At 43.6% G+C, this 143,865-nt stretch overlaps 8 protein-coding genes across 19 annotated transcripts in view; 2 read left to right on the forward strand and 6 right to left on the reverse strand.

The window, feature by feature from the left end:
- Positions 1-11,468: 11,468 nt before the first annotated feature.
- Positions 11,469-80,690, forward strand: LOC129827411 (glucocorticoid receptor-like). Of its 4 annotated transcripts, none has more exons than XM_055888233.1 (10): positions 11,471-11,773; positions 12,673-12,957; positions 17,311-18,272; positions 63,338-63,516; positions 64,119-64,235; positions 67,713-67,994; positions 68,120-68,264; positions 68,697-68,827; positions 69,349-69,506; positions 76,120-80,690. In XM_055888233.1, the coding sequence occupies exons 2-10, from the start codon at positions 12,682-12,684 to the stop codon at positions 76,270-76,272; spliced, it is 2,403 nt and encodes an 800-aa protein (XP_055744208.1). In that variant the 5' UTR covers positions 11,471-11,773; positions 12,673-12,681; the 3' UTR covers positions 76,273-80,690. The 4 variants fall into 4 exon arrangements, with proteins under 4 accessions (XP_055744211.1, XP_055744208.1, XP_055744210.1 ...); XM_055888235.1 differs by having other exon boundaries at positions 63,338-63,501; XM_055888234.1 differs by lacking the exon at positions 11,471-11,773 and adding an exon at positions 11,810-12,530.
- Positions 66,367-67,455, reverse strand: LOC129827297 (exonuclease 3'-5' domain-containing protein 2-like; the record flags this gene model as incomplete). The annotated part of the gene is made up of 1 exon (XM_055888020.1): positions 66,367-67,455. A coding segment is annotated over one exon (1,089 nt), but the record flags the coding sequence as incomplete, so codon positions are not given.
- Positions 80,691-84,224: 3,534 nt separating the features above from the next.
- On the reverse strand, positions 84,225-94,648 carry LOC129827413 (NEDD4 family-interacting protein 1-like). Its single transcript, XM_055888239.1, has 8 exons — positions 94,447-94,648; positions 90,179-90,281; positions 89,787-89,926; positions 89,569-89,638; positions 89,156-89,280; positions 86,268-86,334; positions 86,054-86,162; positions 84,225-85,603 (listed from the first exon to the last, which is right to left on the reverse strand). The coding sequence occupies exons 1-7, from the start codon at positions 94,480-94,482 to the stop codon at positions 86,056-86,058; spliced, it is 648 nt and encodes a 215-aa protein (XP_055744214.1). The 5' UTR covers positions 94,483-94,648; the 3' UTR covers positions 84,225-85,603; positions 86,054-86,055.
- A 104-nt stretch (positions 94,649-94,752) lies between these two features.
- LOC129827412 (glucosamine-6-phosphate isomerase 1-like) lies at positions 94,753-97,518 on the reverse strand. The gene is made up of 6 exons (XM_055888237.1): positions 97,001-97,518; positions 96,707-96,808; positions 96,405-96,587; positions 95,826-96,010; positions 95,367-95,541; positions 94,753-95,146 (listed from the first exon to the last, which is right to left on the reverse strand). Exons 1-6 carry the CDS (start codon positions 97,122-97,124, stop codon positions 95,097-95,099), a joined length of 819 nt encoding a protein of 272 aa, XP_055744212.1. The 5' UTR covers positions 97,125-97,518; the 3' UTR covers positions 94,753-95,096.
- Positions 97,519-98,546: 1,028 nt separating this feature from the next.
- On the reverse strand, positions 98,547-114,731 carry LOC129827414 (heat shock 70 kDa protein 4-like). Of its 3 annotated transcripts, none has more exons than XM_055888242.1 (19): positions 114,323-114,731; positions 113,643-113,700; positions 113,105-113,245; positions 112,715-112,837; positions 112,433-112,532; positions 112,169-112,302; positions 111,680-111,924; positions 111,109-111,194; positions 110,801-110,952; positions 110,414-110,520; positions 110,155-110,288; positions 106,458-106,684; positions 106,085-106,174; positions 105,664-105,819; positions 105,316-105,441; positions 104,489-104,596; positions 102,276-102,395; positions 101,170-101,331; positions 98,547-99,531 (listed from the first exon to the last, which is right to left on the reverse strand). In XM_055888242.1, exons 1-19 carry the CDS (start codon positions 114,427-114,429, stop codon positions 99,322-99,324), a joined length of 2,586 nt encoding a protein of 861 aa, XP_055744217.1. In that variant the 5' UTR covers positions 114,430-114,731; the 3' UTR covers positions 98,547-99,321. The 3 variants fall into 3 exon arrangements, with proteins under 3 accessions (XP_055744217.1, XP_055744215.1, XP_055744216.1); XM_055888240.1 differs by having other exon boundaries at positions 106,085-106,186; positions 114,323-114,730; XM_055888241.1 differs by having other exon boundaries at positions 106,085-106,186; positions 111,118-111,194; positions 114,323-114,728.
- Positions 114,732-115,580: 849 nt separating this feature from the next.
- Positions 115,581-119,831, reverse strand: LOC129827415 (cytochrome b-c1 complex subunit 8-like). 2 transcript variants are annotated; one of them, XM_055888244.1, is made up of 4 exons: positions 119,720-119,799; positions 119,428-119,457; positions 116,940-117,111; positions 115,581-115,759 (listed from the first exon to the last, which is right to left on the reverse strand). In XM_055888244.1, the coding sequence occupies exons 3-4, from the start codon at positions 117,091-117,093 to the stop codon at positions 115,665-115,667; spliced, it is 249 nt and encodes an 82-aa protein (XP_055744219.1). In that variant the 5' UTR covers positions 117,094-117,111; positions 119,428-119,457; positions 119,720-119,799; the 3' UTR covers positions 115,581-115,664. The 2 variants fall into 2 exon arrangements, with proteins under 2 accessions (XP_055744219.1, XP_055744218.1); XM_055888243.1 differs by lacking the exon at positions 119,428-119,457 and having other exon boundaries at positions 119,720-119,831.
- A 6,952-nt stretch (positions 119,832-126,783) lies between these two features.
- gdf9 (growth differentiation factor 9) lies at positions 126,784-132,088 on the reverse strand. The gene is made up of 3 exons (XM_055888245.1): positions 130,965-132,088; positions 129,095-129,327; positions 126,784-128,914 (listed from the first exon to the last, which is right to left on the reverse strand). The coding sequence occupies exons 1-3, from the start codon at positions 131,302-131,304 to the stop codon at positions 128,183-128,185; spliced, it is 1,305 nt and encodes a 434-aa protein (XP_055744220.1). The 5' UTR covers positions 131,305-132,088; the 3' UTR covers positions 126,784-128,182.
- A 3,481-nt stretch (positions 132,089-135,569) lies between these two features.
- Positions 135,570-143,865, forward strand: part of LOC129827417 (septin-8-A-like) — a 21,847-nt gene continuing 13,551 nt past the window's right edge. Inside the window, exons 1-7 of one of the 6 annotated variants that reach the window (XM_055888248.1) lie at positions 135,570-136,014; positions 136,112-136,197; positions 139,956-140,070; positions 140,348-140,543; positions 141,798-141,984; positions 142,346-142,507; positions 142,862-142,958. In XM_055888248.1, the coding sequence (XP_055744223.1) occupies positions 136,168-136,197; positions 139,956-140,070; positions 140,348-140,543; positions 141,798-141,984; positions 142,346-142,507; positions 142,862-142,958 (787 nt within the window). In that variant the 5' untranslated portion in view covers positions 135,570-136,014; positions 136,112-136,167. Of the gene's footprint in view, positions 136,198-139,955; positions 140,071-140,347; positions 140,544-141,797; positions 141,985-142,345; positions 142,508-142,861; positions 142,959-143,865 lie in introns of all 6 variants that reach the window. The other 5 variants (XM_055888249.1, XM_055888250.1, XM_055888247.1 and 2 more) reach the window with 5 other exon arrangements.

Raw genomic sequence — 143,865 nt, forward strand, 5'->3', positions numbered from 1 at the left:
TGCGAAGGCTTTCAAACCTTAAAGGTGGCAGTGCACGAATACTTAGGCCTACTTGTCACAGTAATTATCTTTAAATAGGTCATATGTTGCAATGCATGTCGGCCTTTTCCAACATGTCGGTCTTTTCCAACATGCTATCTTGTTTGCTCTTTAAGGGCTGGCTTGGACGAGTTAAATACACACAGAATACCACACATTAGGAACACCTTCCTAATATTGAGTTGCACGCCTCCCCTTTTGCCCTTAGAACTGCCTCATTTCGTCAGGGCATGGACTCTACAAGGTATTGAAAGCGTTCCACAGGGATGCTGCTTGCCCATGTTGACCCCAATGCTTCCCACAGTTGTGTCAAGTTGGCTGGATGTCCTTTGTGTGGTGGACCATTCTTGATACACACGGGAAACTGTTGAGCATGAAAAACACAGCAGTGTTGCAGTTCTTGATACAAACGGGTGCGCCTGGCACATACTACCATACCCCCTTGTCACGATCGTCTTGAGGATATTGAGTGGACCAAGGCGCAGCGTGTGAAAAATACATGCTCTTTTTATTAGAGACGAGAGAAACACAAAACGAACACTATAACAAAACGAAACAAACGACCGTGAAGCTACAAACGTAAGTGCAATACAAACTACAAACGTTCTACATAGACAATTACCCACAAAACCCAATGCCTATGGCTGCCTTAAATATGGCTCTCAATCAGAGACAATGAACCACAGCTGCCTCTAATTGAGAACCAATCTAGGCAGCCATAGACATACAAACACGTTGACAAGACACTGACCCATTTAACATACAAACCCCTAGACAATCTCAAAAACACATACATTCCCCATGTCACACCCTGACCTAACTAAAATAATAAAGAAAACTAAGAATACTAAGGCCAGGGCGTGACAGTACCCCCCCCTCCCCCCAAAGGTGCGGACTCCGGCCGCAAAACCTAACACAGGAGGGGAGGGTCCGGGGTGGGCCTTCCTATGGCGGCGGCTCGGGTGCGGGACGTGACCCCCACTCCACCATTGTCAATACCAGCTTTGGCGACTCTGGCTGCTCCTGGCTGGCTGGCGACTCCGGCTGCTCCTGGCTGGCTGGCGACTCCGCCGGCTCCTGGCTGGCTGGCGACTCCGGCTGCTCCTGGCTGGCTGGCGACTCCGGCTGCTCCTGGCTGGCTGGCGACTCCGGCTGCTCCTGGCTGGCTGGCGACTCCGGCTGCTCCTGGCTGGCTGGCGACTCCGGCTGCTCCTGGCTGGCTGGCGACTCCGCCGGCTCCTGGCTGGCTGGCGACTCCGGCTGCTCCTGGCTGGCTGGCGACTCCGCCGGCTCCTGGGAGGCTGGCGACTCCGCCGGCTCGGGGGAGACGGGCGGCTCTGGCGGCTCGGGGGAGACGGGCGGCTCGGGGGAGACGGGCAGCTCTGGCGGCGCTGGGCAGACGGGCGGCTCTGGCGGCGCTGGGCAGACGGGCGACTGACCTGCTGAGGCGCACAGTAGGCCTGGTGCGTGGTGCCGGAACTGGTGGTACCGGACTGGAGACACGCACCTCGCGGGGAGAAGGAACAGTGCATACAGGGCTCCGGAGACGCACAGGAGGCTTGATGCGTGGTACCGGAACTGGAGGTACCGGGCTGGGGACACGCACCTGAAGGCTAGTGCGGGGAGAAGGAACAGGGCATACTGGACCCTGGAGACGCACATTAGGCCTAGTGCATGGTGCCGGCACTGGTGGTACCGGGCTGGGGACACGCATCTCAGGGCTAGTGCGGGGAGCAGCAACAGGATGCACAGGACTTTGGAGACGCACAGGAGGCTTGGTGCGTGGTGTAGGCACTTGTGGTAATAGGCTGGAAACACGCACCACAGGGCTAGTGCGTGGAGGAGGAACAGGACTCTGGAGACGCACAGGAAGCCTGGTGCGTGGTGTAGGCACTGGTGGTACTGGGCTGGGGCGGGAAGGTGGCGCCGGATATACCGGACCGTGCAGGCGTACTGGCTCCCTTGAGCACTGAGCCTGCCCAACCTTACCTGGTTGTATGCTCCCCGTAGCCCGACCAGTGCGGGGAGGTGGAATAACCCACACTGGGCTGTGTAGGCGAACCGGGGACACCATGCGTAAGGCTGGTGCCATGTATGCCGGCCCGAGGAGACGCTCTGGAGACCAGACGCGTTGAGCCGGCTTCATGGCACCTGGCTCAATGCCCAATCTAGCCCTGCCAGTGCGGGGAGGTGGAATAACCCGCACCGGGCTATGCACTCGTACAGGAGACACCGTGCGCTCTACCGCATAACACGGTGTCTGCCCGTACTTTCGCGCTCCACGGTAAGCTCGGGGAGTAGGCGCAGGTCTCCTACCTGACTTCGCCACACACCCTTGTAGCCCCTCCCCCCCCACAATCATTTTTTTGGGCTGACTCACAGGCTTCCTACCGCATTGTCGGGCTGCCTCCATTCGCCGGTATCCCTCCTCGCACTGTTCCAGAGAATCCCAGGCGGGCTCCGGCATTCGCCCTGGGTCGATAGCCCACCTGTCGATCTCCTCCCACGTAGTATAGTCCAGATCCTGCTCCCATTGCCATAAATCCTGTGTATGTTCCTGCTGCTGCTTGACACGCTGCTTGGTCCCGGTTTGGTGGGTAATTCTGTCACAATCGTCTTGAGGATATTGAGTGGACCAAGGCGCAGCGTGTGAAAAATACATGCTCTTTTTATTAGAGACGAGAGAAACACAAAACGAACACTATAACAAAACAAAGCAACAAACGACCGTGACGCTACAAACGTAAGTGCAATACAAACTACAAACGTTCTACATAGACAATTACCCACAAAACCCAATGCCTATGGCTGCCTTAAATATGGCTCTCAATCAGAGACAATGAACCACAGCTGCCTCTAATTGAGAACCAATCTAGGCAGCCATAGACATACAAACACCTTGACAAGACACTGACCCATTTAACATACAAACCCCTAGACAATCTCAAAAACACATACATTCCCCATGTCACACCCTGACCTAACTAAAATAATAAAGAAAACTAAGAATACTAAGGCCAGGGCGTGACACCCGTTCAAAGGCACTAAAATATTGTGTATTTTCCATTCACCCTCTGAATGGCACACATACACAATCCATGTCTCAATTGTTTCAAGGCTTAAAAATCCTTCTTTAACCTGTCTCCTCCCCTTCATCTACATTGGTTGATGTGGATTTAATTAGGTGACATCAATTAGGCATCATAGCTTTCACCTGGATTCCCCTGGTCAGTCTGTCGTGGAAAGATCAGGTGTTCAAAAACCTCTACAGGATCGTGTTTAGTAGACCTATTCTCTTTAGTAGACCTATTCTCTTTAGTAGACCTATTCTCTTTAGTAGACCTATTCTCTTTAGTAGGCCTGTACTCTTTAGTAGGCCTGTACTCTTTAATAGGCCTATTCTCTTTAGTAGGCCTGTACTCTTTAATAGGCCTATTCTCTTTAGTAGGCCTGTACACTTTAATAGGCCTATTCTCTTTAGTAGGCCTGTACACTTTAATAGGCCTGTACTCTTTAGTAGGCCTGTACTCTTTAATAGGCCTGTACACTTTAATAGGCCTGTACACTTTAATAGGCCTATTCTCTTTAGTAGGCCTGTACACTTTAATAGGCCTGTACTCTTTAGTAGGCCTGTACTCTTTAATAGGCCTATTCTCTTTAGTAGGCCTGTACTCTTTAATGGGCCTATTCTCTTTAGTAGGCCTGTACTCTTTAATAGACCTATTCTCTTTAGTAGGCCTGTACACTTTAATAGGCCTATTCTCTTTAGTAGGCCTGTACACTTTAATAGGCCTATTCTCTTTAGTAGGCCTGTACTCTTTAATAGGCCTATTCTCTTTAGTAGGCCTGTACACTTTAATAGGCCTATTCTCTTTAGTAGGCCTGTACACTTTAATAGGCCTATTCTCTTTAGTAGGCCTATTCTGTTTAGTAGACCTATTCTCTTTAGTAGACCTATTCTCTTTAGTAGACCTATTCTCTTTAGTAGACCTATTCTGTTTAGTAGACCTATTCTCTTTAGTAGGCCTATTCTCTTTAGTAGGCCTATTCTGTTTAGTAGGCCTATTCTCTTTAGTAGACCTATTCTGTTTAGTAGACCTATTCTCTTTAGTAGACCTATTCTGTTTAGTAGACCTATTCTCTTTAGTAGGCCTATTCTCTTTAGTAGACCTATTCTCTTTAGTAGGCCTGTACTCTTTAGTAGACCTATTCTCTTTAGTAGACCTATTCTCTTTAGTAGGCCTGTACTCTTTAGTAGACCTATTCTCTTTAGTAGACCTATTCTCTTTAGTAGACCTATTCTCTTTAGTAGACCTGTACTCTTTAGTAGACCTATTCTCTTTAGTAGACCTATTCCCTTTAGTAGACCTATTCTCTTTAGTAGACCTATTCTCTTTAGTAGGCCTGTTCTCTTTAGTAGGCCTATTCTCTTTAGTAGACCTATTCTCCTTAGTAGGCCTATTCTCTTTAGTAGACCTATTCTTTTTAGTAGACCTATTCTCTTTAGTAGACCTATTCTCTTTAGTAGGCCTGTACTCTTTAGTAGACCTATTCTCTTTAGTAGACCTATTCTCTTTAGTAGACCTATTCTCTTTAGTAGACCTATTCTCTTTAGTAGACCTATTCTCTTTAGTAGACCTGTTCTCTTTAGTAGGCCTGTACTCTTTAGTAGACCTATTCTCTTTAGTAGACCTATTCTCTTTAATAGACCTATTCTCTTTAGTAGGCCTGTTCTCTTTAGTAGGCCTGTACACTTTAATAGGCCTGTTCTCTTTTAGTAGGCCTATTCTCTTTAGTAGACCTATTCTGTTTAGTAGACCTATTCTCTTTAGTAGACCTATTCTCTTTAATAGACCAATTCTCTTTAGTAGGCCTGTTCTCTTTAGTAGGCCTGTACACTTTAATAGGCCTGTTCTCTTTTAGTAGGCCTATTCTCTTTAGTAGACCTATTCTGTTTAGTAGACCTATTCTCTTTAGTAGACCTATTCTGTTTAGTAGACCTATTCTCCTTAGTAGGCCTATTCTCTTTAGTAGACCTATTCTTTTTAGTAGACCTATTCTCTTTAGTAGACCTATTCTCTTTAGTAGGTCTGTACTCTTTAGTAGACCTATTCTCTTTAGTAGACCTATTCTCTTTAGTAGACCTATTCTCTTTAGTAGACCTATTCTCTTTAGTAGACCTGTTCTCTTTAGTAGGCCTGTACTCTTTAGTAGACCTATTCTCTTTAGTAGACCTATTCTCTTTAGTAGACCTATTCTCTTTAATAGACCTATTCTCTTTAGTAGGCCTGTTCTCTTTAGTAGGCCTGTACACTTTAATAGGCCTGTTCTCTTTTAGTAGGCCTATTCTCTTTAGTAGACCTATTCTGTTTAGTAGACCTATTCTCTTTAGTAGACCTATTCTGTTTAGTAGACATATTCTCTTTAGTAGGCCTATTCTCTTTAGTAGACCTATTCTCTTTAGTAGGCCTGTACTCTTTAGTAGACCTATTATCTTTAGTAGACCTATTCTCTTTAGTAGACCTATTCTCTTTAGTAGGCCTGTACTCTTTAGTAGGCCTGTACTCTTTAATATGCCTATTCTGTTTAGTAGGCCTGTACACTTTAATAGGCCTATTCTCTTTAGTAGGCCTGTACTCTTTAATAGGCCTATTCTCTTTAGTAGGCCTGTACACTTTAATAGGCCTATTCTCTTTAGTAGGCCTGTACTCTTTAATAGGCCTATTCTCTTTAGTAGGCCTGTACACTTTAATAGGCCTATTCTCTTTAGTAGGCCTGTACACTTTAATAGGCCTATTCTCTTTAGTAGGCCTGTACACTTTAATAGGCCTAATCTCTTTAGTAGGCCTATTCTCTTTAGTAGACCTATTCTCTTTAGTAGGCCTGTTCTCTTTAGTAGACCTATTCTCTTTAGTAGACCTGTACACTTTAGTAGACCTATTCTCTTTAGTAGACCTATTCTCTTTAGTAGACCTATTCTCTTTAGTAGGCCTAATCTCTTTAGTAGGCCTGTACTCTTTTAGTAGGCCTGTTCTCTTTAATAGGCCTATTCTCTTTAGTAGACCTATTCTCTTTAGTAGACCTATTCTCTTTAGTAGACCTATTCTGTTTAGTAGACCTATTCTCTTTAGTAGGCCTATTCTCTTTAGTAGACCTATTCTCTTTAGTAGGCCTGTACTCTTTAGTAGACCTATTCTCTTTAGTAGACCTATTCTCTTTAGTAGGCCTGTACTCTTTAGTAGACCTATTCTCTTTAGTAGACCTGTACTCTTTAGTAGACCTATTCTCTTTAGTAGACCTATTCTCTTTAGTAGACCTATTCTCTTTAGTAGACCTATTCTCTTTAGTAGGCCTATTCTCTTTAGTAGGCCTATTCTCTTTAGTAGGCCTATTCTCCTTAGTAGGCCTCTTCTCTTTAGTAGACCTATTCTTTTTAGTAGACCTATTCTCTTTAGTAGACCTATTCTCTTTAGTAGGCCTGTACTCTTTAGTAGACCTATTCTCTTTAGTAGACCTATTCTCTTTAGTAGACCTATTCTCTTTAGTAGACCTATTCTCTTTAGTAGACCTGTTCTCTTTAGTAGGCCTGTACTCTTTAGTAGACCTATTCTCTTTAGTAGACCTATTCTCTTTAGTAGACCTATTCTCTTTAGTAGACCTATTCTCTTTAGTAGACCTGTACACTTTAATAGGCCTGTTCTCTTTATAAAGGCCTATTCTCTTTAGTAGACCTATTCTCTTTAGTAGACCTATTCTCTTTAGTAGGCCTGTTCTCTTTAGACTATTTTTCTTATTTTGGAAGAAAAGCAGTGAAAGACTAAATCCTTTGAAGTAATATAAACTCTTCATCCCTGTATTATACAGAATGGTGTCGTCTGTGTAGAGGTGGATCCGAGAATCACCTGCAGGACCAGCATTTAAACTCTTCATCCCTGTGATCTCTGCTAGGACATTGGTGGTTTGAGTCAGCGTGGAGTGATCTCTGCTAGGACATTGGTGGTTTGAGTCAGCGTGGAGTGATCTCTGCTAGGACATTGGTGGTTTGAGTCAGCGTGGAGGGATCTCTGCTAGGACATTGGTGGTTTGAGTCAGCGTGGAGGGATCTCTGCTAGGACATTGGTGGTTTGAGTCAGCGTGGAGTGATCTCTGCTAGGACATTGGTGGTTTGAGTCAGCGTGGAGTGATCTCTGCTAGGACATTGGTGGTTTGAGTCAGCGTGGAGGGATCTCTGCTAGGACATTGGTGGTTTGAGTCAGCGTGGAGGGATCTCTGCTTGGACATTGGTGGTTTGAGTCAGCGTGGAGGGATCTCTGCTAGGACATTGGTGGTTTGAGTCAGCGTGGAGGGATCTCTGCTAGGACATTGGTAGTTTGAGTCAGCGTGGAGTGATTTTCTCCCTGACTGGTGGATAATTTTACAGAGCCAAATTCCTGTACATTCAGATGTATGTGGTGGATAAAGATGATTCTGACTCTGGAATGTGAGAAGCCAACACTGGGCATGCTTTACCCTGCATGATAATTCACTGTTTAGTGCTGGAGAGGGGTTGCTAAGCAGCCACATGGGGGGGACCAACTTCAGTGAGTGGGATTCAAACAGAAGGGATTGAAAGCTGTGCTCCACTGCTGTTGCTGATTCTTCAGCCAGAGTTTTTTTTTTTTTCATTTTAATGTGAGATTTTCCTTTTTCCCTGTAGATTGTAGAAAACTGTTGTTGTGTGTTATTGTGGCTAGGCCTGGGCACCATGTGGGGTGCAGACAGCGAGTGAGTGTCGGCTACTTTGTTGTGTTGTGTTATGGATATTCAACCCATTTCGTAATGCATTTTATCTTTGGAAACAAAACAAATCAAAATGGATTTCAGAGTGTGTTGGACTGCTGACTAACGACGACAACAGATGCCGTTAATCCTCCGTAGAGAAATCCTTAGTTTCTGTTTTTAAACCAAGCTGTTCCTGTACAAACAAACAAACACACTGCTATACTTTCATATTTATAATACTATCTCTCTCTCTCTCTCCTTCTCTCTGTTCAGGTTGGTGCAACACTCCCAGTTTCAGATTTTTAGGAGGGGTTGAATTTTATGCCAGCTCAGCATGAATGGTGGAAGACAATATGAGTCTCCAGCTGAGGGTGATGTTAGACATTCTAGAAGTTCCATCATGTAACATAACTTAATCACTTGGAATAGTTGAAAGCTCCTGTTGTTGAAATCTTTAGTTAAATATCACTGACTGGAAAAGCCAACAATGCCCTCCAAACAACAAAGTGTTAAGGAATGTGGTAAAAAAAATATTTAAACTAACAAATAAGTCAGACATATTTAGAGTAAGTACATAAACACATTTCTTTGGTGGATTCACTTGAATTCCAGACCCTGTATCTCTAAGACAAATCACATCTAATGTTATTGACAGTATCTCTACTATCGCATCGCATCTACTCTCTTCTCATCTCTTATATCCTCTCCTCTCTAAATTGAGTCTTGGTGGTGAGTTGGTAAGGCAGCCTGGCAGTCTCTCTCATATTATCTAGGCAATAATACAACAGCATGCTGAAGCCCAAACACTTCAGTCGCTGGCTATATGGGTTATTATCTCTATCCACACAGCATTACACTGACCTACATTCTATCTCTTCTCTTGCATGCCACTCATACACTAATATCCCTCCGAGAGAGAGAGAGGAGAGAAAGGGAAGAGAGAGAGAAGAGAGAAAGGGAAGAAGGAGAGAGAGACATGTATGTGAATCTGCATATACTGTGAAATTACATTGATTTTTCTTTTTTCTTTGCAGTTTCAAATTATATTAGTAAACTGTATGTAATGTAATATCCTTCCTCTTTGGTGGTGAGGCCTCATTGGTTCACATTGCTCCACAGGAAGCCAATGTGAAATATCTACTATCACTTAGAAATGTCCCTGTTGATGAAGAGAGAGATTCTGTGTTTCTAATGACTGTGTGTGTTTTTGTTTTCACCCATGTAATCTTTACACCAATAATAAATCCTTGTTTCCCCAAATAGCCTACTATGGAATCAAATTAGGCTAATGGCTTCAATTAACTAACTGTCACAGTGTTCCACTGCTGATAGGTCCCATTATAATTAGGTCTTGCCCAACAATGATGTATTGTGTCAGGCACAATTGCTTGTGACCATGGGTAACTAACTGTGTGCTGAGTTTATTATGAGTTGAAGAGCAGTGTAGGCTACAGTCACAAAATGTCTAAACCCAGATGCGCAACATCTCAAGACTCCCCGGGAACGCTTGCAAAACAGACCAAGCAGACCAGGCCAGGGTTTGAGAAGTCAAAGAGAGAAGTGAAAACATCTTCCTTAGTTTTTAATTTTCTCAACATCTAAAGGCACAAACTAGATTCGAACCAATGTCTTATGAACATGTTTTTACTCCCAACCTTGTGAAAGTGACAAACTGACACGTTTTCATTTTAGTCAAAAACTAGTTTATATTGGAGTGCCTTTGATTTGATGGAATGCCTTTGATTTGACGGACTGCACATGCGCAGTTCGGCGCGAGACGACCGTTCACCCGATGACGAGATTCTGTGTTTAGTTTAGATAGCCAAAGTCGCCATGGCATCGCCTACAAGAGTGCAGTCAGAAACCGCTTCTACGATAGAAATTCCATATCTCCGTACTGTACTGTCTTTGCTACAGTATTCAATTGATCTTATACACGATGAACAGTACCAAGGTCAGCCACTAGATGGGAGTGTTCAGTAGGGAATGGAGCATTTACAGAACTGTGGAATGGAGTGGGAAGGAGAGGAGACGCCTTCACAATAGCTAAAATATTTCCTCTATTCATGCGTTTTGTGGGTTGGCATTGCACTGTGAAGGTGTCGTTAGCTGCAATGACAACAATGCAGATGCATATTTGAGATGCAAATGAATAATACAAATGTGATACAGATCTGTCTGTGTGTGTCTAAATGAGGACAAATTGTTGATTTGAGTATTCGGTCAGGACTCAGGAAGAACTGTCGACAACATTGAAGTGGCACCCTCATTCATAATCAGGGCTGAATGACTCCCTGAATAACTCTCATCAAAGTCACGTTGAGTCATCAGCGCTGTTTGGTGAGATAGTAACACATTGACTGTCGAGCTCCCGAGTGGCGCAGCGTCTCAGTGCTAGAGGCGTCGCTACAGACGCCCTGGTTAGAATCAAACCAGCCGTGAGTGGGAGTCCCATAGTGCGCCGCACAATTGGCCCAGTGTCGTCTGGGTTAGGCTGGTGTAGGCCGTCATTGTAAATAAGAATTTGTTCTTAACTGACTTGCCTGGATAAATAGAAAAGTTTGTTTAACCTCTATTTAACTAGGTTAGTTAAGAACAAATTCTAATGCGTTACAAATGGCAAATGTGTTACCATCGCGCCAAACAGCGCTGGTATGAAGCATCAGCACAGAACCATTGGGAACAAACATCTGGACCTTGTCTGATGCAACAACAAAAAGCTGGCATCCTGCAAAACATGTATGTGATTGTAGGAAACAAATACGAGCTTAGGCCTACATCATTTGTAGATATTACTCATTCAAAATATCTTGCTCTGATATATTCAAATGGGGTGGGATGGGACGAGCTGGTACATAATTTCATCAAGAGTTGTAGGTACATTTTCAATGATTAACCCATTTGTACAAGTCCTGTTGGATGTATATGTGGTGTTAACCTTGAAGACCGATTGCTTTTAGATACAAATGTTTTATGGTTTCACAGCCTACAGCCAGGCCACTTAACCAAGGCGTATTACTTTTCCAACCCTAGTCACAGTGCTGTGTCTTGTGGACTCCTGATGTGTGCATGTTTCTGCAGTGAGAACAAGGCAAGGGATGAGGCATGTCAAATCACTCCAAACAAAAATGCATATGCTAGTACCACTAATGGTAGGTACATTGAAATGGGGTGGGATGGGACGATCTGGTACATTCAAATGGGGTGGGATGGTTAAATGCAGTGGCCATGTTTAACCAGGGCTTATAGATCCCAATTCTTGGAATAGGCATACAAATATGTTTTCAGATAATTCTTTAAAATGAGCAGTTTTGTCCTGTGCATTATTCTTACCTGGCTGACGATACCTCATGAAGTTTCATACATAGCCTACGATTCGATATACATCTGTCTAGCTGGCTAATGTAAGGCAGGTAGTCCAGTGGTTAGAGCGTTGGGCCAGTAACCGAAAGGTTGCTAGATCGAATGTTCTGCTCCTGAACAAGGCAGTTAACCCACTGTTGGGCTGTCATTGTAAATACGAATTTGTTCTTAAAAACTGACTTGCCTAGTCAAATAAAGAAAATATTAATCCAGGCTGCTATTGGCTAAATGTGACAACCTGTGGCTATGCATACCTACTGTAATTGGAGGTGGAGCATGTAAGTTGCAGTATCTCGTATTCGCCAACAGGTTGCAGTACGTGTTGTAAACAGTGAGATCTCCATTTTGTATGTTTTTCCTAGAGGTTAGCGCCTACTTTCCTTTTGGCTGTGAACAGCACAGCTAATTCCGTGCATTTCGGACGCAATTGGATACCGAACACATTGGAGTGGATTGGATGATCCGATCGATTACTTGCTTATTCGTGTCCTGATACGATTTGCAAGGAGAACGCAATCAGATGTTTTCGTGTTTCTAGCCGGTTTGCAAGCAAAACAACACCAAACAAAAACAACCATGCATGGAGTCACAACTACAGAACGCCTGAGGGGTAGGCAAGCGATTTAGATGTATAGTATTTGAAGTCATATAATGTGCCATACATTAATTCGTTATTAATAACCAGAGATTGATTATGTTAGCCACTAGCTAGTTAGCTCAACATGTCTCAACGACATTTGGGGGGGACGCATTTGCAGGAGCTAACGTAGCTAGCTACTTAAATAGCTAACTACGTAAATGTGCAGTTGCAAAATAGATGAACACGCGGGTTAATTAGTTAGGTTGGAGAAACACTTAATTCAATTAATACATCATGATGCTTGTTTTTGTTGGTTTCAAATAATAAAGTAAAGCAAGGGAATAGTTAGCCACTTAGCTAGGTAGCTAATATCTAACCAGCAATGCGCTGCCACCAAGGGCGCGCAACCCCAGCAGCAGGGGACGAGGACTGGAGAATTCAGCTCAGGTCAACTATATAGAATTGCTCAATTTGTCAACAATTATACGTCACACGTGTAATGTCATTTTAACGAAATCATTTAACAGTACATATTCATTAATTGAAACCATAATATTAGGACAGATGTTGATGACACAGCTAGTATATTAGGTATAACTTGCCACGTGTGTAGTATGTTTGTGTCGTTACACTTAGGCAGGTTATTTGATACATGTCCATATTAGCCTACACGTGGCAGACACCAATCTAGCGCCCGCACCAGGGGTATATTCACAATACCGATTATAGAAACAGGTTTACTCCAAATGGAAAACGTTTTGCAATGAAGTCTATTGAATAAATTCAGGTAGGTCACTCCCCGTTTGGCGCTGTTTGCTTATGTTAGGTACTTAAATTGTAAACGGTTTCCACTTCGAGATGTAATGAATAAACTCTAGCATCCATGCTAATGACATTACCCACTCGGTCTTTCCCCTCTCTCTACCCAGGATCATAAGATGGATCAAGGAGTGAAGAAGAGCAGGAGTAGCAACGACAACAGCAGAGTTAAGCTCCGTCTGAGCGAAACCCCTGACGCTCCCTGCAGTGCCATGTCCGTTGCCTTGGCAACCACCACCACCCCGTTCCTTCCATCCAGCCAGCTGATGCAACCAGGTGACGTGCCCAGCGGACTCAGTAACAGCCCCCCTCCCTCAGGTGAGGACCTCGCCTCAGCCTCCGTCACGGCCTCCGTGGGCCTCTACCTGGAAGACCCAGAGCCTCCCACCACAAAGGTACTGCTACTTATTTGTTGTATTAACGCTCTAGCACTGGACTCTACCCCCACGGACTCTACACCCACTGGACTCTACCCCCACTGGACTCTACCCTACACTGGACTCTACCCCCACTGGACTCTACCCTACACTGGACTCTACCCTACACTGGACTCTACCCTACACTGGACTCTACCCCCACTGGACTCTACCTTACACTGGACTCTACCCCCACTGGACTCTACCCTACACTGGACTCTACCCTACACTGGACTCTACCCTACACTGGACTCTACCCTACACTGTACTCTACCCTACACTGGACTCTACCCCCACTGGACTCTACCCCCACTGGACTCTACACCCACTGGACTCTACACCCACTGGACTCTACCCTACACTGGACTCTACACCCACTGGAATCTACCCCCACACCCACTGGACTCTACCCCCACTGGACTCTACACACACTGGACTCTACCCCCACTGGACTCTACCCCCACTGGACTCTACCCTACACTGGACTCTACCCCCACTGGACTCTACCCCCACACCCACTGGACTCTACCCCCACTGGACTCTACACACACTGGACTCTACCCCCACTGGACTCTACCCCCACTGGACTCTACCCTACACTGGACTCTACCCCCACTGGACTCTACCCTACACTGGACTCTACCCCCACACCCACTGGACTCTACCCCCACTGGACTCTACACACACACTGGACTCTACCCCCACTGGACTCTACCCCCACCCCCACTGGACTCTACCCCCACTGGACTCTACCCCCACTGGACTCTACCCCCACACCCACCGGACTCTACCCCCACACCCACCGGACTCTACCCCCACACCCACCAGACTCTACCCCCACACCCACCGGACTCTACCCCCACACCCACCGGACTCTACCCCCACACCCACCGGACTCTACCCCCACACCCACCGGACTCTACCCCCACCGGACTCTACCCCCACCGGACTCTACCCCCACACCCACCGGACTCTACCCCCACACCCACCGGACTCTACCCCCACACCCACCGGACTCTACCCCCACACCCACCGGACTCTACGCACACACCCACCGGACTCTACGCACACACCCACCGGACTCTACGCACACACCCACCGGACTCTACCCACACACACTGAACTCTACCCACACCCACTGGACTCTACGCCCACACCCACCGGACTCTACCCCCACACCCACCGGACTCTACCCCCACACCCACCGGACTCTACCCCCACACCCACCGGACTCTACCCCCACACCCACCGGACTCTACCCCCACACCCACCGGACTCTACCCCCACACCCACCGGACGCTACCCACACGCTGGACTCTACCCCCACACCCACCGGACTCTACCCCCATCCACTGGACGCTACCCACACGCTGGGCGCTACCCACTCTAACCACACACGCTGGGCGCTACCCCCACACCCACCGGACTCTACCCCCACACCCACACACACTGGACTCTACCCACACACACTGGACTCTACCCCCACACCCACACACACTGGACTCTACGCCCACACCCACCGGACTCTACCCCCACACCCACCGGACTCTACCCCCACACACACTGGACTCTACCCACACACCCACACACACTGGACTCTACCCACACACACACTGGACTCTACCCCCACACACACTGGACTCTACCCCCACACCCACACACACTGGACTCTACGCCCACACCCACCGGACTCTACCCCCACACCCACCGGACTCTACCCCCACACCCACCGGACTCTACCCCCACACACACTGGACTCTACCCACACACACTGGACTCTACCCACACACACTGGACTCTACCCACATCCACTGGACGCTACCCACACGCTGGGCGCTACCAACACACACTGGACTCGACACACACACACAGTGACTCTACCCACACACACACACCCACACACACTGGACTCTACCCACACACACCGGACTCTACCCACACACCCACACACACTGGACTCTACCCCCACACCCACCGGACTCTAACCACACACACTGGACTCTACCCACACACTGGACTCTACCCCCACACCCACCGGACTCTACCCCCACACCCACCGGACTCTACCCCCACACCCACCGGACTCTACCCCCATCCACTGGACGCTACCCACACGCTGGGCGCTACCCACTCTAACCACACACGCTGGGCGCTACCCCCACACCCACCGGACTCTACCCCCACACCCACACACACTGGACTCTACCCACACACACTGGACTCTACCCACACACCCACACACACTGGACTCTACCCACACACACACTGGACTCTACCCACACACACACTGGACTCTACCCACACACACACTGGACTCTACCCCCACACCCACACACACTGGACTCTACCCCCACACCCACCGGACTCTAGCCCCACACCCACCGGACTCTACCCCCACACACACTGGACTCTACCCACACACCCACACACACTGGACTCTACCCACACACACACTGGACTCTACCCACACACACTGGACTCTACCCACACACCCACACACACTGGACTCTACCCACACACACTGGACTCTACCCCCACACCCACCGGACTCTACGCCCACACCCACCGGACTATACGCCCACACCCACCGGACTCTACCCCCACACCCACCGGACTCTACCCCCACACCCACCGGACTCTACCCCCACACCCACTGGACTCTACCCCCACACCCACTGGACTCTACCCCCACACCCACCGGACTCTACCCCCACACCCACCGGACTCTACCCCCACACCCACCGGACTCTACCCCCACACCCACCGGACTCTACCCCCACACCCACCGGACTCTACCCACATCCACTGGACGCTACCCACACGCTGGGCGCTACCAACACACACTGGACTCGACACACACACACAGTGACTCTACCCACACACACACACACACACACACACACACACACTGGACTCTATATACACACACACACACTGGACTCTACCCACACTACCCACATGGTGGACTCTACCCACACTACCCACATGGTGGACTCTACCCACACTACCCACATGGTGGACTCGACCCACACGACCCACACGGTGGACTCTACCCACACGACCCACACGGTGGACTCTACCCACACTACCCACATGGTGGACTCTACCCACACTACCCATATGGTGGACTCTACCCACACGACCCACATGGTGGACTCTACCCACACGACCCACATGGTGGACTCTACCCACACTACCCACATGGCGGACTCTACCCACACTACCCACATGGTGGACTCTACCCACACTACCCACATGGTGGACTCTACCCACACTACCCACATGGTGGACTCTACCCACACGGTGGACTCTACCCACACTACCCACATGGTGGACTCTACCCACACTACCCACATGGCGGACTCTACCCACACTACCCACATGGCGGACTCTACCCACACTACCCACATGGTGGACTCTACCCACACTACCCACATGGTGGACTCTACCCACACTACCCACATGGTGGACTCTACCCACACTACCCACATGGTGGACTCTACCCACACTACCCACATGGTGGACTCTACCCACACTAGACGCTACCGCCACACACTGGATGCAACTCACACACACACACACACACACACACACACACACACACACACACACACACACACACACACACACACACACACACACACACACACACACACACAGTACATTTTCCCACACACACGTAACATGCATACTGATGTCCCATACACTTTTGCACTCACCACATACACTGCCGCTACTGTGTATTATCTATCCTAGTCATTTAACGGTACATATACAATGCAAAGCTACCTCAATTACTTCGACTCGGTACAGGTACTACCTGTATATAGCCATGATATTACCTGGTACTCCCTGTATATAGCCATGTTATTACCTGGTACTCCCTGTATATAGCCATGTTATTACCTGGTTCTCCCTGTATATAGCCATGTTATTACCTGGTACTCCCTGTATATAGCCATGTTATTACCTGGTACTCCCTGTATATAGCCATGTTATTTTTTTACTCATTGTCTTTATTCATTATTCACAATGTATTTTTTTTCTTGTCACTTTCCATTTAAAAAAAAAATTCTTATCTTTAATTCTGCATTGTTGGAAAAGGACCCGTAAGTCAGCATTTCACTGTTGTCTACAAAGCATGTGACAAATACGTTGTTTGGGTCAATTCCATTTCAGTTCAGTAATGCAGGAATTTTTTTCATAGAGAATTACTGGAATGTCAGGTTACTTGCTGAATTGACTGAATTTAAATGTTTTTTTTCCCCTTTGTAATGATTTGACAAACCAATTTCCCATCTGTTATTAATGAAGTATTTCTTCTTATCTAAGCTCCTGCCCCAACACACTAACACGTCCCTGGGCCTTGGACTCTTCACCCTTGGGGATACCTACTCCCGCCTGGAAGACAGCATCGCTGACTTCCACCGCTCCTCACCCAGCATGGACTCTCTGATCGGGGGCTCGGACCCTAACCTGTTCCCCATGTCCATGAGGACGGAGACAGACTTCTCCCGGGACCAGGACCCTATGGATATGGACCAGGAAGGGTACATTGGAAAAGACCAGAAACTGTTCAACGACAACACTCTGGATCTCCTCCAGGACTTTGAGCTGACAGGCTCCCCATCAGACTTTTACGTAGGGGACGACGCCTTCCTTTCCTCCCTGGCTGATGACTCTCTCCTGGGGGATGAGAGCCAGGATCGTGGGGTCTCCAACTCCACCTCCAAGCCAGCTGCTACTATGACCAATAGTGGTGGTTTTAGCGGTTTCAACACCACCACATTGTATGGTAGCAATCTACTAACATGTCAGGATGAATCCAACTCCAGCACCCCTATGACAGGCAACTCCCCGACCCCAAACACCTTTCCCGTGGTGAAGCTCGAGAAGGAAGCTGGTTTCATCCAGCTGTGTACTCCAGGTGTGATCAAACAGGAGAAGACCTCGGCCATTCGTAGCTACTCCTGCCGGATGAGCGGTAGTACCGGCGGCTCCACTTCCTCCTCCCCTTCAGAGCTGTCCAGCGCCAGCCCCATCTCCATCTGTGGGGTGAGCACCTCTGGAGGACAGAGCTACCACTTTGGAGTCAACAGCAGCATCAACACCCCCTTGGCTTCCACTACCAGTGGAGCTTCTCCGCAGAAGGACCAGAAGCCCTCAGTGTTCAGCCTGTATCCTCCGCTGGTGACCGTAGGAGAGGCCTGGAACAACAGTAGCTATGGGGACGGAGCTTCTGGAATGCAAGATCTTTCCAGCCCTACCTCCTCTTTCTCCAGCAGCTTTGCCAGGTAAGAAGAAGAACTGAAGGAATGTAGCTAATAGAAAACAGTCCTGTAGTTGGTCTGGTGGTGGTGGTCTGGCCAGCCTGCTGCAGTGAGAGGGTGAGGCTGGTGGTGGTGGTGGTATGGCCTGCCTGCTGCGTTGCGAGAGTGAGGCTGGTCTAGAGTTGCAAAGGGTTGGAAACTGTCCGGTAAATTCCCAGAAATTTTCCATGGGAAGTTAAGCCCTGGAATTTGGGGAATTTTGCTTAAATTCATCAAAAACGTTAGCTTATAACTGAACCTTTTTTGTGGGATACACACAAGGCAATTCTATATTTTGGTTAAACTATCCCCAATTCAATGTAATTGCAACCCTCTTCATGCACAGTGCATTCTTCCGTCACATGTACAGCTGATTCTCAAGATCTTGCACACTAATGAGATGCTATTGAGTCCACACTACTACACTGTCTGAGCCAAGGTCTACGTGCTTTCTGGTAAGTTTTGAATGCAATACTTGGAGTGAATATATTTTATTACATTATTTTTTATTCACTAGTAAATATTAGCCTACTGCAAAGTGTTTAAATAATTTCTAACTTGTTAACAATTTCTGATATTTAGTTACAATGTGGGTTTTAGCTTGCTTGAGCCTGCTAACTGAGTGTTAATTCACCTGTTTCCATACATGTTTCATTTTAAAACATTTATCTTACAAAGGAGTTGTTTAATCTAACTGCTTAACTATTTATCTGTACATGGAATTGTATTTATTTTTTAAACATTTTTCCCCCTAATCTTTACAGGAAAATGCCACGGGCACTATCTGATTTCACTGCAGCTAATGTAGAAGGAAAAGCTGTGTACATTTGCAAATGCTGTGCCAAATCATATGTGAAGAATGCCACAAAGATGCGGAATCATCTGGCCAAGTGCATAAAGTTCCCTCAGCGCTCACAACAAGCAACCTCTGACAGAAGTCCCTCTACTTCTATTCGAGGTGAAAGTTATGAATCAGACACCTTATCGATAGCAACAGCTCATAGTCCTCCTGGAATCAGAAGTTTTTTTGACTCCATGGAGGAATGTAGTCAGAGAAATGCTCATGAATGTCTTGCTCGAGCTGTGTATGCAACTGGTTCACCTCTGATGCTCACAGGCAATGTGTATTGGAAGAGATTTCTGAATGTTCTTCTCCCAGCATACACTCCTCCAACCAGACATGCTTTATCTACTCATTTGCTGGATGCAGAGTTCAAGTGAAGGTCAAGCAAATCACAGAGAAAGCAGACTGTATTGCAATCATCTCTGATGGGTGGTCGAATGTTCGTGGACAAGGAATAATTAATGACATAATTTCCACCCCATAACCAGTATTCTACAAGAGCACAGACACAAGGGACAACAGACACACCGGTCTCTACATTGCAGATGAGCTGAAGGCAGTCATCAATGACCTTGAACCACAGAAGGTATTTGCACTGGTGACAATGCTGCGAACATGAAGGCTGCTTGGTCTAAAGTGGAGGAGTCCTACCCTCACATCACACCCATTGGCTGTGCTGCTCATGCATTGAATCTGCTCCTCAAGGACATCATGGCACTGAAAACAATGGATACTCTACAAGAGAGCCAAGGAAATGGTTAGGTATGTGAAGGGTCATCAAGTTATAGCAGCAATCTTCCTCACCAAGCAAAGTGAGAAGAATAAGAGCACCACATTGAAGCTGCCCAGCAACACCCGTTGGGGTGATGTTGTCATCATGTTTGACAGTCTCCTGGAGGGGAAGGAGTCTCTCCAAGAAATGGCCATATCACAGTCTGCCGATAGCCCCATTAAGAGGATCCTCTTGGATAATGTATTTTGGGAGAGAGTGGTAAGCAGCCTGAATCTCCTGAAACCTATAACGGTAGCCATTTCACGGATTGAGGGGGACAATGCCATCCTGTCTGATGTTCAGACTCTGCTTGCAGATGTAAGAGAAGAAATCTGTAATGCCCTGCCCACTTCACTGTTGCTCCAAGCAGAGGAAACTGCAGTTCTGAAATACATCAAAAGGTGTGAAGACGTATGTCTGAAGCCCATACACGCCGCAGCGTAAATGTTGAACACCAAGTAGGCTGGCAAGAACATCTTGTCTGGTGCAGAGATCAACAAGGCGTATGGTGTCTCGCCACCTTGGCCTGGAAGAGGGCAAGGTTCTTGGCAGTCTGGCGAAGTACACTTCCAAGCAAGGGCTTTGGGATGAAGATGCAATATGGCAGTCGTGCCAACATATCTCATCAGCCACCTGGTGGAAGGGACTTTGTGGATCTTTCCCCTGTTGCCTCCATCATCCTCCAAATCCCACCAACAGCCGCCTCAGAGCGCAACTGGTCCTTGTTTGGGAACACACATGAAAGCACGCAACAGGCTGACCAATACAAGGGTTGAAAAATTGGTGGCCATCCGGGCAAATTTGAGGCTTTTTGAGCCTGACAACGAGCCATCCTCAACAAGGTTGGAAAGTGACAGTGAAGATGAGGCCTCAAGAGTCTGATGTTCAAGAGGTGGACATTGAGGAGGTCCAGGGAGAAGACATGGAAGCCCGAGAGGAAGACAACCAAAGCTAGACTATCATTTTACAGATGTATGTTGAAGACGCTTTTGGGAGATGCGATGGATCAGTGGGGATCATTCAATATTCACTTTTTTTTTTTGTTCAGTGAAATCATCCCATGTCATCATCCCATGCCAATCATTTCATTAAAGTTCAATTCAACTAAATCGTTTTTGAAATTGATTTTGGATGGATTTAATCGTTTGTAATTATGTCAACTTATGATAAGGTAAGAGGTTTATGTTTCTCTCCATATGATATAGTAAATATATCCAATGCAAAAAACCTCTACATTTAAATGGTATTCATTTGCATATATTTCTGTTAATTCCCCATATATTCCTGTTAATTCCCACGGAAACTTTCCACCTCTGAATATTCACCAAAATGTGCAACCCTAGGGTGGTGTCACAGTGTTATGTTAAACTGTGGAGTTGAACTAGTGTACAGGGCAGGGGAGACTTCTAGTGTACAGGGCAGGGGAGACTTCTAGTGTACAGGGCAGGGGAGACTTCTAGTGTACAGGGCAGGGGAGACTTCTAGTGTACAGGGCAGGGGAGATGTCTAGTGTACAGGGCAGGGGAGACTTCTAGTGTACAGGGCAGGGGAGACTTCTAGTGTACAGGGCAGGGGAGACTTCTAGTGTACAGGGCAGGGGAGACTTCTAGTGTACAGGGCAGGGGAGACTTCTAGTGTACAGGGCAGGGGAGACTTCTTGTGTACAGGGCAGGGGAGACTTCTCGTGTACAGGGCAGGGGAGACTTCTCGTGTACAGGGCAGGGGAGACTTCTCGTGTACAGGGCAGGGGAGACTTCTCGTGTACAGGGCAGGGGAGACTTCTCGTGTACAGGGCAGGGGAGACTTCTCGTGTACAGGGCAGGGGAGACTTCTAGTGTACAGGGCAGGGGAGACTTCTGGTGTACAGGGCAGGGGAGACTTCTCGTGTACAGGGCAGGGGAGACTTCTCGTGTACAGGGCAGGGGAGACTTCTAGTGTACAGGGCAGGGGAGACTTCTGGTGTACAGGGCAGCCAGGGCAGGGGAGACGTCTGGTGTGCAGGGCAGCCAGGGCAGGGGAGACGTCTGGTGTGCAGGGCAACCAGGGCAGGGGAGACGTCTGGTGTGCAGGGCAGCCAGGGCAGGGGAGACGTCTGGTGTGCAGGGCAGCCAGGGCAGGGGAGACGTCTGGTGTGCAGGGCAGCCAGGGCAGGGGAGACGTCTGGTGTGCAGGGCAGCCAGGGCAGGGGAGACGTCTGGTGTGCAGGGCAGCCAGGGCAGGGGAGACGTCTGGTGTGCAGGGCAGCCAGGGCAGGGGAGACGTCTGGTGTGCAGGGCAGCCAGGGCAGGGGAGACGTCTGGTGTGCAGGGCAGCCAGGGCAGGGGAGACGTCTGGTGTGCAGGGCAGCCAGGGCAGGGGAGACGTCTGGTGTGCAGGGCAGCCAGGGCAGGGGAGACGTCTGGTGTGCAGGGCAGCCAGGGCAGGGGAGACGTCTGGTGTGCAGGGCAGCCAGGGCAGGGGAGACGTCTGGAACATATTACTGACAGCGGGATTCTAAGAATATTCTTAGAGCTCCTCCTTGGTTTTTGAACATGTCAAGGCAACTATGTCCAGTCAGTTACTGAACTGGAGACGGTTTAAGATTATCCTTTTTCACATTTTTATTTTGCTTGTATCAACATGCCTTAAAACACTTGTGCAGGGGAATGAAATATCACAGATGAATATTGTAGACGCTTTCAGTCACCAGCCCAATAAATGTTATCTTGTCTTATCTTTTCAGCAGAGCTATTGCGATAGATAGTAGAAAATGGGTCATGTGTTTTCTGTGATACCATAATGTTGTCTTACCACAGGCATTAGAAATGTTTTCTAAATAATTGCCACATTTCACAGTCTGTGATCTCAAAGGGCACACTATTCCACAGTCTATAGGGCTCTGGTCAAAAGTGAAGTAGTGCACTATATAGGGAACCGGCTACCATTTGGAACATGTGTATATAGTTAAGGTACAGTAGACCACTGTCTTAAAGGGCTCCGAGGACTAGAGGACACAATCAGTGTCTATATAGGCCTTTGCCTAGGCCCAGCTAGGGGAATTCCACTTTAACCTCACAGAGACATGTCATTGTTACATTCACATCTAGTGGCCTGTTTTACTACACAGTTGCTTTGTCTGCCTACTTCTCTGTTTTCTTAATTACAGATACAGTAATACTAGTATAGACTAGTTATTATTTACTGTTAGGTCTACAGTAATACTACTGTAGACTAGTTGTTGTTTACAGTAATGTCTACAGTAATACTAGTGTAGACTAGTTGTTGTTTACAGTAATGTCTACAGTAATACTAGTGTAGACTAGTTGTTGTTTACAGTAATGTCTACAGTAATACTAGTGTAGACTAGTTGTTGTTTACAGTAATGTCTACAGTAATACTAGTGTAGACTCGTTATTATATGCAGTAATGTCTACAGTAATACTAGTGTAGACTAGTTGTTGTTTACAGTAATGTCTACAGTAATACTAGTGTAGACTAGTTGTTGTTTACAGTAATGTCTACAGTAATACCAGTGTAGACTACTTGTTGTTTACAGTAATGTCTACAGTAATACTAGTGTAGACTAGTTGTTGTTTACAGTAATGTCTACAGTAATGCTAGTGTAGACTAGTTGTTATTTACAGTAATGTCTACAGTAATACTAGTGTAGACTAGTTGTTGTTTACAGTAATGTCTACAGTAATACTAGTGTAGACTAGTTGTTATTTACAGTAATGTCTACAGTAATACTAGTGTAGACTAGTTGTTGTTTACAGTAATGTCTACAGTAATACTAGTGTAGACTAGTTGTTAGTAGTGATGCACTGATATCAGATATTTTTCTTGCCAAAAGAAAACCCCCGATACCGATAACTGATATTTAACATTTCAGCGGCCTTTTAAGCATTCTAGTAGAGTTAAACAGTTAACACACACATTTGGGCGCAGCGGTCTAAAGGCACTGCATCTCAGTGCAAGAGGCGTCACTACAGTCCCTGGTTCGAATCCAGGCTGTATCATATCCGGCCGTGACTGGGAGTCCCATAGGGCGGCGCACAATTGGCCCAGCGTCGTCCTGGGTAGGCCATCGTTATAAATAAGTATTTGTTCTTAAATGACTTGCTTAGTTAAATAAAGGTTACAGACACACGTTATTTTGTTGGCATTTACGTTGGCATTTATGTATGTCCCCATTACCAGTAAAACATAATCAAAACCTATTTCACTTACTTGCTGTGCTGTTTCCTTGTTCAGTCGTTTCATTCTCAACCAGGATTTCTTATACTATTGAACGCCGTTTGGGTCTTTGCTATGGGAAGCCGTTTGGGTCTTTGCTATGGGAAGCCGTTTGGGTCTTTGCTATGGGAAGCCGTTTGGGTCTTTGCTATGGGAAGCCGTTTGGGTCTTTGCTATGGGAAGCCGTTTGGGTCTTTGCTATGGGAAGCCGTTTGGGTCTTTGCTATGGGAAGCCGTTTGGGTCTTTGCTATGGGAAGCCGTTTGGGTCTTTGCTATGGGAAGCCGTTTGGGTCTTTGCTATGGGAAGCCGTTTGGGTCTTTGCTATGGGAAGCCGTTTGGGTCTTTGCTATGGGAAGCCGTTTGGGTCTTTGCTATGGGAAGCCGTTTGGGTCTTTGCTATGGGAAGCCGTTTGGGTCTTTGCTATGGGAAGCCGTTTGGGTCTTTGCTATGGGAAGCCGTTGGGGTCTTTGCTATGGGAAGCCGTTCTGGTCTTTGCTATGGGAAGCCGTTGGGGTCTTTGCTATGGGAAGCCTTTCTGGTCTTTGCTATGGGAAGCCGTTCTGGTCTTTGCTATGGGAAGCCGTTCTGGTCTTTGCGTGTCAAAAAAGATACACGTCATATAACACTATTTAAATAAGCTTATTGACCAACCGGGACCTGAATATGACTGCACGTCACACAATAATTTAACACGTTCATAAAAAAAATGTACGTAGTTATTACACATTGATTGCACTGTCACAATGATTCATCGATACGTATGCTATGATGCTGGTAAAGTTGTCTAGCACACCTACAGTGTTGGTCATAACATTTTTTAAAAGCTAGCTAGCTCATGGATGCAAACAATGTTCTTCCCCAAAAACATGGCAAAACAACATCTGTTTCAGTAGCTATAGTTGGCTAGCTCAATATATAGCTAGGTGTCATCTAAAATAACATTCATTTATAAGACCGTTCTTATTCGGTTAATGGTGGTCAGACCCATCTATGTGAAGCTAGCCACAATAGTGGACTTCAAAATAAAAGTATGCCATTGACAGTGTGAATGAATACAAATAGTATAATTATGCCATAATTGAATAGATCATGCTAAATGAGGTTGGAATGTTATATAAAATATCCCAAAAACAATTAGTTAATTTGACATCTAAAATCACACTGGATGTGTTATACTTTAGAATTGCTTTGGGGGCTTATTTCACTGTACAGCCTTACTTATGGATTGTGGATCGATGACACGGGGTATCAGTCTACTCAGTGACACCCAGAGAACATTAGCATCGTAGCTCTTATTGCACGACTCTGAAACAACGGAATTGAGCCACATTTATTGTCAACCTTTTGTGTATTGAACACTATTCCAGAGGAAAAACAATACTGCGTGGATGTTTTGGAGTTTGATAACTCTGAGGAGGACGTTGGGGAAAAAATATCTTGTGTATTTAGACTGATACTCCATTTCATTGATCCCCAATCCTTAGGTAAAGCTGTACAGTGCATGTCAATACACACAATAGGCTGACTGGGGAGGTGATTTCACACAGTCATAGTCCAGCAATAAGAGCTACAACTCTAACATTTGCGTAAACTCTTCAGTTGTGTTCTGTGGGTGTCACCGAGTAGACTGTTAACCCATTTCATTAATTTACATTCCAACCATGTTTCAACATTATCTAGTCTAAATATGGCATGATTCCACCAATTGTAACCTTCTGCATCACTTTCAGAGGTACTTTTATTTTGAAGGCAAACCGCAAATTCCGCTATTATGCCTAATCCTTATTGTGGCTAGCTTCACAACATATAACCCGGTCCAGTCGAGCGTCACTAGACAAATGAAGCTAGCTGGCTGCTTATAATGTTAGCTTTGGGCAACAAGGTTAAGTAGTTGGCTAGCTATTTATTTTCATTAATTGAAAAAAGTATGATCGTTACACAGGTGCACCTTGTGTTGGACAATAAAAGGCTACTCTAAAATGTTCAGTTTTGTCACAGGACACAATGCCACAGATGTCTCAAGTTTTGAGGGAGCGTGCAATTGGTATGCTGACTGCAGGAATGTCCACCAGAGACGTTGCCAGAGAATTGAATGTTAATTTCTCTACCATATGCCGCCTCCAATGTCATTTTAGAGAATTTGACAGTATGTCCAACCGGCCTCACAACCGCAGACCATGTGTAACCACTCCAGCCCATCCACATCCAGCTTCGCTTGCGGAATTGCCTGAGACCAGCCACCCGGACAGCTGATAAAACTGGGTTTTCACAACAAGAATTTCTGTACAAACAGTCTCAGGGAAGCTCATCTCTGTACTCATCGTCCTCACCAGGGTTTTTGACATGACTGCAGTTTGGCGTCGTAACCAACTTCAGTGGGCAAATGCTCACTTTAAATGGCCATTGGCACGCTGGAGAAGTGCGGTCTTCGGATGAATCCCGGTTTCAACTGTACCGGGCAGATGGCAGACAGTGAGTGTCGTGTGGGCGAGCGGTTTGCTGATGTCAACATTGTGAACAGAGTGTTCAATGGTGGCGTTGGAGTTATGATATGGGCAGGTACAAGCTACGGACAACGAACACAATTGCATTCTATCTATCGCAATTTCAATGCACAGAGATACCGTAACGAGATCCTGAGGCCCATTGTCGTGCCATTCATCTACCCCCATCACCTCATTATAATACACGGCCCCATGTCTCAAGGATCTGTACACAATTCCTGGAAGCTGGAATTTTCCCAGACATGTCACCCGTTGAGCATGTTTGGGTTGCTCTGGATCGACTTGTACAACAGCATGTTCCAGTTCCCGCCAATATCCAGCACTTTTGCACAGCCATTAAAGAGGAGTGGGACAACATTCCACAGGCCACAATCAACAGCCGGATCAACTCTATACGAAAGAGATGCAGGTGGCAAATGGTGGTCACACCAGATACTGACTGGTTTTATCATCCACTCCCCTACTTTTTTTTTTTTTTCTCGGTTTCAAGTTTTAATGTCACAAGTAAAGTGAAATGGCTTTCTTGCAAACTCAAAACCCAACAATGCGATAATCAATAACAATGTATTATTAGAAAGAAAAAACATTAGGAGAAATAATAATAAGTAATACACTGTAGGTGTCTGTGACCAACAGAATCATATCTGTATTACCAGTCATGTGAAATCCATAGATTAGGACCGAATTAATTTATTTCAATTGACTGATTTCCTTTTATATGAACTGTAACTCCTAGAAATTGTTTCATGTTGCGTTTTATATTTTTGTTCGGTGTATTTGACCCTTCTGGTCATCTATGAACGATGTACTCTTATAATCTCCACCGGCACAGTCAGAACAGGACTGGCCACCCCTCGGCGCCTGGGTCCTCTCTAGGTTTCTTCCTAGGTTCCTGCCCTTTCTAGGGAGTTTTTCTTATTTCGTATGTACATCTGCATTGATTGCTTGTTTGGTGTTTTATGCTGTGTTTCTGTATTGGCTCTTTGTGGCAACGGCTGATGGATAACCTACTTAACTGTATTGTTAGTTGCTAGGCCTATTCCACTTCTTCTCATAAAGCCCCAAGCTTGTTTTAGGCCAAGTATAAATGTACTATCAACCCAAGTTAGTACCATGTCATTGTTAGTTTGAGGCCTCAATGCTTTCCTTGGTGACTTTACCTAGCTAGCTGCAGTCAGACCCTAGTCAGAGTTTCAGACTGTGTCTGAAAACGTTACTGGCCGTCAAATTCTTCTTCTCCGTCTTTGTCTCCTCGATTCCTCCCAAAGCTCAGAGGAATTACCGCCCTGACCTCCAATGAGCTTTGAGAATAATTGAGGAAACGAGGACGGAGGAAGCAAGGATTTGACACCAAGTAGTAATGTATTCATACAGACCTAGTATCAACTGTGTCCCAAACACCCTATTCCCTATATAGTGCACTACTTTTGGCCAGAGCCCATTAATAAGGAAGTAGTGCACTATATAGGGAATAGAGAGCGATTTAGAACATAGCCCCTAGTCTGAGGCTGACCGGAAGTATCTGGTCTTGTGGGCACATCCTCCTGGCCTGGTCCACCAGTTGCATGATGCCAGAAATGAACACCAGAGGTTGATTGCACCGTCTGACAGACATGAGCTCAAATACTATGAAATTGTTCAACTACCTTGAGTGTTTGCTCTAGCCTGGCTAGACTGCCAGATGGGCGGAGTTTGCATTTAGGACACTTTTCCATTTAGTTCTAGTTCAACAGGCAAACTCAATCAAGCACAGATAAAGTATTTGAAATGATTCATAATATTATTTGAACCCACCCCGGTCTGACTTCACCGTATGAGTGGTGTGACTGCTGTCAATACAAGCCCAGCCTACAGGATAGGGGTTGAGGTTTGAGGTGTTAGCTACAGTCAAAGCAAGCCCAACCTACAGGAAAGGGACTGGGGTTGGGAGTTGAAGTGTAGGGTTCATTCAACAATACAATGCTGCTGATTGATTGAATGAGGCTTGTTGTTCTTCAGAAGGGAAATTCTTTGTTAGGAGGTAGGTGGTCGGAGACCAGTGGATAAAGCCTATGTGGGATGAATGAGTCGGCCTACATATAATATTCTATTGATGTTAAGTTATTAATTATTATTAATATTATTATTATTATTAGGCTTAATAATGTAGACTTTAACCACTCACACATACAGTGCTTTCCGAAAGTATTCAGACCCCTTGACTTTTTCCACATTTTGTTATGCTACCCCCCCCCCCCCCCCCACCCCCATCAATCTCTACACAATACCCCATAATGACAAAGCAAAACATTTGTTTTGTTTTGATGCAAATGTATAAAAAAAGTTACTTTAATTTACATAAGTTTTCAGACCCTTTACTCAGTACTTTGTTGAAGTACCTTTGGCAGCGATTACAGCCTTGAGGCTTTTTGGGTATGACGCTACAAGCTTGCCACACCTGTATTTGGGAAGTTTCTCCCATTCTTCTATGGAGATCCTCTTAAGCTCTGTCAGGTTGGATGGGGAGCGTTGCTGCACAGCTATTTTCAGGTCTCTCCAGAGATGCTCGATCGGGTTCAAGTGCAGGCTCTGGCTGGGCCACTCAAGGACATTCAGAGACCTGTCCCGAAGCCACTCCTGCGTTGTCTTGACGGTGTGCTTCGGGTCGTTGTCCTGTTGGAAGGTGCCCCTTTGCCCCAGTCTGAGGTCCTGAGCACTCTGGAGCAGGTTTTCGTCAAGGATCTCTCTGTACTTTGCTCCGTTTACATCGGCTGATGTAAAAAGGGCTTTATAAATAAATTCCATTGATTGATCATTCCCTCGATCCTGACTAGTCTCCCAGTCCCTGCTGCTGAAAAACATCCCCACAGCATGATGCTGCTGCCACCACCATGCTTCACTGTAGGGATGGTGCCAGGTTTCCTCCAGATGTGACGCTTGGCATTCAGGCCAAAGAGTTCATTCTTGGTTTCATCAGACCAGAGAATCTTGTTTCTCATGGTCTGAGTACTTTACGTGCCTTTTGGCAAACTCCAAGCGGGCTGTCATGCCTTTTACTGAGGAGTGGCTTCCATCTGACCACTCTACCATAAGGCCTGATTGGTGTTCTCTGTGCCTCGACACAATCCTGTCTCGGAGCTCTACGGACAATTCCTTCAACCTCATGGCTTGGTTTTTGCTCTGACATGCACTGTCAACTGTGGGACCTTATATAGACAGGTGTGTGCTTTCCAAATCATGTCCAATCAATTGAATTTACCACAGGTGGACTCTAATCAAGTTGTAGAAACATCTCAAGGATGATCAATGTTTCCATTGATCATCCTTGAGATTTTTTCTTTTCAATATTTAAATGAAGTATTTGATTCTTCCATTCTCTTAACGTTGGATTATCATTTGACTTCCAGTATTTACGTAATAGCTTCTTCAATATACGTGACACATAGGGTATTGTCCAACCCATTGGGTATCTCACTGCACCCCATATGCCTTGTCTTGAAATATGCAGATAGATGGAAGTAAACTATATTGTAAAACGTCTGACTGCCAGCTTTCTGACTCTACCCATAAATATTGGACTTCATAGTACTTCCAGAACGCATGGATATTTGAGTTATTGTTAGTTTTATACTTAAGACGTGACTACTGTTGCGCTGTAGAGTTTGTGAATTGTCTCTTGTATAAGAAATTGTAAACATTCGTTTATTCTGGATTAAACATACGTTTTTGTTAACTGCGATTTCGTTACTTTATGTTCCAACACTTCTTCCATTTTGTGCCAATATCAGTTATTTTTAAGTCTCCAATAGTTTATTATTATTTTTCTGAGAGATTGTCAGTTGGATAGGCTCTCTGCAAGGGTTTGTATATCTTACCTGGCATATGAGTATACTTTTCTGACTCATGAGATTTCCTCAACTTTGCTCTGAAGTCCAAACGCTTTCAGGCCGAAATGTTGTTGTATAAAACTTTTTTTTTAAGTTACAGTCTAAAATCGCTTTTGAATTATGTCATAGAAATAATTGTATTTCCTTTTATCAAGTCATTTACGGTTTCTAAGCCTTTTTAGTTTTCCATGTGGGCCAATTTATCGGTGAATTCTGAAAAGATATCCAAGGATTGTTCCAATGGTGGTGTGTTTTTATGGACTGATAGAGGTTCTTGTACAATTCGTAAAATGTTGTTTATAGTGTTTCTTAACTAGGAAGTTGTTCATGTTATTAGCCTTATCCTTTGAAAACAGACATGGAAAGTTGTGGGGATGCACATCTTCAGTATGTACCCATTGTTCCTCTTTAGTGCATTTAACTATATGTTGCAAGTAAAAGCCTTGGGTGGTGAGTTGATACAATTTGAAATCTGGAAGGTTGAAGGTTAAAACCACCCTCAGATTTAGGGACATGTTTGATAATGCTGCGGGTTTGCTTTGCTGCCTTTTTAGTAGAGGTCGACCGATTATGATTTTTCAATGCTGATACCGATTATTGGAGGACAAAAAAAGCCGATACCGATTAATCGGCCGATTTATTTAAAAAATATATATATTTTTTTTTTACTATATATATATATATATCATATATATATATATATATCATACACACACACACACATTTTTGTAATAATGACAATTGCAACAATACTCAATGAACACTTTTATTTTAACTTAATATAATACGCACACAGCTCTGAAGTGACAATGATACTGAAGAGTCTGCTTAGGAGACAAATACTCTCAACTGTTTGAATAAAAATAGAGTAAATTACCTGTGATGAATGTTGAAAAGAAAAACCTTAATTTCTATATGCAGGAAATCCTATTTTAATAATGGGCATGGTAAGAATTGACAACCAAAATGCGAGTCATAATTCCCATGACACCTAGCAAAATCTGAAAAGCGGTTCCTTCATTTATTGCATAGGATATTTTTAGATTCACTTAAAATAAGGTCTGTGTTTCGTGTAGGCTTACATCACCGTGCCAATTTTATAACTGTGTAGATATCCATAGGACAAGGTAACTCTGATCAATATCGGCTAAACATAAGTGAAGATAAAAAAAATGTAGAGTGGATTTATGAAAATATGTTGACAAACGTTACCTTATCCTAGTGAGATTTACACGGGTATCAAAACGTTGAGGCGGTTGAAGCCTGCACGAAACACAGACATTATTTGAAGTAGATCAAGACATTCTCTATGGAAGACATGAACGGTAAAATAACGAAGGAACCCCTTTCAAATTCAGCCGCAAGTTATTACAGGAATTATAACGCGTCGACTATTTCTCTCTAAACCATATACCTTTGACTAATCCGGAAACTATCACCTCGAAAACAAAACGTTTATTCCGTTCCATATTTTATCTAACGGGTGGCATCCATGAGTCTAAATATTCCTGTTACATTGCACAACCTTCAATGTTGTCATAATTACGTAAAATTCTGGCAAATTAGTTCGCAAAGAGGCAGGCGGCCCAAACTGTTGCATATACCCTACTCTGCATGCAATAAACGCAAGAGAAATGACACTTTCACCTGGTTAATATTGCCTGCTAACCTGTATTTCTATTAGCTAAATATGCAGGTTTAAAAATATATACTTGTGTATTGATTTTAAGAAAGGCATTGATGTTTATAGTTAAGTACACATTGGAGCAATGACAGTCATTGATTGATTGTTTTTTATAAGATAAGTTTAATGCTAGCTAGCAACTTACCTTAGCTTACTGGATTCGCCAACAGGCAGGCTCCTCGTGGAGTGCAATGTAATCAGGTGTTAGAGCATTGGACTAGTTAACTGTAAGGTTGCAAGATTGGATCCCCCGAGCTGACAAGGTTAAAAATCTGTCGTTCTGCCCCGAGGCAGAACGTTCCTAGGCCGTCATTGAAAATAAGAATGTGTTCTTAACTGACTTGCCTAGTTAAATAAAGATTAAATAAAGGTGTAAAAAAATCAGCAAATCTGCGCCCAAAAATAACGATTTCCGATTGTTATGAAAACTTGAAATCGGCCCCGATTTAATCGGCCATTCCGATTAATCGGTCGACCTCTACTTTTTAGTACTTAAATGTGTGCAAGAAATTATTAAATCAGCAGATTATCAACATGTTTTGGAGTGCAATGTTCAATCTAGTGTCCAAAAACTCTCTCTTGAAAGTTTAATGTCTTCCAGTAGGACAACAGCCCAAAACACACACAAAAAGCATCCTGGAATGGTTCATGAAGAAACTCTGGTCTGTCTGGGAGTGGCCAGTGAAGTCCAGATGTAAATCACATCCAAAACCTATGGTGAGAGCTGAAAACAGCAGTTGGTGGAGGGCAACCTGACATGGAGCTACTGTTCTCCATCATTCTATCAGCAGACAGCACTCTGACTGACGTGGAGCTACTGTTCTCCATCATTCTATCAGCAGACAGCACTCTGACTGACGTGGAGCTACTGTTCTCCATCATTCTATCAGCAGACAGCACTCTGACTGACGTGGAGCTACTGTTCTCCATCATTCTATCAGCAGACAGCACTCTGACTGATGTGGAGCTACTGTTCTCCATCATTCTATCAGCAGACAGCACTCTGACTGACGTGGAGCTGCTGTTCTCCATCATTCTATCAGCAGACAGCACTCTGACTGACGTGGAGCTGCTGTTCTCCATCATTCTATCAGCAGACAGCACTCTGACTGACGTGGAGCTGCTGTTCTCTGGTACTTTTCTTGGTGTAGCCAGACTACTTTTCTCTGGTAAAATGCAAGAATAACTTTAAGCTGCATTCTTTCTATGATAAACATGAGAAATATGATGACCATGCATGGTTTTTACTTGTGTGGCTGCCAGCCAAATAACGTTGTACTTCTGTTGTCATCTGACGAAAATAAAGCTATTTTCTGCCGAATATCTTGGTTGCACGTCACTGATCACTCTATTGAAGCAAAAAAACACAGTTGACTTTCAATATACAACACGACCCCTTTCAATAATACCCAGCTGGACTCACCTGCTCCCGCTTTCTCCTGTTGTGCTATTTACAAACAAACACGTAACTGTTTCAACTGTTCTGGGGAACTACGGTAAACTTCATCATGTAAGATAATGTGACAGGAGACATGAAGAACGTAATTTGCTTTATCTCAACTTATTGCGCAAGTGGACTGCAGGTATTTACTTAAAAAGTAGCTACAAATATGAAAATATATTGAAAAACCCCGGTATAAGGCATATACGGTACACGGTAAATACCCCGGTATAAGGCATATACGGTATACCGCCCAAGCCTAGCGAGCACAGCTCTAACTAGGAACAGATGGACGAGACACAAGATAGGTCTTATCTTCGACTTACATCTGGGTTTAATCACGCTTCTGTGCGTGTGTCTCTTCGTCTGTGTATCTGCTGAATATGGTTTCATTTGTGTGCCTGTCTGCCTGCGGTGACGTGTGTCTCAACCTGTGTGACATTTTAGCGGCTTTCTGTTAGCTGAGCCCCAGTCCTCTTCCTCCAAGCTTGGCCCCATGTCATCACTCTCTCTCCTCTGCCTTCTCACGCAACACTGCTGAACCGCAGGCACAGCAGATACTGGTGGACTGGGCATGGCTCGGAACTGTGGGTGCGTTCCAGGTTTACTTCATTGTAGCTGATTGATAACATCATATTCATGTGGGTTCACTTCCTCCAGAGAGGTTTTTTTTTTCTTCTCCACTTCGTCAGGTGTTATGAAATCAGCTGTGGTAAAGACGGTCTGGAACACACCCTTTTAAGTAAGCTTGGCCTCAGGGTTTGGTCTCTTCGTCTGTCTGTCACAAGGCTGTAGTACGGAACTCTCTGGAAAGCATCCACAATGCACCCTGCATGTAGTTTTGGCCTCAGGGCTGGTGTTGTTTCTAGATTGCTCAGTCATTAGCCGTTTTATAAGCTGGCACTAATACCTAATGAAAGACTAGTCTCATCTCTGTTTTGATTCTTGATGTTTTCTGGGAAATGACTTCATGCCACACCCTTATACCCTGTGACTCAGCTGTTTGAAATTGCACCCTATTCCCTATATAGTACACTACTTTGGACCCTTTTTAAAAGCCGTTTTACATCAGCAGCAGGGGTCACATTAGCTTTCAGAAATGTGCATTTTCAAAATGCAGACTGTGCAACAAGAAGAAAAACATCTGCCTTTTTAAGCCACTTCACCTGCGTTTTTGTATTTCTTCTTCAACAGAGTGATCAGGGGCGTGCGACTATAGTTTTACTTCACACAAATGAATGCAATGCATTCGGCGGAAAATATCTTTGCATTTCATCAAATGACAGCAGAAGTGCAACGCTATTTGGCTAGAAACCACACACACACACGAGTAAATTAGCTTACAATTTGCATTTATTATGGATCCTCATTAGTTCCTGTCAAGGCAACAGCTACTCTTCCTGGGGTTTATTATGGATCCTCATTAGTTCCTGCCAAGGCAGCAGCTACTCTTCCTGGGGTTTATTATGGATCCTCATTAGTTCCTGTCAAGGCAACAGCTACTCTTCCTGGGGTTTATTATGGATCCTCATTAGTTCCTGTCAAGGCAACAGCTACTCTTCCTGGGGTTTATTATGGATCCTCATTAGTTCCTGACAAAGCAGCAGCTACTCTTCCTGGGGGTTTATTATGGATCCTCATTAGTTCCTGTCAAGGCAACAGCTACTCTTCCTGGGGGTTTATTATGGATCCTCATTAGTTCCTGTCAAGGCAACAGCTACTCTTCCTGGGGTTTATTATGGATCCTCATTAGTTCCTGTCAAGGCAACAGCTACTCTTCCTGGGGGTTTATTATGGATCCTCATTAGTTCCTGACAAAGCAGCAGCTACTCTTCCTGGGGGTTTATTATGGATCCTCATTAGTTCCTGTCAAGGCAGCAGCTACTCTTCCTGGGGTTTATTATGGATCCCCATTAGTTCCTGACAAGGCAGCAGCTACTCTTCCTGGGATTTATTATGGATCCCCATTCGTTCCTGTCAAGGCAGCAGCTACTCTTCCTGGGGTCCGGAAATGTTTTAAACACATTACAATACATTCATTACAGAATTCACAACACACTGTGTGCCCTTAGGCCCATACTTCACTACCACATATCTACAACACAAAATCCATGTGTACGTGTGTATGTTATCAGGTGTGTGTATGCATGTGTCTGTGCCTATGTTTGTGTTGCTTCACAGTCCCCGCTGTTCCATAATTTCTATTTTTATCCGTTTCTTTACAAATTTTATTCTACTGCTTGCGTCAGTTACCTGATGTGGAACAGAGTTTTATGTAGTCATGGCTCTATGTAGTACTGTGTGCCTCCCATAGTCTGTTCTGGTCTTGGGGACTGTGAAGAGACCTCTGGTGGCATGTCCAGGGGGGTAGTCATGGGTGTCTGAGCTGTGTGCTAGACGTTTAAACAGACAGCTTGGTGCTTTCAACATGTTTGGGTAGGCTTTAATAGTCAATGTGGGTACAACATCTCCTATACACTTCCTGATGAAGGCTATATACAGAGGGTACCGTTACCGTACAATAAGAAGCATTTTAAACCTTTGTTTACAAAACGCAGCAAGATATTTTTTCTGGGTTTTATCTTTCCTGTGTTATTGGGTCCAGATTGTCACAGAGTGCTTTTAAAGATATTCACTGTAAAACTCCAAAGAGCATTTCATGCAGAGGCAGAAGCATAGTGTGTGTTTGTTACAGGTTTTGGTTTTTTTCCATTTATGTTTTGAAGTTGCACGTTTTAGCACATAGGATGCACCGATTGGGTGTCACCTCGTTAGTCAGTATTTGTTACACCTGTGCTGGCTTGTCCTTTTCTTTAGTCCGAATGTGTTTCACCTGTTTTGTTCCATAGTCGTTTTACTCCCTATCCTAAATTGTTGTGGGTTTTTCTTTTAGTTTCTCTTTTCAGAGGCAAACCTCAGTGGGCATTCATGGTGGGTGTCTTTTAGAGCCACTTGGCCAACTTTCAGTGGGCTCACACATGGGTGCTTTTCAGAACCCCTTTCTGTTTTGTTTAGGTTGTTTTTAAAATTAGTTTCTTTATTAGTTCCTTTTTTTGTTGTGAGTGACATTTTGAGTTTGTGTTGTGGGAACGTAACAGTTTGGCACCCTTGGTTGAGTTTGGAAGGTTTAGTGGTGGGTCAATAGATCTATTGTCTTTGCCTTGTCTTGTGAAAGCCACACCCTCGTTGTGAACGTCTACGTTGTTTGTTTGATGGGTTGTCTGGTTTATGATTAACGGGTTGTCTGGTTTATGATTAACAGGTTGTCTGGTTAGTGTGGTTTATGATTAACAGGTTGTCTGGTTAGTGTGGTTTATGATTAACAGGTTGTCTGGTTAGTGTGGTTTATGATTAACAGGGTGTCTGGTTAGTGTGGTTTATGATTAACAGGTTGTCTGGTTAGTGTGGTTTATGATTAACAGGTTGTCTGGTTTATGATTAACAGGTTGTCTGGTTAGTGTGGTTTATGATTAACAGGTTGTCTGGTTAGTGTGGTTTATGATTAACAGGTTGTCTGGTTAGTGTGGTTTATGATTAACAGGTTGTCTGGTTTATGATTAACAGGTTGTCTGGTTAGTGTGGTTTATGATTAACAGGTTGTCTGGTTAGTGTTGTTTATGATTAACAGGTTGTCTGGTTAGTGTTGTTTATGATTAACAGGCCTATCTTGTCTTTTTCTTATGAAATTTACTCCCTCATTGGACACTTATTATTTGTGGCACAAACATGACATGACCTGCTTGTTGACAAGGAAGTGATTGAATAGTCTGCATAGCAACACCTTTTTTATTCATTTCCATTAAATACATAGACTTATTTACGAGACATTCCCGGTCATCCTCTAGTGCCAAAGCCAAGCCTTTATTGCTTGTAATAGAGACTTACATAAAACCACAGCCACCCAGTGTGACTCCCAACGCAACCACACAGTGTATGTCTGTTAGAGAGGCTTTTTGTACTACGAATGTCTAATATAAGGGATTAAACGCAGCGTTAATGATTTTCCGCTTGTTTTGATGATATACAGAAGAGTTAATTTATGTCATATGGCCATAAAACTTTGACTCTATCCACTCTTTATCCTGCTACTACTAACTCCCCAGTCCGTGAACTCACGTGTGGGTGTGTGTGTGTAACGGAGTGTGTGTGTCATGGAGTGTGTGTGTCATGGAGTGTGTGTGTCATGGAGAGTGTGTGTGTCACGGAGAGTGTGTGTCATGGAGAGTTGTTGATATCACTGTCTTGGACAAAACATTTATTTTTTTGGTGGTATCATATGATGGCGTAGACCGACCATTTTGATGTTTTTGTGGGTCTTAATCCAAACATTGTTCATTCACTAAGACTAGACTATGCCTATTTTGCTGTCAGTTTATTATGGATAGCCAGGCATGTTGACTAGCCTACTACCTTCAGTTAGCACCACAGCAGAGCCTAGATCTCTCACTGCAGCAGCAGTTTGGAATCATTTGGGGGTGTGGGGGGGGGGGGGGGGTGTAATTTCCCCATATACAAATTATGTGAATTTTCCCTGTGTCCCAAATGACACCCTTTTCCCTACATAGTGCACTACTTTTGACCAGAGCCCTATGATCCCTGGTCAGAAGTAGTGCACTAAATAGGGAATAGGGTACCATTTTAAAGTCGTACCGCTAGTCTACGTGGTTCCGACGGATAGCTCAGCTGGTTACCAGGAGCAGATGGTTGGAGTATGGTGCTGGCTCCTGGCAACACCTTGCCTGACCACTCACCCTGAATTTAATTCCGCTGCTCTATCTATCGCTCCATACATTCAGTCTGAAACCGTTATCCTGAAGTCAAAATTAGGGGGGTTGTACAAAACACATTCCTTAGAGATTGGATCGTGTCTAACCAGTCAAGAGTATTAAAGCCAACGACGAGATTCATGATTAGTGTAGGCCGGCTCTAGCCCAATCCATCAGTTTCTGGGACCAATCAGAATGTTTGCATTCTACAAGACGTCGGGAGGGAAACTAACTCCAGACTCCAGAGCGATGTTGATGGCTATGCAGCAGCATGGTTGTGGGTTTGATTCCTAAGACGTTCCTAATAATGACCAGAACAATTTCTAACCTATGTCAATCTACTATCCCCCGTAGTAGAAACGTTTACCTATTTTTGTTGGTCAGCATGTTGTTCTGTGGAGAAATAAATAGCCTATTCAAAACAGACTGGGACAGTTGTGGGACGATAGATCCCAAATTCATGCAACCAGTAGGACTAAACTACAATAAAAATAAAAAAACAGATTAGAATGTTGATAAACTATTATTTCTTCACATTATATGCGCACGAGGCAGTACGCTACACACACAAGTTCGGTCCATAATGCCGAGGCAGTACGCTACACACAAGTTCGTTCCATAATGCAATTAGCAGGAAAACACTGTTTTCAAAAGAGCACCGCACATGCCGAGCGTCTTCATGTTACAGAGATGAAAATATCTGTTATAAATTTAAGGGGGGAGATCTAAGGATGCAACAACTAGCATTGGTTGCTAATATGAATAGTATTGTGCTTTTGGCTACTGGACAATGAAAGAAAGTTGATTTGAAAACGAATAGAACATGAGAGAAATAGGCTACTGATCCAAGTTGTGCATTCTAAGAGCATGTCGAGTCATACGTTTTTTTAAAAACTTGTTTCTCAAGTTTAAAAAAAATAAAAATAAATCTATTTGTGCAATAACTTGTTTACCTCCAAATCTTTGTCTATATATTGAATCTACCAGACAGGCCTTTTCATTATTTTGTCTACAACACATTTTAAGGATGTCATTGAACAATAAGGATCTTGTAGCAGCATTAAGGGCATAAAACCAGCAGAAAGCAAAGCAGGTTCACGTGTTCAGTGTAGATTTATTCACAGGTTTTGGTGATCAAATGGTGAAAGCGCCAAAACATACAAGTACATTGACCAAATATACACGGGCAATAACCCATGAGAAATAGCCTCTGTATCTGGCTTAACCTGTTCTATCTGAACAGACAGCGCCTCCCCTTGAGTAACCAAATGGAATATATCTCACAGGAGTTCAACGGGTGCATATACTGTAAGCATTTGGCTCATCCCCAATTGGCAATTACAACCAGTAAACTGGTTCTACAATGCAAAAGGAAATTTCCACATCCATTGTTACATTGAACACAGCTGTCTCAATCAGACTTAATGATTATTAGCCTTGGAACATCTAGTTTCTGTTATTCAACGTACTGACTCCAAAGCGTTCCGTGCAGGCCATGTGGCCTGTTCAGATGTTTCTGGGGTGCAGTACTATTACGCACAACAAGAATGACAGAGACCATAGAGATTAAAATAGAGGACTCATCTTTTGTATTTGTGCTATTTTAAAGCGTCTGTGACAGCATGGGCAGCAGACAATCTTCATTTTGAAGTAGTCACTTTTCTTCATCACGAATTGGCTGATCCCACTTGATGAACCGGTCACCAGGAGGGATCAGCCAATGAAGTCCCACCCAGTTGACTACATTTAAAATGGTGGAAGCTCTCAATGGTCTTCAATGGTGCTGTTATTTCTCTACACCCGCATTAACATCTGCTAAACACGTGTATGAGACCAATATCATTTGATTTGATTTGATTTTGTTATGAGCTTTTGGCCACTAGAGGACTCTATCATTCTCTATGCATAGACACACAGAGCTACGACAAAACCTGGGAAATATGAACAAAGGAAACCATACATTTTAATTAAATAAACAGTGCTTCTTGCGAACGTTCATGTGCACAATAAACATGGCGCCCACTCAAGAGGGTAAGAAATGGTCAATGAAAATGCATTGTATCGAACATGAAACAGAAATGTCTTAAGTGTTTTAATAACTGGAACGGGGATGGAATGATGAAACACTAACAATTACTGTAGGATGAGATGGAATATAGATTTGCCACATGCATTTTAAACATGTAAAGACAACAGTAAACATTTTCAACAAGAGAACAAAGCGCTCTCCACTGTCTACAGTTTGAAGAGCGCAAGTGGAGAGATGCGCCTATGGTGGGTCTTCACCACAGTAGGTCAATAATGTACATTTTAACAACCAATTTCAAGTGCAAGCTTCATAAGTAAATGATCAATTTCAAGCAATTTTGACATACCAAAAGACCAGTAGTCCAAGGCTAGCAGTTGTTGCTTGATAGCCAATTGCGGGTGAATTTGCAAAGTAAACAGTTCATATTGTTGACCACCTAAATTTTTGGAGCTTCGTCTTTATTTATGGAACTCCTCTCTTCCTACAATTTGACGTTTGCGCTGCACCCGATCCTATAGCTGTACAGCAAATCAGCAATCTGTTTGCTAGCTCACCCGACCTGTGTTAATTGACAGTTTGATAGTCTAATCAGTGGGCCAAGTGTGCTTTTCACGAGTCAATCTGTGGCACGTTTTTTTGCAAGGGAGATGCTGCTGCCACTGTCTCTACAAAGCTTTACGAAACCTGGCCAGATCATTTCAAGTCCAAGTTGAGACCCGAGTCCTGAGGCTCCAAGTCAAGTCTCAAGTTATTACATTTTCTGTCGAGGCTCAAGTCATCAAATTTGTGACTTGAGTCCAAGTCATGTGACTCGAGTCCACATCTCTGGCATATGGAAGTATATAAAATCATTTCCTGCATGTTTGGTTAGATTTTAGCTTGGCTACTTTGAAGCAAGGCAAGACATGCCTCATAATATAAAGTAAAACTTTCAGGTTTCAAACAATTAAGTATATGTTTGTTTTCAAAATGCGTACTGCCTCCAGCTCATTGCAAAGTGGTGTGTGAAGTGCTGAAGCTTGCCTTCTGTTGCCTAAATGCACTTGAATGGTGAATGGGAAGCGTGCTTCAATTACCAGTTGAGAAATAAAAATAGTAGCTATTTTTAATTGTGGCCATCAAAACTGTTTTCAACACGCGATTGCATTTAGAATTGTTATGCAGTGATTGGGCTTATAATAGCACATTTTCACTAAAGCAGCAACAAATGAGCAGTATGAGAAGCTGTAGCAGCAGCTCTAGATCTGCCAGATTTCTGCTCATAGGCCCTGTATTGGTAGCCTGGCGGTTAGGAGCATCGATCAAGCAAAAGGTTGCTTGATCGAATCCCCGAGCTGACAAGGTAAAAATCTGTCATTCTAGGCCCTGGGCAAGGCAGTTAACCCACTGTTCCCCGGGCGCTGGGCAAGGCAGTTAACCCACTGTTCCCCGAGCGCCGACGACGTGGATGTCGATTTTAAGGCAGCACCTCTCTGATTCAGAAGGGTTGGGTTAAATGCAGGAAGACACATTTTAGTTGAATGCATTCAGTTGTACAACTGACTAGGTATCCCCCTTTCCCCTCTACATTCTACTAATCTATGCAAATGAACCTATAGACTGATAACCATGACGGTCTAATGTATTTCCATAATGAATAGGCTAAAGAGCATTATTTTGCAATGGGATTTTTGGTTTCTTTCTCCTGGACAACTGGACTCTGCCAGTTTTTATTTATCCTCTTTAAAAATATATATATTGGCCAAAAGCTTTCTAAAGGAAACACTGAGATCAAGCGACACACTACAGAAACAGGATATATTGCTATGGGTGATTCTCACTCAGGCAAGGCTCTGTATCAATTTTCAGGCCTAAGGTCCTGTATTGGTTATTATTGCTTTGCTAGGTCTGCTGGCAACACCACAGTCGTGGCTTTGATTCCAACATGGGCCACATACTGAACGTCTGAGTGTGTACAGTGTCTTTGGAAACTATTCAGACCCCTTGACATTTTCCACATTTTGTTACGTTTGTCTTATTCTAAAATGTATTTAAAAAATGTTTTCCCTCAATCTACACACAATACTCTAATGACAAAGCACATTTTTTTTGCACATTTTTTACAAAGAAAAAAATGAATTATGACATTTACATAAGTATTCAGACCATTTACTCAGTACTGTAATCACCTTTTGGCAGTGATTACAGCCACAAGTCTCCTTGGGTATGACGCTACAAGCTTGGTACACCTGTATTTGGGGAGTTTCTCACATTCTTCTCTGCAGATCCTCTCAAACTCTGTCAGGTTGGATGGGGAGCTCCGCTGCACAGCTATTTTCAGGTCTCTCCAGAGATGTTAGATCGGGTTCAAGTCCGGGCTCTGGCTGGGCCACTCAAGGACATTCAGAGACGTGTTCATTGTCTTGGCTGTGTGCTTAGGGTCGTTGTCCTGTTGGTAGGTGAACTTTCGCCCCAGTCTGAGGTCCTGAGCGCTCTGGAGCAGGTTTTCATCAAGGATCTCTCTGTACTCTTTCCCTCGATCCTGGCTAGTCTCCCAGTCCCCGCTGCTGAAAAACATTCCCACAGCATGATGCTGACACCACCATGCTTCACCGTAGGGATGGTGCCAGGTTTCCTCCAGACGTGACGCTTGTCATTCAGGCCAAATAATTAAGAGAATCTTGTTTCTCATGGTCTGAGAGAGTCTTTAGGTGCCTTTTGGCAAACTCTCCAAGCGGGCTGTCATGTGCCTTTTACTAAGGAGTGGCTTCCATCTGGCCACTCTACCATAAAGGCCTGATTGGTGGAGTGCTGCATATATGGTTGTCCTTCTGGAAGGTTCTCCCATCTCTACAGAGCAACTTTGGAGCTCTGTCAGAGAGACCATCGGGTTCTTGGTCACCTCCCTGACCAAGGCCCTTCTCCCCTGATTGCTCAGTTTTGGCTGGGCGGCCAGCTCTAGGAAGAGTCTTGGTGGTTCCAAACATTTTCCATTTAAGAATGATGGATATAATCCATGATGGATATGGATATATAACATGAGTTATAGTCAGTAGATGTGGGACATGACAGATACAGGAGGCAAAGCAGGTTAACTATTTTAAGTGCAGTGGAATGTGTAGTTACTGTTACTCCATTTAAAGCAGTCTAGGCATACACAGTACACACATTCACTCTTTCTGCAACAATGATTTAACATCCATAGGTGACAGGCAAAACAACATGCTTTTGTCCTTAAAATGTCCACTTAAAATGTCCACTTAAAATGTCCACTTAAAATGTCCACTGTGTTCTTGGGGACCTTCGATGCTGCAGAAATGTTTTGGTACCCTTACCCAGATCTGTACCTCGACACAATCCTGTCTCAGAGCTGTACGGACAAGTCCTTTGACCTCATAGCTTGGTTTCTGTTCTGACATGCACCGTCAACTGTGGAACCTTATATAGAAAGCTTTGTGTTCCTTTCCAAATAATGTCCAATAAATGGAATTTACCACAGGTGACTCCAATGAAGTTGTAGAAACATCTCAAAAGGATGATCAATGGAAACAGAATGCACCTGACCTCAATTTTGAGTCTCATAGAAAAGGGTATGAATACTTATGTAAATAAGGTATTTCTGTTTTTAATTTTTAATACATTTGCAAACATTTCTAGAAAACTGTTTTCGCTTTGTCATTACGGGGTACTGTGTGTAGATTGCAAATGTTTTATTTTTTCAATCAATTTTAGAATAAGGCTGTAACATCACAAAATGTGGGAAAAGTCAAGGGGTCTGAATACTTTCCGAAGGCACTGTATGTATGAGTCAGTTAAGATAATATATGATAAATGGTTTTATCATGAATATAAATTATACAGAATCGTATTACTCAGGCAGGCCTATAAGATCCTGTATTGTTGGCCCCCAGGCCTATAAGATCCTGTATTGTTGGCGCCCAGGCCTATAAGATCCTGAATTGTTGGCCCCCAGGCCTATAAGATCCTGTATTGTTGGCCCCCAGGCCTATAATTTCCTGTATTGTTGGCCCCCAAGCCTATAAGGTCCTGTATTGTTGGCCCCCAAGCCTATAAGATCCTGTATTGTTGGCCCCCAAGCCTATAAGATCCTGTATTGTTGGCGCCCAGGCCTATAAGGTCCTGTATTGTTGGCCCCCAAGCCTATAAGATCCTGTATTGTTGGCCCCCAGGCCAATAAGATCCTGTATTGTTGGCGCCCAGGCCTATAAGATCCTGTATTGTTGGCCCCCAGGCCTATAAGATCCTGTATTGTTGGCCCCCAAGCCTATAAGATCCTGTATTGTTGGCGCCCAGGCCTATAAGGTCCGGTATTGTTGGCCCCCAAGCCTATAAGGTCCTGTATTGTTGGCCCCCAAGCCTATAAGGTCCTGTATTGTTGGCCCCCAAGCCTATAAGATCCTGTATTGTTGGCCCCCAGGCCTATAAGATCCTGTATTGTTGGCCCCCAGGCCTATAAGATCCTGTATTGTTGGCCCCCAGGCCTATAAGATCCTGTATTGTTGGCCCCCAGGCCTATAATTTCCTGTATTGTTGGCCCCCAAGCCTATAAGGTCCTGTATTGTTGGCCCCCAAGCCTATAAGGTCCTGTATTGTTGGCCCCCAGGCCTAGAAGAGATGTGTCCCAAATGGCACCCTATTCCCTTATTTAGTGCACTACATTTGGTCCTGTATTATTGGTACTGTCCTCAGGCCTGTAAGGTCCTGTATTATTGGTACTGTCCTCAGGCCTGTAAGGTCCTGTATTATGGGTACTCTCCTCAGGCCTATAAGGTCCTGTATTATCGGTACTCTCCTCAGGCCTATAAGGTCCTGTATTATCGGTACTGTCCTCAGGCTTATAAGGTCCTGTATTATCGGTACTCTCCTCAGGCCTATAAGGTCCTGTATTATGGGTACTGTCCTCAGGCCTATAAGGTCCTGTATTATCGGTACTGTCCTCAGGCCTATAAGGTCCTGTATTATCGGTACTGTCCTCAGGCCTATAAGGTCCTGTATTATCGGTACTCTCCTCAGGCCTATAAGGTCCTGTATTATCGGGTACTCTTCTCAGGCCTATAAGGTCCTGTATTATCGGTACTCTCCTCAGGCCTATAAGGTCCTGTATTATCGGGTACTCTTCTCAGGCCTATAAGGTCCTGTATTATCGGGTACTCTTCTCAGGCCTATAAGGTCCTGTATTATCGGTACTCTCCTCAGGCCTATAAGGTCCTGTATTATCGGGTACTCTTCTCAGGCCTATAAGGTCCTGTATTATCGGTACTGTCCTCAGGCTTATAAGGTCCTGTATTATCGGTACTCTCCTCAGGCTTATAAGGTCCTGTATTATTGGTACTCTTCTCAGGCCTATAAGGTCCTGTATTATCGGTACTGTGTGTGTGTGTGTGTGTGTGTGTGTGTGTGTGTGTGTGTGTGTGTGTGTGTGTGTGTGTGTGTGTGTGTGTGTGTGTGTGTGTGTGTGTGTGTGTGTGTGTGTGTGTGTGTGTGTGTGTGTGTGTGTGGGTGTCGCCAGCGCTGTAGCATGACACAGACCACTGACCACTGCTCTGAGCTGTAGGATACATCAGACCACTGCTCTGAGCTGTAGAATACTTCAGACCACTGCTCTGAGCTGTAGAATACTTCAGACCACTGCTCTGAGCTGTAGGATACATCAGACCACTGCTCTGAGCTGTAGAATACTTCAGACCACTGCTCTGAGCTGTAGGATACTTCAGACCACTGCTCTGAGCTGTAGAATACTTCAGACCACTGCTCTGAGCTGTAGAATACTTCAGACCACTGCTCTGAGCTGTAGCGTGCATCAGGCCACAGAACAGAAGCATTTTTCCCCTGACGTGCTTTCCCTACCTCACGTTCTCTCTCTCTCACGCTCGTTCTCTCTCCCTCCCTCTCACGCACATTCTCTCTCCCTCCCTCTCACGCTCATTCTCTCTCCCTCCCTCTCACGCTCATTCTCTCCCTCCCTCTCACGCTCATTCTCTCCCTCCCTCTCACGCTCATTCTCTCCCTCCCTCTCACACTCATTCTCTCCCTCCCTCATTCTCTCCCTCCCTCATTCTCTCTCCCTCCCTCTCATTCTCTCTGTGAAGTAGTACAGCTATATCCTCGGGATTCTACTGTTATGAACTGTAAAAAGCTAAATGTTTTTTTTATGGTTTTGAATGTACAGTATGCGATATCTCATCCATCAGCTTCCTATAAGAATTGGCTGGTGAGGGACACTAATCATCGATTTCCATATATAGGCTGCATATCATTACTGTTGTCATGATACAATATTTGATTTGACATGAGATTATAATTAAGTACGTTTACATTTGAGTCATTTAGCAGACACTGTTATACAGAGCAACTTACAGGAAAAATACTGCGGATGAAATGCCTGTCATTCAAATTGTTTTCACGTTATTGAAGACCACATGTTGTTTTCAGTGTGTGTGTGTGTGTGTGTGTGTGTGTGTGTGTGTGTGTGTGTGTGTGTGTGTGTGTGTGTGTGTGTGTGTGTGTGTGTGTGTGTGTGTGTGTGTGTGTGTGTGTGTGTGTGTGTGTGTGTGTGTGTGTGTGTTTCATGTTGATTTTGTCATTTCTGACGCAGGGACTTAGCTAAAAGGAAGAAGCTAGTGTGGTTTGGTTTTGGCTTTTCGTCGAGTCGGCAGAATTCGGGAGGATCTGTAAGTTTGAGGAATGTGATCCTCTTGCTTCATCCAGCAGTGGTATGCAGTCTGCACTGACTGAACCCCAGCTAAAACTACAGTTAGGCCTTAGACACACACACACACACACCAGCTAAAACTACAGTTAGGCCTTAGACACACACACACACACACACACACACACACACACCAGCTAAAACACACACACACACACCAGCTAAAACACACACACACACACACACACACACACACACACACACACACAGGCTAAAACTACAGTTAGGCCTTAGCCACACACACACACACACACACACACCAGCTAAAACACACACACACACACACACACACACACACACACACACCAGCTAAAACACACACACACACACACACACACACACACACACACACACACACACACACACACACACCAGCTAAAAGGACAGTCAGTTAGCCTAACAGCGCAGTAGCCCTAGCCTCGATTCATAAAGCGTTTCAGAGCAGGGGTGCTGATCTAGAATCAGGTCCCGCCTGCCTGTCCATGTAATCTCATTTATTATGATCTAAAAGGGAAAAACTGATCCTTGATCAGCACTCCCACTGGGCCCAGTTCCAGGTTCAGTAGTCCTTCTAACGAGTACACCCATTGAACTCTCTAGCTCTAATGTGAAGACTGAGATCCAGGGAGAGAGAGAGAGAGAGAATGATTGTCTGTGTGTTTGTAGAGGGGTTAGGCTCTAAGTCTTCATCCCTCTGATATTGGAACTAAAACCACAGCCTTGATGCATTAACACACACACACACTCACACACACTCACAACACACTCACAATCGCACACGCGCACAATCACTCACACACACACACACATAATTCTACTGTAGGTGAAATGAGTTTTAATGTCACGTGTACAAGTACAGTGAAATGTCTTGCTAGCTCTAAACCCAACAATGCAGTAATCACTGTAGCACTAAAAATAACAAGGTAGAACAAAAAACACATGAGAAATAGGAAGAACATGAGAATCTATACACAGAATCTGTTCAGGACCAAATGTACAATGTGCTGGGATACTGGAGTGATAGATTATTTAACTAGGCAAGTCAGTTAAGAAACAAATTCTTAATATACAATGACGGCCTAGGAACAGTGCGTTTAACTTCCTTGTTCAGGGGCAGAACAACAGATGTTTACCTCTAGAAACCTTTCGGTTACTGGCCCAACGCCCTAACCACTAGGTTTGTTTACAAGCACACAATGAGGAACGACCCGACACCTTCAGTCAGTCGCTGTTGTGCAACATGCTTCAGTTGATCTAATCACAGTATGGAATTCACACCTAAATGTTTGCCATCTAGATATCGTATAACTAGTAAATGAACTGTCTAAAACGTGCTAAATGCTCTGCAGTTTTGCATTTGATTTGCTAATTTAGTAGCTAGCAAAGTGCTTAGCTTCTTACAAAATCAATCTTTTGCTTGGTAAGAGCAGAGAATCCCGACCTGGTTCAGGAGCCTTGCTGGCTAATATTTGTTTTGTGCAGCAAACTGGGAATAGCATTTTGTTTTGTTTCGTGCAGCAAACTGGGAGTAGTATTTTGTTTTGTTTTGTGCAGCAAACTGGGAGTAGTGTTTTGTTTCGTGCAGCAAACTGGGAATAGTATTTTGTTTTGTTTCGTGCAGCAAACTGGAAGTAGCATTTTATTTTGTTCGTGCAACAAACTGGGAGTAGCGTTTTGTTCGTGCAACAAACTGGCAGTAGCGTTTTGTTTTGTGCAGCAAGCTGGGAGTAGCGTTTTGTTTAGAACATTCAGCAAACTGGAAGTAGCATTTTGTTTTGTTCGTGCAGCAAACTGGGAGTAACGTTTTGTTTAGAACATTCAGCAAACTGGGAGTAGCATTTGGTTTTGTTTGTGCACCAAACTGGGAGTAGCATTTTGTTTAGAACATTCAGCAAACTGGGAGTAGCGTTTGGTTTTGTTCGTGCAGCAAACTGGAAGTAGCATTTTGTTTTGTTCGTACAGCAAACTGGGAGTAACGTTTTGTTTTGTTCGTGCAGCAAACTGGAAGTAGCATTTTGTTTTGTTCGTACAGCAAACTGGGAGTAACGTTTTGTTTTGTTCGTGCAGCAAATTGGGAGTAGCGTTTTGTTTTGTGCAGCAAACAGAGTAGCATTTTGTTCATGCAACAAACTGGGAGTAGCGTTTTGTTCATGCAACAAACTGAGAGTAGCGTTTTGTTTTGTTCGTGCAACAAACTGGGAGTAGCATTTTGTTTTGTGCAGCTAACTGAGAGTAGCGTTGTGTTTTGTTCGTGCAGCAAACTGGGAGTAGCATTTTATTTTGTGCAGCTAACTGAGAGTAGCGTTGTGTTTTGTTCGTGCAGCAAACTGGAAGTAGCATTTTGTTTTGTTCGTGCAGCAAACTGGAAGTAGCATTTTGTTTTGTTCGTGCAGCAAACTGGGAGTAGCATTTTGTTTTGTTCGTGCAGCAAACTGGGAGTAGCATTTTGTTTTGTTCGTGCAGCAAACTGGGAGTAGCATTTTGTTTTGTTCGTGCAGCAAACTGGGAGTAGCATTTTGTTTTGTTCGTGCAGCAAACTGGGAGTAGCATTTTGTTTTGTTCGTGCAGCAAACTGGGAGTAGCATTTTGTTTTGTTCGTGCAGCAAACTCGGAGTAGCATTTTGTTTTGTTCGTGCAGCAAACTGGGAGTAGCATTTTGTTTTGTTCGTGCAGCAAACTGGGAGTAGCATTTTGTTTTGTTCGTGCAGCAAACTGGGAGTAGCATTTTGTTTTGTTCGTGCAGCAAACTGGGAGTAGCATTTTGTTTTGTTCGTGCAGCAAACTGGGAGTAGCATTTTGTTTTGTTCATGCAGCAAACTGGGAGTAGCATTTTGTTTTGTGCAGCAAACTGGGAGTAGCATTTTGTGCAGCAAACGAAGTAGCATTTTGTTTTGTTTGTGCAGCAAACTGGGAGTTACGTTTTGTTCGTGCAACAAACTGGGAGTAGCATTTTGTTTAGAACATTCAGCAAACTGGGAGTAGCATTTTGTTTAGAACATTCAGCAAACTGGGAGTAGCATTTTGTTTTGTTAGTGCAGCAAACTGGGAGTAACGTTTTGTTTTGTGCAGCAAACTGGGAGTAGCCGTTTGTTTTGTTCATGCAACAAACTGGGAGTAGCATTTTGTTTTGTTCATGCAGCAAACTGGGAGTAACGTTTTGTTCATGCAGCAAACTGGGAGTAACGTTTTGTTCATGCAACAAACTGGGAGTAGCGTTTTGTTCATGCAGGAAACTGGGAGTAACGTTTTGTTCATGCAACAAACTGGGAGTAGCGTTTTGTTTTGTGCAGCAAACTGGGAGTAGCGTTTTGTTTTGTTCATGCAGCAAACTGGGAGTAGCATTTTGGAATTACTTGTATAGTTTTGGTCAGAAACTGTACAGAATGTTTGCATGCGGTCAATAGCATTTAGTTAGCATTCTCCATGTGATTTTAGATGTACTTAGTAGAGGATTAATCGGGGCCGATTTCAAGTTTTCATAACAATCGGAAATCGTTATTTTTGGGCGCCGATTTGCCTTTTTTTTTTTTTTTTACACCTTTATTTAATCTTTATTTAACTAGGCAAGTCAGTTAAGAACACATTCTTACTTTCAATGACGGCCTAGGAACGTTCTAGCTCGTTCAGGGGCAGAACGACAGATTTTTAACCTTGTCAGCTCGGGGGATCCAATCTTGCAACCTTACAGTTAGCTAGTCCAATGCTCTAACACTGATTACATTGCACTCCACGAGGAGCCTGCCTGTTACGCGAATGCAGTAAGCTAAGGTAAGTTGCTAGCTAGCATTAAACTTATCTTATAAAAAACAATCAATCAATGACTGTCATTGCTCCAATGTGTACTTAACCATAAACATCAATGCCTTTCTTACGGGTAGGATGACTGACAATAGTGAAGGTGAACAGGTGGTGACGGGTCAGGTGACAGAGGAATGGATGAGACTGAGGCAGGAATTCCTTTAACCATAAAGTGGTATATTTACTGGGTAGTCTGTCTGTGCTGCATAACAAAGGAAACAGAACAAAATCATAACAATCATTCTCATTGTTAACAGAATGAGGTCATTCAGAAATAAGGTTCCGTAGGAATTCAATATGAAGCAGAATGGAGTCATTTAGGATCATAACCGTTCATCATCATGAGCATGATAATGCAAATAAATCAATCATTTATTCAATCTATAATCAATTTGATATCAGAATTGATCAATTCAGCAAATAATTACGTTTCATATTTCATCCTTCCAGGTTAATCTTCATATGTACATGTCATTTCATTACATTTTAACCATATATCAATGGCATAATTGGCCTGTGATGATCTGTAGGGCCGTGGTCATTGTCCGTTGACGTAACACAATAGGTTTGAAGCGTGGAGCTCAAGCGTGCAGCTCTGCGGTAATAACTAAACAATAACTGATGGCCCACTCTCCCGATCGCAACAGATAGTTCAGAGGAAAGGTAACAGATTCGGTGGACTTAACGTGGATTCATGGACGCACAGAATGTTTGGATTAGACGAAGTTGAGGAAGAGAAAGCAGCGAGGTCGGGCAATGGCGATTTCCTCCTTTTAATGAGTTGAGATCTGTCAGACATTTCCACCTGACCTAATTAAAGCGCCCCTGCCCCAGCTGAGCAAGTGGCCATGAATTAAAGGACGATTCCACCAACTCCATGGGCCTTTCTACAAGTGTATATGATTTTGTGTGTGTGTGTAGAGTCAGTATAAATGTGTGTGCATGTTATGTGTGTGTATGTGTGTGCGCAAATGAAGTGTGTGAGTGTGTGTTGGAGTGTCGGTGTGCGTGAGTACATAGAGTCCTGTGGATGTGCATATAGAGAGTGCAAAAATAAGAGTAAACTCATAGTCCGTGTAGCCATTTTGTTAGCTATTTATTTAGCTGTCTTATTGGCTTGGGAGTAGAAGCTGCTCAGGTACCTGTTGGTGTCAGACTTAATGGACCGTTATGGCTTGCCGTGCGGAAGCAGAGAGAACAGTCTTGGCTTAAGTGGTTGGAGTGTAATATGCCAAATGAGTTTCGAATTTAGAATGGCACATTTATCAAATGGGCAAGACAAAAAATACATGTTATCCATATGCACTGGAATAGAAAATGGAGACCACTTTCCCGCAAGCTACACCTATAATTTCACTGCACCACAGGTGATATTCAGCCCAAACTCTGTATGCCATGGGCTTTCCAACCCTGTTCCTGCAGATACCCAGTGCTTTAATTTGGGAAACCACTTGAAATCTGTTTGGGAACATCGATAGTACTCTGTTTTCACAACGAAACGTATTTCATTAAACTGTTGACAGCCCTTCGCTCTGCGCCGTGGAAAAAAGAATGAAGGAGAGGAGATGGAAACTCACGGTGATGAGATATTCTGTAGCTAAAGATATTGTCAGCCTATTAATTAGGATTTTTTTTAAATGTCCTATTACTAGACTATTCCAAATCAAATACAAATTCACTTTAATTGTAGGCTAAACCTGAATTCGTTTAATTTAGGCTAGACCCAATTTTGTACCAAAGATATCTTAATCAGTATTTTTTTATATATTTTTCTGCAGTTTGTAATATTCAGTGTGCTATGTATTGTGTAATGGCACAATCATTATTTTAATTCTGTTTTTGGGGGGGGCTTGGGCTCATATATAGGCCTATGAATATGCATAAGCTCTAATATGCATTTGGATGTTTTTAATTAATCATCACCTTAGAAAGCGCTGTCCATTTCGTTGTTAGGCTTTGAAACAACATCCACAACGACCATGTTTTCCCACTCAGTTTCAACCTGTTGTTGAACTTCTTTCTTCACATGTATCAATCACAGTGAGGTGAGTTTTAAAAAGCATGATACTGTTTTGATGTTTGATGTAATTTTCAATTTTATTTGCATTGGTGTCAGAGTGATTAGAGGGACAATAGAGCCCTGAGTGCCAGGCCATTAGGACCTGATGGAGGGACAATAGAGCCCTGAGTACCAGACCATTAGGACCTGATGGAGGGACAATAGAGCCCTGAGTGCCAGACCATTAGGACCTGATGGAGGGACAATAGAGCCCTGAGTACCAGGCCATTAGCGACCTCATGGAGGAACAATAGAGCCCTGAGTACCAGGCCATTAACGACCTGATGGAGGAACAATAGAGCCCTGAGTACCAGGCCATTAGCGACCTGATGGAGGAACAATAGAGCCCTGAGTACCAGACCATTAGCGACCTCATGGAGGAACAATAGAGCCCTGAGTACCAGGCCATTAGCGACCTGATGGAGGAACAATAGAGCCCTGAGTACCAGGCCATTAGCGACCTGATGGAGGAACAATAGAGCCCTGAGTACCAGGCCATTAACGACCTGATGGAGGGACAATAGATCCCTGAGTACTAGGCCATTAGCGACCTGATGATCGTTAACGAGTTGGGTAACCTAATGCATGTCCAGAGTGAATAAGAGGAGATTACATAACTCAGCGGTCACATAGAATTTTACTGCGGTCGTGACTCATGACTGCCGGAGTGGCGGTAATACGGTCACAGCAACAGCCCTAATCTTTTCAGCCTCCTGAAGGGGAAGAGGCGCTGCCGTGCCCTCTTCATGACTGTGTGTGTGTGTGTGATGCTGATATGAACACCCAATAGAAAAGAGAAATTCTGGTTAAAGGAAGTAATTTTTAAAAGAATTGCCTGGGTTGGATTTTGGCTAGGCTACGTTAAAGCAAGGTCAAAAAATATGCTTCATTATTTGAAGTAAAGGAGAATGTTCATGTTTCAAACAAGCTCACATTACAAAGTGGTGGGTGACGCGCTGATAGCCTGCCTACAGTTGACTATAGCCTGTCGATCGGTAAATAGGTCAATGGAACGCAGACCGTGGGGGATAGAAGGATGCCGGATTGGCGTCCTTCTATTCAACAAATCTAGTCTAACAATAGAGGATATCCATCAAATGGCTTATGATTGATGTACCACAATGTGCTTAATAAAGTCAGATTTTGATATATTTGGCTGTTTTCGCTGCATAATATTCAAAGTTGTTCCTTTTCAGGTTTAGAAGGAGTGACTGCTAAATGCTAACTCCCGTTCGTATAAGCTGGTAGCATAGCAGGCATACAGTACATCTGGAAAGTATTCAGACCTCTTGACTTTTTCCACATTTTGTTACGTTACAGTCTTATTCTAAAATGCATTCGCCGGGAGGAAGAGCAGCTCCGTCTTGTCGCGGTTGAGCTTGAGGTGGTGGGCCGACATCCAAGCTGAGATATCTGCCAGGCACGCAGAGATGTGTGTCGCCACCAGGGTGTCAGTTGGGAGGAAGGAAAAAAGTAGTTGAGTGTCATCCACATAGCAATGATAGGAGAGACCATGTCAGGATATGACAGAGCCGAGTGACTTAGTGTATAGAGAAAAGCGGAGGGGGGCCTAGAACAGAGCCCTGGGGGACACCAGTAGTGAGTGCGTGGTGCAGACACAGATCCCCTCCACGTCACCTGGTAGGAGCTTCCCAACCAAAGTGGTTGACAGTCATCCGCAGAGAGGGAGGATGGAGGGGGCGGAACATTAAGGAGCAGGTGGAAAAGAGGTTCCTAGGGTTAGAGGAAGAAGCTTGAAATTTAGAGTGATAGAAAGTAACTTTAGCAGCTCATACAAATTAAGATAAGGTATGGAGAAAAGGGATGATAGGTCCTCTGGAAGTTTAGTTTTCCTCCCTTTTTGCTCAGCTGTCTGCAGCCCTGTTCTGTAAGTTCGCAATGAGTCATTCAGCCACGGAGTAGGAAGCAACGGCCAATCCGGGCAGGGAAGAAAGGGGACAGTGCGAGTCATAGGATGTGGAAAGAGAGGAGAGTAGCGTCAAAGAGGCAGAATAAGGAGGGAGATGGATTTAGCAGAAGGGAGAGATGATGGAGAGAGTAGTGGGGGAGAGAGTGATGACCATCTGAGTAGGAGCTGACTCGGTAGGGTTGGAGGAGAGGGAGACAGAAAAGGAAACAAAGTAGTGATCAGAGACCTGGGGGGGGGTTACAGTGAGATTAGGAGGAGAACAGGGACCTGGAGTGGGGTTGCAGTGAGATTAGTAGAACAGCCTCTAGTAAAATATAAGGTAAAGCATATTGTCTGCCTTGTGAGTGGGAGGGGACTGGGAAAGGGTGAGGTCAAACATATTGTCTGCCTTGTGAGTGGGAGGGGACTGGGAAAGGGTGAGGTCAAACATATTGTCTGCCTTGTGAGTGGGAGGGGACTGGGAAAGGGTGAGGTCAAAAGAAGCAAAGAGGGGAAAGAAATAGTTAATTGACGGCAGACATTGGGAGGTTGAAGTCTCCCAGTACGAAGAGCGTTGAGCCATCGTCAGGAAATGATCTTATCAAGGTGTCAAGCTCATTGAGCTCTAAGAGCACCTGGTTGGCGAAAGATGACAATGTTAAGCTTTAGTGGATAAGTGACAGCATGGAATTCAAATGAGGACCTAGACAGGTGAGAGAGGGAGAAAAGAGAAAATCTCCACTTAGGATGAGTAGCCGTGTGCCACCACCGCGATGACCAGATGCTCTCGGACTATGAGTGAAAACAGAGCAGCTGGAGTAGCCGTGTTCTCTGGGGTGATCCATGTCTCCGTCGGGGTTAACAAGTCTATTGACGGGCCTCCTGGGTGGCACAGTGGTCTAGGGCTGCGCCACCAGAGTCTCTGGGTTCGCGCCCAGGCTCTGTCGCAGCCGGCCGCGACCGGGAGGTCCGTGGGGCAATGCACAATTGGCCTAGCGTCGTCCGGGTTAGGGAGGTAGGGATATCCTTGTCTCATCGCGCTCCATCGACTCCTGTGGCGGGCCGGGCGCAGTGCGCGCTAACCAAGGAGGCCAGGTGCACGGTGTTTCCTCCGACACATTGTTGCGGCTGGCTTCCGGGTTGGAGGCGCGCTGTGTTAAGAAGCAGTGCGGCTTGGTTGGGTTGTGCTTCGGAGGACAGCCCGTACGGGAGTTGTAGCGATGAGACAAGATAGTAATTACTAGCGATTGGATACCACGAAAATTGGGGAGAAAAGGGGATAAAATAAAAGAAAATAAATATTTTTTTTAAGTCTATTGACCGAAGGGCAGCGTAGGGTGACATGAACTCTGCGTTCTTAACTGCAGATCGGCAGTTCCAACGCTGCTGGAGACCAGGACATCCATATGGGTAGTCTGCGCATGGTACACCAAATTAGAAAGGTTGCAGTCAGTGGGTGGAGAGTGTCTGTGGGGAGTAGGCTTTACTGAGTAAACATTATAAACACTGCAGAAAGTTTCATTACAAATAGCCTAATATTTTTTTTACTTGGTGCTGGTAGTTTGAAAGAGTTTGACTTCATTTAACATTTAAGTCATTTAGCAGACGCTCTTATCCAGAGCGACTTACAAATTGGAAAGTTCATACATATTCATCCTGGTCCCCCCGTGGGAATTGAACCCTGGTCCCCCCGTGGGAATTGAACCCACAACCCTGGCGTTGCAAGCGCCATGCTCTACCAACTGAGCCACACGGGACTTCCTCTGTCTTCTTCTCTGTCTCTCCTTGTACTATAGTCAACTCTGTGGGGAATGTAAGAGCTTCCTGTAGCCTTGAAGCTCTGCTCAGAGCAGCATTTGGTTTCACATAGGAAATTCTGTCTCACCACTTTGTCATGCAACCCTGATTGATGTAGTCCTGCCAACCCGGAAAAACACATTTCATATTTCTGGCCTCTCATCGTCTTGTGTTCCAAAAGGCGTACTGTTTACTGCACATTGCACTACTTTTGACCTGGACCCATATAACACCCTACTGTCTGTATGTTCCCTATATAGTATACTACCCAATAGGGGTCTGTAGTGCAATATATAAGGAATAGGATGCCATTTGGAACACAGACAATGAGAAGCCAGAAATATGAAATGTTTGGTGCCATTTCGGGCGTAGCCAAGGTCAAGCCCACGGTATGGTGGATGCACAGCCCAGCCCAGTATAAGTCGGTTCAGCTCAGCTCATCAGTGTGTAAAGGGTTGTAGTGTCACACGGTCAGGGTCAGAACCACAGCGGCTCTGAGCAGGATCATGATGGCTCTGTTGTTGTTGGGACTGGCAGCAGCAGAGTTCAGGTCGTCTGCTCATCCAGGTTATTTATACTGCTGGACTGGTTATTTATACTGCTGGACTGGTTATTTATACTGCTGGACTGGTTATTTATACTGCTGACTGGTTATTTATACTGCTGACTGGTTATTTATACTGCTGGACTGGTTATTTATACTGCTGGACTGGTTATTTATACTGCTGGACTGGTTATTTATACTGCTGGACTGGTTATTTATACTGCTGACTGGTTATTTATATGCTGACTGGTTATTTATACTGCTGGACTGGTTATTTATACTGCTGGACTGGTTATTTATACTGCTGGACTGGTTATTTATACTGCTGACTGGTTATTTATACTGCTGACTGGTTATTTATACTGCTGGACTGGTTATTTATACTGCTGACTGGTTATTTATACTGCTGACTGGTTATTTATACTGCTGGACTGGTTATTTATACTGCTGACTGGTTATTTATACTGCTGGACTGGTTATTTATACTGCTGACTGGTTATTTATGCTGCTGACTGGTTATTTATACTGCTGACTGGTTATTTATACTGCTGACTGGTTATTTATGCTGCTGACTGGTTATTTATACTGCTGACTGGTTATTTATACTGCTGACTGGTTATTTATACTGCTGACTGGTTATTTATGCTGCTGACTGGTTATTTATACTGCTGACTGGTTATTTATACTGCTGACTGGTTATTTATACTGCTGACTGGTTATTTATACTGCTGGACTGGTTATTTATACTGCTGGACTGGTTATTTATACTGCCGGACTGGTTATTTATACTGCTGACTGGTTATTTATACTGCTGACTGGTTATTTATACTGCTGACTGGTTATTTATACTGCTGGACTGGTTATTTATACTGCTGACTGGTTATTTATACTGCTGGACTGGTCATTTATACTGCTGACTGGTTATTTATACTGCTGGACTGGTTATTTATACTGCTGACTGGTTATTTATACTGCTGACTGGTTATTTATACTGCTGGACTGGTTATTTATACTGCTGACTGGTTATTTATACTGCTGGACTGGTTATTTATACTGCTGGACTGGTTATTTATACTGCTGGACTGGTTATTTATACTGCTGACTGGTTATTTATACTGCTGGACTGGTTATTTATACTGCTGACTGGTTATTTATACTGCTGACTGGTTATTTATACTGCTGACTGGTTATTTATACTGCTGACTGGTTATTTATACTGCTGACTGGTTATTTATACTGCTGGACTGGTTATTTATACTGCTGACTTGTTATTTATACTGCTGGACTGGTTATTTATACTGCTGACTTGTTATTTATACTGCTGACTGGTTATTTATACTGCTGACTGGTTATTTATACTGCTGGACTGGTTATTTATACTGCTGGACTGGTTATTTATACTGCTGACTGGTTATTTATACTGCTGGACTGGTTATTTATACTGCTGACTGGTTATTTATACTGCTGACTGGTTATTTATACTGCTGACTGGTTATTTATACTGCTGACTGGTTATTTATACTGCTGACTGGTTATTTATACTGCTGACTGGTTATTTATACTGCTGGACTGGTTATTTATACTGCTGACTTGTTATTTATACTGCTGGACTGGTTATTTATACTGCTGACTTGTTATTTATACTGCTGACTGGTTATTTATACTGCTGACTGGTTATTTATACTGCTGGACTGGTTATTTATACTGCTGGACTGGTTATTTATACTGCTGACTGGTTATTTATACTGCTGGACTGGTTATTTATACTGCTGACTTGTTATTTATACTGCTGACTGGTTATTTATACTGCTGACTGGTTATTTATACTGCTGACTGGTTATTTATACTGCTGACTGGTTATTTATACTGCTGACTGGTTATTTATACTGCTGGACTGGTTATTTATACTGCTGACTGGTTATTTATATGCTGACTGGTTATTTATATGCTGACTGGTTATTTATACTGCTGGACTGGTTATTTATACTGCTGGACTTGTTATTTATACTGCTGACTGGTTATTTATACTGCTGACTGGTTATTTATACTGCTGACTGGTTATTTATACTGCTGACTGGTTATTTATACTGCTGGACTGGTTATTTATACTGCTGAGTGTTGCTGGACTGGTTATTTATACTGCTGACTGGTTATTTATACTGCTGACTGGTTATTTATACTGCTGACTGGTTATTTATACTGCTGGACTGGTTATTTATACTGCTGGACTGGTTATTTATACTGCTGACTGGTTATTTATACTGCTGACTGGTTATTTATACTGCTGGACTGGTTATTTATACTGCTGGACTGGTTATTTATACTGCTGAGTGGTTATTTATACTGCTGACTGGTTATTTATACTGCTGACTGGTTATTTATACTGCTTGACTGGTTATTTATACTGCTGGACTGGTTCTTTATACTGCTGGACTGGTTCTTTATACTGCTGAGTGTTGCTGGACTGGTTAGTTATACTGCTGAGTGTTGCTGGACTGGTTAGTTATACTGCTGAGTGTTGCTGGACTGGTTATTTATACCGCTGAGTGTTGCTGGACTGGTTATTAATACCGCTGAGTGTTGCTGGACTGGTTAGTTATATCGCTGAGTGTTGCTGGACTGGTTATTTATACTGCTGAGTGTTGCTGGACTGGTTAGTTATATTGCTGAGTGTTGCTGGACTGGTTAGTTATACTGCTGAGTGTTGCTGGACTGGTTATTTATACTGCTGAGTGTTGCTGGACTGGTTAGTTATACTGCTGAGTGTTGCTGGACTGGTTAGTTATACTGCTGAGTGTTGCTGGACTGGTTAGTTATACTGCTGAGTGTTGCTGGACTGGTTAGTTATACTGCTGAGTGTTGCTGGACTGGTTATTTATACTGCTGAGTGTTGGTGGACTGGTTAGTTATACTGCTGAGTGTTGCTGGACTGGTTATTTATACTGCTGAGTGTTGCTGGACTGGTTAGTTATACTGCTGAGTGTTGCTGGACTGGTTAGTTATACTGCTGAGTGTTGCTGGACTGGTTAGTTATACTGCTGAGTGTTGCTGGACTGGTTAGTTATATTGCTCAGTGTTGCTGGACTGGTTAGTTATATTGCTGAGTGTTGCTGGACTGGTTAGTTATACTGCTGAGTGTTGCTGGACTGGTTATTTATACTGCTGAGTGTTGCTGGACTGGTTATTTATACTGCTGAGTGTTGCTGGACTGGTTAGTTATACTGCTGAGTGTTGCTGGACTGGTTATTTATACCGCTGAGTGTTGCTGGACTGGTTAGTTATACCGCTGAGTGTTGCTGGACTGGTTATTTATACCGCTGAGTGTTGCTGGACTGGTTAGTTATACCGCTGAGTGTTGCTGGACTGGTTATTTATACTGCTGAGTGTTGCTGGACTGGTTATTTATACTGCTGAGTGTTGCTGGACTGGTTAGTTATACTGCTGAGTGTTGCTGGACTGGTTAGTTATACTGCTGAGTGTTGCTGGACTGGTTAGTTATACTGCTGAGTGTTGCTGGACTGGTTAGTTATATTGCTGAGTGTTGCTGGACTGGTTAGTTATACTGCTGAGTGTTGCTGGACTGGTTAGTTATATTGCTGAGTGTTGCTGGACTTGTTAGTTATACTGCTGAGTGTTGCTGGACTGGTTAGTTATACTCCTGAGTGTTGCTGGACTGGTTGACTGAAGTCACTCCTTTGATCCATAGACCGAACTGACTCGGACTCCCTTGGCTCAGTGTTTAAAGCATCTTAAATGGCCCCCGATTCCTCCATATAGTGCCTTTACTGATCAAACATGGTGCAGCAGGTGCACTATATATGATATGGAAAGGAGACAGACACAGGCTTGTTGGCCTGCTCAGTGCTTATTAGTAGTATTAATAGGCCTGCTTAGCAGTAGTAGTAGTAGTACTAGGCCTGCTTAGTAGTAGTAGTACTAGGCCTGCTTAGTAGTAGTAGTACTAGGCCTGCTTAGTAGTAGTATTACTTGGCCTGCTTAGTAGTAGTACTAGGCCTGCTTAGTAGTAGTAGTACTAGGCCTGCTTAGTAGTAGTATTACTAGGCCTGCTTAGTAGTAGTAGTACTATGCCTGCTTAGTAGTAGTAGTACTATGCCTGCTTAGTAGTAGTAGTACTAGGCCTGCTTAGTAGTAGTATTACTAGGCCTGCTTAGTAGTAGTAGTACTAGGCCTGCTTAGTAGTAGTAGTACTAGGCCTGCTTAGTAGTAGTAGTAGTACTAGGCCTGCTTAGTAGTAGTAGTAGTACTAGGCCTGCTTAGTAGTAGTATTACTAGGCCTGCTTAGTAGTAGTATTACTAGGCCTGCTTAGTAGTAGTAGTAGTACTAGGCCTGCTTAGTAGTAGTAATACTAGGCCTGCTTAGTAGTAGTAGTAGTACTAGGCCTGCTTAGCAGTAGTAGTAGTACTAGGCCTGCTTAGTAGTAGTACTAGGCCTGCTTAGTAGTAGTAGTAGTAGTACTAGGCCTGCTTAGTAGTAGTAGTAGTAGTACTAGGCCTGCTTAGTAGTAGTACTAGGCCTGCTTAGTAGTAGTAGTAGTAGTAGTACTAGGCCTGCTTAGTAGTAGTAGTTTTATGCTCTGTGAGTGCTGCTCTGTCTAAGCAGCTTGGACTAAGGCCTACATCTAATGGTTCCCTATATTTCTCCATACAGTCCCCTAATAGTGTCATTTGAGAAGCAGGCGGTGACTTCTAAAAGTCTCAGATCAGATGAAGGTAGACCAGATGTTTGTGTTGTGGCAGACAGATGAGGTTTGCTGCTGCTGTGGCATAGTGCTCTGAGTCAGTGTTGCCCTGTCTCAGTGCAGTGGGCGTAGGCTCAGAGGAAGGAAGTAGCTGCACATTACTGCAGCAACGAACAGCTCCACCTAGTGGTGTGTTTGGGAAAGGGCACCTCAAACAGAAAACATTTCTTATTTAACTAGGCAAGTCAGTTAAGAACAAATTCTTATTTACAATGATAGCCTACTGGGGAACAGTGTAGTACTACCTTGTTCAGGGGCAGAATGACAGATTTTTTAACTTTGTCAGCTCAGGGATTCTATCCCACAACCTTTCGGATACTGGCCCAACGCTCTAACCACTAGACTACCTGCCATCTCAACATGTTGAGAAACCTTCAGAATCAGATGATATAGAACAGACAGGCCTCTCTGACATGTAGAGAAAGGGATCGTGGTAGCTCTATTCATGACATTTCTATCTGCTACAATTCCGTATTTTTATATCTTTATTTACTAGGCAAGTCAGTTAAGAACACATTCTTACTTTCAATGACGGCCTAGGTACAGTGGGTTAACTGCCTTGATCAGGGGCAGAATGACAGATTTTTACCCTGTCAGCTCAGGGATTCAATCTTGCAACCTTTCAGGTTACCAGTCCAACGCTCTAACCACTAGGCTACCCTGCCCGCTCCAATGCTTTGGATAGAATTCAAATAACTGTGATTTTAGGAACTGTTATGACACCCTTTATGTATGGTGTTCCAACCACAGGTCTTTAGATGGCGTGGAGGCCATAGAGGACATTATTGAACCACAGTTAGATGTTTGTTCTTCGGATCTTGAAGGATAAGTGGTACATTTCGGAGAAAAGAAACTCAACCAAAATAAACGTAATGGATCTTAATGCCAATATTTTGGTCAACTGAACAAAATGGAGACCAAAGTGTTTTGGTCACTAGACCAAAAGGCCAAAATGTAGGAAATGTAACAACAGAAGTGTATGTTTAGCTCACATTATGTTGTTTGTAAAATAAAATAACCCCAGGCATGCTGTGAAACTGTAGAAGGTAATATTTTCAAGAGCAGAGGGAATGTGTTGAGTTCCCCTGTTGTTACTGTGTTCCAGCTCACAGAAAGTGTGAGGGCCACATGCTTCTGTGTGAGCTGTGAGACAGTTAAGAGAGTTTTCTCTGTGTCTGTGGGAATAGTGTCGGTATGTTTTCAGAATCCCAGAAGCATCATCATACTTGTTGCCAAGTTATTATTTTGTATTCGTTCAGAATATGCACTTGTTACTGACTCTAAACCCTCCTCCTCCCGCTCTCCTCTCTTCCCTGCTCTCCTCTCTTCCCTGCTCTCCTCTCAATGTAGTTCTACCTCCAGGCAGGGTGGTGGCGCTGCGTCGTGTACAACCCAGGGCAAGGCCGGGACCGCCCATAAGATCTGTCTGGTGTGTTCAGATGAGGCGTCCGGCTGTCACTACGGGGTGCTCACCTGCGGAAGCTGCAAGGTGTTCTTCAAGAGAGCCGTGGAAGGTACGGTGGCAAGGGGTGAGATGCTAGGACATGCTAGGTATGGTCTGGTCCCAGATCTGTTTTTACTATTTTTCCAAGTGGTGAGATGGTAGGACAACTGGTATGGTCTGGTCCCAGATCTGTTTTTACTATCTTACAAGTCGGCAGAAACGGATCTGGGACTGGGCTACCACTGGTGATGTGTGGTATATATCATGATACTTTCCTGTGGTACAGTGGCAAGGAGTGAGATGGTAAGACACCTTGTACTATGGCGGCATGGAATGATGTTTGGTTTACGGTAGATACTGGCAAGGTAGGATGGTAAGGGGTGAGATGGTAAGACACCTTGTACTATGGAGGCATGGAATGATGTTTGGTTTACGGTAGATACTGGCAAGGTAGGATGGTAAGGAGTGAGATGGTAAGACAACTGGTGCTACTGGTACTGGTGCACAGCTGGTGACATGGAATGAGGTACGGTAGGCATATCATGAATGATACTTGTCTGTGCGTGTTCGTATGAAGACCCTGCAGACATTTGATTTGCAGGTTGGAGGCTGATCCAGTGTGATTCAAGAAGAAAGAGGTACTTTATTCCATTTCTTTGTCATTCAAATTTTCTTCTGGTGTTTCAGGGCAGCACAACTACCTGTGTGCTGGGAGGAAGGACTGCATCATCGATAAGATCAGGAGGAAGAACTGTCCAGCCTGCCGCTTCCGCAAGTGTCTCATGGCAGGGATGAACCTGGAAGGTACTCTCTTTTACCTTGTTTTATTGTCTCATGGCAGGGATGAACCTGGAAGCTAAACTATTTAACCTTGTTTTATTGTCTCATGGCAGGGATGAACCTGGAAGGTAAACTCTTTAACCTTGTTTTATTGTCTCATGGCAGGGATGAACCTGGAAGCTAAACTATTTAACCTTGTTTTATTGTCTCATGGCAGGGATGAACCTGGAAGGTACACTCTTTTACCTTGTTTTATTGTCTCATGGCAGGGATGAACCTGGAAGGTACACTATTTAACCTTGTTTTATTGTCTCATGGCAGGGATGAACCTGGAAGGTACACTATTTAACCTTGTTTTATTGTCTCATGGCAGGGATGAACCTGGAAGGTACACTATTTAACCTTGTTTTATTGTCTCATGGCAGGGATGAACCTGGAAGGTACACTCTTTTACCTTGTTTTATTGTCTCATGGCAGGGATGAACCTGGAAGTTAAACTCTTTAACCTTGTTTTATTGTCTCATGGCAGGGATGAACCTGGAAGGTAAACTATTTAACCTTGTTTTATTGTCTCATGGCAGGGATGAACCTGGAAGGTAAACTCTTTAACCTTGTTTTATTGTCTCATGGCAGGGATGAACCTGGAAGCTAAACTCTTTAACCTTGTTTTATTGTCTCATGGCAGGGATGAACCTAGAAGCTAAACTATTTAACCTTGTTTTATTGTCTCATGGCAGGGATGAACCTGGAAGCTAAACTCTTTAACCTTGTTTTATTGTCTCATGGCAGGGATGAACCTGGAAGCTAAACTATTTAACCTTGTTTTATTTTACAGATTCTATATTTGTTTTAATGTAAATTGGTGTACAGCTCCATCTATGACTACAAGCTCAAGTACCAGATACAAGTAGATACAGTGCCTTCAGAGAGTATTCAGACCCCTTGACTTTTCCCATATTTTGTTACATTACAGCCTTATTCTAAAAGGGAATAAATATATATTTAGCAGCAATCTACACACAATACCCCATAATGACAAAGCATGAGGTCAAAGGAATTGTCCGTAGAGCTCCGAGACAGGATTATGTCGAGGTACAGATCTGGGGAAGAGTACCAAAAGATTCCTGCAGCATTGAAGGTCCCCAAGAACACATTGGTCTCCATTTTTAAATGGAAGAAGTTTGGAACCACCAAGACTCTTCCTAGAACTGGTCGCCCGGCCAAACTGAACAATCGAGGGAGAAGGGTCTTGGTCACCAAGAACCCGGTGGTCACTCTGACAGAGTTCCTCTGTGGAGATGGGAGAACCTTCTAGAAGGACAACTATCTCTGCAGCACTCCACCAATCAGGCCTTTATGGTAGAGTGGCCAGACGGAAGCCACTCCTCAGTAAATGGCACATGACAGCCCGCTTGGAGTTTTCCAAAAGGCACCTAAAGACTCTCAGACCATTAGAAACAAGATTCTCTGGTCTGATGAAACCAAGATTGAACTCTTTGGCCTGAATGCCAAGTGTCACGCCTGGAGGAAACCTGGCATCATCCCTACTGTGTAGCATGGGGGTGGCAGCATCATCCTGTGGGAATGTTTTTCAGCAGCAGGGACTGGGAGACTAGTCAGGATCGAGGGAAAAGCGAGATCCTTGATGAAAACCTGCTCCAGAGCGCTCAGGACCTCAGACTGGGGTGAAGGTTCACCTTCCAACAGGTCAACGACCCTAAGCACACAGCCAAGACCAGTCTCTGAATGTCCCTGAGTGGCCCAGCCAGAGCCCGGACTTGAACCAGATCGAGCATCTCTGGAGAGACCTGAAAATAGCTGTGCAGCAACGCTCCCCATCCAACCTGACAGAGCTTGAGAGGATCTGCAGAGAAGAATGGAAGAAACTCCCCAAATACAGGTGTGCCAAGCTTGTAGAGTCATACCCAAGAAGACTTGAGGCTGTAATCGCTGCCAAAGGTGCTTCAACAAAGTACTGAGTAAAGGGATTAGTGTCCCGGTCCTTAAAAGTGGCAGCTTTAGCCTTTAGTGTGGATGTTGCCTGTAATCCATAGCTTCTGGTTGGGGTATGTACGTACTGTCACTGTGGGGACAATGTTATCGATGCACTTATTAAAAGGAATGGGAACACTTTAGGAAGTTATGTACTTGCGTGTTACTTGCGTAGTAACTTGTCGTGGTTGTGGCTGACAGACCAGTGAGGAGGAAGGTAGCGAGGTGTCATGGTAGACAGGAAGTGTTGTCTCCAGCGGCTCTCCAGCACCATTAATCCCTTCAGGCCCTGCTCGGCTTTCACCTTCACCACCTTCAGCCCGTGGGGAACGTAGCTCTCATTGAGGATCCTCGTCTCCAGGTCTGCAGCCCTCTGAAGTGTCTCAGGACTCAGCTCCATGTCGGTGTCGTTGAAGAAGCACCTTATGACCTTCTGCAGCTCATCTCTCCTGACCTCTGGAAGCCCCTCCCCCACGGTGAGCAGGGCGCGGGCTGCAGAACGAACCCTCCTGCGGTCAGAGTCCTCCAGGAGGCGCACGCCCTCCTCACACCCCTGGGGAGCGCCATGCTCATCAGCCAGCTGCTGCTTCAGGAAGCCGTCGTGCACGGTGGAGGCTGCGTGACAGGAAGTGCACAGCAGCAAGACGTCATGGGAGTTGTGGTCCTTCATCTCCATGGGGAAGTGTTGTCTGTACTCGTGAGGAACGATGTTCTTTCTGATATAAGACTCGTTCTTGCCACACACCACACATATGTTCTTCTTGGCAGTCAGGTAGTAGTCCTGCTGGGACTCTGGACGTCCCGACGGCTCAAACAAGAGACGCACGATGAAGGGCTCGTCACTCTGCAACACTCCTAGTCCTTTATCCATGTACCACTGGGCCTTCCTCTTGTCGCAGGTACAGAGGGGTTCTCCGTCCGGGGCATGGAGGAAGCAGTTGTCGTAAAGAGGGGACTTCCTAGCAGAGTAACCGAGCGGTTTCCTCTCGTTGTTCTTTCTGGGGTCTGGTACTTGCTGGTCACCAATCTCCGAGCTTTCCAAAGTAGGCTGTCGGAGCTTCTTACTCTTCCGTCTCCTCTCGCCATCCTCCCCCTCACCCCTCTCCCTGAAGGGTGTGTCTATCAGGCCCTGGCAGCGATTGGCCAGCTGGGTATAGCCACTCCCACTGTCAGGTGAGGGCGTGGTGTCGGAGTAGAGGCCCAGCAGGTGGAAGAACAGGGCGATGGATACCTGGGCATCCAAGGCTGCGTAAATGTGATTTCATTTTTATTTTTTTTGACAAATTTCAGAAAAACTGTTTTTGCTTTGACATTATGGGGTATTGTGTGTAGATTAATGGGGGGGGGACAACGATTTAATCATTTTTAGAATAAGGCTGTATCGTAGCACAATGTAGAAAAGGTCAAGGGGTCTGAATACTCTCCGAAGGTACTGTATGTTAGTTTAACTGGTTTTTGATATCATGGTCACTCAATATACATCCTCCCTTCCTCTCTCCTTCGCTACAGCTCGTAAAACTAAGAAGCTGAACCGTTTAAAGGGTGTGCAGCAGCCCACCATGGCCGAGCTGACCCCCCGTCCGCTCCCAGAGGCCAGGTCGCTGGTCCCCAAGTCCATGCCCCAGCTCACCCCCACCATGCTGTCTCTACTAAAGGCCATCGAGCCAGACACCATCTACTCTGGCTATGACGGCACCCTGCCAGACACCTCCACACGCATCATGACCACCCTCAACAGGCTGGGGGGACGACAGGTGGTATCAGCCGTCAAGTGGGCCAAGTCTCTGCCAGGTACTACTATTTCTAAGAGACACTGTTGGAAACCTGCACAGTATCTACCATAGACAGCAGTACTACAGTATCATCAGGGAAATGGAACCTTTAGTCATTCAGTGTTCTGTTATCTTCCCCTGCAGGGTTCCGGAACCTTCACCTGGACGACCAGATGACTCTGCTGCAGTGTTCCTGGTTGTTCCTCATGTCCTTCGGCCTGGGCTGGAGGTCCTACCAACAGTGTGACGGGAACATGCTCTGCTTCGCTCCAGACCTCGTCATCAACCAGTATGTCTACTTATCTGTCGGCCTAAGTCTCTGTCTGTCTGCATGTCTCGTTCTCTCTCCTGTCTCTCTCTCCTCATCAGGGACCGTATGAAGCTGCCCTACATGGCAGACCAGTGTGACATCATCACTAACATGTCTCTCTCTCCTCATCAGGGACCGTATGAAGCTGCCCTACATGGCAGACCAGTGTGACATCATCACTAACATGTCTCTCTCTCCTCATCAGGGACCGTATGAAGCTGCCCTACATGGCAGACCAGTGTGACATCATCACTAACATGCCTGTCTCTCCTCATCAGGGACCGTATGAAGCTGCCCTACATGGCATCATCACTAACATGTCTCTCTCTCCTCATCAGGGACCGTATGAAGCTGCCCTACATGGCAGACCAGTGTGACATCATCACTAACATGCCTCTCTCTCCTCATCAGGGACCGTATGAAGCTGCCCTACATGGCAGACCAGTGTGAACAGATGTTGAAGATCTCCAGTGAGTTTGTCAGACTGCAGGTGTCTCATGACGAGTATCTGTGTATGAAGGTGCTGCTGCTGCTCAGCACCGGTGAGTCTCAGCCCCACGTTTACTTTGACCTTTCACACTTGAGTCCATAACAATGTGCCAACCTATTTCCTGATTGATGGCTGTGTGTTCCTGGGTTTTTACTGTTATGTTAAACATGTTGATCCTGACATTGGGATGTCAGAAGGAAAGTTTCCTGTTTCATCTCATAACAGTGCATTCGGAAAGTATTCAGACCCCTTGACTTTTTCCACATTGTGATGTTGCAGCCTTATTCTAAAATTGATTTTTTTTAAATAAATAAAATGTTTTGTCCTCATCGATCTACACACAATACCCCATAATGACAAAGCAAAAAAACAATTTGATACATTTTAGAATAAGGCTGTAACGTAACAAAATGTGGAAAAGGTCAAAGGGTCTGAATACTTAGTATAATGGAAGGGGACCTCCATAGGCATGACTTACTGGGTTAACACATTTCCTGTTATGTTCATCTTTAGTGCCAAAGGGGAAAAACACACACAGAGGTTGATGTATTATGTTGTTGTCGTCCCCCCCAGTGCCAAAGGATGGTCTGAAGAGTCAGGCAGTGTTTGATGAGATCAGAATGTCCTACATCAAGGAGTTGGGGAAGGCCATCGTCAAGAGGGAGGAAAACTCCAGCCAGAACTGGCAACGCTTCTACCAGCTCACTAAGCTTCTTGACTCCATGCACGAGGTACACTTTAGAAGTCTTCACGGGTCCAACAGACTCAAAATTCTGAAATAAGACCTGGGATCGGTGCCTAAATTCTGATTTTTTCCCCCTTGGATATCAGTCGGGTCTGATATAATTGCCACGCGTCTCGAATATGTGCATTTAAAATTGATTTACCGTCTTGACCCGTACTCTGTTAATTTAATATTTGTGAGGTGATGTTATGTGTCAGCCAACTGCAACTCAAAATGTATAGCTTATTTCCAGCTGGAACCGGTTCTGGCTGCTCACCTCACATGTGCCTGCTGCTGAAGAGAGAGAGCGAGTGAGAGGAGCCTTGACCTAGACTCCTGTTGATTGTGAAGATGCAGGCCTTTTATATTGAGGAGAAAAGAGTATAGTGAAAAGAATCCGACGGGGGTGGAACGTCCTCTGGGACAAGTTAGAATATTGTAGTGGACAAAGATTAGAAAAACGTTTGCACTGCCAAATGGACTGTGTGCAACTCGCTATTCAGGTTTTTACTTTTATTTATTTATTTTCATTATTGTGTATCAGTTTTGATTTGTTGAGACATTTTTGTTGGCTAAATTAAGTTCTAACGGTCTTTTTAAATGTTGTGCTTCGTATTTAGTTTGAGATGAAGGTTAAAACTAGGCCTGTTGTAAAATAAATAGCATTAGGCTATTGCTGAGTAGGCCTACGGTAGGCACTCACCTTTGTTGGGAATTGCTGCAATATAGGCCTTTTCAAGGTTTTAAACCAGTTCATTAAATATGCAACAAGTGTTTTGTTTCATTCTGTTGAACCATTTTCTTTGGCCAAATTAAAAGTTCCAACTGTAATGTTGTGTTTACCGCAATATAATACAATTAGTTGTCTTGAAGGCACTGCACAACATGTAAATTCCTGTTGAACGCGGGAGAGCTCATTTTGTTGTTTTTGGAAGATTTTCACAGTCTATTGAAAACGTTTGGTTACTAGCTAGCTACCTTTTGAGTTTGGACCCCACAACGTTGCTGGGATCGCTTCCAGTGATCCTGCCGACCAGCGGTCTCTCTATCACATGTAAAGGATATTTTAAATGAACAAAAAATAGTTCTACAAGCAGTTGTCACAACAACAAGAAAATAGCTCCAAGTGTTTTGTCCAAAAACTGTTGGATTCAACTAATAAAAGAATGGACCTGACCAGAGAGGTCCAGGACCTGAAGAACAGCTTGCAGTTCTCCCAGGGTCAGCTCGATGAGTTGAAAGCAATCTGTAAGTCATTGAGAGAGGACATTAGTTCTGTAACAATGACAGAGAAATCAGATTATCTCGAGGGACAAACAAGGCTGAATAACATGGTTGTGGACAGAATTGCAGAATCTCCATGTGAAACCTGGGCGGAGTCTGAGAACACAGTTAGGGAAATTATCTCGGAGAAACTGAAGATGGACGACAGGAAGATTTGAGGTGGAGCGCAACCACAGGACTGGAAAACCTTCCACCGGCCCAGGTGACAGGCCCAAGTCGATAGTGGTCAAGTTTCTGAGGTTCAAGGACGAGGTAACTGTTCTGGAAAGAGACAAGAACTTGAGAGGAACGTACACCTTCTTCAACAAGGTCTATCCTGAAGCTGTGCACCAGACGAGGAAAGAACTGATCCCAGCCATGAAAGCTGTCAGAGCATGTGGGGACATTGCTTACATCCCCCATGACAAGATCATTGTCCACCCTCCCTCCCAGAAGTCTGGAAGGGATGAGAGAGCCAAGCCTATGGGTTCGTAGCTTCAACCCCACAGCACACCCACTTCACCACACCAACTGATTAATGGACATCTGAATGTATGTTTTTTTCTCTTGCTTTGTTTTCTCTTTTCCATATTATGTCTATCTCTGATAGGCTACCCAGGAAAGGGCTGAAAATAGCCCATATTAATATATGTAGCCTTAGAAATAAGGTTAATAAAATCAAGAACTTGCTAACGTCAGATAACATTCATCTTATATGGATGATGTTAAAAATATTTGTTGGCATGATGTGAGGAATAAGGAGCATCGACGCTGCACTTGATGAATTTATGAAATTGCTTCTTCCAATTATTGATAAACATGCACCTGTTAAGAAACTGACTGTTAGAACTGTTTGGTTGAAAGAGATGGGGCAAAAGGAGTGGCTAATAAGTCTGGCTGCACATCTGACTGGCTGTTATTGTGAAGTGGAAACGTCTAGGAGCAACAACATCTCAGCCATGAAGTGGTAGGCCACACAAGCTCACAGAACGGGGTGGCCGATTGCTGAAGCGCATTGCATGTAAAAATCGTCTGTCCTCTGTTGCAACACTCACTACCGTGTTCCAAACTGCCTCTGGAAGCAACGTCAGCACAAGAACTGTTCGTTGGGAGCTTCATGAAATGGGTTTCCATGGGCGAGCAGCCGCATACAAGCCTAAGATCACCATGTGCAATGCCAAGCGTCGCCTGGAGTGGTGTAAAGCTCGCCGGCAATGGACTCTGGAGCAGTGGAAACATGTTCTCTGGAGTCATGAAACACGCTTCACCATCTGGCAATCCGATGGACGAATATGTGTTTGGCAGATGCCAGGAGAACGCCCGCATGCATAGTACCAACTGTAAAGTTTGGTGGAGGCGGAATAATGATCTAGGGCTGTTTTCATGGTTCGGACTAGGCCCATTAGTTCCAGTGAAGTGGAATCTTAACGCTACAGCATACAATGACATTCTATACGATTCTGTGCTTCCAACTTTGTGGCAACAGTTTGGGGAAGGCCCTTTCCTGTTTCAGCATGACAATGCCCCCATGCACAAAGTGAGGTCCATACAGAAATGGTTTGTTGAGATTGGTGTCAAAGAACTTGTATTTCAAGGCCTACAAACTGTGCCTCTTTGCTTGACATCATGGGGAAATCAGCCAAGACTTTAAAAAAAAATGTAGACCTCCACAAGTCTGGTTAATCCTCGGGAGCAATTTCCAAATGCCTGAAGGTACCACGTTCATCTGTACAAACAATACTACGCATGTATTAACACCATGGGACCACGCAGCCGTCATACCGCTCAGGAAGTAGACACGTTCTGTCTCCTAGAGATTGACGTACTTTGGTGCGAAAAGTGCAAATCGATCCCAGAACAACAGCAAAGGACCTTGTAAAGATGCTGGAGGAAACGGGTACAAAAGTATCTATATCCACAGTAAAACAAGTCCTATATCGACATAACCTGAAAGGCCACTCAGCAAGAAAGAAGCCACTGCTCCAAAACCGCCATAAAAAAGCCAGACTACGGTTTGCAACTGACATTTCACATTCTTAAAATAAAGTGGTGATCCTAACTGACCTAAGACAGGGAATTGTTACTAACATTAAATGTCAGTAATTGTGAAAAACTGAGTTTAACTGTATTTGGCTAAGTTGTATGTAAACTTCCGACTTCAACTGTATATATATATATATTTATTTTGACTTGTTTATTTATATATATATATATTATTATAATAGCATACAGTTGAGGCCTATGCAATGCCCTGATGCATTTTGCGCTCAAATCTCCGACAGCTGAACTGAGAGGTGGACAATTATTGTTTTAGGAAAGTAAAAACTGAACCAGCACGGTTCTGTTTGGGTCTCTTTTTCCACCAGTCTTTTCCAAACGGGTCTGACTGTCCTCGGGTTCATTCGGAACTGGAGGTCTGTGGCTCAATGCTGTCTCCTGGAGGTCTGTGGCTCAATGCTGTCTCCTGGTGGTCTGTGGCTCAATGCTGTCTCCTGGTGGTCTGGGGCTCACTGCTGTCTCCTGGTGGTCTGTGGCTCAATGCTGTCTCCTGGTGGTCTGTGGCTCAATGCTGTCTCCTGGTGGTCTGGGGCTCAATGCTGTCTCCTGGTGGTCTGGGGCTCAATGCTGTCTCCTCGTGGTCTGGGGCTCAATGCTGTCTCCTGGTGGTCTGGGGCTCAATGCTGTCTCCTGGTGGTCTGGGGCTCAATGCTGTCTCCTGGTGGTCTGTGGCTCAATGCTGTCTCCTGGTGGTCTGGGGCTCAATGCTGTCTCCTGGTGGTCTGGGGCTCAATGCTGTCTCCTGGTGGTCTGGGGCTCAATGCTGTCTCCTGGTGGTCTGGGGCTCAATGCTGTCTGCTGGTGGTCTGGGGCTCAATGCTGTCTCCTGGTGGTCTGGGGCTCAATGCTGTCTCCTGGTGGTCTGGGGCTCAATGCTGTCTCCTGGTGGTCTGGGGCTCAATGCTGTCTCCTGGTGGTCTGGGGCTCACTGCTGTCTCCTGGTGGTCTGGGGCTCAATGCTGTCTCCTGGTGGTCTGGGGCTCAATGCTGTCTGCTGGTGGTCTGGGGCTCAATGCTGTCTCCTGGTGGTCTGGGGCTCAATGCTGTCTCCTGGTGGTCTGGGGCTCAATGCTGTCTCCTGGTGGTCTGGGGCTCAATGCTGTCTCCTGGTGGTCTGGGGCTCACTGCTGTCTCCTGGTGGTCTGGGGCTCAATGCTGTCTCCTGGAGGTCTGGGGCTCAATGCTGTCTCCTGGTGGTCTGGGGCTCAATGCTGTCTGCTGGTGGTCTGGGTCTCATTGCTGTCTCCTGGTGGTCTGGGGCTCAATGCTGTCTCCTGGTGGTCTGGGGCTCAATGCTGTCTCCTCGTGGTCTGGGGCTCAATGCTGTCTCCTGGTGGTCTGGGGCTCAATGCTGTCTCCTGGTGGTCTGGGGCTCAATGCTGTCTCCTGGAGGTCTGTGGCTCAATGCTGTCTCCTGGAGGTCTGTAGCTCAATGCTGTCTCCTGGTGGTCTGTAGCTCAATGCTGTCTCCTGGAGGTCTGTAGCTCAATGCTGTCTCCTGGTGGTCTGTAGCCCAATGCTGTCTCCTGGTGGTCTGTAGCCCAAAGCTGTCTCATGGAGGTCTGTAGCTCAATGCTGTCTCCTGGAGGTCTGTAGCTCAATGCTGTCTCCTGGTGGTCTGTAGCTCAATGCTGCCTCCTGGAGGTCTGTAGCTCAGTGCTGCCACCTGGTGTTGTAGTACAGGGGTTCCCAAACCTTTTCACTGAAGCCCCCCTTCCGGCATTGAGGAACATCCTGTGCGCGCGACACGTCTATTTCTATGGGCACAAGCACCGTTCATGACACTAATTGTTAACACCCCTCTTGTTGGCGCAGAGAACATTTTTGCAGGTTTTAAAGCTTATTTCCTGCGAATCTACACATTTTGTCATGAGGAACAGAGAACATTTAGCATTTTCTTGCAATTCTATAAATGTTGCCATGTCTAAGGTGTATTCTTGTGATATGAGTGACTCAAACATTACAACAAAATCTATGGGCTAAAAAAACCTATCTATAAGATGTTAGTTGACATGGGCTAGTTGATCTGGACATTTCGGACAATTTATAAATAGCTCTCTAAAGGTTTGCAATGACTGACATCACAAGAGGAACTGATGATACACTACCCAATTTAGAAACTGCATCTTGTGTATTCTACTATTACAACACACACGTGGCATACAGCTAGATATGGGATTCATGAATGAGTGGGTTATGAACAATGATATGAGTAATGATGACAATTTGCATATGTTGGGACAGGATGTGAACTTCTTAGGACTTGGCGTCCCGCTAGCGGAACAACTTTCGGTGAAACTGGAGGGCTCGCAATTCAAATAAATAATCATAAAAATTTAACATTTAGGTACATACAAGTGTCTTATATCGGTTGAAAGCTTACATTCGTGTTAATCTAATTGCACTGTCCGATTTACAGTAGCTATTACAGCGAAAGCATGCCATGCGATTGTTTGAGGACGGCGTCCCAGATCTAAATATTTTTCCACCGGCACAGGTTTCATAAATTCACAAATAGCGATGAAATATTCACCAACTTTTTGAAAATCAAAGGGTCCCAGCTATAACGTGTCATTTTGTTGGATAAAATCCTTCTTTATATCCCAAAAAGTCTATTTAGTTGGCGCCATCAATTTGAGTAATCCACTCGTTCAACATGCAGAGAAAAGAATCTGAAAATCTACCCCTAAACTTTGTTTCAACAAGTCAAAATACGTTTCTATTTACTCAGATAACCTAAAATGTAATAAAACTATAATATTTCTTACGGAAAGAAGTATGTTCAATAGGAAACCGATTTTAGCAGGTGTGTCTTGTCTTCATGGTGCGCCCAAACACGAATTTCCAAGACTGTGTCCCTGTACTAAAACTGATATTTCTTATTCGTTTTGGAAGTTACAAGCCTGAAACCTTGAACATAGACTGCTGACACCCTGTGGAAGCCATAGGAATTGCATCCTGGGAGCTAAAATTCAGTATGCCCCTATACTTTCCATTGTAAGAGCATGGTCTCTCAACAAAACAAAAAAATTATCTTTGGATTTTTGAATTATATGCATATTCTTTGAATTATATGCATATTCTGGATTCAGGCCCTGAGCAACAGTCAGTTTACTTTGGGCACATCATTCAGGTGGAAATTTAGAAAAAAGGGGCGTAGCCCTAATTATGTGTTCTCCTGTCATTCATTTATCCATGTTTGTTTTAGTGTCTCTGTTTTGTTTTCAATGTACACTAAGAACATTTCTGTGACCAACAGACAATAAATAAACATGTCAAATGTGCTGCTTTCCCTTTAGATGGTTGGTGGGCTGCTGAACTTCTGCTTCTACACGTTCGTCAACAAGTCTCTGTCGGTGGAGTTCCCAGAGATGTTAGCAGAGATCATCAGCAACCAGTTACCAAAATTCAAAGCCGGGAGCGTCAAGCCCCTCCTCTTCCACCAGAAATGACTGTGTGGTGCTTCCGCCACCAAGACACAATGCCTTAAAATCCCCTCACCTTCCCCTGACAGAGGGAGACCGGACAGAAGAGGAGATGCTGTTTTGGGAGAAAGTATACAAAGTACAAGGGTTTGGGGATTTGGGGATGAAACATGGAGGAGGAAGGAGAGCTTTGTCAAGAGGCAGAAGACGAGAGGGAAAGAGCACAGAGGTTTTTTGTTTTGTTTAACATCTATGATCCAGTATGCAGTATAACAGTAGAAATAAATGTCTTAAGTTTAAAGATAATCAAGGATTGAAATAAACTAACCATTCATGTTTTCTCAGGTGTATCACCCTCAGAATTTAACAATATCTAGATTAAACAAGTATCTATGTACAGATTATTAAGATGCTATTTTTTACATGTCTAAGTTTCTGCTGCCACAGTTTATACAGTTTATTATACAGGTAATTTCTTACCTCAGCAAAGGTAACACTATAACTCGTGTTCTCCCACAGGTTTAGCTACTGTGTTTTCCTCTACCTACTGTCCTGTTTAGGGCCTTGTTGTAACAGAGTTGATTATCAAGTCACATGACATAAAACATCTTGTTTGGTTCGTAACTGTCTTTACAAGAGCATGTTTGCATAGCTTATTTTTTTAAAGTCAGGCATAACATAATGAAATTGTTGTTTTTGTAATGAAAGCGTACAGTACACAATTCACAGACCTATCTTTGTCTACGTTTAGGCTACACGCTGGCTGCCAGGTTTACACACACACCGTCGATCAGAAAAAGGGAGAGAAAAAAAGATGTGCCTTTTTAGCTTGACTAATTTTAGCCGTTCTCTGACTGTCCGAGGATATTCTTCTTTCGCCATCATGGTTGACCCTCAGTGTATGTGATTGTTTTCTTCCTATTACATGCAGTTGCAGTCAGTTTTCCTTTTTAAAATGGCTGCCGTGTTTGTCTGTCGCTATTGCAGCTCAGTTATGGATTCTCAGTGTGAGATCAATCGATCTAATAATACTCCCAATCTGCATATTCCCTTCCTGATCTCTTGCACACTTCTCTATTTTAAATACTATATTAGCACTATGCCCCCCCCCCCCCCCCCTCTACTAAAATGAATGTGAAAGTAAGTAGTAGAAAAGATGGCTTTAACTCTATTGGATGTTTGTAGAAGGAAGCTATTAATTGTCACCATTGAACTTCAGTTATTTTTGTCGGCAAATTGTTTTTAAATGTAACCTTTATTTAACTAGGCAAGTCAGTTAAGAACAAATTCTTATTTACAATGACGGCCTACCGGGGAACAGTGGGTTAAACTGCCTTGTTCGGGGGCAGAACGACAGATTTTTACCTTGTCAGCTCGGGGATTCGATCCAGCAACCTCTAACCACTAGGCTACCTGCCGTCAGTCAGTGAACTTCTTACGTTGCTTTTGTTTTAACTGTTTTGTTAGTAGTTTTTTTTGCCCATTGTCATTGTTGGAATGTGTTCGGAGAGAGAGATGCGTCAGCCAATCAAAAATAGAGTTTGAGAACGCATCGACGGTCCCAAAAACCAGGCTGGTTGCTATGGTTTCCCTAACCGTAATATTTGATGGGAATATGGCAGTTCTTGAATTTAGTTGTACAGTAGTTCTTGGTCACTTTAGGAAAGGCAGAGGGCTTCAGTGTTGACCCTCAATACTCTATATGCTGCTTTCTGTATGAACACAGGTGTGTTTGAACGGATAGTAGAGTGGAATGTGAATGAAACATGGGTAACTTGTCATTATTAATTCGTAAAGAGTCATTTTATAGCGCTTATATTTTGGCAACAGTGACATGTCAGACAATTTGACCATTTTATGAGACAAACCAGCAATACACAGGGGGTTCTAGAGAACTGACACTGGTGGACCCTGGTCTAGGACAACCTCTTACCCACCTAGGCACCTTGCTTACGTCTTAGCTCTTTGTGTGTGTTTTACTTAAACGTCTTCCAGTAAAGCACTTAGTACTCACATCCTTCTGTCATCTTGTGTTTTGCACTCAAACTGTGTGTCGTCCCAAGTGACACCCTGTTCCCTTTGTAGTGTGTTACTTATGACGAGAGGAGGGCTCTGGTCCAAAGTAGTGCACGGAATAGGGTGACATTTGGGATGTAGCTTAGTTGATGAGGGCATAGCTCCATCTTCTGTTCTCTGGGACTTTGTGCCAAACTTGAACTTTTACTCAGGTTTGGAAAACAGTCCTCATTTTAACAGTTGTCAGTGTTTATTTCAGAAAAAAATGAGGGAGAGAAAAAAACAACTTAAAGCGCTTATGTCCACCGTGGATTGAATTAAAGAAACTAAAAAGGTGAACTATTTACTTTTTTTAGTGTTTTCATCCACACTATAGAGATTCCCTAGCAAAAGTATAGATAGCAAGTTGACCCTTTAAGTCTAACAAACCCTTTCTATACACATGTACTTAGGTAGTTTGGGTCCCAACATGAATTTGTTATATTTTATGATGTCACCAAAAACATTTCCCTGCTTTGTCATTCATGTTTCGCTTCTATGCAGATTTTTTTGTTTTTTTTCTCCCGTGAAACAAACCAACCCAGGTATGAAAATGAATGTGAATCTCTGTACGAGGCCAGGCAGGGATAACTGAAGTCCTCCAGGGAGACTGTCTGCTGTTACTCTTCCTAACTCCTGGCACGTATTTCAGCCTTTCATTTTACTAGTTGCTCTGAGAGGGCAACATACCTGGTTAAATCCAGTCACTGGTTTAAAGGAAGAGACAAAAACCAGGAGACATTGTAAAAATGTATGGTGATGCCGCACATTTGAGGGGAATTTGAGAGAATTGTTAACCCGAGACCTGAACTTTTCACCAAACTGGCATTAAAAATACAATGCTAGTTATTTGTTTCCCGTCATTGGTCTATTTACATGTTGGAAAAATGACATCTATTTTATTATTTTCATACACTATGCCAACATCTAATAAGAAGCTATACATGAGCGATTCTTAAGGACAACTATACCATACTCAGGTTGTTGGCATTGTTTAAAATGTATGTGGTCATCTATGTTCACTGATGGAACTGTTTAAAACCAAAAACATTCAGTTGTGATTCCCAACATTGTGTGTTTTTGTGACATTAATTAATTAACAGTCAGGTTAAATAAAAGCTCACCTGGCCATTCAGGTAAGTTAGTTTCATACATACTGGACATGCCAAAGTCCTTTGATGTTCTCTCTACTTGGTTAGCCATTGTTAACTTCCCAATCTATTCTAAAGGAAAATATTTTATTTTATTTCAATGGTGATACAAACCAGCAAATGAGTTCTCCCTAACTAAACAGCTTCTTGATTTCTTATGGGTTACTGTCACCTTCAGTGTGGCTACAAGTTGTTCTCTGCTGTTGCCTTTCATATAACAAGTATAAAACCACGAACTACTCACCTCTCCTCATCCAAAAAATGTATTGGTCTCTGTGAAATTGTATCATACAGTACATTTTTGACAAGGAAATCTGAAAATATGCAATACAAATTACAAATACATGACTTACTTGTTGCTCTAAACAAGAAATTATAGGCGTGTACTATGTCATTTTTTTTCTTTTACAATATAAGCTATTTTAGACAGAAAATGTTCACTTTCACTTTAGTGAACTATTTTCTGTATTTCTCTGCAGGACAGATTTTCAGGAAACATTTCAATAGTGTCAATATATACCATTTATTTACACAGTTCCAGTATATTAGATTTTTCTACCAGGTGGCCAAAGCAAATCCAGACTCAGTTCAGCATATTTTCCTGTAGTTTTAGTAGCTCTTGGAACGACAAACGTACAGGACTTTTTTGTTATATAACATTAAATATTTCTTTTTTTGTATAGCTTTGGTCAAATGTTGTGTACTAATATTATGAATTTAGTAGTCAGTCAGAAAGTTCACACGAAAAAAAATCTACCAGTTGGAACCTAACAATTTCCACTGCCCCAAATATTGTTTTGAAATTCTATTTTGTATAAAATATATGCAGCCATTAACTTTTGAAACGTATTATCAAGGGCAGAACGATGATTATTCACTGGTATATGCTTTTCTTGGAAGCTTATTTGTTTTGCTTGTACACAATTTCAATTATGTACATATAATCCAAAGTAAAGAAAAACAATTTGTTGTATTTCTCCCACAAATAATAGTAGTTTTCTATATCCTCTGTATTATTGCTCATCTGTAGTAGGTCATGTTGATGCTTTTCCTTCCATTAAATGTTGAACTACGTCTTCGTTGTGTGTGGTACCTTTTCAAAACAAGAAATTATATACAGATTGATCATGATGTTAACTCACTTCTTCTGAACAATGAAAATGGTTACCTTCTTGTACTTTAAATAACCACATTATGATAATTCAGCAATGGTTCATTCAATAAAGGGGCTTTTCCATTCTGGTGCTTATTGGTTTGATTTGTAGCTTATTGGTTTGTAACCTTTTGTATGACTGAGGACTTGATTAAATGATTTCCTTGGCTAGCTGCCAGGGAACCTATTCTAGTTGGTGGAAATAGATTTGAATGTCTTTGACACCAACCTCCACTTTCATATCAGTCTAATATTGCTACTGTTAGTCTCTTGGTATCAGCATTTCAATACAGAATTTCTGTGATGACAATACTTGGTGCCCCAAAGCCAGTTATAATGTTGGGAGAAAACTGCTTTTTCTTTCTTATTGAGGCCCTTTAGCCTGATCCCAGATATGTTTGTACTGTATGGCCAACTCCTATGGTTGTTGTCATGGCAAGATACCACAAACAGATGTTGGACCGGGCTCCAAGGCTGTAGCTCCTATGCCAGATTCCAGATGTTGGACCAGGCTCCAAGGCTGTAGCTCCTATGCCAGATTCCAGATGTTGGACCGGGCTCTGAGATTCGGAAGTAGTCTGCTCGAGAATAATAAAACTGACCCGCCTATACTGCATGAATGGCGGACATGATCTGCAGATTCTCCCGGATGGGACGGTGGGAGGCAAGGGACAAAAATGACATTCACAGTAAGACCAGAAATAGTCGAATATTTCAGTGGATTTTGTGTCCTCAAATGAAAAAAACAATACTATGTCAATAATACAAAAATCGGTCATTAATATTTGGCTATTTTTTTGTTTATTAAATTGTTCATCCAATCAACAAGTTTGTATTCATCTTCATAATTAGCTTTATTTATATTCAACAGTAATACATTTATGTTGATGCATGGTTTGTAAACGTTCACAATCGACATTGAGGCGCATACTGTTAAACTTCAGTAAAGATAAATCCTCAGTCTTCCACACTGTAATAATGACCCATAATTATGTTATGGCTCAATAATAAAGGGCAATATGGGTATGAATAACATGATAGGAATGTGTGGGACATACTTACACTGCAACAACACAGCTGGTTATGTGCTTAGGAAATAGTCTTGGATATCTACAATGTTATTAAAAGCTGCCATTTGCATAACATCTACCATTCATACTGAGGCTATATAGATGAGCCTTTTCTTAAAGGAAAGTCTTTGAATGTTGCATAATGCCATTGTAACGGATGTGAAATGGCTAGCTAGTTAGCGGGTACGCGCTAGTAGCATTTCAATCAGTTACGTCACTTGCTCTGAGACTAAGTATGGTTGACCCTTGCTCTGCAAGGGCCGCGGCCTTTGTGGAGCGATGGGTAACGATGCTTTGTGGGCGACTGTTGTTGATGTGTGCAGAGGGTCCCTGGTTCGCGCCCGTGTCGGGGCGAGGGGACGCCGTAAAGTTAAACTGTTACACCATGATAACCAAACTGCAAAAACAACGAAAAGGTAGCTAACACCAGGGTTTCAAATTGTAACTAACTTCCACATGCTGTCTACATCACTGTTTATTTTAGTCTCTGTTCTCTACTTATCTCCGCTCAGGTTTGTCCTTCTAGTTTGTGTCTTTGTTATCATGTGGAAGTTTATTTTTAAGGATGGTTGGAATGCTTCTGTTGAACTTGTTGTGCGGGGGGGGCCTGAGGGTGAAATCTGTGGACCATGGTGTTGGTTGTTATCCAGGGGACAGAGGCAGGACGCTACTTGGCCCTTAGCCAAAACTGTAGTTCAGTGAGTATTAAAGTGTCTGTATGACCATGTTCTCACGGTGTCGGTATGACCATGTTCTCATGGTGACCACTTCACCCTCCCTAACAGAGAAACAAAGGTCACAGAAACAGTGTTTTAACATTGATGTCAACACATTCATTTAGGATCGTGACAGGAGACATTTACAATCATCATCATCATCATCATCATCATTCAAATTATTTTGCTTCACTCAAACATTTTAATACTACTTTACCAATCTGTTTTGGACTACCTAGAGCCTTTGACCACACCCAGAACCTTACCAATCTGTTTTGGACTACCTAGAGCCTGTGATCAACCCCAGAACCTTACCAATCTGTTTTGGACTACCTAGAGCCTTTGATCAACCCCAGAACCTTACCAATCTGTTTTGGACTACCTAGAGCCTTTGACCAACCCCAGAACCTTACCAATCTGTTTTGGACTACCTAGAGCCTTACCAATCTGTGTTGGACTACCTAGAGCCTTTGACCAACCCCAGAAATTTACCAATCTGTTTTGGACTACCTAGAGCCTTTGACCAACCCCAGGTAATCTAATCAACGATCAGCATATGTTTGTGATGACTGTGTTTCTGTCTCTCCCATGTAGTCGATAGTAACTGATCTGTTATATTTCCTGGAGAAGATGGAGGTGAACCCCTACAACACGTACCAGGCCCAGATGTACAAGGAAGAAGAACGGGAAACCTAAACTAGACTCCAGAACCCACATAGGGCAGAAGGCCATTTTCTTGCCACGGCGACTAGAGGGCACAGGGGAGTGAAGGTTGTAAGTCCAGGGTTGTGTCAAATGTAGTGCACTATATTGGGAATAGGTTGTTATTTTAGACACATCCATTCCAAAGTGCTCTTTGGGAAATTGCAGACAGGCTCAAACAGTATTTGAAATTTCAACTAGCATGAAGCTTGAGTTGCAGATTATAACAGCAGTTTACAAATGTCTTCACTGACCTGTTATAGATGCTGTCATCTGTATAAACTGTTGTAGCTATATGGTGGACAGCTGACTGGTAGAATCATGCTAAAACTTGACCAAATGAAGCATTCCACTCCACACTACGAGACTCTAAGCCGCTAGCTAGACATCTAGAATGTATTCCTCTACTGATGTGACATGACTACAGACATCTAGAATGTATTCCTCTACTGATGTGACATGACTACAGACATCTAGAATGTATACCTCTACTGATGTGACATGACTACAGACATCTAGAATGTATACCTCTACTGATGTGACATGACTACAGACATCTAGAATGTATACCTCTACTGATGTGACATGACTACAGACATCTAGAATGTATTCCTCTACTGATGTGACATGACTACAGACATCTAGAATGTATTCCACTACTGATGTGACATGACTACAGACATCTAGAATGTATACCTCTACTGATGTGACATGACTACAGACATCTAGAATGTATTCCTCTACTGATGTGACATGACTACAGACATCTAGAATGTATTCCTCTACTGATGTGACATGACTACAGACATCTAGAATGTATTCCTCTACTGATGTGACATGACTGTGGTCCTCTGTAGCTCAGTTGGTACAGCACAGCAACGCCAGGATATTTGGTCTGATTCCCGGAGCCAGCCGTAGGTAAAATGCATTACTGTCATTCGTTTAAGATAAGCGTCTGCTAAATGGCATATTTAAATATCTTATAGAAAGCTGATGGATAAGAAGTCACATACTGTACATTGAAAACCATAAGCCCCTCTGGGGGAACAGTAGCTGTCCAGTCAATGAGTCGTTCAACCACAAGGTGTCAATGCTACACAACACATAAACCTGCAACAGAGACGATCAAATCTCGCTTTTAAAAAGTCACATTTATTAGACATGAAGCTTTTTACAATTTAAAACATCTCATAACAATAAAATCCCCAGGATGCAGCTGTACTACTAGTTCACACAGATATCAGAGATGCGTGTGAACTAGGACTGGGTTAGGATCTTATGTGGAATGGTACAGCTAAGGGCTAAGCAAGAAATCTAAACAACTGGTTTAAAGCAGACTGGCTGGCATTCGAGGGGGGGGGGGTCCGTTAAGAGCAGGTTTGAGAGAATTTAGTTAACAATATGCCAACAATTGCCTAAAACGAGAAAGATCAACGAGTATAATTTCTTGTCTTCTTACTAAATCTAATTATTATGGTCATAGACCACTTATAAATTGCCATATCACCCTTATGAACGCTTTATACTCACTCAATAAGTACAGGTACTACCATTTGGTCACGTATAGTTGTTTGTGTGGATGATATGTCCAGTTTCCATTGGGAAGAAACTCCCTGGGGTTTTAGTGCTATGATTCTAAAAGTGCAGCTGCTTAAATTCTCTGATAGCATCATAGTTAGTTTCCATACCGAATGTGTTAATTCTCTAAACCTAAAACAATAAAACTGCATGACTTGTACAACATTTTTAACCCTCAGATCTGCACATACGATACTTTACGTTTGAGGTATGTGCGCCATATATAAAGGTACGATTCTGTCTTATAGGAATAATTCATGTTGACTCAATTTAGCAAAGAACTCTGCTCTCTATTGGCTAGAAATAAGGGTAACGCTTCATATGGAGCCAACAGGTATTGTGCATTATTACTTGTTATAAGCATGTATAAAACATGTTCAAATTGTAATGCCATGTGTGACAATTTTTTCCATCCTCAACTGGATGATCTCATGATTACTATGAACTAATAACAAAACATAAAAGGTGCTTTATGACAAGTTATAGTGCATTATAATGGCATCGTAATGCATTATAACTGCGGGCGTTGAATAAAGTGTTACTGAAATAAGACTGATCCCTATTGGCTTGAGGGGCAGATGCATGCTAGTACACTACCATCAAACGATGTAAGGCATTACCCATACATTACAGACTGAAAAATGTAAAAATAGCACTTAACATTCGCCACTAATGAATACATAGTTAAAATGACTACCATAATCCATTTATGAAGTTTTCAAATAGAATAATAAAACTGACGTATTTAATTCCTGAACGTTACAAGGGTCGCCTTCATCAAGATTTTGTTGTTTTTTCATCCTGCCCCGTCGTGATGGGTATTTTGAGTAGTTTGGTTTTAGACTTCTGCAGTTTTGTTGCTTTTTGTCGGTATGTTGCTTTTGAAACATCCAGGATTCTTTATCCAGATCCTGGGCCGTTGTGTTTATTCAGCTGTGTGAAAAGTAACAGGAGATACGTTAACGGAGGAGATCAGTATCTCTGTAGGAGGAAGGTTGGTTTACTACGGACCATGTTTGTTTATGGCATATTTACATGTAAATCAAATCAACATTTGTCACATGTGCCGGATATGAAATGCTTCCTTACAAGCTCTTAACTAACAAGGCAGTTCAAGAAAGTGTTGAGAAAATATTTTCCAAATAAACTAAAGTAAAAAAAATATTTAAAAAGTAGCAATAAAAGAACAATAACGAGGCTATATACAGCGGGTACCGAGTCGGCTGACTACATTGGAAGGAAACTAGTGAGTGAAGAGAATCAATATGATTTGGTAGATTACCAGTACTATTTATTTGATTTATTAATAAAGGACCAGGCTTATGATTTGATGAGGTCTTATTCTGCTGTAACACAGGAATGCTGTGTGAATTAGAACCTTACATTCAGTAGATGAACAGGACTCTCGTTCGAGGAAGTGTGGCGTAAGTAGGGTCGGCCATTTTGCGAACCCGGGAGTAGTTGACGAACCCTCTGACGAACAGCATAAAGCCTGGAGAGTCACAAAAAGACAACAGCATACGTTTCATGATCATCTTTCACACATTTCATACACATCAAATCATTCAAATAGAGCTCAGACTTAAGCTCCACTTACCCAAAGCCAGGAACACCCACCACAACCAGTACTGCCCATCAAAGTAGCCAGGGAAGTAGGTGGAAAACTGGAATGTTCAAAAGACAGTAAAATAACATTAGGATACCAGTCGTACAGACAGTAGCATTCCAAAGGATTTAGTGCAGGAACAAAAGCCCGAATGCCCCCGCAGCACAGTGAGAATTATATAAATGGGGGATACAACCATCCCAGCTCTGTAGATGTAGCTGTGAAGAGACAGAATCATTAAATCATTTATTTTGGTACTGTCCATATATGTAAGCTGCTTTTTGGGGTCGTAGGTTCAGGAATGGCTGAAGAACTGACACATTTACCTGGAGCTAAATCTGCAGATAGCACTACTAGGTGATCTGAAAAGTCATAGTCAATCGATTAATAATAATATTAGCAAAATGGTTTATCTTTAATTTACAATCTGTAGAAACTATGAGAATAGAAAGGTTCAGAACTTTTGTGAAACATCACAATACATTTGAAAATATATGGCAAATAGAACTTGGTCTTCAGAGATAGATGGGAGGGGTTGAGGGTACAACTAAAAGGATGGAACTAAAAACAAACAAAAAATGTACAGTGCGTTCGGAAAGTATTCAGAACCCTTGACTTTTCCCACATTTTGGTACATTACTTATTTAAATGTATTCAATAGTCCCCCCCCCCCCCCATAAATCTACACACAATACCCCATAATGACAACGCAAAACCAGTGTATACATTTTTGCAAATTCATCATTTAAAAAAAATCTGAAACATCACATTTACATAAGTATTCAGACCCTTTATTCCGTACTTTGTTGAAGCACCTTTGGCAGCGATTACAGCCTTGAGTCTTCTTGGGTATGACGCTACAAGAATGGCACACCTGTATTTGGAGACTCCAGTCTAAAGGTCCTGACCGCTCTGGAGCAGGTTTTCACAAGGATCTCTCTGTACTTTGCTCCGTTCATCTTTCCCTTGATCCTGACTACTCTCCCGGTCTCTGCCGCCCAAAAACATCCCCACAGCATGTTGCCGCCACCACCATGCGTCGCCGTAGAGATGGTGCCAGGTTTCCTCCAGACGTGACGCTTGGCATTCCGGCCATAGAGTTCAATTTTGTTTCTCATGGTCAGAGTCCTTTAGGTGCCTTTTGGTAAACTCCAAGTGGGCTGTCATGTGCCTTTTACTGAGGAGTGGCTTCAGTTTGGCAACTCTACCATAAAGGCCTGATTGGTGAAGTGCTGCAGAGATGTCCTTCTGTAAGGTTCTCCCATCTCCACAGACAAACTCTGTCAGTGACCATCGGGTTCTTGGTCACATCTCTGACCAAGGCCCTTCTCCCCTGATTGCTCAGTTTGGCCGGACGGCCAGCTCTAGGAAGAGTCTTGGTGTTACCAAACTTCTTCTATTTAAGAATGATGGAGGCCACTGTGTTCTAGGGAACCAATGTTGAAAAAAAAAATTGGTACCCTTCTCCAGATCTGTGTCTCAACAATATTTTATTTAATGTATTTTAGAATAAGGCTGAAATGTAACAAAATGTGTAAAAGGGAAGGGGTCTGAATACCTTCCAAATGCACTGTATATTGTATGTATAAGCTGGAAGTAGAAGCCTAAGTGTTGTTGTCCATTAGTTTACTCCAGTTAGGGGAGGCGTGGTAGGGTTAGGGGAAAATAATGAAGGCAAATATATATATAATGCCAGTCAAAAGTTTGGGCACACCTGCTCATTCAAGTTTTTTTTTTTTTTTTTTTTTTTTTTTACCATTTTCTACATTGTAGAATAATAGTGAAGACATCAAAACTATGAAATAACACAAATTGAATCATTTAATGACCAAAAAGTGTTAAAAAAAATATCAAAATATCTTTAAGATTCTTCAAAGTATCCACCCTTTGCCTTGATGACAGCTTTGCACACTATTGGTACTCTCAACCAGCTTCACCTGGAATGCTTTTCCAACAGTCTTGGAGTTCCCACATGCTGAGCACTTGGCTGCTTTTCCTTCACTCAGCAGTCCAACTCATACCAAACCATCTCAATTGGGTTAAGGTCGGGTGATTGTGGAGGACAGGTCATCTGATGCAGCACTCCATCACTCTCCTTGGTAAAATAGCCCTTACACAGCCTGGAGGTGTGTTGGGTCATTGTTCTGTTGAAAAACAAATGATAATCCCACTAAGAGCAAACCAGATGGGATGGAGTATCACTGCAGAATGCTGTGGTAGCCATGCTGGTTAAGTGTGCCTTGAATTCTAAATAAATCACAGACAGTGTCACCAGCAAAGCACCCCCACACCATCACACCTCCTCCTCCATGCTTCACGGTGGGAACAACACATGCAGATAGCATCCGTTCACCTACTCGGTGTCTGACAAAGACACGGCGGTTGGAACCAAAAACCTGGACTCATCAGACCAAAGGACAGATTTCCACCGGTATAATGTCCATTGCTTGTGTTTCTTGGCCCAAGCAAGTCTCTTCTTATTATTGGTGTCCTTTAGTAGTGGTTTCTTTGCAGCAATTCAACCATGAAGGCCTGATTCACACGGTCTCCTCTGAACAGTTGATGTTGAGATATGTCTGTTAACTGAACTTTCAATTTCTGAGGCTGGTAACTCTAATGAACTTATCCTCTGCAGCAGAGGTTACTCTGGGTCTTCCATTCCTGTGGCAGTCCTAAAGAGACACAGTTTCATCATAGCGCTTGATGGTTTGTGACTGCACTAATTTTACGGATTGACTGACCATCATGTCTTAAAGTAATGATGGATTGTCGTTTCTCTTTGCGCTGTTTTTGCCATAATATGGACATGGTATTTTACCAAATAGGGCCATCTTCTGTATACCACCCCTACCTTGTGAGGTTGCGTGTGTTGATCTTACCCTGACTATGAGAACCCATTTGATGAGAGACAGGCCAAACCCAGAGATGGCTCCGTAGCGGCCGGCTGCAGAAGTGGTCAGACAGAAGGACAGGAAGAAACCAATCCAGTTGAACAGGAATGCCACTGGAGAGAAGAGAGGACAATCAATCAATTAACCAATCAATCATAGACCACTAATGAGCAAGTTGCACATCAGTTAACATGCTGTTCACCACACATAGACCATGATGCTTTGTGGAAGATTATACAACATATTTTCTAAAATCACAAACATTCTCCTTATGAACCGGTTGGACAAATCCCTGGCTTGACTTATTTAGTTGATTTGTTTAGTGTACCCATGAGATGCAGACAGGCATTGTCCGCCCATAACAATCCCTACACTGTACAGGAAACAGAGAGAAGACTTACTGAAGAAGGTGAGCATGAAGATGCCATCATTCCCTATCCGCAGCTGGTCAGCATCGTCACACTCATCCTCCTGAAAGAAGAAATAAGAAATATCTGTTTTGGTTGTCAGACATCTTCAAATGATGATGGTCCAAACATGTTTATTGAGGATGTAGGCTCTCAATGAAAAATACCTCAATGAATGAATGAATATCACTGTGAAAGGAGGACAGACATACCACGACCCTGCCAGGGACCAGAGGCACGCCGGTCTCCGCTTTGGTCCTCTCTGCTTCATCATAGGAGGGCAGTGTGGTAGCCACGTTGTAGGACGGGGGGTTGGGGAACCTGCCTGCATCCTCCTTGTAGTCAAAGAACGCTGCAGGGGAAATGGAAAGGTGCAGAAAACTAAAACATGAGTGACACCGCACATTATTGACGGCTAGTAGCAAGGTGAATGTTGAGAGCTCACCAACACCACAGCGTAGCCTTTCCCTTTGAGCACGAGACTAACAATATCCTATTCCTGACTTGCATCTGCAATGGTCCTCCAACCCCATTGTCATATGAGATTAGTCAATATTTAGCCAGTTGCTGTGTGTAGTGCTATGGATGGACAGAGGACAATTACCTGCGTTGGCAGCGGAGATGCTGCTGTACGGGGGGGGAGCATCCAGGACAGCTGCTTCCTCCTGGGGGGGCTGGGCTGCTGCTGGCTCCTCCTCATTCAACAGCTGAAGGAATGGGCCAGAGCAACACACACAGTCAGTGGGATGATGCTGCTGTTGTACTATTATGTCTGTGACCAATGCTGAGAGAGTCATTTAGCTAGCTGCTTCTCTGCTTTTACCAAAAAATGAATTAATGTGGTAACTGAAAAGCACGAATCACCGCATATAACCATGGCAAGTTGATTGGAAATATAGCAGAATACAAACAGCGTAGTTATTTCCTCCGCAAGGCAATCAAACAGGCAAAACTTCAGTACAGAGACAAAGTGGAGTCGCAATTCAATGGCTCAGACACGAGACGTATGTGGCAGGGTCTACAGACAATCACGGACTACAAAGGGAAAAATAGCCACGTCGCGGACACCGACGTCTGGCTTCCAGACAAACTAAACACCTTCACCTGCTTTGAAGATAACACAGTGCCACCGACGCGGCCCGCTACCAAGGACTGTGGGCTCTCCTTCTCCGTGGCCGACGTGAGTAAGACAATTAAGCGTGTTAACCCTCGCAAGGCTGCCGGCCCGGACGGCATCCCTAGCCATATCCTCAGGGCATGCGCAGACCAGCTGGCTGGTGTGTTTACGGATATATTCAATCTCTCTCTATCCCAGTCTGTTGTCCCCACATGCTTCAAGATGTCCACCATTGTTCCTATACCCAAGAAAGCAAAGGTAACTGAACTAAATGACTATATCGCCCCGTAGCACTCACTTCTGTCATCATGAAGTGCATTGAGAGACTAGTCAAGGGTCATTTCACCTCTACCTTACCTGACACTCTAGACCCACTTCAAATTTGCTTACCGCCCCAATAGCGCCACAGACGATGCAATCACCATCGCACTGCCCTAACCCATCTGGGCAAGAGGAATAACTATGTAATGCTGTTAATTGACATTAGCTCAGCATTCAACATCATGTACCCTCCAAGCTCATCATTGAGCTTGAGGCCCTGGGTCTGAACCCTGCCCTGTGCAACTAGGTCCTGGACTTCCTGACGGGCCACCCCCAGGTGGTGAAGGTAGGAAACAACACCACCACTTCGCTGATCTTCAAAACTGGGGCCCCACAAGGGTGTGTGCACAGCCCCCTCCTGTACTCCCTGTTCACCCATGACTGCGTGGACAGCACGCCTCCGACTCAATCATCAAGTTTGCAGGCGCCACAATAGTAGTAGGCTTGATTACCAACAATGACGAGACAGCCTACATGGAGGAGGTGAGGGCCCTGGGAGTGTGGTGCCAGGAAAATAACCTCACACTCAATATCAACAAAACAAAGGAGATGACCCTGACCCTACTGTCTGCCCAACGCATCACAGGGGGAAAACTGCCTGCCCTCCAGGACACCTACAGCCCCCGATGTCACAGGAAGGCCAAAAAGATCATCAAGGACAATAACCACCCGAGCCAATGCCTGCTCACCCCGCTATCATCCAGAAGGCGAGGTCAGTACAGGTGCATCAAAGCTGGGACCGAGAGACTAAAAACAGCTACTATCTCAAGGCCTACAGAGTGTTAAATAAAAAGAAAATGTGGATATATTGAGGCAACATCAAGACATCAGTCAGGAAGTTAAAGCTTGGTCACAAATGTGTCTTCCAAATGGACAATGACCCCAATCATACTTCTAAAGTTGTGGCAAAATGGCTCAAGCACAACGAAGTCAAGGTATTAGAGTGGCCATCACAAAGCCCTGACCTCAATCCTATAGAAAATGTGGGCAGAACTGAAAAAGCGTGTGCGTGCAAGGAGGCCTACAAACCTGACTCCGTTACACCTGCTCTGTCAGGAGGAATGGGCCAAAATTCACCCAACTTATTGTGGGAAGCTTATGGAAGGCTACCCAAAACATTTGACCCAAGTTAAACAATTTAAGGCAATGCTACCAAATACTAATTGAGTGTATGTAAACTTCTGACCCACTGGGAATGTGGTGAAAGAAATAAAAGATGAAATAAATTATTCTCTCTACTATTATTTTGACATTTCACATTCTTAAAATAAAGTGGTGATCCTAACTGACCTAAGGGAATTTTTACTATGATTAAATGTCAAGAATTGTGAAAAACTGAGTTTAAATGTATTTGGCTAAGGTGTATGTAAACTTCCGACTTCAACTGCATCTTAGTCTATGCCGCTCTGACATTGCTCGTCCATATATTTATATATTCTTAATTCCATTCCTTAGATTTGTGTGTATTGGATATATGTTGTGAAATTGTTAGATACTACTGCACTGTCAGAGCTAGAAACACAAGCATTTCGCTACACCCGCAATAACATCTGCATGTGACCAATCAAATTTGATTTTATGTAATCATTCATCTTTTTCCTAGTGAGACAAATTAACTGGCAACACCCCATCAGTGACATGACAGGAACCTTTGATACCCGAGGGGTATCCTACGAAGCAAGATCAATGAGTTAGCCAGCTAACTTTGATAAACAACCAGTAATAACTACAGATTTAACTACATCTACCTACTGGTAGATGGGTAAACAATAATTGTAAAAAAAATATGCAGATATTGAATATCCCTTTGAGCATGGTGAAGTTACTAATTACACTTTGGATGGTGTATCAATAAACCCAGTCACTACAAAGATACAGGCGTCCTTCCTAACTCAGTTACCGGAGAGGAAGGATCATGGTTACAGAGTTTAATGGCTGTGATAGGAGAAAACTGGGTTTTGATCGACATTGTTGTTACTCAACAATACCAACTTAAATGACAGAGCAAAAAGAAGGAAGCCTGTACAGAAGAAGAAAAGAAAAAATCAAAAACATGCATCCTGTTTGCAATAAGGCACGAAAGTAGGCAAATGGCAAAGTAATGAACTTTATGTCCTGAATACAAAGCGTTATGTTTGGGGAAAATCCAACAACACATTACTGAGTACCACTTTTCATATTTTCAAGTATGGTGGTGGCTGCAACATGTTATGGTTAGCCTTGTCATCGGCAAGGACTAGGGAGTTAACGCTAAAAAATAAACAGAATAGAACTAAGGACAGACAAAAATCCTCCAGGAAAATCTGGTTCAATCTGCTTTCCGACAGACACTGGGAGACAAATTCACCTTTCAGCAAGACAATAACCGAAAACACAAGGCCGAATATACACTGGAGTTGCTTACCATGATGACATTGAATCTTCCCGAGTGGCCTAGTTACAGTTGACTTAAATCGTCTTGAAAATCTATGGCAAGCCTTGAAAATGGCCGCCAAGAAATGATCTATGACCAACTTGTTAGAGCTTGAATAATTGTTTTTAATACTAGTGTTCAAATATTGTACAACCCAGGTGTGCAAAACTCTTATAGATTTACCCAGAAAGACTAACACCTGTAATCCCTGCCAAAGGTAATTCTAACATGTATTGACTCAGAAGGTTTAATATTTATCTAAATCAAGATGCGTTTTATTTTTTATAAAATGTTCGAATTTTTCTTCCACTTTGACAGAGTATTTTGTGTAGATTACTGACCAACATTGACTGTTAAAAGTGGGATTAAAACTGATTTTTTGTTACAATGTGGAAAAAGAGGAATAAATACTGGATGTGTTTTCGGTTGTTCAATCAATTTGACCATTTCAAGTTTGTCTAGAATAAAAAGTTATTTCATTATATTTAGGCGAGTAAACTGGCTAATTTATCCTGCTTTGTGGTATACCTCTCTGGTATTAGTCTCAGATTGGCTGTCTACAACTATCAACTAATGTAGGCCTAACGTTACCTACTAGCTAGCGATAGTAGTGGGTTCTTGTGCAATCTTGATACATTTCAATATCACTATGATTGTGGTAGCTAATTAGCTAGCTAAATACCTACCAGTATGTAGATTATGTTCACTGCAACAACAACATATTCCACGGATTAGCCTTGCAATGGTCTATGAGGGTGTGACATATAACAAATAGGCCTGTGGCCCGTTTTTTTGTTTAAATGTAGCTAGTTAACTACACTTAACCACCACAAAGGAGGTAGCAAGCTAACTTGTTACCCAAACTGTCAAGCTACATTTTCAAGACATAATGAGCTATAACGTTTGCTAAACTGGGCCGAAGTCAACAGTCGCCGTTTCGTTTTCCATTCCTGGCTAGTTTAGCTAGCTAGCTGTTAGCTAATTTTATTGGGTTGTCATAAAAATGTAAAAATAAACGTACCTCCTGATATCTAACATTGCTGATTTGCTCGGCCATCCTGGGTGGAAGTTGAGTGTCTGAAAATTATCACTTGTTTGACAAACTGTGAGCCGTATATAATATTGATACTGTACGCTAACACTCGAAACTAGCACAGCTCCGCCATCTCCTCTTCCTCACAAGTCGGGTGTGTTGTTCCTCCCCTTGCACTGTCATGTGACCCAGTGGAACTGTCAGGATAATCGTAGATAGCTACAATCTCACGATTTGCCGAATCATCAAAGCACTACTAAACTTCAATGAAACGAATATGTAACAAATACAGAATCATTCTCAAAGTTATTTTATTCAAATAACTCTCATTGAAATACATTCAAAGTCAAGTTTGTATAAAATTTAACAATGTAGCTAAGAAACCTGAATTGTCAGTGATGTCACATCACGCTGGCTTATGTTCTATCTAAGATAAATGAATTACATAATCAATGTACTCAATGTAGCCCACTTCAAGTAGGTTTACTATTATGTTACATAAAATGTAACTTAAGGTAAACCACAGTACAACACACACAATTGATCATCCACCCTTGGCGGCTGTCATATCCAGGAGAGTACGGCATCATTTCTCTTGGTTATTGCAGGTTTCCAGATGTATTTGTAACTCCCTCGTCTTACTTGGGAGGCTGTGGATCCACCAACTTGTTGTGCACATGCATCATCCCTGTAGGAGAAATAACAATAGTTCAAGTGAGTCAGATTTCCACTTTATTCACAATTATGTTTTAATTGAAGAAAATAATGTATCCCTCCCAGGCCAATAATAAAACAAAACACAATGAATTTGGAAACTGATGAAGCACTAGTTGATAAGCCATACAAGCAGTATAAGAAGAAAATGAACTGCGAGGACCAAGTCCTTTAGTAAGTAAGTAGACCCTCACCTCGGAAGTACTTGACCGTTTTAACCCTCAGTTCCAGGGTAGCATCCTCGTCACACACAAACACAGTCTGAGGGTGCTGCTGAAAGGCCGACACCGTCCACATGTGGTTCACTCCTTCCTCTATGGCCTTGTACAGGGCAAAAGCTTTGTGTACTCCCGTGATGAGAATCATGACCTGGAGACATTAAGGAGATAATGTGTTATTATCATCCTATAAACTGTTATTAGACGGTTATAGACTGTCATTACATTGCTATAGACTGGTATTACATTGTTACAATAAAGCAGCAGTAAAAGGATTTGGGGGACATCATAAGGCTATGTGTTGCAGCCTCATTATATAATCATTTAATAAGTATAGGAGTTGTAATGGGACCAGTTGTCCATGCAAAATAAGTTACAAGAGAAGACAGACCAGAAACATAAGGCAGAGACAGACATCTTGAAATCATCTCTAACCTCTCTGGCATCCATGACAGTGGCCACTCCCACAGTCAGAGCCATGGTGGGTACTTTAGACAGATCTCCGTCAAAGAAGCGTGCATTGGCTAGGATGGTGTCCTGAGCCAGGGTCTTCACTCTGGTCCTGGACAATAGACTAGAGCCTGGCTCGTTGAAGGCAATGTGGCCATCCGGTCCAATACCTGACAGACAGGGTGGGTTACATTTGTTGGATTTTGGTATTTCTTTTTTCTATGTGTTGTTTCCTGAACTGGTTTGTGCTTGTGGTGTTTCTTAGCTTCTTCAACTATGTCTTTGAAAAAGTATGTACCACACAATACAAAAACATATTTTATGATGCAACAATGCAACAACAATAACAATCTGTTAGAACAAAACTATACACTTCTAATTTAAATCCAGCATGGGTGTGTCTGCCTGTTTGATTGAGCAGTTGCTATTGTGTCATTTGACATCATCACTGTTATCCTACCTACCTCCAACAAAGAGGTCAATTGCCAAAGCAGCTTTAGAATGTAGTAGATTAAATATAATCAATATACTAAATTCCATCCTATCATTGTCCTCCCTACCTACCTCCAACAAAGAGGTCGATTCCTCCAGCTGCTTTGATCTTCTCCTCAAAGGAATCACACTCCTCTACAAGGTTGGCAGCGTTGCCATCCAGAATATGGGTGTTCTCCGATTTTATGTCAATGTGCTTGAAGAGATTATTCCACATGAAGGAATGGTAGCTCTCTGGGTGATTCCTAGGAATACCTACATGATTTAAAAAACAGGGATCACAGTTTTGTATGGCTTCTCATGCTGTGAGAATGTTGATTCTGTATGGTGTAGAAATAGGTGAGATAGAGAAGTATTGTAAAGGTGAAGCGTACCCACATACTCGTCCATGTTGAAAGTTTTGACATACTTGAAAGAGATCTCTCCTTTCTTATAAAACTCAATCAGCTTCTTATAGCATCCCAGAGGAGTACCTCCTGGGGTGTACAACAATGAATTATTATGGTTAATATGCATTGCTTTTTCAACAAAATATCTGTAGTTTCACACATCAAATAAATCAATGTTGATGTCTTTATACAGACACATTTGACATAATTATTATGAGTGCAACATTAATTGTACAAATGAAAGGAGGGCGTGCACTGTAGAATCAACAGCTTGCTTACCTGTGGGGAGTCCTAAAATGAAGAATCTGTCTGGTCCAGGGTTGAAGTTAATGATTTTATTCCTGATGTACTTGGCAGCCCACTCACCAACTTGGTCATAATCATTCAGGATGATCAGCTTCATGGTCCTGAGTTAAATGCAAACTTGGATGGTGAATACAGCTGTTATTGTACAAGACCAAACAGCTTTTGAAGCAATTTTTGTTCTCCACCTAAAGCAGACTTTAGACTCATAAAATGAGAGCACTTGCACCCGGAAGATGTACTAGTTTCCCTACGTGAATTGAAGGGGGAAGTAGACCAAATCAAACTATACTACGCATTGTCGGCGCTTTGAATGGAATGCAAATGTTGAAACCACTTTACTTGAAAACGTTATCTTGCATATACACTGCTCAAAAAAATAAAGGGAACACTTAAACAACACAATGTAACTCCAAGTCAATCACACTTCTGTGAAATCAAACTGTCCACTTACGAAGCAACACTGATTGACAATAAATTTCACATGCTGTTGTGCAAATGGAATAGACAAAAGGTGGAAATTATAGGCAATTAGCAAGACACCCCCAATAAAGGAATGGTTCTGCAGGTGGTGACCACAGACCACTTCTCAGTTCCTCCTGATATACTGGCCTGTCTCCTGGTAGTGCCTCCATGCTCTAGACACTACGCTGACAGACACAGGCCAGTATATCAGGAGGAACTGAGAAGTGGTGTGTGGTCACCACCTGCAGAACCATTCCTTTATTGGGGGTGTCTTGCTAATTGCCTATAATTTCCACCTTTTGTCTATTCCATTTGCACAACAGCATGTGAAATTTATTGTCAATCAGTGTTGCTTCCTAAGTGGACACTTTGATTTCACAGAAGTGTGATTGACGTGTGATTGACACTTAAACAACATTGTGTTGTTTAAGTGTTCCCTTTATTTTTTTGAGCAGTGTATATATAAAAGAGGCCGATGGTAATGTTTGTTTAAATGTTTTTATTTAACTAGGCAAGGCAGTTAAGAACAAACTGTTGTTTACAATGACGGCCTACCCTAACGACGCTGGGCCAATTGTGCACCGCCCTATGGGACTCCCAATCACGGCCGGTTGTGATACAGCCTGGAATCGAATCACGGTCTGTAGTGACGTAGTTTGTACTACCATCTTATTTTTGACCCGACAGTAAATGAAAAACAAAGGCATTAACCAATTTACCGCATGCAGGCCTGAACCGGAGCTGGGCAAGTTCTAGCGAACGCATTGTTTTCAGATTGTAACGCTGTATGTTGATTAGTATGAATAGGTCTTCTTGAAGTGTGTAATAGTATATTTTCTTATAAGTAGCGTATTATCCTGAATAACTGCAGTCCAGTTTTTGACAGATGCGATTCATTTTTCATTGGTGACGTTTAAGGAATTAGGGGGGAATACAAACGTCTCTAGATAGCCGTACAGTCATACTATTGCCCAGATGGCGATATTGAGCCGTTTCAGTCAAAACCTGTGAGAATGAAACTGCATTCCTCTATAATGTTGAAATAAGGGCCTCGTGATGCGGTTTCAATAACTTTATTAAAACTGAAATTGTGACAATGACCCGGAACAGTTATAGAGAGCACACAACATAAATAAATACCATGATACAGCACTCATCGTCAAACAGGCTTATTGCAGTTGTTTCTTTCAATTTTATTTCAGCAAAACAAAAACAAAAAAGAATGGACATGCTATTGGCAGCAGAAATACACCATCATCAGGTACTGGGGTCAATGTGCCGAAATTACAGTATGCTGCCTGCATTGACAGGTGGAGTGAATGGCAACATCATGGCACCTATTCCCTATATAGTACACTATTTTTAAAATCAGGGCCATATAGGGTCTCTGGCCAAAAGTAGTGCACTATATAGTGAATAGGAAGTAGTCCACTATAAGGTGAATGGGAAGTAGTGCACTATATAGTGAATAGGATGCCATTTGAGACAAGCAAAGAGTTTACACTTCACTAGTAGCTCTGGTACATCTGGGCAGTGTCTCATTCCTGCCTTTGCCTCCTTCCCTTGCTGCCTAGGTTAATTCCTTCCTGATCGCAACTGATCTGACAAGCTAGATAAGACATGAGCAATGTGCTACAGTACTGTAGTTAACATATCTAGCATGCCTTTTGGTAGACCATGCAGGTAGAGTTTTTTTGCTTTAATTGAACTCATCTATCCAGTCCTATCAGATCTGAAAGGGGAAGGCGACAAGGAAACATGGAAGGAGACTACTCTCCGATGAAGACATAGCCCCTGGTAGAGGAGACACTGGTTGCTGCCTGTCCGTCTGCTTAGTCAAGGTCCATGTCAGGTCTAGGGTTGGTGGATTCCGTGGAGGGGGGGTTGCCTGTGCTGTCGGCGGTCTGCTTCTCGGTGCCCTCTGCTGGGGCTTTCTCCTGGCTGTTGACTGGTCCATTCTGCTCCCCCGTCTTGTCGTCCTTAGGCAGCTCCACCTTGGGCTTGGGCTTGGTCACGATGGGGTTGCAGGTGAAGTACAGCTCCTATTGAGGGGAAAGAGTGAATGTAATGAATAACTTTACTTACACATGATCCCGTGATATGCTTGTAATGTTGAGTTGGATAACAAGCAGAATGCTGGCATGCATTATTACAATAGTATAATGATATGACTAAAATGCAATATTATTCACAGTACAGCTTGGTTGCAAGCAACGTTCCCTCTAATCTGCTCACGTGCCCGCCCGCGCACTTCCGACAGGAATGCCGCGCAGAAGAAATGCCATGTAGGGCAGAGACGCAATATATTGAACTTCACCGAGTTCGCACTACCATACTTCAAAGTTTTTTTCTGTGATCTAATCAACGTTATATCCGCCCCTTTTCAATGCAACAAACCAAAACAAATCTAACTTCGCAAGATGTAGTGTGTGATTTAGTTGTAGGCAGAGCCAGAGCGCAAGAGAGAATTCTAGTGACTGGGATAGCTCTTTCAATCACCTGCGAAAAGCGCAGAGCCGCCCGTGTGCACATTTGAATATCTTCTTTGATATTTAGCGAGTTATTAGCCCAGTTATAGATAAGTATAGGTCAGCAGTGTGGAGTTACGGCATCCCACAAGAGAACAAAACGTGTAGGCTACATTTCAAGCGGTCTTTGAAAAGTCAGTCAGGTAAAAAGCGTATGTCTTAATTAAAGGGGCAGTGTTGTATTTTGAGAAAGGCTTGAAAATGCAAATAATCCAATAGGCAGAGGGGTAGTCTACATTGTCTAATTCTCTGTATGGTAATAATAATAACTTGTATTTCGTAAAGTGTTTTTTTTTTGCATCACACAACACAATGCAATTTACAGTCACTTATTCGGCCCATGTTGTTACAGACCAAGTAAAAAAAAAGGATTCATGTCAAGCTCTTCATGAGGTAAAAACGTTATTAAAAGTCTCATGCAATGTGTGCCTGCATTGAACACCACAAATAGGCTACATCATAGAAATCAAAAGCTATTTCCAAGTTAAAATGTTATGGGATTTGCTCCATTGGTTTTGTTGGTAGACCTACATTATACTCAGATAGTAGCCAATAAGCTATTGTGGCTGTCTAAACTGTAAGGGTACATCCTCAGTGTTCACTGTAAACGCGCGCCAGAAGTTGCACAAAATGAATCACAACATTCAAGGTTTCCGCTCACAAGACATAAAATTTGCTCAGTGCCCCCCCCAAAACTGAGGGAACATCGGTTGCAAGGTTGGGTAACACTTTTACTAGAAGTTTCTCTACATAAGTACTTCATAACACATCAATGTTGAATTCATAAGCAGTAACGGCAAATTGTTATTTTTGTTAGAATATCGTCAAACATCTCTTACAGCAGACTAACAGTTAGTACTGTAGCTATTCTAACCTTAGTTTTAGCCTGTATCTCTGACAGTATTAGCAGCAGAGTAGTTAGTTAGTAGTAGAGTAGTTAGTTAGCAGTAGTGTAGTTAGCAGTACTGTAGTCAGTTAGTAGCACTCTAGCTAACAGTACTGTAGTTAGTAGTAGAGTAGTTAGCAGCAAAGTACTGTAGTGAGCAGTAAAGTAGTTAATGAGCAGTAAAGTAGTTAGTGGTACTGTAGTTAGTGAGCAGTACTGTAGTGAGCAGTAAAGTAGTTAGTGAGCAGTACTGTAGTGAGTCTCACCTTAGTCTTGTCCTGTATCTCTCTGACTTTAACAGCAGGCTCTAAGGTCAAGCTCAGTTTACTCTGCTGGTTCATCTTGCTGTTCATCCAGATCATGGCATCATTCACCATCTTATCCACCTTGTTGATCTCTTCCTGGTCCAGATGGTCATACTGCTCCTCCTGGGGGATGGAAAGACAAGCCAAGAAACCGTCTAACATACCGGACACATTTGGTCATTCCTTAAATACAACAAAAGACAACTTCTGATATCGGCCTCCTCAAACCCCAAGATGTAGTCTTTTGTAACAGGTGTAGTCTTTTGTAACAAGGTGTAATAACATGTATATTACATACATATTTGGTCGGTTCTGAAATGCAGCTACTAACTGCATATACGGCTTGTGATATCTGCAAATGGTTTAGAATTTGCTGTGAATATTTTAACTTGCTACACAGGAATATGAATATATCTGTAGGAAGTAACAATAGGAAACGGTTGGTGAACTGGACTGCATTTTAACAGAACTAGTCTCGTGTATTCTCATTGTCTTACGTCAGATAGTGCGTCGATTCCGCCTGCACTGAGGGACGAGGGTCGCGTAGGAGTGACGCCATCTGACGTTTGACAATGGTGTATTCTAGCATTAACGACTGTACTATACTACATTTCTACTACTAGTGGTATTTCTAAGTGTTCTCAGTCGTACCTGCTCCTCCTGGGGTACGCAAAGAATAAAGATGTAGTCCATTGTAGCAGTGTGTAATAAGAACAATAATGTAGGTTACATCCATTTAGTAGCATAAGACAATACACATTGGTTGCATTTCAAGAATGACCAATTCTCAACTTCTGATATTTGCAATGGCTTAGAATGATTGTTGTAGTTCTGTGGAGCCTACTGAGCATTATGATCTAAATATACCTTGGCTGTATAAGGGCAGCGGTACCTTGGCTGTATAAGGGCAGCGGTACCTTGGCTGTATAAGGGCAGCGGTACCTTGGCTGTATAAGGGCAGCGGTACCTTGGCTGTATAAGGGCAGCGGTACCTTGGCTGTATAAGGGCAGCGGTACCTTGGCTGTATAAGGGCAGCGGTACCTTGGCTGTATAAGGGCAGCGGTACCTTGGTTTTGTAAGCTTCAACGATCTTCATGTACATCTGGATCTGTTTCCCCATGTCATCGAAGGCTCTGGGTCTTTCCTCAGACTCCATGTACCTCTCCTGGATAGGCTGACCCAGTTTCTGGAGACAGCAGACGACACTCATGTCAGACACATTGGCTAATCTGACCCATTTAAACTGTGTTGAACTAGACTGAGGAGGAAGCTAGGCATTTTCAGAGAGCGTCAGCAACACAGAAATCAAACTCATTTTTCAAACTTTGGTGATGCTACTTTCATCTGACTTCATCGAAATGTAACAGAAATTTGCTGAACACACAATTGACTTGACAGAACTTTAACTCACAATGACAAAAAATGAAATACAATTTTAAGTGAGAAGTAAGCATTGGTCTGAAGCCGAAAAAGGAAAGTCACATGAGCACCACAAAGCCTACTCCACCCATGCTCTACCAAGGTTTTCCAGCATACAGTTTTGACCTACTAGAGTATCTATGTTGGTCTATTGCACTTCAAACAATGTGTATGCAGGTTGCTTAGCATTCAAACAGACTAGGTCAACTTTAGCTAGCTAATCAAAATATATATGTTTGCATTGATTGTTTTAACCTCAGCTTGAATACCACCACATAGCTAGTTATCTATAGTAGCCCAGTTTTGTCCTCAGCTACTTTTCATGTCTGGCAGCCTGTTGCAGGCAGCAGCTGTGTTGTTGCCGAGCAACAGAGTTACATCGACCCAGTTAGATTGAATTCTGAGATTCGGCTGAAAATATGTTAGCATTGTCAGAAATGCTACAAAAACAGATAGCACATCTTTGGCTCTTAATGGACGGAAATGTGCACGTGAGAGAGATACATTATATAATAAAAAAACTGTTGCACCAACAAACTAAGTCAATCCGACATTTTTTAAGTCAGATGGTCACTTTATGGAAGCTATGGTCTCGTTTTAAACCGACGTCTAGAATTTGAGCTAGGTAGTCGCAAAAAAATACTTTCAAAGCTCAATTGCTAACGACCATGTTAAAAATCCGGTATGTGGTTCTCTGTAACGGCAGGACGGCTCATGACGAGAGGCGGAGAGTGTGTTGTGAACCTCCAATCAATTTGTCAATTTTCATCGACATTGGTGTCATATTGGCTTAAATATGGTAGGGAGATAGGCTTCAACCAAGTGAATCCATTTATAAAGCCTTTTTTACATCAGCTAATTACAGGAAGTGCTTATACAGAAACCCAACTTAAAAACACAAACAGTAAGCAATGCAGATGTAGAAACACGGTGTCTAGGAAAAACTCCATAGAAAAGGTAGGAACCTAGGAAGAAACCTTGAGAGGAACCAGGTACTGAGGCCAGTCCTCTTCTGGCTGTGCCGGGTGGAGATTATGAGGGTACACGGCCATTAAGGCCAGATTATGAACATCTTGAAGAACAGATGACCAGCAGGGTCAAATAATAATCAGTGGTTGTAGAGGGTGCAACAGGTCGGTACCTCAGGAGTAAATATCAGTTGGCATAGCCAAGCATTCAGAGGTCAAGACGGCAGGTGCGGTAGACAGAGAGACGGCAGGTGCGGTAGACAGAGAGACGGCAGGTGCGGTAGACAGAGAGACGGCAGGTGCGGTAGACAGAGAGACGGCAGGTGCGGTAGACAGAGAGACGGCAGGTGCGGTAGACAGAGAGACGGCAGGTGCGGTAGACAGAGAGACGGCAGGTGCGGTAGACAGAGAGACGGCAGGTGCGGTAGACAGAGAGACGGCAGGTGCGGTAGACAGAGAGACGGCAGGTGCGGTAGACAGAGAGACGGCAGGTGCGGTAGACAGAGAGACGGCAGGTGCGGTAGACAGAGAGACGGCAGGTGCGGTAGACAGAGAGACGGCAGGTGCGGTAGACAGAGAGACGGCAGGTGCGGTAGACAGAGAGACGGCAGGTGCGGTAGACAGAGAGACGGCAGGTGCGGTAGACAGAGAGACGGCAGGTGCGGTAGACAGAGAGACGGCAGGTGCGGTAGACAGAGAGACGGCAGGTGCGGTAGACAGAGAGACGGCAGGTGCGGTAGACAGAGAGACGGCAGGTGCGGTAGACAGAGAGAGACGAAAACAGCAACGCATACCGGCGTGACAATAATGATAAACGGAAAGCATTACCTCAGACTAGGCTCAGGGTCTTGGAAAGTGGCCCATAGTAACAGTGTATAACACTAAGCTTTACCTTCAGCTCAGCCAGTTTGTCAATGTACTGTTGTTTAGGTTGGTCCTCTCCATCTTCATACAGCCAGTTCTCTGTGTTCTCCAGTTGTAATGACAGGATATCCCGATCCTACAACACAGTCATTAACATAGTTAAGGACAGGGTATCCCATCTTACAACACAGTCATTAACATGGTTAAGGACAGGGTATCCCATCCTACAACACAGTCAAAAACACAGTTAAGGACAGGGTATCCCATCTTACAACACAGTCATTAACATAGTTAAGGACAGGGTATCCCATCCTACAACAGTCATTAACATAGTTAAGGACAGGGTATCCCATCTTACAACAGTCATTAACATACAGTTAAGGACAGGGTATCCCATCTTACAACACAGTCATTAACATAGTTAAGGACAGGGTATCCCATCTTACAACACAGTCAAAAACACAGTTAAGGACAGGGTATCCCATCTTACAACACAGTCATTAACATAGTTAAGGACAGGGTATCCCATCTTACAACACAGTCATTAACATAGTTAAGGACAGGGTATTCCATCCTACAACAATCAAAGTCAACATACTGTTATTAACATATTACAGAGAAGACAATTCTAATATACAGTTTAATAAAAAGTCCTTTATATATTGTTGTTAAAGGGATACTTCAGGATTTTGGCAATGAGCCATTTATCTACTTCCATGAGTTCATCTGACTCCGGGGAAGTAGTTAGAGCTTCATTGTTGAAATCTCAAAGTATCCCTTTAACGAACACATTTGTGTTTCACGGGCAGCCAATTTCAGACAGTTGGAAGTACCACAGAAAGCCACAGTACTCACAGCTTCACTGACGAATTTCTCCAGCCTGCCGTGTAGTTTGTCCCTCATGTCGTACACATACTCCTCCACGTAATTCTTAGCGTCGTTTCTCTCCTTCTCCAGCTTGTCCTGCATGATCATTTTACCCTGTGGAAACAGACAAATACACCACTTCAAGTTACCACAGAACACTCTTTAAGCACGAATCAAAACAGAAACATGCAAGAGACAAGTATATAGAAACAGCCTGATGAATACAATACAGAATGACATTACAGACAGAGATAAAGATACAGAGAGGATAGCAGTAAGGAGAAACACAACAGGTGAACAAAACAATCCATAGATGTCAGATTTTTTTTAAATTACCTCATTTTCTACAAAGAGGTTGAGCATGTCGATGGCCAGCTCCCACTGAGGGCTATTCTCGATGGGAAGCTCCAAGACTTTTGTCTTGACTTTGGGCTTCTTGGCCTGGGGAGGCTGGTCAGACTTCTTCTCTGTCTTACTCTCCTCTGGGGAGGTCTGGGGAGAGACGAGAGGGAAAACAGCATCATTGAGACTAAATATCCATAAAGTAGTGCTCTTCACGCACGAGCGTTTCAGCCTGCTCCGAGATGGGTTTGTTCCGTCTGGTCAGCTGGTCTTTGGCAAGACAACACAAACTTATCTGGTACCAGACAACTCGTTTTTGTCTAAGTCTCTACAAACTGCAGTGCTCCACTACCATAAACGTCATGAACATAGATGTCAAATGTGTCGGAACATAAAACAGAATATTCTATATTACCTCCATCTCCTCATTCTCCGGCGGCGTCTTCTTCTCCTCTTCTGTCTCTTTCTGTCCATCTCCTTGTGCCTTTGTCTCATCCTGGTCAGTCTGCATGTTGCCCTGCAGAGAGAGCAGGTCTCTTCATTAACACCACATCTCTGCCCAATGATAGGACAGACAGTCTTCCAGGGAGCAGTGTCATCACAATATAGTAGTGTACCTAACTGAAGCTCCTCTTCCTCAGGTGGTATGGTTTAAGAGAGCATTTCTAGGCCTATCTTTCAATGATGTACAAAGTTAACTGTCTGTGTACTGAATACTGAATAAGACACTTTGAAAAAAAAAAAAAAAGCTATATTCAATTTGAAAGAACATGATTGTTAATAATCACCTCTTCCTCCTTCTCTTCCTCCTCCTCTTCCTCCTCCTCTTCCTCCTTCTCTGGTGTTGCCTGCTGTTCTGTGTCCATGGGCTCCTCTCCTTCCTCGGTCTTCTGGACCTGCACCAGCGAGGCTGAGGAGACGCTGAAGATGCCGTGGATGTTGACCCTCACCTTCACCTTGACCTTGGAGCTCTCCCCAGACGCCTGGGGAACCACCTTCTGGATCACAAACTGACCTATAGGAATGGACACAGGACAGAAGGTGGTAATGGCACACAGTTGGTACATTTCACAGGAAAAACGGATGAAACTGGCCTATACTTTATTGTCCATAGGGGGAAACTTGCATTACAGACACATGGCAAAAACGGTTATACATTTATTTTTACAAAATCAATTGTCAAGTCAATAATAAGTTTCATATGGCAAACTGTAGACCACAAGCTTTTTTGAAAAGATACTGCTGCAAGGATGCATGACTGACTATGTTTCTATAGAAGATACTGTTTGCAGACAGAAAAGGACCCACAGGTGCATGGTTCATGCAAAAGCCTTGGCCTCATGCATGTCAACATCAGAAGCCTCCTCCCTAAGTTTGCCTTACTCACCGCTTTAGCACACTCTGCCAACCCTGATGTCCTTGCCGTGTCTGAATCCTGGCTTAGGAAGGCCACCAAAAACTCGAGATTTCCATACCCAACTATAACACTTTCCGTCAAGATAGAACTGCCAAAGGGGGAGGAGTTGCAATCTACTGCAGAGATAGCCTGCAAAGTTCTGTCATACTTTCCAAGTCTATGCCCAAACAGTTCGAACTTCTAATTTTAAAAATTAATCTCTCCAGAAATAAGTCTCTCACTGTTGCCGCCTGCTACCGACCCCCCTCAGCTGCCAGCTGTGCCCTGGACACCATCTGTGAATTGATCGCTCCCCATCTAGCTTCAGAGTTTGTTCTGTTAGGTGACCTAAACTGGGATATGCTTAACACCCCGGCAGTCCTACAATCTAAGCTTGATGCCCTCAATCTCACACAAATCATCAAGGAACCCAACCAGGTACAACCCTAAATCCGTAAACATGGGCACCCTAATAGACATTATCCTGACCAACTTGCCCTCCAAATACACCTCTGCTGTCTTCAATCAAGATCTCAGCGATCACTGCCTCATTGCCTGTATCCGCCACGGGTCCACGGTCAAACGACCACCCCTCATCACTGTCAAACGCTCCCTGAAACACTTCTGCGAGCAGGCCTTTCTAATCGACCTGGCCCGGGTACCCTGGAAGGATATTGACCTCATCCCGTCAGTTGAGGATGCCTGGTCATTCTTTAAAAGTTACTTCCTCACCATATTAGACAAGCATGCTCCGTTCAAAAAATGCAGAACCAAGAACAGATATAGCCCTTGGTTCACTCCAGACCTGACTGCCCTCGACCAGCACAAAAACATCCTGTGGCGAACTGCAATAGCATCGAAGAGCCCCCGTGATATGCAACTGTTCAGGGAAGTCAGGAACCAATACACGCAGTCAGTCAGGAAAGCAAAGGCCAGCTTTTTCAAGCAGAAATTTGCATCCTGTAGCTCTAACTCCAAAAAGTTCTGGGATACTGTAAAGTCCATGGAAAACAAGAGCACCTCCTCCCAGCTGCCCACTGCACTGAGGCTAGATAACACGGTCACCACTGATAAGTCTGTGATAATCGAAAACTTCAACAAACATTTCTCAATGGCTGGCCATGCCTTCCACCTGGCGACTCCAACCTTGGCCAACAGCCCCGCCCCCCCCCGCTGCTACTCGCCCAAGCCTCCCCAGCTTCTCCTTTACCCATATCCAGATAGCAGATGTTCTGAAAGAGCTGGAAAACCTGGACCCATACAAATCAGCTGGGCTTGACAATCTGGACCCCCTATTTCTGAAACTGTCCACCGCAGTTTCAGAAATCTATCTTCAAAGGGGGAGACACCCTGGACCCAAACTGTTACAGACCTATATCCATCCTGCCCTGCCTAGCCAAGGTCTTCGAAAGCCAAGTCAACAAACAGATCACTGACCATCTCGAATCCCACCGTACCTTCTCCGCTGTGCAATCCGGTTTCCGAGCCGGTCACGGGTGCACCTCAGCCACGCTCAAGGTACTAAACGATATCATAACCGCCATCGATAAAAGACATTACTGTGCAGCCGTCTTCATCGACCTGGCCAAGGCTTTCGACTCTGTCAATCACCATATTCTTATCGGCAGACTCAATATCCTCGGTTTTTCTAATGACTGCCTTGCCTGGTTCACCAACTACTTTGCAGACAGAGTTCAGTGTGTCAAATCGGAGGGCATGTTGTCCGGTCCTCTGGCAGTCTCTATGGGGGTACCACAGGGTTCAATTCTCGGGCCGACTCTTTTCTCTGTATACATCAATGATGTTGCTCTTGCTGCGGGCGATTCCCTGATCCACCTCTACGCAGACGACACCATTCTGTATACTTCCGGCCCTTCCCTGGACACTGTGCTATCTAACCTCCAAACGAGCTTCAATGCCATACAACACTCCTTCCGTGGCCTCCAACTGCTCTTAAACGCTAGTAAAACCAAATGCATGCTTTTCACCCGCTCGCTGCCTGCACCCGCACGCCCGACTAGCATCACCACCCTGGACGGTTCCGACCTAGAATATGTGGACATCTATAAGTACCTAGGTGTGTGGCTAGACTGCAAACTCTCCTTCCAGACTCATATCAAACATCTCCAATCCAAAATCAAATCTAGAGTCGGCTTTCTATTCCGGAACAAAGCCTCCTTCACTCACGCCGCCAAACTTACCCTAGTAAAACTGACTATCCTACCGATCATCGACTTCGGCGATGTCATCTACAAAATAGCTTCCAATACTCTACTCAGCAAACTGGATGCAGTTTATCACAGTGCCATCCGTTTTGTTACTAAAGCACCTTATACGACCCACCACTGCGACCTGTATGCCCTAGTCGGCTGGCCCTCGCTACATGTTCGTCGTCAGACCCACTGGCTCCAGGTCATCTACAAGGCTATGCTAGGTAAAGTGCCGCCTTATCTCAGTTCACTGGTCACGATGGCTACACCCACCCGTAGCACGCGCTCCAGCAGGTGTATCTCACTGATCATCCCTAAAGCCAAAACCTCATTTGGACGCCTTTCCTTCCAGTTCTCTGCTGCCTGCGACTGGAACGAATTGCAAAAATCTCTGAAGTTGGTGACTTTTATCTCCCTCAACAACTTTAAAAATCTGCTATCCGAGCAGCTAACCGATCGCTGCAGCTGTACATAGTCCATCTGTAAACTACCCACCCAATTTACCTACCTCACCCCCATACTGCTTTTATTTATTTACTTTTCTGCTCTTTTGCACACCAGTATCTCTTCTTGCACATGATCATCTGATGATTTATCACTCCAGTGTTAATCTGCTAAATTGTAATTATTCGATTTATTGCCTACCTCATGCCTTTTGCACACATTGTATATAGATTCTCTTTTTTCTACCATGTTATTGACTTGTCTATTGTTTACTCCATGTGTAACTCTGTGTTGTTGTCTGTTCACACTGCTATGCTTTATCTTGGCCAGGTCGCAGTTGCAAATGAGAACTTGTTCTCAACTAGCCTACCTGGTTAAATAAAGGTGAAATAAAAAAATAAAAATAAAATTGTGGATTCAACGCCGTGTACATACCTATGGTGGGGTCGGGGTACGGCAGCTCTTTGGGGGTGTTGTAGTAGGCTTCCAGAGAGAAAGGCTCCCTCCGGTAGAAAGTCAACACTTTGGAGAAGGGTGCAGCATGGTTCTTTGGGAATACCTCGCAATCGCTACAATGAACAACACGCAAAACAATCTAGTTAGCACTAAAATAACTACAATGAAGCTATCACACAAAAAAATCTATCTATAAATCAAGGTGATAATAAAACGAAACATATGTATTGTAGTTTACCTCAAGCCTTCCTCTGCAGCAGAGTTCCATTTCAGAGAGATTGGGTAAGCAACTGCGTCTGTGATGGAGAACTCACGCACTTTGAATGCAGGGGACAGGATTGCACACTGAGGAGGCAGACAGGGGATATTCTTAGCAGGGAGGCAAATCCTAATTCCATTACCTTATCACCAGAAATCAACAATGAATTAAGTCCTACGGGTAAGAATTACATCTACAAACGTTGGAATCATGAACATTACAACTCCAATATTGACATATAAGAGTAAAAGACGCATTTGGAGGCTAACTTTAGTTCTCTTATCTAATTTGCTGTGCAAGCAAATCCTGGATGTCTAAAGGGTATTTTAAGGTCAGGAGGGGGGAAACAGAGAGAGATCATCAGACCTGCAGGGCACATCCTCTGGCCACGGCCTCATCAGCATTCAGGGTGGTGCTCAGCTCCTTCCCAAAGAATTTGCTGATCCTCTCTTTGACAGACGGGATACGGGAGGCCCCGCCCACTATTTCCACCGCATAGATGTCCTCCTTCTTAAGCTCTGATTGGACAGGAACCAGGAAGGAAGGCACCAATTAGACCTGACAGTCACCGACATAACTCAATGCTATGAAGACAATACTCAAAGCCTACACAGATAATGCTCAATGTTATATACAAAGAAATTCTATACTAAGATTCAAGCAAGCAAACCTACGATACTCACTGGCTTGCTCCATCAGGTTGTGCAGTGGTGTCTCCACTCTGGCCAGAACATCAGCACACATCTCCTCAAATTGACCCCTAGAGAAAAATCAGATGCAGATGTAGGACCTTAATTTGATCACTCTGTTGTTGCAGGAAACTTGTTTATAGTGCATTCAAGGTTTTCAAAAAGGCTCCTAAAAAGTTTGTAATATCCACTTAAAAAATGTCAGATTTGATTTTCCCTAACTAAAAATATATCAACCCCAACAAAAAATGTCCATTAATTATAATGTTGTTGCAAGATTATTTTTGTACTGTAAGAAACTGATCAAATTAAATCCTACATATGTATGCATCATCAATATGCACATTTCTGTGATAAAGCTTGATTTCAAGGCCCACAATGCATTCTAAGGTGTCACTAAACTTACAATATAACTGTCATTTGGTAATTGCATCAAAGACAAAAATAATGACTCATATCTAGTACTGTAGATCATGTAAGACTTACCCTGTTGAACATATCAAGGAGGTGCTCAATTGAGTTTACAACAATCTCATAGACTCACAAAACACTATACCTGTTGAGTTTTCCGGACACATCAATGTCGTTCATAAAGCACTCGATGTTGAGGGGCAGGTTTGAGGAGTTGGCGCTCATCAGCTTCTTGAGTTTCTCACACTCCTGGTAGAGCCTGACCAGAGCCCTGGGCTTGGTCTTCACGTCCAGCTTGTACTTCTTCCCAAACTCCTCACAGAAGTGTCTCACCAGCATCTCGTCAAAGTCCTTCCCGCCCAGCTCTGGGTCGCAGGCCGTCGCAAGGATCTGAGGGAAAAGAAAATGGTATTAAAAAATATGAGCAAAAATGAGTGAGGGCCGGGAGTTTTTCCTGAGCCCATGTGACCTGACCAGAACAACTCTGGGCCCTATAGCACTTGTTTTGTTTAATAGCCAAGAGGTTATTGAAGAAGACACCAAACTCCTTTCTGGACATTTCAGTAAAAACTGTTATTTTGTAGAATTAGCATGACCCCCATAGCCTCCTCTGTCTCCTGATTAAGACACCCACCTTCAGCTTGCCCTTGTTGAAGGCACAGACAGAGGTCTGGTATCCAGAGTGTCCAATGTCTACAAACACCACGATCCTGGGCTTTTCCTCTGGAGCAGGGAGGTCCTGCTTGTAGATCCCATACGCCAACGCCACTAGAAGAAAGACGTGTATAATCATGATTTATTATGAAACAGCAAATCGCCTTAATATCAAATAATACGGTGTGGTTGAGTTAAATAGCTACAGTAACTCTGTTAGGGGTCAACACAGCTCTCTCCATACCTGCAGTTGTCTCATTCATGAGCCTCAGACAGTTGAGTCCAGCGATCTGTGCTGCGTCCACCACTGATCTCCTCTCGGCATCCGTGTAGTAGCAGGGGACCTGGGGAGGATAACATAGGATGCAAGTACTAAGCAGGCCTAGAAACTGAATTCCAAAATGTTTTTCATATCTGGTCTTTAGTTTAACTGTCCAAACTCAGTTTTACATATGACCAAATTCCTGGTCCTTCTAGTAAAGTGTAGCGCCCAGTGCACACTAGCACACAGCGGATTGATACTCACAGAGACAACGCAGTCAGCCACTGGTTTCTTCAGTGCATGCTCAGCTGTCTCCTTCATCTTGGTCAGAAGCATAGCAGTGACCTGCTCAATGCTGAACACCTTCTCCTCCTCCATGTACATCACCTAAAGGACACACAGACACCAGTTGTCATTGTAAATGATTGCTTGATTTTAGGGTTTACACAGGTAGAGTACAATACAGAATAAACACATGAAAGTATTTTCCAGCTAAGACAGATGGATAGACAACATATATATATATTGATTACAGATTAGACAAGGATGATGAGTAATCAATCAGTCACTTAAAGGGACCCATCTCTCCATCAGGCCTATTCATATATGTGTCACGCTTTCAGCCAGATCTAATCTTTACTGTTATCTCTCTACCTTGATGCCAGTGGTGCCCGAAGGCATCTGTGCCAGGTCGTAAACCAGGCTGGATTTCAAACTCTGGATATACGGATCAGAAAACGCCCGGCCATGAAATCTCTTGAACCCTTGGACTGTGTTCTTGCAGTTTGTGACGACCTGATATGAGATTAGCAGGGAAAGAACATGCATTATGCTAAATAAATAATTATCTCACATTAAAAAAAGTAATTTAATGATTAGCAACCTAATTGGGAAGGAGCAATTATAAATTATGGAATAGTTGAAATTTCTTATCAAATACTTTAGATATAAACATTTAAAAAACGGCCAAAATTGACCCCATGGTTATATTTAGAGTCCTTTGAGAGACTGCATAACGATTTCTCTTCTGTTTTTAATAGTTCCATCTGGTAATTAAATATTGGCCAGGATATGAAATCCCCATTTCTATGCATAAGCACAAAACCATAGAACTTGCTAGAAGAGTCACACCCTCAATGTGTCACTAGTCAAATAAATTATCAAGTAGAGGTCGCCCTCTATAAAAACATACCTGGCTTTTTGCAGCTGCACCAATAGATCGATTCCGTGGTCCAAATGACACGCATGCTCTGAAAGAATGACAAACATCAGTAAAATGCTTGTCAGTTTTCCCAGGGCTTTCCATAATAAGATAACAGCGCTAGCTAGGATAACACAGTAGCATTAAATTGCAAATCTTAATGTGTTTTATTAGCTTGCTAATGATACAAGTCAGAATACACATGATTCCTATGAACAAGTCCACTGATGTCAAAAGATTGCAGGCCTCCAAGTAGCATTCATGCGCCCATTCATACTTTATTGAAAAATTAACCCCTTGAAATAGGGGACTACAATTAACCCCCATTGTCTTCGAAAACACTCAATATGTTAGGAGGGGAATGTAGTTAAGGCTTCAAAAGTCAAATGACGTACCGTTTAATTAGTAAAATAGTTAACAGAGTACAACGATGGCCAGTTTTTACAAGTCATGGGGTGATCGGTCTAGCTAGCAACGTGCTGTTGCAATCCTTGACGTTAGCTAGCGAGTAGCTCGGCTAATGTTAGCGCATCTCCCCGTCTGTCGCGCTGTCTAGGCCACAAAAATGTGTTCTCATCAATCTAGTTTCTCAATCACTTTCGAAGCAAACTGGTTGAAAATTACAATTCACAACAAGCAGGATAACTCACACAAATATAAATGTCACTTACGGTGTACATCGATCGCTGTATTCATTGGCTACAGTTTCTATTCCTCCGGCTCTAGCTACCGCAACATAGCAGTTCAGAAACCCGACGTCGAATCCTACCACAGACATCTTCGCGAAATGTTACTCAACAAACAGATAATACTATGGAAAAGCACAATATAGTCTTACAGTTAACTCCTAAATATGACAGACCAGATCGCAAACTGAATGTACCAATGTACGTTCTGGTTTAATTCATTATCCCCACCCTAGTTCCATGAAGATGCAACTGCGTGCGCTACTCGCCGGCAAATCGTTGATGCCTTCGAACAAGCTCACTTCAACATGAGTTCAGTATAAAAGCCCCATGAGCATGATGGCATATGTCTCTAAAACCAGACCCATTGGCGGAGAATTAGAGAATTATGGGAGGCAACGCGGATGTCTAGAAAGACTGGCACAGGAACAGCATGTTCATGCGATCTGGGTTCATTCTATGAACCGTTATGGATCATGTGACACATTTTTCCAAGGTACAAAATGTATTGAGTTAGATTTTTTATAATAAATGTTATGGTACATTTAACTCAATAAATATTAAAATGTTCATCCTCGGGTTCTTACTTTTTTTTTTAACTAGGCAGTTAACAGAACATTCTTATTTACAATGACGGCTTACCTTGGAACTTGTTCTGCTCCTTTCGGTTACTGGCCCAACGCTCTAACGTAGTCTACCTGCCGTCTAGAACCACAATGGCATTAAACTTGTTTCATCCTTGATATTAATGCTCTTGTAACAGTTTTGCTTTCCGTCCTTCTCCTCGCCCCTACCTGGGCTCGAACCAGGGACCCTCTGCACACATCAACAACTGCCTCCCATCGTTCCACAAAAGGCTCGACTCTTGCAGAGCAAGGGGACCAACTACTTCAAGGTCTGAGCAAGTGACGTCACCGATTGAAACGCTATTAGCGCGCACCCCTATAACTAGCTAGCCATTTCACATCGGTTACACTCTTATAGACTTTGTGTAGATGTAGCCTGATATTGCCCACACCACTGCTTGTGACAATATACATCACTATTTTATATATACACCTGTTAGCAGTGTTGAGCAGTAGCCTCATTGCTGTGTAATATTACTTTAACTTTACACTGTGTGACAAATGACTGGTCACTCATTTATACCTCTTCATAGTGACCTATCTGGCAAAAAGACAGCAAACCATTCATCCCAGATATCCAGATGAGGTGGTATCAAAAAGGGAGAAAAAAATAACACTTTTCTGATAAATATTATCTTTATTGACGAAACATACAGCGAAGGTTTAAACAGGGGGGGGACAAAGTTGCAAGATGGAAGTTTTCACTCTTCATTCTCGTAGTCGGCGGCAACCTTCCTCTTTCCTTCTGAGTGGACATGGTTGCCCCAGGTGTATGTCAGGTACATGCAGATCATAGCTGGAAAAGAAGAACAGGAGAAGACCGGTTAGCGCTTGAAAACATGGTTATGGCTTGGGAGGCAGACACTGAAAAATACAAGAAGCAATGCATGTTTAGTTAGGCCATTTAAACAGCCCAAGAGTCAGGGATTTTAGACATGGGCAGACAGAAATTGTAACGGGAGGTCTTTACAATGTGCCTCAGAGCACCACTCTCGTAGACTAAGTCGCAATCGACATGGCTTTCGGAAGCATAACAGTCTAAAAGCTCCTACACATCTATCCAACTACAGCGAACTGACTACACATTGGGAAGATTCTTGCAACCGACTACCTGCTAGCAGCATCTGAAGAGTCTGAAGCTACATCCATAAAATCGGTAGAATGGTTCCGATTGGAGAGTGGCGCAGTGGTCTAAGGAGTCACTACGGACACTGGTTCGATCCAGGGCTGTATCACAACCGGCTGTGATTGGGAGTCCCATAGGTCGGCGGAACAATTGGTCCAGCATTGTCCGGATTAGAGGGTTTGGCCGGGGTAGGCCTTAATTGTAAATAATTTGTTCTTAACCGACTTGCCAAATTAAATATATATATAAAAAATAATAATTAAAATCACTTAACAAGAAACTTTTAAATCCAGTTTAGATACCTACCCCCTGACCAAATCAAAACCTAATATGGATGCCAATATTTTGTTCTGGTTTTGCAGGCACCTTTCCTCTACTTCCTGTCTGAGGCAGCATGGTGCCAATATTGTGAGGCTGATTAAGACAAACGGGTGTGAAACAGACCGTTGTGCGGGAAAAATGAGAATACGACATGGAATCAATATTTAGATTTGGTGAGGGAGTAACATCTAAACTGAATTTATTAGTTTCTTGTTCACTGCAAACCGTGTTTCTCCAAACTGAACCATTCTACCAATTATGGATGTAGCTTCAGACGCTGCTAGCAGGTGGGCATTGGACCATGACTTCTCGCACGCTGTCACTATGGAATGACCCTAGACCTCGTCTTATTAAAATCAGTGCTCTAATTTGGGCTACATGAGGCCATATTTATCAAGACTAGAACAGATCTGAAAATGGGGAGAGAAAAAAAAATGTCTCCAGAATTTGGATGGAGATGTTTGATAACATGGGAATATCCTGCCTGGTTCTTCCCAGAAAGCAACGTGTAAACTCTGGGAGTACTTACGTGGAGCAACTTTGAAGACGGACGATGTGAATCGTCTCCAGACATTGGGGATTCCTTTAGAGAAGTAGTTGGGGAAAGCCCTCTGCTCGAAGGGGGACAGACTGTAGGTGATCACATGCCTGATCTTGGCCAAATCTCCAAAGTGGCGACCCATGGTGTCTAGAGCGACGATCTGAAATTACCAAAGAGTATAGATGAGGAAAAAGGTGCAGTAGTTTAGATTGTGCAATGCAGGCGTCACACAACTAGCATTATTTAGATGCACTATTGTAAAGTGGTTGTTCCCCTGGATATCATAAGGTGAATGCACCAATTTGTAAGTCGCTCTGGATAAGAGCGTCTGCTAAATGACTTAACTGTAATGTAAATCCATTAAATGACATAAGCAATGTGCATCTTGCATGATGACAAACTGAATTCTTCAGCTGCTCTATGTTCGCCACATACTTCAGTCTTAGACTGCCATTGTTTGTGGTCGTGGTCAAAAATGAGGAGTTTTACAAAACAAAGTCATAAGCAATTGTACCAATCAGTACCAAACGTCAATTATTAATTTTCTAAACGTGGCTTTACCCACAGGTGTTCTGGCTCTGGCCCAATCCATCGGTTTTGGGGACCAATCAGAACGGTTAGAAGAATGTGTTTGCGTTCTATAAATCATCAGGGAGGTACTCAGATCCAGACTCATTGCGGAGAAGAAATTAACTTCAATGGGCGTGGCGTAGCGTTTGGCCCGGAGCAAGGTGTTTTGGTAGCCAGGCAAATGTGCATCTCCTCTTTTTAAGAAATGGCAAACATGACAGTCAGCCAGACTTCCACAACAGTAGTCAGAATATATCATTCTGATCCTACGCTTGCTTACAGCTGCACTGGGGTCAGTCAGGCTTCCTGTATAGATTAAGCATTTCACCACACTCGCATTAACATCTGCTAACCATGTGACTAATAAAATGTGATTAACACAGCGGCGCCAGCGCAAAATATACTTAAGTCCAGATTGAACGACTGCTAGTTTCTGGAAAACTGCCCTTTTCATCCTCATTCTAGGTAGCAGAAGCCACAGCAGCCATTTTGTAATGGCAGTGTCAACAAAGGAGCCAATCAGCTCCTTTGTTGTTCAATGTGAAGTGCCATTCCATAATGTCTGCTGTAGCTACTGCTAGTTAGCATGAGGACGAGAACAGCAGTCATTCAATCCTCTGTGTAACAACTGGGATTATGGGACAATTCCCAGTACAATGCAATTTCTCATCCCTGGATTGAGGTACACTACATGACCAAAAGTACGTGGACACTTGCTTGTCAAACATCTCATTCCAAAATCATGGGCATTAATATGAAGTTGGTCCCCCCTTTGCTGCTATAACAGCCTCCTCAACTCTTCTGGGAAGGCTTTCCACTAGATGTTGGAACATTGCTGCAGGGACAGCCACAAGAGCATTGGTGAGGTCGGGCACTGATGTTGGGTGATTAGGCCTGGCTCGAAGTCAACATTACAATTCATCCCAAAGGTGTTTGATGGGGTTGAGCACTCGGCGGTCCTATTCTGTGAGTTTGTGTGGACTACCACTTTGCGGCTGAGCCATTGTTGCTCCTAGACGTTTCCACTTCACAATAACACCACGTATAGTTGACCGGGGCAGCTCTAGTTGGGCAGAAATTTGACTGACTTGTTGGAAAGGTGGCATCCAATGACGGTGCCAGTTGAAAGCCACTGAGCTCTTCAGTGAGGCAATTCTACTGCCAATGTTGGTCTGTGGAGATTATAGTTGTGTGTTCGAGTTTATACATCGGTCAGCAACGGGTGTGACTGAAATAGCCAAATCCACTAATTTGAAGGGGTGTCCACAAACTAGTGTAATGACCCTGGGTTTATAAACGCGGAAATCGACTCTGCCGCTTGAGCATGCTTTTGCATCACAGTCGATAGCGCGCCGGACCTCGGGCTAGGAGGTCGAGGGTTCGAGACCTGCTCCCTGCCTGTTTCATTACACTGGTGTCAGAAGTGATCGGACCTCGCATCCACGACAGTGCGTGTGCTTGGCCGGTGAGCGCGTTCCTGTAAGACGTAAAGTCGCAAGCTAGCGCGAGGACGCGCTCTTTGAAAGGAGGGAGTAGTGTAATGACCCTGGGTTTATAAGCGCGGAAATCGACTCTGCCGCTTGAGCATGCTTTTGCGGCACAGTCGATAGCGCGCCGGACCTCGGGCTAAGAGGTCGAGGGTTCGAGACCTGCTCCCTGCCTGTTTCATTACACTATGTACAAAAGTGTTTTCCGAGCCATATCTAGTGCCGGCTGAGCAGTGTCTTAATCTATACAGGACGCCTGTCCGACACCAGTAAAAATGTCATGTCAATAGACTGGATTAGAAAGGTTTGAACGTGATACCTTTATTTCCAAACACAACTGGATGGCAAACATTTGATTAGTTAAAGCGTTAGCCAAGTTATCAACACCAAACATTCGATGACATCTGTCACTTACTCACCGATTGATATTAGGACAGGTAAACTCGTGTCTGAGAGAATATAAAATATGAAAACGGTCAAATTTAGCTAGATAGAAAAGGAGATTGTACAAGAGTGAAGGCAACCAGCTAGCCAGCACAAGTAGCTAACATGAAGACCTTGCTTGACATTCACGCCACGATTTAAAAGGTGTGCAATGGCACGAGACTCTTATTTCGTAAAATCCCAAGAACATACACTGATATGACACTTATACAAGTGATTAACATTGTGAAATGAATCCCAAAACCTTGAACTTTCAGTATCTCTTACCGTACTGCTTCTCAAGACGCGGATTAATTGCTGTTGGTGTGGTCTCTGCCCTAGATCGCTGAGCTATAATAAAAAGCTCTGGATTGGTTCAACCTCGAGCAGAAGTTGCCTTACGTAACTTCCGTTCTTTTTCTTCTTCTATGACATATTGGCGGTCCACAAACAAACGTTAACGGTGCATGCCGCCACCTACTGTGCTGGAATGTGTGGTCAATCACGGTTTACAACATGTCTAAATCCTCCTACCCAACTCAGTACTTCTGAGAAAATCAAAAAGAGCCCTACTAACTTCTAATAGACCCTCCCCCATCCCCCAAATCCCGTCCAAAACCCCGTCCAACCTCAATGACCCTACACTTCAATCTATCCCTCTCTTCAACATGCTTACAACAATATAACAACACATGCTCCAACGTTTCATCGACCATACACTCCACAAACCATTCACATGCTTGCCAACTAGATGCATGATGAGTTCAATGTTTGCTGTCCGCGATACTTCCTACCTTCAAACAGTATGTTAAAGTTCCAACTTGTATGGACAAGGCCACTGGCCTTCTCTACACCAATATGAATGATGCCTACTGCTCGACTACTCTGCCTCCACTAGGACAGTCTGACCACAACCTCATCCAGCTGCTACCGGAATACAGCCCACTGGTCCAGAGGCAACGCGTCACTCAGACAGTGATTCACGAATGGACACTCGAAGCTGGAGAGGCACTGCAGAGTTGCTTTGAAGGTACAGATTGTAATCTATTTATAGACGATTGGGAGGAGGATCTGAATAGTATTTCTGAAAGTATAACATATTATTTTAACTTCTGTACTGACAATGTGATGCCAAGCAAAACAGGGAAATGCTATGCAAATAATAAGCCATGGGTCACAAAATAAATCAAGGAGGCACTGAACAGGAAGAAGAAGGCTTTTAAAACTGGAAATAGGGATGAGTTGAGAGAGGTACAGAAGGAGATAATTGAGAGAGGTACAGAAGGAGATAATTGAGAGAGGTACAGAAGGAGATAATTGAGAGAGGTACAGAAGGAGATAATTGAGAGAGGTACAGAAGGAGATAATTGAGAGAGATACAGAAGGAGATAATCGAGAGAGGTACAGAAGGAGATAATTGAGAGAGGTACAGAAGGAGATAATTGAGAGAGGTACAGAAGGAGATAATTGAGAGAGGTACAGAAGGAGATAATTGAGAGAGGTACAGAAGGAGATAATTGAGAGAGGTACAGAAGGAGATAATTGAGAGAGGTACAGAGAGAGGTACAGAAGGAGATAATTGAGAGAGGTACAGAAGGAGATAATTGAGAGAGGTACAGAAGGAGATTAAAGGGCTGATCAGAAAGGACAAACATGAATACAAACGGAAGCTAGAACTCAAGCTGCAATATGCGAATAACATGAAGAATGTCTGGGATGGTATGAAGAAGATAACAGCACCAGGGGACAACTACCCCAGGAAGAGTAACTGCTGCAAATACAAATACAAAACCCACAGAGTGATGAAGAAAGGGACAGAGCCACAGAGTCGTACCATTTTTGTTTACCAGATTTGATAAGTATGATTTGTCAGCAGAGCAACAGCAGATAGGGGAGGTGCTGGACTCTGATCTGGGAAGCACTGAGCCCATGAGCATCTGTGTCACGATCGTGTGGGGGAGAGACGGACCAAAACGCAGCATGTGGAAAATAAGCCATCTTCTTTTATTATAGAAGGCAAAACGAAACAAAACACTTACAAACTTTTAAAACAACAAACGACCGTGAAGCTATAAACTTAGTGCACATACACAGGCTACAAACGTTCAACATAGACACAGCTAGACAACTATACTAAACATAAACCCAACTACTCTAAATAAACCCCCTAAACCTTACAATCACCCTGGACACTACAAAACCCACATAAATACCCATGTCACACCCTGACCTAACTAAAATAATAAAGAAAACAAAGAATACTAAGGCCAGGGCGTGACAATCTGGGAGGAACGAGTGGTGAAGCAGCTGAAGAAGCTCAGTCACAGTAAGTCGGCCTGATGTGGTTTTAAAGCCAGAGTACTCGAGGTATGTGCTAATCAACTGGCTGTCATACTGCAGTATATTTTCACCCTGTCCCTAATACTATCAGATATTTATACTAAATGGAAAACATCCTGCATAGTGCCCATCTCAGAGAAAGCAGGACGGACTGAAAGACTTTAGACCAGTGGCTTTGACATCACAAGTCATGAAAACCTCAGAGCGGGTTTCAATACCCTTAAGAGTTGAGGTGGCAGCCTCTCTGGATCTTTTACAATTTGCCTACCGCCCAAAAAGGGGTGTTGACGATGCTCTGCTCTACTTCCTCCACAGAGGATATGAGCACCTGGAGTGGCACGGTTGTGTGGTGAGTACAATGTTCTTCGACTTCTCCAGTGCTTTCATTGCCATACTACCCCACCTGCTGGCCCGAAAAGCTCAAGGACATTCACATAAATCCACACACTATCAAATGGATTGTGAACTCCCTGACCAATAGACTACAGTTGGTAAGACTGAACCAGGCAGTATCAGATCGGATATGTACGAACACAGGAGCACCGCACGGGACGGTACTGTCAGTTTTTCTGTTTACCCTTTACACAAATTACTTCACACACAAAAATGAACTGAGCCACTTACAGAAATTCTCTGATGACTCTGCCGTAGCCAGCTGTGTGATGAGATGAGACTCTGCTGTAGTCAGCTGTGTGATGAGAGGAGACTCTGCCATAGTACGCTGTGTGATGAGATGAGTCTCTGCTGTAGTCAGCTGTGTGATGAGAGGAGACTCTGCTATAGTCAGCTGTGTGATGAGAGGAGACTCTGCCATAGTACGCTGTGTGATGAGAGGAGACTCTGCCATAGTACGCTGTGTGATGAGAGGAGACTCTGCTATAGTCAGCTGTGTGATGAGAGGAGACTCTGCTATAGTCAGCTGTGCGATGAGAGGAGACTCTGCTATTGTACGCTGTGTGATGAGAGGAGACTCTGCTATAGTCAGCTGTGTGATGAGAGGAGACTGCTATAGTCAGCTGTGTGATGAGAGGAGACTCTGCTGTAGTCAGCTGTGTGATGAGAGGAGACTCTGCTATAGTCAGCTGTGTGATGAGAGGAGACTCTGCCATAGTACGCTGTGTGATGAGAGGAGACTCTGCCATAGTACGCTGTGTGATGAGAGGAGACTCTGCCATAGTACGCTGTGTGATGAGAGGAGACTCTGCTGTAGTCAGCTGTGTGATGAGCGGAGACTCTGCCATAGTACGCTGTGTGATGAGAGGAGACTTGCCATAGTACGCTGTGTGATGAGAGGAGACTCTGCCATAGTACGCTGTGTGATGAGAGGAGACTCAGCCATAGTACGCTGTGTGATGAGAGGAGACTCTGCTATAGTCAGCTGTGTGATGAGAGGAGACTCTGCCATAGTACGCTGTGTGATGAGAGGAGACTTGCCATAGTACGCTGTGTGATGAGAGGAGACTCTGCCATAGTACGCTGTGTGATGAGAGGAGACTCTGCCATAGTACGCTGTGTGATGAGAGGAGACTCAGCCATAGTACGCTGTGTGATGAGAGGAGACTCTGCCATAGTACGCTGTGTGATGAGAGGAGACTCTGCCATAGTACGCTGTGTGATGAGAGGAGACTCAGCCATAGTACGCTGTGTGATGAGAGGAGACTCTGCCATGGTACGCTGTGTGATGAGAGGAGACTCAGCCATAGTATGCTGTGTGATGAGAGGAGACTCAGCCATAGTATGCTGTGTGATGAGAGGAGACAACGCTCATCACAGGGATATAACAGAGTCCTTTATGAAATGGTGTGAGGCCACACAATTCTCTGTTTCTACAACAAACAAAAAAATCCTGACTTTAAGGAAGCTGAGATATTTTAATGCTTTGTATGTTCAATAGCAGTGTTGTGGTGAGTGTAGTGACCTATGCCATTGTGTGCTGAAAAGGGAATTTAGCCAAAGAAGACTTAAACAAGCTTGACAAAATCATCAACAAAACCAGTGCTACAATTTGGATGCAGCCTGGAATCAATGCAGGACATGTCCATAAAAAGGCTGCAAGTAAAAACACACATGATCATGGACAATGACACACACCCCCACTCCATAGCAGTCTAATGACACCCACCCACTCCATAGCAGTCTAATGACACACACCCACTCCATAGCAGTCTAATGACACACACCCACTCCATAGCAGTCTAATGACACACACCCACTCCATAGCAGTCTAATGACACACACCCACTCCATAGCAGTCTAATGACACACACCCACTCCATAGCAGTCTAATGACACACACCCACTCCATAGCAGTCTAATGACACACACCCACTCCATAGCAGTCTAATGACACACACCCACTCCATAGCAGTCTAATGACACACACCCACTCCATAGCAGTCTAATGACACACACCCACTCCATAGCAGTCTAATGACACCGACCCACTCCATAGCAGTCTAATGACACCGACCCACTCCATAGCAGTCTAATGACACACACCCACTCCATAGCAGTCTAATGGCACACACCCACTCCATAGCAGTCTAATGACACACACCCACTCCACAGCAGTGTAATGACACACACCCACTCCATAGCAGTCTAATGACACACACCCACTCCATAGCAGTCTAATGACACACACCCACTCCATAGCAGTCTAATGACACACACCCACTCCATAGCAGTCTAATGACACCCACCCACTCCATAGCAGTCTAATGACACACACCCACTCCATAGCAGTCTAATGACACCCACCCACTCCATAGCAGTCTAATGACACACACCCACTCCATAGCAGTCTAATGACACACACCCACTCCATAGCAGTCTAATGGCACACACCCACTCCATAGCAGTCTAATGACACACACCCACTCCATAGCAGTCTAATGACACACAGGAGCAGCTTCAGTAGCAGGTTTGTCCTGCCCAGATATTCCACAGAGAGTTTTAGACGGTCATGTTTACCCACAGATATGAGGCTTTTTAATGATTGTAAATGGATCAACTGTTTTTGTGAGGTCTTTCTATTGGAAAATGTTGTTGCTTGTTTTCTCCAGAGTAGGATAGAAAATAGCACTTGAATCAGACTATTCCTATAGGGATACTAAGGTTGGTTCACATGCCTTTGTCTTAATGTGTTTTTATTTCACCTTTTTTATCACCTGTTTGTCCTTGTGTGTTCTGCCATTGTAAGTCATTGATGATGCATGCTGTGATAAAACAATTTCCCAAGTTGGGATTAATAAAGTAATACTCTACTCAATGTACAATGTCCTAAACACAACCAAGTAAACACAACCTCTTCCTTCCTACTCTGACCTTTGAATCTTGGCCAGGCAACCTTTCTTAGGAGGGCATATAAATGCCTGCCCTTGGGCTCAGAGTCTCATCTCTTCTGCCACACATCTATCAAAATGGCTCTGATCTTACATCTGGCCTCCCCTCTACCCAGAGGAACATTAATATCAATTATATCTAGTTTCAAAGCTCTTTTGGCTAACTGGTCTTCAATTTCAATCCCTTCCACACCCGAATGTGCTGGGACCCAGCAGAATCTCACTACTACACCCATTCTCTCAATTCTCCATAATAACATCCAATAGTAGGTCACTCCTATTAGATTTACCAGATGATCAACTATTCAATATAGACAGAGAATCTGAGCACACTATAATTCTAGCAGGTTGTTTGTCCTCCACCAACTGGAGGGCTACATCCTTCTTCTTCTACACTTGTGATATATCTGCAAATGGAGATTCTACTGTCACCATGTGGATAAGCATTGCCAGTGGCTCATTCTGTGGAATGAATCATCCCACACTTTTTTAAATTAAAAGTTTTATTTTTATTTAACTAGGCAAGTCAGTTAAGAACAAATACTTATTAACAATGACGGCTTACCCCGGCCAAACCCTAACCCGACGACGCTGGGCCAATTGTGCGCCGCTCTATGGGACTCCCAATCACAGCCGGTTGTGATACAGCCTCGAATCGAACCAGGGTCTGTAATGACGCCTCTAGCGCTGAGATGCAGTGCCTTAGACCCCTGCGCCACTCGGGAGCCCTACAGACACCCCACACTGGGGTGTCATGCACCCCCAAAACCTGTGGGGGCACAAAGTACGTGAGGATGATTTGGGGGGTGGGGGGGAGGGTCGGGTGGTCCGGAGTGGGTCTAGGCCCCCCTTCCAAAATTGGAGAAGTTTTCAAACACCTGAAACAGCTTTTTCATTCAGTCTCAAGCCATAATCATTATGCTTCATTCAATGTAATTATGCTTCATTCAATGTAATTATGCTTCATTCAATGTAATTATGCTTCATTCAATGTAATTATGCTGCATTCCTGACAGGTGCTTTAAATAAATATATAATAAATATGCTTCTCTGCAAAATTCTGGGTAAAAGATTGAAAGAAATGGGAGTCTTATTCAGTACATTTAGTTATAATTTGCTTTTATAAAGTCTCAACCTCGCCAGCTAAGATAGTTAGAAAAGATAACAATTCTAACTTGATTGATAGCCTGAAATGGCTTCTTGGTAGCTAGTTGAGGTTGAGAACCAATCTGGGCTGGCTAAAACCAACAAAATGTATCCCTGTTTTTTGTTGTTATAGGACCAATTTGAGGGGGCACGTGCCCCTATGATGCCACACAAGGTAGAAAACTATGCTGATAAACCTTTGCCAAGCAGTATATAAACTATCCATCTAGTACAGGTGTCAATTCAGACATGATTGCAGACGCACACAAGCTTTAAAGGGAAAGGGGGAAACCTTCCCAGTTGTACAACTGAATGCATTCAACTGAACTGTGTCTTCTGCATTTAACCCAACCCCTCTGAATCAGAGGTGCGGAGGGCTGCCTTAAAATCGACATCCACGTCTTCGACGCCCAGGGAACAGCGGCTAGTGTGTATCTCAGCAACAGTCAAATGTGTTTAAGTCAGAACAAACAACCAATGCAATTTAGAATGATTTATATGGAATAAAACAAGGATCTTTGCATACTCTTTATTTTTCCCAAACTAATATTTTAAGTTATTAAATTTAACATTTGTGATAATCAGTGAGCCAAACAAGACTGTACAGTATTTTTTTTTTGTTTTGTTGCATAAATAGACGACATGCATTTTAGTTAAATTTGTCAATACAAATTCATATAGGTATGCAGTCATTTCATGACCCAGAGTAATAAATACACACTGAAACATCAAGTTGGCCATACAAGATAACTTACATTCTGGACCGTATGAAAAGAGAAGTTGTTCATGAAACAACCGTCTGCAATCCCCAGGAATAAAATGAAACGTGAAAGTGTTTGATACGAGTATATAGGACTACTTTTTAAAAATATTTTGTCCAGAACAGATGTACTTAAAAATGTACCACTTAGTGTGAAAGAATAATGACAGAACACCCAAAATAAATTAACAAAAAATAACTTAAATCATAATTATATCAAATTAATATGTAAAATATCAATCCATGCATGTCAACACAATGCAAAAGCAGATGACAAACAAACAAAACATCTTCACAACATTCCTCCTACCACTTCACATAAAGAAATCAATGCCATATTTTCCATTTAGATAAAAATACATTTTGGCAAGTGAGTAAATACATCTGTTCTAGATCAAATCAAACTCAACGCACTGATGTTTTGGCAAAGACACTGATGTTTTGGCAAAGACACTGATGTTTTGGCAAAGACACTGATGTTTTGGCAAAGACACTGATGTTTTGGCAAAGACACTGATGTTTTGGCAAAGACACTGATGTTTTGGCAAAGACACTGATGTTTTGGCAAAGACACTGATGTTTTGGCAAAGACACTGATGTTTTGGCAAAGACACTGATGTTTTGGCAAAGACACTGATGTTTTGGCAAAGACACTGATGTTTTGGCAAAGACACTGATGTTTTGGCAAAGACACTGATGTTTTGGCAAAGACACTGATGTTTTGGCAAAGACACTGATGTTTTGGCAAAGACACTGATGTTTTGGCAAAGACACTGATGTTTTGGCAAAGACACTGATGTTTTGGCAAAGACACTGATGTTTTGGCATGAAGTCACCAGACCAGGATGTTACAATAGCCAATGAATGTGATAAAGTCATTAAAGTCAAGCGTTTGAGGAGGATGGAATAAGTCGAGCGGCAGTCAAAGCAGAAGGTAGGTTAACAGTCAAAGTGTTGAGGCTGATAAAACAACGTCATCAGGCAGTGAGGTAGGTAGGGTTGGGGTCAATTCCATTTCAATTCAGTCAATTTCCAGATCAGCCAGAGCAAATGGAGTTTTTTTTTTTCTTCTCTTTTTTTTTTACATTGAAAAGCATTGAGAACAATTGGAATTTCAGTTTAGGTTGAAATGGAATTGAGCCCGACCCTGGAGGTGGGCCTTTAGCGACATGTGCACCTCGTAGCGATCATTTCATCTAACTCCTTGTAGGCAATGGAGTCAGCTTCAAGGGTTAAAACACTCAGGGGGTTGTACTCTGAAGGAACACAGGAAGGTCTTGGCACAGAGGAGTCCAGTTTGTGGTAGATCATGTTCTGGAAGAAGGTGTGTCTGGGGGAGCCGTAGATGAACCCCACAGCTCTGGGACAGGTGCCTTTACAGTACCTGGGGTTGTACCTGTGGGGGAAAATGATCCAATGGCTCAGTTTGAGCTGACTGAAGCTCACTCTGAAGTCGTACAAGGCACAGTCGCTCGTAGGGAAATCAGAACTCGGGAGGAGGTCCGGGAGGACGGTCTTCGTGTTCGTTTTGCCTCCTGTGTTGTTCGTCGACAGATACGGAGATTCTCTCCTCAGCCGCCGCCTCTCGCTCTGGCTGATCCTTTGTTCCGGTTTGAACTCCGCCAGGCTCTCTAAGGTGTCCACCTCATTGGCTGACCTCGGATGACCTTGTGACCTGGTGGGCAGCCATCTTTGGTGAGCCAGCTCGCTGGTGTCGTTGAGGTACAGGAGCAAGGACGGAGACCTTAAGTGGAGCTCCACGGGGCCCCTACCACTCCACTCCTCTCCTCCAGCCTTAGCCCCTCTGCCCTCCACACAGGTCAGGTTGATCAGTAGGTGAATGTCCTTCTTGTGGGACTGGATGAGAGGGCGGAGGAAAGCTGTGATGTCCACCTTGAGGGCCACAATGAAAATAAGTTAGCGTTATTGTGGTTTAACATCCTCTGATTGTAAATGCAGTGTATCCACATAGGTGGCTAAATTGTGCTTTTAAAAATTATCCAATATAGTCCTTATACAATTTTCCTGAGGTAACAAATAATGTTTTTTGCATTGAATTAAACCGAAAATCACCTCAACCCACTTCCTCCTGCGGTCCGTGTGGAACAGGAAGTTAACTGAGTGATGGGTGCTTGGGCAGAGAGGACACTGATTGTGGGTATCCTGTTCTTTCAAATCTTGGTAACACTGGTTAGTTATGGACGTGGCCTGCTCTTGGTCGAAGGAGTACAGCAGGACAGACTTCAGCAGCTGCTCCTTGGCTCTGACACGGCCCAAATTGTAGGAGAGGTCTTGCATGAAGAACTCTGAGGAAGGAAACATGGGAAATGTAGGCCTATAAGAAGTAGAACCAGAGACATTTCATTCACTCCTTTTTTTCTGCTTCATATACAGTCAAACTAAGCAGACCAGACCCAGCTGCTAATGCATTGGTGCCTATGGGAGAGACACCCCTTAAGCAGAACGGAACTGTGACAAATGTTGTTGTTTTTTACAATGGTAAACGGCCTGAGTAGAACATCTTCATTTATCCACCATCTTTGGTAGAACTGTGACAACCTCTTTAGTAGCCTAATTAAGACTATTGGAAAGCCTACATATGCTCTAAAAACCATGGGAAGAGTAAAGGCCTGAGGTAAAACCAAGTGTCAACTTCAATGGCCTAAAAATATCAAATAATATACATTGAACAAAAATCTAAAACGCAACATCTAAAGTGTTAGTCCCATGTTTCATGAGCTGAAATAAAAGATCCCTGAAATTTCCCCATACGCACATATAGCTTATTTCTCTCAAGTTCTGCGCACAAATTTGTTTACATCCCTGTTAGTGAGGGAGCATTTCTCCTTTGCCAAGATAATCCATCCACTTGACAGGTGTGGCATATCAAAAAGCTGATTAAACAGCATGATCATTACACAGGTGTGCCTTGTGATGGGGACAATAAAAGGCCATAGTAAAAAATGTGCAGTTATGTCACAACAATACCACAGATGACACAGCGTTCAATTGGCATCCTTACTGCATAAATGTCCACCAGAGCTTGTGACAGATAATTGAATGTTCATTTCTCTACAATAAGCCACCTCCAACGTTGATTTTGAAGTTTTGGCAGTACGTCCAACCAGCCTCTAAACTGCAGACCACGTGTAGCCATATCAGGACCTCCACATCCGGCTTCTTCACCTGCGGGATCGTCTGAGACCAGCCACCTGGACAGCTGATGAAACTGTGGGCTTGCACAACCGAAGAATTTCTGCACAAACTGGTCACCCTTGTGACAACCTGTCATAAACCCTCAGGGAAGCTCATCTGCGTGCTCGTCGTCCTCAACAGGGTCTTGACCTGACTGCAGTTTGGCGTCGTATCCGACTTTGGTGGGCCAATGCACACCTTCACCGGCCACTGGCAGACTGGAGAAGTTCTTCCCTGATGAATCCCGGTTTCAACTGTTCGACTGAGCAATGAATCTGTAACTGCTCTCGTCAGACTTCGGTTGCATATTTTCTACAAATCTGAAACTTTGTGAAGCCACACCTATTTTCTGAAGAATTGCATTATGGGCCCTAAAAGCACTTAGTGCCCACTGCTTCACTTTATCTTATGGTGAATTTAGTATGACATCTGGTAACTTTTGGCATACTAACTATATCCATACTATGACCAATAAGCATATTAGACTTAATTTATGTCACAACAGTATGGTTAGTATGAGTATTCAAACACAGCTCATGTCTTAAGGCTTAAAAATCCTTCTTTAACTCCCCTTCATCTACACTGATTGAAGTGGATTTAACAAGTGACATCAATAAGGCATCATAGTCTGTCATGGAAAGAGCAGGTGTTCCTAATGTTTTGTACACTCAGTTCTAAATTAGTGTCCCAATGTAAGATAGGCCTCACTCCATTTCCATGTAAATAAAATGGTTTACCCAAAACTCACTTTTGCTTTGCTCCAGGCACTCATCCCGCGGTGTTATAAGTCGAACTGTGTTGTACAAGTGGTTTCCTTCCGAACTCCTCTCATGTCTTGAAGATATCCTGTACAGTCTTTTCATGTATCGAACATATCTCGACTCGGGTCTCATTACTGGGGTGGATCGCCATGTATCTCCCTGTGCTGTTAGCGCCTTCAGAAGGGGTGACAAGATACTGCCATGTTGGTACAAAGCGGAATCGCCAAACTCGTCAGCTAGATTTGAAGTGGTCGGGGACGATCCGAGTGAAAGGCCGATGATCAAGAGTTGTAGTAAAATAGAGGTCAAGTGAATGGGATTCTCCATTGTAAATCAATCCGTCAACTTGATGGAGAACTCCCTCAAGTCAACCAACCTATACACGAGTCTCTCAAATTGAACAGGTGTGCGCAATCAACTCTTGCGTCAAAAACGTAAAGGTCCTTGGACGGTAATGTCTTTTCACAGAAGATGTAGAAATATGAAACGTTCCGAAGGAGCAACTTCAACTGTCAGTGCATAGTAGAAGGACTGATTTTGATAGGCTGATTACAGGTGAGCGTCATCCTTGTAATTAACCAAGTCATAAATACCGTAAACTTTTAACTGTGGCCACACAAATCTACTTCCATCAGAAGGCCAATTGTGTCCGGGTGGGCTTGTACTGATACTCTGTCTGTCCGTACCTCCTTGCGTTCCACAACTCTTCCACTTGACGTTTTTATCTCCCATATCAAATCATTTCTGGGTAACAATAAGTACCTACCTGTGATTGTTTTCATTTAAAATTGTAAAAAAAAAAAAAAAAAAAAGGCTTATTTTTGTTTAGGGCATTTTCATTTAAAGAATTTCTCAGTATTATTACAACCTCATAGTGTATACGTATTTATGTATATATATGTGTGTGTATATATATATATATATATATAATATGTGTGTGTGTGTATGTTCCTAGGCCGTCATTGAAAATAAGAATTTGGACTTAACTGACTTGTCTAGTTAAATAAAGGTACAAAAAAAATATATACATACATACATACATACATACATACATACATGAAAATTATGTTGTTTTACTGCAGGGGGCATTTGCCAGTTCTCAGGTCAGTGCTCCATGAGTTTACGGGGTAGAAAGGGGTTCTGAAAGTAATTTTTACTGTTCTACAACCCAGCACAGGCAATAGTTGAATAGTGTGTTTAAGGGCAGTGGAAGGGGGGGGGGGGGGTCCTGTTAAAAGAGAGGCGTTTTACTATAGTCAGTAATCCTATAGAACTGTTAAGAACAAAGGTTGTCTGGTAGGCCTAGATTTATGAGACAGAGATGACTACTTTATAATCTTTTCTCTTGAGTTGAAAGATGTTCCTTCCTGAAGTTATTGTCCCCTGACAGTTCCATGCAGACAGAAGTCAGTGTGGTCTATATTTATTTTAAAAGATGAATATTAAACGATGCATACGCTGATTCAAGTGTCGTGATTTTTAGACCTTGTATCAATTTAAAGTTTAACACTGTGCTGATTACATGTAAATGTTTTTACACTGCGACGATTGATTATTTTATTTTTAATTTAAACCCAGAGGTTTTCTGTTAGGTTTTACAGGGTTGAGGTGATCCAAGTACAGTGCCTTGCAAAAGTTTTCATCCCCCTTGGCGTTTTTTCCTATTTTGTTGCCTTACAACCAGTAATTTAAATGGATTTTTAGTTGAATTTCATGTAATGAAAAATAGTCCAAATTGGTGAAATGGAGGGGGAAAAAAACTGAAAAGTGGCGCTTGCATATGTATTAACCCCCTTTGATATGAAGCCCCTAAATCAGTGTTGCCAACTCCTCAATAAGGAAAGTGGCTATTGGCTGTCCTAAAAGTCGCTATGAATCACTAAATGACGTTTTCGCCTAATTTGCATAATTGGCCATGTGCACGTAATTGTGATGGTGCTGTAGGAGAGAGGAATAATGTCGTGGGAGAGACAAAAAGTGAGTAAAAAAACACCCTAAATATGTTTAGAACTACAAATGAACTTTCTTCTGTCGATTCTTGATTTTTTTAATGTCACAATTCCAACCCTCCTCCTTTATCCGGGCTTGGGACCGGCAAAAGTGACCCAAAAGAGACACTCTGGCAGACTTACTTAGTTTTTTATTTTATAAATGTTTTATTTTTTTTATTTAGTTTTCTTAATTTGATTTGGTTTTTAACCTTATGGTCCATAAGGTAGGAGCCTACAACAAGTCACAGTAAAACATGAACATTTTTAACCATAACATTTTTAAATATTTTTTTGTATACAATCTACATTAACAATCTAAATGGACCAAAAAGAGACAATAGAGAAAACTGTCAATGGCAATGTGAGAAATTTATGGGAACTAGTCTGGCCCTAATTCAGGTTATTTTTTTATTTTTTTCCCAGAACCCCCTCCACACACACACAGGCTGTGCTGGCTCACAGAAAGAGTGTTTTTTTTCCCCAGACCCCCCTCCACACACACACAGGCTGTGCTGGCTCACAGAAAGAGTGGGTTTTTTCCCAGACCCCCCTCCACACACACACAGGCTGTGCTGGCTCACAGAAAGAGTGGGCCATCGTCATTTTGGTCAAGGCTCTCTATGGCAGGTTCAGCATCGGAGGGAGCTGACTTAAATAAGTAAGCAGCTGATGTACCAAAAAGCTGCAAAACATTATCAGCCCATCCTTTTTCTGTCATCCTCTGTGTCTTCACCAGCGTGGTGTTTGTCTCCTTTGTCCCATCAGTCTGCTCAGTGTATTCACTCCATAGTCTCTCACCAGTAAGGTTACTACTCCATCATGTCCGTGTATGACAGCGACGTGTAGAGGAGTATAACCCGCCTGTGTCATGCTGTTGACGTCCACCTCCGTGCCTCTCTTCTTGGAGATGTCCAGGATATTGCGGACCATGTCTGTACTGCTGCCCTTGGCCGCCCGGTGGAGGGCAATGAAACCCGAGATGAAATCTTTCTTCTCGGCCAGCTGCGGGTCCTGTAACGGGACGCTGTAGATCTGTCCCCAGAGACCGGCAGCAGACTTCACCAGCCACTCATGAGCTGCAGCTTCCAGATTGATCAGAGTACTTATTGGCATCCTTATTGATAACCTTATTGGCATCCTTATTAGTAACCTTATTGGCATCCTTATTGGCATCCTTATTGGTAACCTTATTGGCATCCTTATTGATAACCTTATTGGCATCCTTATTGGTAACCTTATTGGCATCCTTATTAGTAACCTTATTGATAACCTTATTGGTAACCTTATTGGCATCCTTATTGGTAACCTTATTGGCATCCTTATTGGTAACCTTATTAGTAACCTTATTGGCATCCTTATTGGTAACCTTATCGGCATCCAATTGTCGTCGCCCTTTTTCAGGAGCTTGTTTCGGGTTTTCTTCAGCTGTGGAGACTGAGACTCTGAGTACTTATTGACATCCTTGACATCATCCCCTTGTTTCAGGTGCTTGTTTCGGGTTCTCCTCAGCTGTGGAGAGACAGATGTTTGTGGCGTCTCTCCTAGCTCTGGATGTCTGATGTAAGGCCCAGGGGAGGTGTAGGTGACCGTACTCCACTCTGAGCTCACTCTGCCTGGATGTTTAGGAGTCACTGCTACCTCTGGTGGTAGAGAAGCGGGAGATCTGTGCCAACATGCTTGGAATCTCTCAAATGTTAGGTCCCATTAATTAACACTTTATTCCAATATTGGTTCTTGTCGGTGGTGGAGATTTCACTGCCACAATAGCAAACACAGGGTCAGTAGTTTTTCCAGTTTTTCTGGTCCTTTGATCAGCTGAAACATTCAGTATCTTGATTGTGGGGGGTTCTTGATAAGAATGTTTGATAGGCTTACTTGACCTAATGGCACCTCCATAACCTGCAGGGTGCGCATTGGGGCATCCTCCTAATTCATTTATATGCAGAGGCATACATTTTTAAATTATCGTTCAAACTATTTCCATTTATTCTTGAAGCACAATATGAATTGTTATTTTCAATGTCGGAGTTCAGTATTTTACCAGATTTGGAACTGGCACGGCAAATGTTCTCGTCCAAATTCGACTTCTATGTGACTAAATGCATTCCTCCTTTCACAAAGTCGTGAAACCTTTTCTTTACAACGACAAACTTGACATCATCGATCTGTTTGACGAACACAGCGATGTTTATAATTGTTTTGAATAAGATCCTCATTGTGCTTCTTTTCCACAGGATCACTGCAATTGATCTGGATCACTGCAATTGATCTGAGGTTTAACAGTATTCAGCAAATCCGAGTTATTTACTTTGCTGCCGTGCTCCAACAAAAAAGTCGAAATAGTTTCTATAGTTAAATACATATTTTTCAATGTTCACCTCTTCCCAGATAGCGGAATAATGTTAACTTGTTGTTCTGAAACTCTCCGCTCCCCGACTGTCCCGTCCGCCGTCAGCTATGATGATGCATCGAGGGTCCTTCACTACCACTACCTGCTGTTTCCGGTGCCTAGCAAAAATAGTTTTAAACGGGAAATTAGAATATCTTTGCAGAGCATGCCAAGGGTGCCAGGCCCGTGAGCGCCATATGCGCGTTCACGTTTCAGTATCATCCACTTTTCTTCTCCCAGTTTAGAGAGAGCGGATCTATTCCATTATATCGTAGTCTAGTCCAGTCTAGTTTTACACCTTGGTTTTCTTTAGCAGCATAGTTTTTGTCATTGTGCCAGTTTATAAAACACCTGCTGTTAGCCTACATGTTGTTGTAACAAAGTCATGATGCATGCTTGATGTATGACAGATGGAGCATATTTTTTTCAGGGCTTTGACTATTAGCATTATTGTTCTCCAACCTCTTGATTTACAGCCTGTATTTACAGTTTATCATCCGGACCGGACCAACAACGCGCAGAGGGTCTGTCTGTGTTTCTCCTTCTCCGTTCTTAAATCTGTTCTCACGGAAACCAAGGCGCGTCATTTGTCTCCCCTCTACAGTACCTAATCAGAGCAATAGACGCTCCATTATGTACAGTACAGTCTTACTGCATGTGAGGTTTTAACAAATTGCATTTCAGCATATAGGGGGTGTTGCCACAAAGTAGCCCTATTGAATGAATTGAGCTGTTCCACTGTCAACCCCACCAGGGCCCGATGAAGACAGCCTCTCATCAATTCTACTCCCCACGCTTCTCTTCTTCACGATGGCCGCCCCGGACATAGACATCTTCGCTGTAAGTAGCCTAGAGATTTGCTGCGTTTCACAAAAGTCATGAATAAACAGCCTAGTGAATTATGCATAGCCTACGTTAGTGTGTCTACTGCTATATAGAGGTATTAAGTAGGAGCTGATTAGGCGCGTATGCAGCAGCTAATGTGGGGTATCATCAACACGGGGAGAGCAGTGATTTATTTCCCGTAGGCTAGATACCATTTGGAGTACGGTAGCCTACTATTGACGCATAATTATTTCAATCCTTTTCTAGGTTACTTATAATATGTTAATTGATGCTAGGTATGCAATTGAGTCATTCTAGTCGTTGCACTCTGATATTGCTGGTTAAAAAAAAATCTAAATCTCGACACCTCACTGTGCTGTCACTCAGATATTAAACCAATAGCCACGCAATGCTACATTGTATCAATTCGGTCCACAGATGTATCACTTGCCACTGTCAGTGAAACATTGTAACAGTTTTGGAACTTGTTTATTGTAGCCACGCAGGTATTGCATGTTTTGTGGAGAGAAGAGGGTTGATACACAGTATCGCTGCAATGAAAGGAGGGAGAGTTCAACTTTCAGCGCAACCCTAGCTAAGAGGTTTGAGTTAGTTTGAGTTGTTGTGAATTGAAGCTAACTTGCGGATAACAGGATAAGTAGATAAGTAGATAAGTAGCAGCCACTTGTCTCTCCATGAGGTAACTGCGCTAATCCTCAGTTTAACACGATAGGAACTGAGGACGTGTGTATCTGTCAACATATGATATCCTTCCGTGTTTGTTCATAACGGTAGCCAACTGTCATTCTGACCTCCTAGTTATTGAGTTAGTGATTCAATTCATCCCTGTAATTTAGTTTGCACCGCACAAACACACACTACGGCACATGGATGTGAAGCTGATGACAGATTGTGTTTTGTTAAGGGTGATTTTTAAGGGCAGGACACATGGATCTCCTCACCCTGTGGAACAACAGCTACACAGAGGGATCTCTGTGTGTGTGGAGCACTGGGCCAGTGGTACAGATGATTGTGGCGTTGAGCTCATCCTTGTCCTCATGGCTAGCCCTCTGTGCTGTGAATAACATGCTGGGCCCAGCCCTCTGTGCTGTGAATATCAACATGATGGGCCTAGCCCTCTGTACTGTGTATAACAACATGCTGGGCCCAGCCCTCTGTGCTGTGAATATCAACATGCTGGGCCCAGCCCTCTGTACTGTGTATAACAACATGCTGGGCCCAGCCCTCTGTGCTGTGAGTAACATGCTGGGCCCAGCCCTCTGTACTGTGAATAACATGCTGGGCCTAGCCCTCTGTGCTGTGAATAACATGCTGGGCCCAGCCCTCTGTGCTGTGAATAACATGCTGGGCCCAGCCCTCTGTGCTGTGAATAACATGCTGGGCCCAGCCCTCTGTGCTGTGAATAACATGCTGGGCCCAGCCCTCTGTACTGTGTATAATAACATGCTGGGCCCAGCCCTTTGTACTGTGTATAACATGCTGGGCCCAGCCCTCTGTACTGTGTATAACAACATGCTGGGCCCAGCCCTCTGTGCTGTGAATAACATGCTGGGCCCAGCCCTCTGTGCTGTGAATAACATGCTGGGCCCAGCCCTCTGTGCTGTGAATAACAACATGCTGGGCCCAGCCCTCTGTACTGTGAATAACATGCTGGGCCCAGCCCTCTGTACTGTGAATAACAACATGCTTCTGAAGACGGCACAGGGTCTGTCTCAAATTACACCCTGTTCCCTATGTAGTGCACTACTTTTGACCAGGGCCCATAGGGTTCTTGTTAGAAGTAGTGCACCACATAGGGAATAGGGTGCCGTTTGGGATGGATACTCTGAAGCCAGCCATGGTTCAGTATCTGGTTATGGGAACATGGATTACATGCTAATGTCCTGGGTTAAAGATAACCTAGCATTAGTCAGGCTTTCATCCTGGGTTCTGCTGCGTTCCAGCAGGTATATCTCTCTAGTCACCCCCAAAGCCAATTCCTCATTTGGCCGCCTCTCCTTCCAGTTCTCTGCTGCCAATGACTGGAACGAACTACAAAAATCTCTGAAACTGGAAACACTTATCTCCCTCACTAGCTTTAAGCACCAGCTGTCAGAGCAGCTCACAGATCACGGCACCTGTACATAGCCCATCTATAAATAGCCCAAACAACTACCTCTTCCCCTACTGTATTTATTTATTTATTTATTTATTTTGCTCCTTTACACTCCAGTATTTCTACTTTGCACACTCATCTACTGTCAAATCTACCATTCCAGTGTTTTAATTGCTATATTGTATTTACTTCACCACCATGGCCTATTTATTGCCTTTACCTCCCTTAAATCACCTAATTTGCTCACATTGTATATAGACTTATTTTTCTACTGTATTATTGACTGTATGTTTGTTTTACTCCATGTGTAACTCTGTTATGTGTCGAACTGCTTTGCTTTATCTTGGCCAGGTCGCAATTGTAAATGAGAACTCGTTCCCAACTTGCCTACCTGGTTAAATAAAATAAATAAATAAATAAAAATCATAACCTAGCATTAGTCAGGCTTTCATCCTGGGTTAATCCTAACCTAGCATTAGTCAGGCTTTCATCCTGGGTTAAATATAACCTAGCATTAGAGTCAGGCTTTCATCCTGGGTTAAATATAACCTAGCATTAGAGTCAGGCTTTCATCCTGGGTTAAATATAACCTAGCATTAGAGTCAGGCTTTCATCCTGGGTTAAATATAACCTAGCATTAGAGTCAGGCTTTCATCCTGGGTTAAATATAACCTAGCATTAGTCAGGCTTTCATCCTGGGTTAAATATAACCTAGCATTAGAGTCAGGCTTTCATCCTGGGTTAAATATAACCGAGCATTAGAGTCAGGCTTTCATCCTGGGTTAAATATAACCGAGCATTAGAGGGTGGCAGGTAGCCTAGTGGTTAGAGCGTAGGGCCAGTAACCGAAAGGTTTCTGGATCGAATTTCCTGGTTGACAAGGTCAGAAATCTGTCGTTCTACCCCTGAACAAGGCAGTTAACCCACTGTTCCCCGGTAGGCCGTCATTGTAAATAAGAATTTGTTCTTAACTGACTTGCCTAGTTAAATGAAGGTTAAATATGATTTATTGTTATGTATTTTTTAATTAGTCAGGCCTTCAGACACATCTGGTACTAAAAGACACATTGGAAAATAAAGTGATTCTAATTGCATTAAAAGGAAAACCAATCCCTCGTGTCTCTGCATATAAAACATCACACGTACACAAACTGTATGAAATGAAACAGATTGATTTGCAGAACCTGATGTTCCTCCCTGTTTGACATGCCTGGCAGTGCTTTCTGACCTTGCATCTCAGCGGCATGTCTTTGCCGAGGGGTTATAGTCCTAACTGTTAGTCAGAGAGAACCTTTACAGGTCAGGTATCCAGTGATTTTGTTTTGGAAGAGGTTAACATCATTTACTAAAATGCTCTTAACTGGGGAGGAGTATAAACAATGTTTATCACTCTTCTTTTTTAAATTTAACCAGGCAAGTCAGTTAAAAACGAATTATTATTTACAATGACAGCCTACACCCGCCAAACCCGGACGACGGTGGGCCAATTGTGCGCCGCCCTATGGGACTCCCAATCACGTCCGGATGTGATACAGCCTGTATTGGAACCAGGGAACCATTGAGATGCAGTGTCTTAGACCGCTGTGCCACTCAGGAGACATTATAATATATTTATTTTTATTTTACACATTTATAACATGTGATTGTCTCTCCTCAGAATGAAGAGAAGCGTAGCCTGGAGCTGGGCGGCCATGTTGGATTTGACAGTCTTCCAGACCAGTTGGTCAGTAAATCAGTCACACAGGGATTCTGCTTCAACATCCTGTGTGTCGGTATGTAACATCTGTGTCCAGCATTACCTCAAGATCTTAACGCGTCTCACTTCTCACTACACATACAACTCTAGCCTGACTGCCAATCTATTTCTACTGTAGCTAAAGGCAAGAATGTTTTCTGAATGCAGGAACATTCCGGTACCCAGGCTAAAACATCTTCAGTCACTACATTTTTATTTTCTCACTCATCACTCTTTCACATCTTTTTAAAATGTTCAATTTTTTTTCTTTCTACTTATTTTCAACTTGTTTTTGTTTTTGTCTCCATCCTCAGGTGAGACAGGGATAGGGAAGTCAACGTTGATGAACACGCTGTTCAACACACTGTTTGAGGCCGAGGAGGCCAGCCACTACCAGAACGGTGTGTACCTGCGGCCCAGGACCTACGACCTGAAGGAGAGCAACGTTCAGCTTAAACTGACCGTAGTCGACACCGTGGGGTTCGGAGACCAGATCAACAAGGAGGAGAGGTGATAATACAGGAACAGCTGGGTGCTTCGTTAGTGAGGCAGATAGGAGGTGGTTTGGTGAACCACACTCGTGTGATGAGTAACCTTGCCTGACATCTGGTTAAGATGTTTAGCTCATGGATTTGTGTAGGTACTGTAGGGAGAGATGGCATCAGGACTGTTCAGGCCGTGGTTTAGGGGTTCAGGCCGGGGGTTAGGGGTTCAGGCCGGGGGTTAGGGGTTCAGGCCAAGGTTGGGGTTAGGTGTTCAGGCCGGGGGTTAGGGGTTCAGGCCAAGGTTGGGGTTAGGTGTTCAGGCCGGGGGTTAGGGGTTCAGGCCAAGGTTGGGGTTAGGTGTTCAGGCCGGGGGTTAGGGGTTCAGGCCAAGGTTGGGGTTAGGTGTTCAGGCCGGGGGTTAGGGGTTCAGGCCAAGGTTGGGGTTAGGTGTTCAGGCCGGGGGGTTAGGGGTTCAGGCCAAGGTTGGGGTTAGGTGTTCAGGCCGGGGATTAGGGGTTCAGGCCAAGGTTGGGGTTAGGTGTTCAGGCCGGGGGTTAGGGGTTCAGGTCAAGGTTGGGGTTCAGGCCAAGGTTGGGGTTAGGGTTCAGGTCAAGGTTGGGTTTCAGGTTGGGCTTAGTCATTAAATAACACTTCAGTCAGTCGTTGAAGGTGGGAAGTTAAGACAGGCTGTAGATATAAGAAGACCTACATTGGACTTTCAGCATTCCTCCTCAGGTCCTCTCAACTAGTGGCCCTCCAGCCAACACACATACAGTGGAAAGGATTGGCATAAATTAAGGCTTTGGGTCTTTGTGCAGCAATGAATGGGAAGGCAGCAGAAGGGAGAGGATGATTGGTAGAACTAATGCAATCTGAAAGGGAACTGGAATGGTCCAACAACAGGGCAGCGGGAAAGAGTGCATTTTTGGGATGGTATTATTGCTGCAGTTTGTAACCCAGATACTCTACTATTTGTTTCTTGAATAGCAGGGAAAACTTTCTAGGATATTTATTTTCTGGTGAAAATGCTTCTAAGGAGCTTGAGCTTAAATAGTGTATATGTTCTGAACTGACTTGCCTAGTTAAAGGTTCAATAAAATAAATATACAAAATAAATATGTTTTCAGGCCCTGCATCTGCATTTCTTAACACTTTTCTCAGGGATGTGATTGTTCCCAATTTAATCAGGAATTCCTGCCTTTCTGACATTCTCCATTCACGTGTAATTGAAAATGACCTATCCCCAAAGCCCAAATCCTGGTCGCTCTGTGCCCTGCAGCTTCAAACCCATAGTGGACTACATCGACACCCAGTTTGAGACTTACCTGCAGGAGGAGATGAAGATCAAACGTTCCCTGTTCGACTACCACGACACCAGGATCCATATCTGTCTCTACTTCATCGCTCCCACCGGACACTCTCTCAAATCACTGGATCTGGTCACCATGAAGAAACTGGACAGCAAGGTAACGTTTGAAATCCATTTGTTCTTGTATTAGGAGCTGCTCTTATACTTTACAGCCCTGCAGGAATATACTGTTGCGGGAAAACGTGTTTTGGACATTGATTTGTTTGGACCACTGATGTGTTAGCATCTGAAGTGTTGGACATCATAAGAGTTGAACAGCACCTGGCAACTCCCCTGAAGGATTCTGACAAGGGTTCAGGTTCAGGTACAACCAGCTACGTTTTTATCTCAAAGTAGAGCTGCATTGCGTTTTTGACGCTTGCGTTTGTGTCAATCCAGAGTCAATATAAAAAAGCATAGTAGACCTGATGATTAAAATGCTATTGGAATGCAAAAGCTGCTCCTCCCTGTACTCCCAGGTAAACATCATCCCCGTCATTGCCAAGGCAGACACCATATCTAAGAGCGAGCTGCACAAGTTCAAGATCAAGATCATGTCAGAGCTGGTGAGCAACGGTGTTCAGATCCACCAGTTCCCTACTGAGGACGAGGCTGTCACCGAGATCAACTCCTCTATGAATGTGAGTCTGACGCACACACACACACACACACACACACCCTTGTCTCGTCACAATGCAGTTGTGTATTCCAGACACCTGTCCACTGTAATCAGGTTGCTTGCGTCCCTGATTTACTGCGTCAGCCGAGGAGCCGATTGATTGAAAGAGACAACGGTCTCCTCCTCTTCCTCGATGTGAAACCTTGCTGTGGTCTTGTGTTTTTAAACTACAGTCATTATATTATAAGAGGGTCATACATGCTCATGACAGTCTTATCATGCATTATAACTGCATCATAATGCATTATTCAGTATCTACAGGCTTTAGTAAAGTGTTACTAAATGTTTATATATTAAATTCAATCTTTTTTTCCAGGCCCATCTGCCCTTTGCTGTGGTGGGGAGTGTTGAGGAGGTTAAAGTGGGTAATAAGATGGTGAAAGCGAGACTGTACCCCTGGGGAACTGTACAGGGTAGGTATCTCTATTGATCCTGTACCTCTGGGGAACTGTACAGGGTAGGTATCTCTATTGATCCTGTACCTCTGGGGAACTGTACAGGGTAGGTATCTCTCTATTGATTCTGTACCTCTGAGGAACTGTACAGGGTAGGTATCTCTCTATTGATTCTGTACCTCTGGGGAACTGTACAGGGTAGGTATCTCTCTATTGATTCTGTACCTCTGGGGAACTGTACAGGGTAGGTATCTCTATTGATCCTGTACCTCTGGGGAACTGTACAGGGTAGGCATCGCTATTGATCCTGTACCCCTGGGGAACTGTACAGGGTAGGTATCTCTCTGTTCCTGTACCCCTGGGGAACTGTACAGGGTAGGTATCTCTCTGATCCTGTACCCCTGGGGAACTGTACAGGGTAGGTATCTCTATTGATCCTGTACCCCTGGGAAACTGTACAGGGTAGGTATCTCTATTGATCCTGTACCCCTGGGGAACTGTACAGGGTAGGTATCTCTATTGATCCTGTACCCCTGGGGAACTGTACAGGGTAGGTATCTCTATTGATCCTGTACCTCTGGGGAACTGTACAGGGTAGGTATCTCTCTTATCCTGTACCCCTGGGGAACTGTACATGGTAGGTATCTCTATTGATCCTGTACCCCTGGGGAACTGTACAGGGTAGGTATCTCTCTGATCCTGTACCCCTGGGGAACTGTACAGGGTAGGTATCTCTCTGATCCTGTACATTGATTATACAGTTATAGAACCATATAAATCATTTGGAAAGTGGACAACACCGAAACGGGTCGAATAAGAACACACAGTAATCAATTAAAGTCCATTTTTCTATACTACTGATGCAATCAGAGCAAGACCTCAGAATCAATAGGCCTGGGCTAGAAAAGTGAATACACATCATTAA

The sequence above is a fragment of the Salvelinus fontinalis genome, chromosome 29, assembly GCF_029448725.1.
Source record: "Salvelinus fontinalis isolate EN_2023a chromosome 29, ASM2944872v1, whole genome shotgun sequence".
NCBI classification, from domain to species: Eukaryota; Metazoa; Chordata; class Actinopteri; order Salmoniformes; family Salmonidae; genus Salvelinus; species Salvelinus fontinalis.

Coding starts and splice junctions, on each gene's coding strand:
- LOC129827413 (XM_055888239.1), bottom strand. CDS start 94,482: ATGGCCGAGCAAATCAGCAATGTTAGATATCAGGAG. Junction 89,281..89,568: donor CTTCATGCTCACCTTCTTCA/GTAAGTCTTCTC, acceptor TCTTCTCTCCAG/TGGCATTCCTGTTCAACTGG. Junction 86,163..86,267: donor GTGGGTGTTCCTGGCTTTGG/GTAAGTGGAGCT, acceptor GTGACTCTCCAG/GCTTTATGCTGTTCGTCAGA.
- LOC129827415 (XM_055888243.1), bottom strand. CDS start 117,093: ATGGGTCGCCACTTTGGAGATTTGGCCAAGATCAGGCATGTGATCACC. Junction 115,760..116,939: donor CGTCTTCAAAGTTGCTCCAC/GTAAGTACTCCC, acceptor CTTCTTTTCCAG/CTATGATCTGCATGTACCTG.
- LOC129827411 (XM_055888233.1), top strand. CDS start 12,682: ATGGATCAAGGAGTGAAGAAGAGCAGGAGTAGCAACGACAACAGCAGA. Junction 63,517..64,118: donor GGAAGGTACGGTGGCAAGGG/GTGAGATGCTAG, acceptor CTGGTGTTTCAG/GGCAGCACAACTACCTGTGT. Junction 68,828..69,348: donor GCTGCTGCTGCTCAGCACCG/GTGAGTCTCAGC, acceptor CGTCCCCCCCAG/TGCCAAAGGATGGTCTGAAG.
- LOC129827414 (XM_055888240.1), bottom strand. CDS start 114,429: ATGTCTGTGGTAGGATTCGACGTCGGGTTTCTGAACTGCTATGTTGCG. Junction 112,533..112,714: donor TGGCTGACTGCGTTGTCTCT/GTGAGTATCAAT, acceptor TATCCTCCCCAG/GTCCCCTGCTACTACACGGA. Junction 110,953..111,108: donor GGAGCAAGCCAGTGAGTATC/GTAGGTTTGCTT, acceptor CTGTCCAATCAG/AGCTTAAGAAGGAGGACATC.
- LOC129827412 (XM_055888237.1), bottom strand. CDS start 97,124: ATGAAGCTGATCATCCTGAATGATTATGACCAAGTTGGTGAGTGGGCT. Junction 95,542..95,825: donor CTGTCATGGATGCCAGAGAG/GTTAGAGATGAT, acceptor TAATGTCTCCAG/GTCATGATTCTCATCACGGG. Junction 95,147..95,366: donor AACGGTCAAGTACTTCCGAG/GTGAGGGTCTAC, acceptor TTTCTCCTACAG/GGATGATGCATGTGCACAAC.
- gdf9 (XM_055888245.1), bottom strand. CDS start 131,304: ATGGAGAATCCCATTCACTTGACCTCTATTTTACTACAACTCTTGATC. Junction 129,328..130,964: donor GTGCCTGGAGCAAAGCAAAA/GTGAGTTTTGGG, acceptor TTCCTTCCTCAG/AGTTCTTCATGCAAGACCTC. Junction 128,915..129,094: donor GCAGGAGGAAGTGGGTTGAG/GTGATTTTCGGT, acceptor GTGGCCCTCAAG/GTGGACATCACAGCTTTCCT.